We start from the raw sequence: 144,179 nt of genomic DNA on the forward strand, positions 1-144,179 counted from the left end.
AAATCAAAGGCAACTTGTGGTAGTGACTGATTCATTTAACAATGTTGCCTCTTTAAGAGATGGCAATGATGTCAGTTCAGTGAACCAACATTCGATGCTGACAAAGAGTAAGTGTGGGATATTTAAGCCTATATTATATGTGGCTAGTTATGATGACATGAAACCTCTTAATGTTCATGAAGCAATTCAGTCACCTTATTGGAGAGCAGTAGTGCATGTAGAGGTTGAAGCCTTAAGGAAGAATGGTACGTGGACCCTAGTGGAACTACCTAAAGGACGGTCAATGGTGGGGTCTAAGTGGGTGTTCAAATTAAAAAAGAACCTTGATGGTTCTATTAGCAGGTATAAAGCTAGGTTTGTAGCTAAAGGTTTTTCTCAAATGCCCTGGTGAAACATTTAGTCCAGTTGTCATATTTGCAACGTTGAATGTAGTTCTTTCACTAGCTGTTACCAATGGATGGCAGTTACGCCAGGTGGATGTGAACAATGTGTTTCTGCATGGTGATCTGCATGAAGAGGTGTTCATACAGTAAACACTTGGGTTCGAGCAAGTAGCTGCTGATGGTAGTCCCTTGGTGTGCAGATTAGAAAAGGCAATGTATGGCTTACGCCAAGCCCCTCGAAATTGTCATGACAAACTGAAGAACTGTGTAGTTAAGATTGGATTTAAAGAGTCTTCAGCAAATACATCTCTATTTGTTCGCTGTGAAGATGGTCAATGTGCTTACATACTCGTGTATGTTGATGATATAGTGATGACTGGAAGTTCCAGCAAGAAGATTGAAAAACTAGTGAAATTGCTTGGAAGTGAATTTGCCCTGAAGGATCTTGGTGATCTACATTAATTTTTGGGAATAAAAGTTTAGCATTGTGGTAGCTCATTAATTCTTAGCCAAAGGAAGTTTATTCTAGAGTTGTTGATGAAGACAAAAATGAGCACTGCCAATCCTACATCTACACCAATTCTTGTGTCTGCTAAGTTGAGTCAATATGAGGGGGTGTTGCTTCAGGATGCTTATGACTATCGAAGCATTGTAGGTACATTATTATATGCTTGTCTATTCATCCAGACATAACCTTCAGTGTTAATTAGGTAGCACAATACATGCATGCTCCAAGACAAGAACATCTTGTTGCTGTTAAGAGGATTTTGAGGTATTTGGTGGGAACAATTAATCATGGCTTGGTCATAGCACCTGCAGTAGCAGGAATCAATGTAGTAGCCTTTGATGATTATGATTGGGCTGCAAGCATTGATGATCGCAAGTCTGTCTCAGGCTATTGTGTGTTTATAGGTGATAATCTTGTAATGTGGAACTCGAAGAAATAAAAGTTAGTTTCCATATCGACTATGGAAGTTGAGTATAGAAGTGTAGCAGATGTTACTGCTGAAACAACATGGGTGAATGCTCTCCTAAATGATTTGGGTGTTGCAAGGAAGAAAATTCAAATAGTTTGGTATGATAACAACAGTGATGTAGCCATGTCAGCTAATCCTAACTATCATGTGAAAAGTAAACATGTTGAGCTTGATGTTCACTTTTTTTGTGATAAGGTGGCATTGAAGCAAGTGTTGGTGAACTATGTGCCAGGAAGTCATCAGGATGCTAATGGATTCAAAAAGTCGTTAGCTGTTGCTCGGTTTGAAGTGTTTAAAGCGAGGGTGAATGTGCAGTCTTTTCTTTGGGAGAAAAAACAAGAAGTAGGGAGAATGTTGAATGATGAAGCTGTTATTGAATGATGAAGCTGTTAGCTGATGTGTACGGTTAGTTGTATAGTTAGAGAAGCTGTTAGGAACGGTTGTTAGATGTTAGTTGTTAGTTTTTGAGTAGTTATAAGGGCTGGCTGTAAACTCTTGTATATAATGAGTGTTATAGTTTATTAAATGATATACATTCTGGTTATATTCCTTGATGTTCTAGTTACTTCCTCACAGGCAGTATATATGTTGACGCAAGAGGCTTAAAAGTTTCACCGTTAAAAGCTTTATTTGTTTTGTAGATAGAGTGTTATTTTTCCTACCAGAAATGTCGATAAGTTTCGTTTGAAATGTGGAAGAAAGGTTAATTCTGACCGTATTTATGGGTGGATATCAGTTGCCCTTAGGTGAAGCGTTAAACATCTTGATTTAAACATCACTCTTGATAAGTTCAGTTTGCTAGGTACTTTGTGTACTTGCAGGACATTGGTAACTTTGAAATTGGAGATTGTTTTTTTTTAGATGTTTCAAAGGGTGTTCACTTTCTGAATCTCGAGACTCTTCATCTCAATTCTGTTGAGTTTCTGAATGATGAGTCTTTTCTACAGCTACAGTAGTCTTGAAGATGTGCTCATAAGTAAATGCAACATGAAGAACATAAGTAGCTTCAATATTTCGCATCATTTTCTCAAAAACTTGACTATACTTTACTCATTTAATAGTTCAAAATGTTGGTTAATGATTGATACTCCTAATCTATCCTACTTCACATACAATGACTTTATAGTAGCATGTTATTCACTGGAGAATCTGGCATCTATTGTCTCTGCACACATTTGATTTGAAGTCAAAGCTTATGATCTTCAAGCCAAAGTAACATATTTTTCTAAAGTGTTTTGTATAGTTCATTCACTTACTATTTCACTTGATTCTCTACAGGTTTGCTTCTTGACAAAACCTTAATATAGTTTTTGCTATCAAAATGTCTAGAAAACTTTGTACTTAATAATCTACTGACAATACAATCTTTGTTCATTATCGTTGATTTTTATGAGTCGTGCACCCCTTCCTGTTTTTTCTACCATAGTTGAACTGAACATGTAATACCCATCTCCCGTATACCTTTCCGTACACGAGATACAAAGATCACATCACTCTTTAAAACATTTTTTCATTTGTACACCATTCATTTTTTTTTCAATTTTAATAACCACAAAAGTATAATATTCATATAATCATAATACTAGAACTATCACTTTAAATATATTAAAAAATATTTACTTGAATTCAATTACATGCCAACTAACTTTTCAATATGAATAAGATTGTCCTATTATTACTGATGAGTCAACCTTAATTGATGATAGTTACTGCTACGGTTGCACTCCTTACTCGACCAACCTCTGCTTTTACCTATGCGTGAAATCAACACACGTATAATACTTATTTAGTGAGACATAGCATTGTAAAGAAACATTTCTATATACATAAGTATATCATGATTATTTGGTTCCGAACTACTTCGTATCATCCATAAGAAATATACAAGTCCCTATTACTTAAACAAAATTTCTTTATACTATTTTTCTAAAAATTCTCAGCATGTCCAACATACCTTTCTTTATTTACATTTTTCTCATTATTCTTTAGTAATTATAAATTAATTTCATTTATGGCATCCTTTTATGCCTTGACTAAACCGTTATACAGTTCATTTATGTCAAATTGCACTGTTAAGCATTTAGTCTTTTACCCAAAGGCATTTAGCCTTCCATCTAACTTGCATGATTGACACCTTTATGTTGAATGCACAACTAGGCCATTAATATTTTACTCAAAGGTATTTAACCTTTCATCTAACTGGAATAATTGACACATTTCTATCAAATGCACAGCTAGATCAGTAATCTGTTACTCAAAGGTATTTAACGTTTCATCTAACAGGCATAATTGACACTTTTATGTCAAATGAACAGCTAGCCCATTAATCTTTTACTCAAAGGTATGTAACATTTCATCTAACTGGCATAAGTGAAACCTTTCTGTCAAATGCATAGCTAGGCCATTAATCTTTTACTACAAGGTATTTAATCTTTCATCTAACTGACATAATTGAAACATTTCTGTCAAATGCAAAGCTAGGCCATTAATATTTTACTCAAATGTATTTAACCTTTCATCTAACTGGCATAGTTGACACATTTCTGCCAAATACACAACTAGGCAATTAATCTTTTACTCAATAGTATTTAACCTTTCATCTAACTGGCATAATTGACACATTTCTATCAAATGAACAACTAGACCATTAATCTTTTACCCAAAGGTATTTAACCTTTCATCTAACTGGCATAAGTGACATCTTTCTGTCAAATGCACAACTAGGCCATTAATCTTTTACTCAAAGTTATTTAACCTTTCATCCAATTGGCATAATTGACACCTTTCTGTCAAATGCATAGCTAGGCCATTAATCTTTTACTCAATGGTATTTAACCTTTTATCTAACTGGCATAATTGACACATTTATGTCAAATGCACAGCTAGGCCATTAATCTTTTACTCAAAGGTATTTAAACCTTTTATCTAACTGGCATAATTGACACCTTTCTTTCAAATGCACAGCTAGGTTATTAATCTTTTACTCAAAGGTATTTAACCTTTCATCTAACTGGCATAATTGACACCTTTATGTCAAATGTACAATTAGACCATTAATCTTTTATTTTAGAATAGTTTCTACTATGATAATTATTCATAATATCAAATAACTCTTTCAATTGATTATAATTATATAGTTTGCACACGTAGTGCAAATACAGTAATTCATAAACTTATTATTATTTACGTGGGTTGCACGCCCACTACCAATACGGAAATTGATAAACTTATTATGAATTTATTAGATTTGTCCACATAGTGTCATTTGGTAAACACCATACATATATTAAGCAACATGCATCTATGACTATTATAACATATAAGTACATAATAAATGCACTCACCTAGTATTCCTCGCTAATAAGATGCAGAGATGTATGGTTATTCAACAACTTTATCTTTACCCTTTTACTTGCCATATTCAGGAGCTGTGTTATGATCTATACAAGCATCCATTCAAGACATATACCATACCAAATTTTAGTAAATTCCCTAACATTTATACTTTAATAATACTCAAAAGTACTATTATTTTAATTTCTATAACAATTTCAACCTATCTTTTTGTTCCCAGCCCAACAGTATCGATACCCTTATCATGGTATCGATACTTCTATACTAAGGTACCGATACTCCCTTTCGGTATCGATACCATTTTGGCATTATGTTATCCATGGTATCATACTTCTCCTTGTTAGTATCGATACCCTATCAGTATCGATACCACTTGCATAGGTACCGATACTAGTCATCACATTTTTACTCATTTACACCTATAATATCGGTATTGTTCTATCAGTACGATACCATTGCCCATATTTACCATTTTCAGCTCAATTTTCACTTAATTTTCCCCTCTAATCTTTTACTTTTACCTCCCACAATATTATTAAACTTCTCTTTACTTAACCCAACTAACTTTACTTCATTTAGCTTATTATAACATGTAAAATCTCCATAGAACATCTCAACCTAAGAATCATATCACTTTTTCTAACATGTTTTTAATCATGTCCAATGTTTCTAATCTCTTATTCACTCCTTTGACAAGTTAATTCTACTAATAAACCTCCATAAAAACTCATATAACAACATATCATTCAAAAACCCATTTCCTTAAATCTCATATAAAATACCCACCACTTAGTTTTAATCTTTTTTAATCCTTCCTTAAGCGTACATATCAATTAATAATACAAGAGCAACCTAAAAATTAAAGGAATAACTAACTAATTTAAATTTACCTTATGTTATGGAGAAGGGCATAACCCACGTGAAGAAGAAGAATGAGAGTAAAATAACTTACTTTCCTCTTTTCTCCTATTTAAAATCCCTAATAAGGAATGTATTTTAATAAATTTCCCAATAAAATACCAAAACACCCTCTTAATTCATCTATTGTTACGAATTAGTCTAAAACACTATTCAAAATCATTTTCTCCTCTTTAACCATTTATTCAAATAAATCTTCAATTTTCAAATCTTTTCAATAAAGTCCCTGACCTGATATTTGGGGTATTATAATTCTCCCCCTTACGAAAATTTGTCCTCAAATTTAAAGACTTTATGCTTTTATCACAACACTTAAACTAGAGTAATCATTTTGTTACGCGGTTCTTGATTTCTCAAGACTGATCAATTTTTTTTCTTTCATTAAATCAAGGCTAACTAAATTTCGATCTTTTAACTCAAACTAATTCAATAAAGTATTTCTGCACTCTACCACATATCTGACATATATTTCTTTCTCCTACTTCTCTACCCGAGCTAGCAACAACTGACTGGGACTATTTTGTTTTCTATGAAGCTGCATTAGAACCCTCTCTGTCTGTATATATAGAACTCGAGCCCTTGCCTCTCTTAACATAATGGGGAGTTGAAGGCGTTCCAACCCTTTTCCCCATCTGCAAACTTTATTCCACTGCTAATGTCTTCACTCAATCCCTCAATAAAGTAATCGCGTCAGGCCTTATCTTTGGGAACCACCTCAGTAGCAAAACGACTCAACTTATTATACTCAGCCTCGTACTCATGCACTGCTCGATCACCTTGTTTCCAATTAAGGAACTTTAACAGCATTGCACATCTGAACTATTCACCCACATACTTATTCTTGAATTCTTCAAGGAATAATTGTCAGGTCACTTACTCCGGTGGTGCATACATCGTAATATTTGACCACCATACTCGAGTTGATCCTCTAAGTAAAGATACAACTCCACCTAACTTTTTCGGATCCGAACAGTGAAGACTTTCGAGAATTATTATAACATCATTTAGCCATAAGTCGGCCTCCATAGGACATTCACCCTCTTCTCCCTGGAACTCTGGAGCTCCCAAGCTCTTAATCTCTTTTGGGATCAATATTCTCGGTGCTGGAGGAGAAAGAGGAGGAAGAGGAGGTTGAAAATAGGTCAATATAGCGTCGAGAGCTTGCATAAAAGCTCCATACTCTGGTACCAACATCCCTTGATATGCAGATGCACTAGCATTTTTAGATGGGACTGGCTGCTCACTATTAGCCTCGTAACTTTTGCTACCAGTCCCTTCACTCATCTCCTGTTCCCCCGCTCTATGTGAGTTCGAGGATTGTGACATCTATTACAACATGCGTAGTAATAACATAACGATTAGTAAGGAGTGTCATCAATTACACTCTAATGACACCATATCAGTAACCTTGACAATCTTAGTGGCATGTAATCCTTTTTTCTCATTTCAAATGAACTCAGTTTCAGCCAAGAATCAACTAAACCTATACCTCTGATACCAATAAATGTAATACCCATCTCCCGTATACCTTTTCGTACACGAGATACAAATGTCACATAACTTTTTAAAACATTTTTGTCATTTGAACACTATTAAAATTTTGTTTCAACTTTAATAACCATAAAAGTATCATATTCATAGAATCATAATACTAGAGCTATCACTTTAAATATATAACAAAATATTTACTTGAATTCAATTACATGCCAACTAAGTTTTCAATATGAATAAGATTGTCCTATTGTTACTGATGAGTCAACCTTAATTGATGATAGTTGTTGCTACGGCTGCACTCCTTACTTGACTAATCTCTGCTTTTACTTACGCGTGAAATCAAAACACATTAAATACTTATTTAGTGAGACATAGCATTGTAAAGAAACATTTGTATATGCATAAGTATATCATGTTTATTTGGTTTCGAACTACTCCGTATCACCCATAAGGATTATATAAGTCCCTATTATTTAAACCAAATTTCTTTCATACTATCTTCATAAACATTTTTAGTATATCCAACACGTCTTTCTTTCTTTACAATTTTCTTATTATTCTTTAGTAATTATTCATTAATTTCATTTACGGCATCCTTTCATGTCTTTATTGCACCGTTATACATTTCATTTATGTTAAATTACACTGTTAAGCATTTAGTCTTTTACCCAAAGGCATTTAGCCTTCCATCTAACTTGCATGATTCACACCTTTCTGTCAAATGCACAACTAGGTCATTAATCTTTTACACAAAGGTATTTAACATTTCATCTAGCTGACATAATTGACACTTTTCTACCAAATGCACAGCTAGGCCATTAATCTTTTACTCAATGGTATTTAACCTTTCATCTAACTGGTATAATTGACATCTTTCTGTCAAATGCATAACTAGGCATTAATCTTTTACTCAAAGGTATTTAACCTTTCATATAACTGCATAATTGACATATTTTTGTCAAATGCACAGCTAGGCTTTTAATCTTTTACTCAAAGGTATTTAACCTTTCATTTAACCGGCATAATTGACACCTTTCTGTCAAATGCACAACTAGGCCATTAATCTTTTAGTCAAGGTATTTCATCTTTCATCTAACTGGCATAATTGACACATTTCTGTCAAATGCATAGCTAGGACATTAATCTTTTACTCAAAGGTATTTAAGTTTACATCTAACTACATAATTGACACCTTTCTATCAAATGCACAGCTAGGCCATTAATCTTTTACTCAAAGGTATTTAACCTTTCATCTAACTGGCATAATTGACACCTTTCTCTCAAATGCACAGCTAGGCCATTAATCTTTTACTCAAATGTATTTAACCTTTCATCTATCTGGCATAATTGACACCTTTATGTCAATAGCACAGCTAGGCTATTAATCTTTTACTCAAAGGTATTTAACCTTTCATCTAACTGGCATAATGGACACCTTTCTATCAAATGCACAACTAGGCCATTAATATTTTATTCAAAGGTATTTAACCTTTCATCTAACTTTCATAATCGACATCTTTCTGTCAGATGCACATCTAGGCCATTAATCTTTTACTCAAATGTATTTAAGCATTCATCTATTACTCAAATGTATTTAACCATTCATCTAACTGGTATAATTGACACCTTTATGTAAAATGCACAACTAGGCCATTAATCTTTTACTCAAAGGTATTTAACCTTTCATCTAACTGGCATAATTGACACCTTTCTGTCAAATGCACAACTAGGCCATTAATCTTTTACTCGAAGGTATTTAACCTTTCATCTAAATGGCATAATTGACACCTTTCTGTCAAATGAACAGCTAGGCCATTAATCTTTTACTCAAAGGTATTTAACCTTTTATCTAACTGGCATAATTGACAACTTTCTACCAAATGCAAAACTAGTCCATTAATCTTTTACTCAAAGGTATTTAACCTTTCATCTAATTGGCATAATTGACATCTTTCTATCAAATGCATAGCTAGGCCATTAATATTTTACTCAAAGGTATTTAACCTTTCATCTAACTGGCATAATTGACACCTTTCTGCCAAATGCACGGCTAGGCAATTAATCTTTTACTCAATGGTATTTAACCTTTCATGTAACTGGCATAATTGACACCTTTCTGTCAAATGCACAGCTAGGCCATTAATCTTTTACTCAAAGGTATTTAACCTTTCATCTAACTGGCATAATTGACAATTTTTTTGTCAAATGCACAGCTAAGCCATTAATCTTTTACTCAAAGGTATTTAACCTTTCATCTAATTGGCATAATTGACACTTTCTGTCAAATGCACATCTAGGCCATTAATCTTTTACTCAAAGGTATTTAGCCTTTCATCTAACTGGCATAATTGACACCTTTCTGTCAAATACACAACTAGGCCTTTAATATTTTAGTTTATGGTATTTAACCTTTCATCTAACTGGCATAATTGACACATTTCTTTCATATGTACAACTAGGCCATTAATCTTTTACTCAAAGGTATTTAACCTTTCATCTAACTGGCATAACTGACACCTTTCTGTCAAATGCACAGCTAGGCCATTAATCTTTTACACAAAGGTATTTAATCTTTCATCTAACTGGCATAGTTGACAATTTTCTGTCAAATGAACAGTTAGGCCACTAATCTTTTATTTTAGATTAGTTTCTACTCTAATAATTATTCATAATATCAAATAACTATTTCAATTCGTTATAACTATATAGTTTGCACACGTAGTGCAAATACATTAATTCACAAACTTATAATAATTTACGTGGGTTGCACGCCCACTTCCAAAATGGAAATTCATAAGCTTATTATGAATTTATTAGATTTGCGCACATAGTGTCATTTGGTAAACACCATACATATATTAAGCAACATGCATCTATGAATATCGAAACCCTTATCATGGTATCGATACTTTATTAATACTCCAGCGTACTATTATTTCAATTTCTATAATAATTTCAACCTATCTTTTAGTTCCCAGCCCAATAGTATCGATACCCTTATCATTGTATCAATACTTCTATACTATGGTATCGATACTCCCTTTCGGTATCGATACCATTTTGGTATTCTGTTATCCATGGTCCCCTTGTTAGTATTGACACCCTATCAGTATCGATACCACTTGCATAGGTATCGATACTGTTTGTCACATTTCTACTTATTTACACCTATAGTATTGGTAATGTTCTTTTATACCGATACCATTGCCCATATTTACCATTTTCAGCTCGATTTTTACTTAATTTTCCCCTCTAATCTTTTACTTTTACCTCCCACAACACTATTAAACTCCTTTTTACTTAACCCAACTAACTTTATGTAACACCCCCAACCCATACCCGACCCGGATACGAATCCGAGGAGTTACATTGACTTTTCAAAACATTTACTCTTACAAGATAGTTGATAATTCACAATTCAAGAAAAATGAATATTTTACATTAATTGCAATCATATGATTTTACAAAACCGATTAGAGCATATCTTATGCAAGTCTTTAATTACATGTCAACTACATTTACTATAACAAAATACATATTGTTTTTGTCCATTTTTTTATATTATTATTATTATTATTAAATAATTAATAATAATTTTATTACAAAATTCAGAGCCCGATACAACAAATCCAAATGGGCCCCGAAATAAATAAAGAACCCGACCCATTATGTGCAAACCTAGAGGCCCAGATCCGAAAAGCCCAACCCGATCTAGGTGACCCATCAGAACCCTTATAGGGTTTTCATATCAACCAGCAGCTGCTAGGTCTATCAACCGTTGGATCTGGTGAGATCAAAAGGTCCAGATGCATCCAACAGAAACCCTAGGGTTTCATTACACCCAGGGGTCTATTTTGGTCACCGCCTCTACATGTCATTCCATTCGTTGCCACGCCACCGCCGCCTCAACAGAAGACTCCAGAAGAAGCAAGGGTGGCCGCACACCTCATAGCCCTAGGGTGAGTCACCACCATAGTTTCGGTGACTCACCGAGAGTCGCTCTATTTATTGGTACGAAGGGTGCGTTGTGGTGGCTTATAAAAGACCATCGAGCTTGCAAAAGAGAAAAATCGAACAAAAATGAGAAAAAAAGAGACACATGGAGAGAAAAACATAGCTACCCACAACAGTCAACAGTAAACCGTAAGGAAAAGAAAGGAGATAAGAACTTACCACGGTCATCGAAGCCCCACAACAGTCAACATCAAACTGAAAGGAAAAGAAGGGAGAGAAGAACTTACCACGATCATCGGAGCCTCCATGCGCCGTCAGAGAACCGAAATATCGAAGGTAAAAAAATTTAGATCTACGTCGATCTAAATGGTTTTAGAATAAAAGAAGCTCAAGTTTGGGTTTAGGGTAAACAAGGCTTCGATTTGGGGAAATTTTGTAAATTCTGGCCACCGTGGGCAGTGGCCGGTGGTGACTATCGGTGATGGCGGATGGCTGTCGGCTGGTTGTCGAATTCCCTCTGACGAGGGAATTTTAGAGAGAAGGGAGAGCTTCTCTCTCCTGGAGAGAGAAGAAAAACGAGGAAAATGAGAGAAATGGCCTCAAATGGTCAGTTTTGGGACATTTATACCCCTTCCCAAACGATGACGTTTTGGGGAGGGGTGTATGAGTAATTTACTAATAGGTAAACCCCGTCTGCAGTCCTTCAAGTTTTGTAAATTGCCATTTTAGTCACTAAATTGAGTTTCTGGGAATTTTTAATTTTGTCTTCGTATCTTATTGTATTTTATTTTAGTCACTAACTAGTATATATATTTAAGGTAAAACACCCTATTTAGCCCCTATCATTATATTTATTTTTTATTTTCGTCCCGAATTGGTTAATTATGGTTAAATTACACTGTTAATACTTATATTTCATGATATTTTGAATTATGTTAATTAACTTTGATATTTTACAATTTAATCCCTATGTTTTAATATTATAATATTTAATATTATTATAGGATTATTTACACTTGTAGTACCTAAAATACTAGGTATTTACTAAATAGTAACATATAATTTTGATATGTTCATATTTATTATATTAATTTTTGGTTATATCAAATTATTTTAATATTGAGGTCTTATGAGGAATTGTCATATTCTTATTATTTCAATTGGAAAGAAAAATATTCATCATAAAGTATTTTATGAATTATTTTCTCTTCAATTGGAAATATTTGAATATTTTCTATTTTTCCTTAGAATTTTCTGTTAAATAAATTATGCGAATGAATTTGGAATAATAGGATCGTAAATTAAAATTCTTAGATCTCCACTAGTAGAGATAATTTATAATTGATGGGTCCAATTTTGAGCGTTGTGGGCTTCCCCAACCGTAACCGACCCCAAATCCCTTTTGATTACTAAAAAAGATTAAATTTCTAGTTATACGCAGACTAGTTTATCTTTTAAATAATGTTTTTTTAAAAACTCTTTTAAAAGATGATTTTTAGGTATTCGACTTACCTAACCCAAAAGGTCGATGGAGACTCCAAACCTTTTCATTAAAAACCATTTATTCACTTACTTTTCCACCAAGAAACATCGTGTCGGGCGAGAATTGGTTACGACACATACAATTCGATTTTTTTCTAATATGATCTTTGGAAAGGAGAAGCTGACCTGACTTGCCTATCTTTGCTCCTTAATCTTCTAGGAATCTACGTGTGAAACATTCATAAGCTAAGTCGATGACTTAGTGAGGCATATAAACGTATAATAGAAACTTAAATACATAATAATACAAAACATTTCATACAATAATATCATACAAAATCATATAACCCTTCATGTAACAAATACATACATGCACATATATCATCATTAACATTCCTATCATTATCATATTTTATTATCATTAATTCCTTTTATCATATACTCTTGTACTTAACATTCATACACCTCATATAAAACATTTAACAAAGCAATACACGTAGCATCACATAAACCCTAAAATACATTTCAAATAACAATGCATATACATCACATACAGTTTATTTAATTTTGTCTTTTTATTAGCCCAAGCTACACATATGAGAACTAAGGATATGTGAATGCATTGAGGTTGTGCACAAATCCTGTCACCACAGCTCGTATAAATTGCACTGAAGTGCCACATAATTGTCTCGAATGACCACATAAGTTTACACCGAAGTGCCACATAATTGTCCTGAAGGACCACATAGAACCCTCTACTCTTGGCATGCCAAATATACCCCTAGCTCTCATATCATATAAAATGGGCATTATCATTTATATTTTTCATATAATCACATAGTCACATAAATCATCACATAACTGATATCATTTCACATGTAATCACATGGGTCATATCTTATAGCATATATCACATGTGAATAATCACTTATATCGTATCATATAACTTATGTCACATAGGCATATAATCTCATACCTTTTTATCACATAGTTCATGTAACATTTTCATATGGTCACTTAAATCATTGTTTTATAACACATATCACATAAGTTCATGACACATAACATCTAATGCAAGCAAGGTATATTAGCATATACATGTAATCACATAGCATGTATCATATAACTTATCATTTATTCTCTTATATCACATATCAACACATATGATTTAAGCATGTACTCATATACACATTTTAATATTGTTCGTATATCAATACTAGTTTCATATATTCACTTAGTTCAGCTTCACATAGTTTATTAGCCAGACATGTATTCTCATATGGTTTCATATATATATATATATATATATATATTTAGCATACCACTAATATTGCATTTTAGTATAATTACTTATGTTAGTATCTCCTAGCTTATATCCGATTCTAATATTATTATATATATGTATATCAATGCCACTTAACTTATCTCAGTCTTCATTTAATCACATAAGTCCATTATATCAGTTCACATAAATCTAATTCATATAACTTATACCTTGTTGTCATATATTCACACTTTACATGTTCACATAATTACTTAAGTCGATAACACATAGCTACGTAATTCATATCACATAGCTTACATCTTGTTCTTATATCTTCTCATAGACATATAGACACATAGATCCTCATTACATAACTTATTTTACATGTCCATATAATCATTTATATTTATACCACATAACTTATATCACTTCCCCTTGTTATTGCATAAGTCATTATTATTTACATAGTTAATGATCATGTAACTTATATCATAGAGTCACAACATTACATAAATCATATCACATAGCAAGAACATAATAATACATATTCACATTCTAACAGCTACCAACTATACTTATATTCATGCATTCATATAATCAAAACATGTAAATAGACTCATCGCAAGTCTAATTTCCATATAATCATATGCACTCATCTGAGCCTCACTAGTCAATTCAAACATTTATGACTAATGCACTCTCTTATAGCTTCAAATCATCTTGGACTTGCCTTCGATCGATATCTACACAAATATATGACTTATATGAATATCAAAGTTCAAATTACTTATAACCAATCAATATAACTTAAGCTCAAAGAAACACTTAATTTACTTTTCAGGCTCAATAGTATCGGTACTCCCATTACAGTACCGATACTATCCTTCTATGGTATCGATACCCCCCTTTGGTACCAATACCATTAGGACATTCTAGAATTTTAACTTGATAATGGTATCGATACTACATCCTTGGTATCTATACCCCTAGTATCGATACTACATCCTTCGGTATCGATACTTCTTGAAGACTTCATCCAATTTTCTCAATGGTATCGATATTGTTCATACAATATCTATATTCATACCAAATTTTCATATATTTTTACCTTGAAGTATCGGTACTATTCATCCAATATCGATACCCCTTGCCGAGAATACACTTTTTTAACCCAAAAAGTTACCAAACCTTATATAAATTCCATACCTTGAATTCCTCTCATTACTTTAAACTCAACTATACCCATTCAAACTATCTTATATCACTTTAACACCCCTAAACATCTAATATCTCATTAGAACACTTGAAACTAAAAATCTCACCCATTATTCAACTTTGTTATTCATCCCCTATAAGTTCTTAAATATCTTATTCTAACTGATGACAAGTCAAATATGACTTCTAAATTTATTAACAAACTCTCTTTCAACAATTCACCTAAAAACTCTTAATATTCAGTCTTTCATAACTTATCCATCTTTAAGTTTTAAGTAACCTTAAGCTTTCCTTAGGCTTTCTTTTCACTCCAAGAATCAAAACCAACTTCAAAATGAAAGAAATAACCAACTTGAGACCACTTACCTTTAACCAAATACTCGATGTGGAAGAAGAAGAAGAAGAAAAAGAAGTCAGACTTCCAGATATTTATTTCCTTCACACTAACTACCAGTGTATATATAAACACCACTATAAATTTTAATTTATTTCCTTAAAAAATTACCATAATATCCTTTCTACTTCCAAACCTTGCTACTCAATCCAACACTCATATACTCCAACATAAGTACTTGAACTTTTTAATTTTTCCAAAATTAGACAAAAAAATTTCAAAAACTTTCATTTTAGTCACCAGCACTTCTTTTGGGATGTTACAATTCTCCCTTTAATAAAATTCGTCCTCAAATTTTCACTGCACAAATAGATGGGGACACTTTCTACACATATCTTATTCACATTTCCATTACTTCTACTACTTTATGATTTCTCCACAAAATTTTGACCAATGGAAATATCTTATTCTTGAGTTGTTTAATTTCATATGCCAAAAAAGTTTCATCTGCTCTTCCTCATATATCAAACCAGCTTAATGGTAACTTCACTTAACTTGATACCTTTCTTAACTTGCTAACATACTAGTTACAAACAAACCTAATGATAACTCTTTCTGTTGCATGGTAATATTCATCCACCATGAAGATAATAGTGTTCTATCAATACGGTAACCTTAATCATTACCAACTCAAAATCATGAGTCAGTTAATTTCTTTCATCATTCTCAAATTACTTTGAAACATAACTAAACCTTTATTCTTGTACCATCATTATCTGAATTACGATACACATAGTATTTTCATATAACCTTACGTACTTATCCAAGGAGTATTCACCTCTTTTAATAAAGGGTGCTAACTTAATCAATTAAACTCCATCATTTAATTTACTTAATTATTTATTCATTCACACCTCAAATTCTTCGTACAACATAGGTCATATCTTTTCTTCATGCACCAATATTCTTTTATTATCACTTATATTCATCTCTGATTACCAATCTTTATATCATATCTTAATAATCTTGATAATCAACACTACTTGCATAGAACGTTATTCTTTATCATTTCTTATACTTATTTTTTCTCCACTTAATTCATCAAGTACCAAATCCAAATAATCACTTGATCCATTTTAAATACTTCTACAACCTCCTTAGCTTCCTTCAGATATACAAATAATTATTTCCTTGACTACATCACATCTACATGACTAAGATATACAACCATACACAAATCCTTGTCATACTTGGTTAGGTTAACTTGACATTATCTTATAATCCTTTAACTCTATTACACTTACTATCACATATGCTTGTTAGTTAGCACCAACTCTTTTAATTTAGCGCGCAAGCCCTCATCAAACCAATCATATACATCATTTCTAGTCGAAATTAACTCAACATAACTTACTTAACTTATCAAACCAACACTCTTACTCATACACAATGCAATTCCCTTTGTTAAAACTCAAAAATTCTAACTTCGTTTATCTTATAAATTGATCACCAATGTACTCATTCTTGAACTCTTCCAAAATAATAACCACATCACTTGATCTTTTAAAAGTCTCATGATGACATTTATCCACTATACTCTAACTTGCCCGCGTAGCAAAGAAACTACTCCACTTCAGAACAATGGAGATCATTTAACGCTATTCTGACACATTTTCAACCTCCTAAAACATATCCCTTGATCTTGTAAAGGCATTCCTAGAGGTGTCCACTCTACATCCTGCCTGGCCAGGATAGGTGAATTACTACCACTATCAAGTCTAACACCTCTCGCTTTACTTCTAAACTCTCAAAATCATACTTCTAAAATAACATAACAACCCTACTCTATTAACAAGACAACACTCCTTACACTATTAGATCAAAAAAATTCACTTTGTGTTGGCATGTACACATTTTAAAACTCATTTGACTTTGGTTTAAGCTTAGAATCGACTAAACCTTAGTTCTGATACCAATAAATGTAACACCCCTAACCCGTACCCTACCCGGATACGAATTCGAGGTGTCACACTTACTTTTCAAAACGTTTACTCTTACAAGATAGTTGAAAAATCACAATTCAAGAAAAATTAATATTTTACATTAATTACAATCATATGATTTTACAAAACTGATCAGAGCTTATCTTATGCAATTCTTTAATTACATGCCAACTACATTTACTATAACAAAATACATACAATTCAATTTCTTTTCTGATATGATATTTGGAAAGGAGATTTTGACCTGACTTTTCTATCTTTGCTCCTTAATCATCTTGGAACCTACGTGTGAAACATTCACACGCTAAGTCGATGACTTAGTGAGGCATATAAATGTATACTAGAAACTTAAATTCATAACAATACAAAACATTTCATACAATAATATTATACAAAATCATATAACCTTTCATATAATAAATACATACATGCATATATCATCTTCAACATTCCTATCATTATCATTTTTATTATCATTAATTCCTTTTATCATATACTCTTGTACTTAACATTCATACACCTCATATAAAACATTTCACAAAGCAATACACGTAACATCACATAAACCCTAAAATACATTTCAAATAACAACGCATAAACATCACATACAGTTTATTCGTTTTTGTCTCTTTATTAGCCCATGGTACACTTCAGAGAACTAAAGATATGTGAGTGCATTGAGGTTTTGCACAAATTCTATCACCACAGCTCGTATAAATTACAGCGAAGTGCCACATAATTATCCCAAAGGGCCACATAGGTTTGCACCAAAGTGCAAAATAATTGTTTGAAGGACCACATAGAACCATCGACTTTTGGCATGCCAACTATATCCCTAGCTCTCATATCACATAACATGGGCATTATAATTTATATTTGTCATATAATCACATAGTCACATAAATCATCACATAACTGATATCATTTCACATGTAATCACATGGGTCATATCTCAGAGCATATATCATATGTGAATAATCACTTATATCGTATCATATAACTTATGTCACATAGGCATATAATCTCATATTTTTTAATCAGATAGTTCATGTAAAATTTTCATATGGTCACCTAAATCATTGTCTTATAACACATATCACATAAGTTTATGTCTCATAACATGTAATGCAAGCAAGGTATATTAGAATATACATGTAATCACATAGCTTTTATAATATAACTTATCCTTTATTATCTTATGTTCACATATCAACCCATATAATTTAAGCATGTACTCATTTACATATTTTAATTTAGTCCGTATATCCATACAATATAGCTTATCTCACAAATTTACCTAATCACCTAAATGACATAAATTTTATACTAGTTTCATATATTCACTTAGTTCAACTTCACATGGTTTATTACCTAGACATGTATTCTCATATGCTTATATATATATATATATATATATACTACTAATATTACATGTTAGTAGAATTACTTATGTCAGTATATCCTAGCTTATATCCAATTCTCATATTATATATATATATATATATATATCAGTCTTCATTTAATCACGTAAGTCCATTATATCAGTTCACATAGATCCAATTCATATAACTTATACCTTGTTTTCATATATTCACACGTCACATGTTCACATAATTACTTAAGTCGATAGCACATAGCTACGTAATTCATATCACATAGCTTACATCTTCAGCTACCAACTATACTTATATTCATGCATTCATATAATCAAAACATGGAAATAGACTCATCGTAAGTATAATTTCCATATAATCATATGCACTCATTTGAGCCTCTCTAGTCAATTCAAACACTTATGACTAATGCACACTCTTATAGCTTCAAATCATCTTGGACTTGCCTTCGATCGATATCTACACAAATATATGACTTATATGAATATCAGAGTTCGAATTACTTATAACCAATCAATATAACTTAAGCTCAAAGAAACACTTAATTTAGCATTTCAGGCTCAATAGTATCGATACTCCCGTTACAGTACTGATACTACTGTTCTATAATATCGATACCCCCCCTTTGGTACCGATACCATTAGGATGTTCTGGAATTTGAACTTGATAATGGTATCAATACTAGATCCTTGGTATCAATACCCCTAGTATTGATACTACATCCTTCGGTAACAATACTTCTTGAAGACTTCATCCATTTTTACTTTATGGTATTGATATTGTTCATAAAGTATCGATACCCATACCAAATTTTCACATATTTTTACATTGAAGTATTGGTACTGTTCATCCAATACCGATACCCCTTGCCCAAAATACACTTCTTTAACCCGAAAATTTACCAAAACTTATATAAACTCCATACCTTGAATTCCTCTCATTACTTTAAACTCAACTATACTCATTCAAACCATCTTATATAACTTTAACACACTTAAACATTAAATATCTCATTAGAACACTTGAAACTAAAAATCTTACCCATTATTCAACTTTCTTATTCATCCCCTATAACCTCTTAAATCTCTTATTCTAACTGATGACAAGTCAATTATGACTTCTAAATTCATTAACAAACTCTCTTTCAACAATTCACCAAAAACTCTTTATATTCAATCTTTCATAACTTATCCATCTTTGAGTTTAAAGTAACCTTAAGCTTTCCTTAGGCTTTCTTAACACTCCATGAATCGAAACCAACTTCAAAATGAAAGAAATAGCTAACTTAAAACCACTTACCTTTAACTAAACACTCACGCTAGAAGAATAAGAATAAAAAAAGAAGAAGCCAAACTTCCAAATATTTCTTTTCTTTACACTAACTACATGTGTATATATAAACACCTCTACAAATTTTGATTTATTTCCTTACCAAATTACCATAATATCCTTTCTACTTCCAAACCTTGCTATTCAATTCAACACTAATATACTCCAACTTAAGTCTTTTAATTTTTTTAATTTTTCCAAAATCAGACATAAAGTTTTAAAAACTTTCATTTTAGTCACTATCTCATCTTCTGGAATGTTACAATTCTCCCCCTTAAGAAAATTCGTCCTCGAATTTTCACTGTACAAATAAATGGGGACACTGTCTACACATATCTTATTCACATTTCCATTGCTTCTACTACTTTATAATTTCTCCACAAAACTTTGACCAATGGAAATATAGTATACTTGAGTTTTTTAATTTCATATGCCCAAAATTTTCACTTGTTCTTCCTCATATATCAAATCAACTTCTATGATCAAAATTGTCTATACCAAATCTCAATATTTCAACTCAAACCAACTTAATGATAACTTCATTTAACTTGATACCTTCCTTAACTTGCTAACATACTACTTGTTATAAACAACCCTAATGATAACTCTTTCTTTTGTATGGTAATATTCATCCACCATGAAGATAAATATTGTTCTATCAATACGATAACCTCAATTATTGCCAACTCAAAATCATGAGTAAGTTAATTTCTTTCATCATTCTCAAATTACTTTGCAACATTACTAAACCTTTATTCTTGTACCACATAATTTTTTCATATAACCTTACGTACTTATCCAAGGAGTATTCACCTCTTTATAATAAAGGGTGCTAACTTAATCCATTAAACTCCATCCTTTAATTTACTTAATTATTTATTCCTTCACGCCTCAAATTTTTCTTACAACATAGACTTTTCTACTACCTCCTTAGCTTCCTTCAGATATACAAATCATTATTTCCTTGACTACATCACATCTACATTACCAAGATATACAACCACACACAAATCCTTGTCATACTTGGTTAGTTTAACTTGACATTATCTTCTAATCTTTTAACTCTATTATACTTACTATCACCATTCCTTGTTAGTCAACACCAACTCTTTTAATCTAGTGCGCAAGCCCTCATCAAACCAATCATATACATCCTTTCTAGTTGAAATTAACTCAACAATAATTTACTTAACTTTTCAAACCAGCACTCTTACTCATACACAATGCAATTCCCTTGGTTCAAACTCAAAAATTCTAACTTCATTTGTCTTATAAACTAATCATTGATGCACTCATTCTTGAACTCTTCCAAATCAAAAACCACATCACATGATCTTTTAAAATTATCATGATGACATTTATCCACTATACTCTAACTTACCCGCGTAGCAAAGAAACTACTCCACTTCATAACAATGGAGATCATTAAATGCTATTCTGACACATTTTCAACCTCCTTAAAACTATCCCTTTATCTTTTAAAGGCACTCCCTGAGGTGTCCACTCTTCATCCTTCTTGGCCAGGGCAGATGAATTGCTACCATCATCAAGTCTAGCACCTCTCGATTTACTTGTAAACTCTCATGATCATACTTCTAATATAACATAACAATACTATTCTATTAACAAGACAACACTCCTTACACTATCATATCAGAAATTTTTCCCTTTGTGTTGGCATATACATATTTTAAAACTCATTTGACTTTGGTTTAAGCCTAGAATTGGCTAAACCTTAGCTCTGATACCATTAAATGTAACACCTAACCCGTACCCGATCGAGATATGAATTTGAGGTGTCATATTGACTTTTCAAAACATTTACTCTTACAAGATAGTTGAAAATTCACAATTCAAGAAATATGAATATTTTACATTAATTACGATCATATGATTTTACAAAATCGAACAGAGCATATCTTATGCAAGTCTTTAATTACATTCCAACTACTTTTACTATAACAAAATACATACAATTTAATTTCTTTTCTGATATGATCTTTCGAAATGATAAGCTGACTTTACTTGCCTATCTTTTCCCCTTAATCTTCTCGGAACCTACGTGTGAAACATTCACACGCTAAGTCGATGACTTAGTGAGGCATATAAACGTATAATAGAAACTTAAATACATAACAATACAAAACATTTCACACAATAATATCATAAAAATCATATAACCTTTAATATAACAAATACATACATGCACATATATCATCATCAACATTCCTATCATTATCATATTTTATTATCATTATTTCCTTTTATCATATACTCTTGTCCTTAACATTCATACACATCATATAAAACATTTCACAAAGCAAAACACGCAACATCATATAAATCCTGTAATACATTTCAAATAACAACGCATATACATCACATGCAGTTTATTTGTTTTTGTCTCTTTATTAGCCCATTGTACACTTCTGAGAACTAAAGATATTTGAGTGCATTGAGATTGTGCACAAATGTTGTCACCACAACTCATATAAATTGCACCTAAGTGACACATAATTGTCTCGAAGGACCACATAGAACCCTCGACTCTTGGCATGCCAAATATACCCCTAGCTCTCATATTATATAAAATGGGCATTATCATTTATATTTTTCATATAATCACATAGTCACATAAATCATCACATAACTGATATCATTTCATATGTAATCACATGGGTCATATCTCATAGCATATATCACATGTGAATAATCACTTATATCGTATCATATAACTTATGTCACATAGGCATATAATCTCATAGCTTTTTATCACATAGTTCATGTAACATTTTCATATGGTCACTTAAATCATTGTCTTATAACACATATCACATAAGTTCATGACATAACATGTAATGCAAGCAAGGTATATTAGCATATACATGTAATCACATAGCTTGTATCATATAACTTATCCTTTATTATCTTATGTTCACATATCAACCCATATAATTTAAGCAGGTACTCATATACAAATTTTAATATAGTTTGTATATTAATACAATATAGCTTATCTCACAAATTTACTTGATCACCTAAATCATTTAAATTTTATACTAGTTTCATATATTCACTTAGTTCAGCTTCACATTGTTTATTACCCAGATATGTATTCTCATATGGTTTCATATATATATTTATCATACCACTTATATTACATGTTAGTATAATTATTTATGTCAGTATCTCCTATCTTATATCTGATTCTCATATTATTATATATATGTATATCAATGCTACTTAACTTATCTTAGTCTTCATTTAATCACATAAGTCCATTATATCAGTTCACATAATCTAATTCATATAACTTATACCTTGTTTTCATATATTCACACGTCACATGTTCACATAATTACTTAAGTCGATAACACATAGCTACGTAATTCATATCACATAGCTTACATCTTGTTCTTATATCTTCTCATAGACATATAGACACATAAATCCTCATTACATAACTTATTTTACATGTCCATATAATCATTTATATTTATACCACATAGCTTATATCACTTTCTCTTGTTATTACATAAGTCATTATTATTTATATAGTTCATGATCATGTAACTTATATCACAGAGTCACATCATTACATAAATCATATCACATAACAAGAACATAATAATACATATTCACTTACTAACAGCTACCAACTATACTTATATTCAAACATTCATAAAATCAAAACATGGAAATAGACTCATTGCAAGTCTAATTTCCATATAATCCATATACTATAATCATATGCACTCATCTGAGCCTTACTAGTCAATTCAAACACTTATGACTCTTGCACACTCTTATAGCTTCAAATCTTCTTGGACTTGCCTTCGATCGATATGTACACAAATATATGACTTATATGAATATCAGAGTTCAAATTACTTGTAACCAATCAATATAACTTAAGTTGAAAGAAACACTTAATTTAGCATTTCAGGCTCAATAGTATTGATACTCCCATTATAGTATCGATACTACCCTTTTATGGTATCGATATCCCCCTTTGGTACCGATACCATTAGGACATTCTGGAATTTTAACTTGATAATGGTATCGATACTAGATCCTTGGTATCGATACCCCTAATATCGATACTACATCATTCGGTATTGATACTTCTTAAAGACTTCATCCGTTTTTACTCTATATACCCAGACCAAATTTTCACATATTTTTACCTTGAAGTAACGGTACTGTTCATCCAATACTAATACCCCTAACCCAGGATACACTTCTTTAACCCAAAAATTTACCAAAACTTATATAAACTCTATACCTTGATTTCCTCTCAAAACCTTAAACTCAACTATACTTATTCAAACCATCTTATATCACTTTAACATGCCTAAACATCCAATATCTCATTAGAACATTTGAAACTAAAAATCTTACCCATTATTCAACTTTGTTATTCATCCCCTATAATCTCTTAAATCTCTTACTCTAAATGATGACAAGTCAAATATGACTTTTAAATTCATTAACAAACTCTCTTTCAACAATTCATCTAAAAACTCTTTATATTCAATCTTTCATAACTTATCCATCTTTGAGTTTTAAGTAACCTTAAGCTTCCCTTAAGCTTTCTTAACACTCCAAGAATCAAAACCAACTTCAAAATGAAAGAAATAACCAACTTGAGACCACTTACCTTTAACCAAACACTCACAGTGAAAGAAGAATAAGAAGAAGCCAGACTTCCAGATATTTCTTTCTTTCACACTAACTACGTGTGTATATATAAACACCATTATAAATTTTAATTTATTTCCTTACCAAATTACCATAATATTCTTTCTACTTCCAAACCTTGCTATTCAATTAAACACTAATATACTCCAATTTAAGTCCCTGAACTTTTCAATTTTTCCAAATTCAGACATAAAGTTTCAAAAACTTTCATTTTAGTCACCAACTCATCTTTTGGGATGTTACACTACTTATATCTTATAACATCTAAAATCTCCATAGAAGTCTCAACCCCAGAATCATATTACTTTTCTAACATGTTTTAATCGTCCATGTTTCTAATCTCTTAAACCTTGCTATTCAATTAAACACTAATATACTCCAATTTAAGTCCCTGAACTTTTCAATTTTTCCAAATTCAGACATAAAGTTTCAAAAACTTTCATTTTAGTCACCAACTCATCTTTTGGGATGTTACACTTTACTTCATATATCCTCTTATAACATCTAAAATCTCCATAGAAAGTCTCAACCCCAGAATCATATTACTTTTTCTAACATGTTTTTAATCGTGTCCAATGTTTCTAATCTCTTATTCACTCCTTTAACAAGTCAATTATACTAATAAACCTCCATAAAAACTCATATATCAACATATCATTTAAAAACCCATTTCCTTAAATCTCATATAAAACATCCACCACTTAGTTTTAATCTTCTTTAATCCTTCCTTAAGCTTACATATCACTTAATGTTACAAGAGCAACCCAAAAATTAAAGGAATGAAGAACTAACTAATTGAAGTTTACCTTATGCTGTGGAGAAGAGCATAACCCACGTGAAGAAGAAAAATAAGAGTAAAATAACTTACTTTCCTCTTTTCCCCTATTTAAAATCCCTAATAAGGAATGTATTTTAAATTCATTTCCCCTTAAAAGACCAAAATGCCCTCTTAATTCATCCATTGTTACAAATTAGTCTAAAACACTATTCCAAATCATTTTCTTATCTTTAACCATTTATTCAAATAAATCTTCAATTTTCAAAACTTTTCAATAAAGTCTCTGACATGATATTTGGGGTATTACAAAACATATGGTTTGGTTGTTATTGGTTAGTGGATAAATGGCTTGAAACTTTATTGTCAAGATCGGTTGAACTAGAAAAGCTTTCCTTTCCTCGGGTATTATTTATTCTAAGTTTAGGCTTTCATTTAAGGTGCACATTCTTTACTGATTCTAATTTATGTTCTGATTTTAGGAAGCTTTCAGATCTCTGCCCCAAGAAGTGCCTTATTGTTTGTTGTTTAAACTGAAGGCTATTGAAATTTCAAACTTCAGAAATGACGAAGATTATATATCCTGAGGAGTGGTGGAAATTTTGAGAAATCTACAACATGTACGTTCTGCGGTGAAAAAGAGAGATTGAAGATATCCAAAGTGTTGTTGGCTACCCCTAGGAAATCAAAGCAGTTTAATTTCTTGATTGGTTGATATATAATATTATTGTTTTGTTTCTATATTGTCCTTTTTTTTAGAGAATATCACTTTTTTTTAAATAGCGGATTTTACTTTACTGAACAAAACCATTATGTTACGTAAATTCATTGAGGTTGTGCATTTTACTTTACTTTCTTTGTTTGTATTTTTTTTTCTTTTTCTTCTAATTCAAGGGAATTCATTGAGGTTGTGCATTGGCAGACATGCCTTAGTGAAGGATGAGTCTTAGCTACCCTTTTTCTACTATTGACCATAGCTTTTGAAAATTTTAATGGTGTATATGTAAATTAGGAGTTTATTGATACATGTTTCATGTTGTTCTTATGTTATTACTATTGTTTTCTTTTTTAGCTAATTCTGAATGTTATGCAGATGTTTTGATGTAGGGAAATCTTGTTCTTGAAATATTTGAAAACGAAAAACTATCGGGAACAACAATTGAAGGTGAGAAAATTACTTCCTGCAGATTGAACTTTTTCTTGATGTATTTGGAAACGAAAATTACTTTACTGTTTAATTGTGTAATTCTTTTAGAAATATGCATGAATTGAAGGTGTGCTTTCATTGCCATTGTTTGCATCAAGTCTGTTAGTTTTTCAATATTTGAGTATGTATGTGTATGATAGATGAGAAGTATTTCGAATGTTGAAGAAAGTGGTAAAAAAGGCAACATGGGATAAAAGGTTGACAATAATATTATGTGATTTGTCTATTAAGGAGATATTAAATGGTAATAGACCTGGTACTCATTTTAATAAAGAAGGATCGATTATAACTTACTCATTTTAATAAATGATAATAGACCTGGTACTCAAAATATTTACTAAAAATAAATTCAAAACTATATTCTCATAAGGGCCCAACCCAAAATATGATCATAGGGATAACCTGAAATATGACCCTGAAAATCGAAATTTTTATAGCATTTGAAAATAAATCCGTTTGTAACCTAAGATTTATCACATCATGACCCATTTAAGAGGAATAGAGTCCTGTGGAGAAACAAGACAAAAAGTGAACTGAAGATTTACGCATAATTCCACATATGTAAAAATGGATATGTCTTAATCGCATAATTTCACCTGTAGAATTATGTGTTTTATATTACAATTGATGGATTTCATTTTTCCACAGTAATGGGGCCACCATATAAGAGGTCTAGATTTCGATGGAGAAATAAGAATGAGCCTAAGCGTTCAAATAAAAGCTCACGACCCTTAATCCCAAGCTTTAGTATAAGAAAGAAAACTCTTGATTCTCATACTTGTAAGTATCAACCTAATTCCCAAGATTACACTGGTAAATATCGACCTAAGATAGTCCGAGGGATGCACATGGGTTGGGCCTGATATTTACTCCACCCGAACACGACCCGAATATAAGACACCCTCACCGGCTCCTGCTAAGTATCCCCTTATTGTCATATCGTGACCCATTTAAGAGGAATAAAGTCTGGTGGAGAAACAAGGCAAAAAGTGAAGTGAAGATTTATTCACAATTCCACATCTGTAAAAATAGATTTGTTCGAATTGCATAATTTTACGTTTATAATTATGTGTTTTATATGGTTGATTCCATCTTTGCGCATCAACGAGTTTAGATTCCAATGGAGAAACAAGTATGAGCCTAAGCGTTCAAATAAAAGCTCGCGATCCTTTGTCCCGAGCTTTAGTGTAAGGAAGAAAACTCTTGATTCCCATGCTTACACTTTTAAATATCAACCTAATTCCCAAGATTAGACTTGTAAGTATCAAACGAAGATAGTCCTAGGGATTTGTATGGATTGGGTCCGATTTTTACCCCACCCGAACTCGACTTGAATATAAGGCTCCCCCATGACACTAGCTAAGTTTCTCTTTATTGTCACATCATGACCCATTTAAGAGGAATAGAGTCCGGTGAAGAAACAAGGCAAAAAATGACGTGTATAGTTATGTATTTTATATGGCCGTGATGTGATAATAAGGTGATACTTAACGGGTGCCGGTGGGGGTGCCTTATATTCGGATTTTGTTCAGATGGGGTAAAAATCAGAATCAACCCAGGCGCATTCTTAAGACTATTTTAGGTTGATACTTACCGGTGTAATTCTAGGAATTAGGTTTATACTTACAAATGTAAGCATGCGAATCAAGAGTTTTCTTCCTTAAAGAATGATTGAAATAATAAATTTGAATAATAAATTTGAATAACGTCAAGAAAAATGATAAATAGGAGATGATGATCGTATCATGAAACTCAAAGCTATGAGGATTACTACGAAAATAGAACATAAAACCAATAAACGAAAAGGTTCTCCTCCTAATATTCTCTGTGTCTATTTTATTTGCTTACCAAACTTTTATAAAAAAAATTCACCAAGTATTTAGACGTCTTATCAAAAAAAATCATACCCTTGATTTTTTTCTTTTATTTAAATATTTAAATATTTTTTATACTCATGATTTTAACGGTAAATTGACTAAAATAGGGAATAGAGTAAAGTTCAGCGACCAAAATACCCAATATATTCAATTCAGTGAGAAAATTGAAAACTTTTAAAATTCAGTGAAAAAATAAAAGAGAAAGTAAAGTTCAGTGATGAAATTAATAATTTACACAAATATCCTTTTCATAAACCCTAGCCGGTTCATCACCCTCGTCACTATTGTTTCCTATCGCCGTGCTGTTCCTCTCCTGTCGCTGTTGCTTATCCGATACGTCAAAGACGACCGCACTCCACCAGTCCCCTTCTATCGCATCATAACTCATAAAACCGAAACCTTCGTCCACTTTCACTCCCCGCCAATCCTCTTCAACAACGTCACCTCCGCTGCAGCCGCTGCTGCTTCCATAGACTCCACCTCTTCGACACTCTCTTCCTGCAACGCTTCCGCTTCCGATTCGTCCCCTTACAACATGGAAGCTTCTATAGCCGCCGTCGAGAGGATCCTCAACCACTTTTTTCGTGATAAACAACATTTGGAGGATGCTTTGACGTACTCTTCGTACATGGATTCTTCTTCATACGAGTATCTTGAGTTTATCGGTAATGCAGCTCTGGGCCTTGCTTTTACAAATTACATTTTTCGGGCTTATCCAAAGCTTGGTCATGAGCTGCTTTCGTTGATCAAATCAGCTAATATAAGCACGGAAAAACTAGCCCGCGTCGTTGTTAAACACCATCATTTTCATTTCGTTCGACACAATGTTGTTGTCCTTGAGCAAAAGGTATTTTCGTCGTTTATTGTCTTTTTGACTTTTTTGAAGTTGGATTAAGCATGCAATTAATTTTTTTAAAGTGGTTATTATTTATCATGGGGGTTTGATAATTTGTTTTATAATGATATTATAAGTTAAGGAATTCTCCGAGCTTGTTAGCAGAAGATGGTCCAGTAACCCACACTGGATCAATGAAAGCTCCCAAGATTTTAGTTGATATTGTTGAATCTCTGGCTATTTCTGTTTATGTAGATTTTATTTGAATTTAGTAACACTTTGGAAGGTATGTTCTAACGTCGATTACCATTTTTTATTATAATTCTTTCATGATTGTATTAATTTAAGGTTTGTTTTAAAGGAATAGTTCTGGTATGTATTGCATATCTTTAAAGGTCTAGTGGAGCCCATAGTTACCTTGGAAGATTTGCAGCAACAACTTCATCCCGTTACATTATTGTTTGAGATATGTCAAAAGCAACAGAAGCAAGTTGACATAAGACATTTGAAAAATGGAGAAAAACTACTATAGCAAAATTGTTCTACAACGACGTTTTTAGCAGCGTTTTGAGAGAAAACGCCACTAAATTTAAACATATAGCGGCATTTACATTCTAAATACCATAAAATGATAACTTTAGCAGCTTTTTTTATAAAAACGCTACTACTCAGTTGCGTTTTTATACATACGCCGCAATAGGTTCATCCATAGTGGCATTTTTTTAATAAACGCCTATAGTGGTACTTTAGCGGCGTTTTTATACAAACACCACAAGAGAGTCACATATAGTGGCGTTTTTCAACAAAAGCCGCAATAGAGTAGTACTTTAGCGGCGTTTTTATACAAACGCCGCAATAGGATTCATCTATAGTGGCGTTTTTTCAACAAACGTAATAATAGACTCGTACTTTAGTGGTGTTTTTTTACAAATGCCGCTATAGACTCTTACTTTAGTGGAGTTTTTAAATAAACGCCACTATAGACTCGTACTTTAGTGGTGTTTTTATACAAATGCCACTAAAGACTCATACTTTAGTGGCATTTTTGGTTACAAACACTGCTAAAGACTCGTACTTTAGTGGCGTTTGTAAGTTTGTGTTTACAAACGCTCTTCGACCGCTAATTTTCATTGGGTTGGATTAACATTCCCTTCGATCTTAGGAAAAAAGTTTCCTTTCGTATCACACATTCACACTGAAATAAATTCCTACAAGATTCTTGCTTTTCCTTTTGTTTCAAAATAAAAACATAAACCCAAAAAAGGAATATTACGAATTCAAAAGAAAAAGATTTCAAAAAACATCATTAATTTCTGTTCACACGATAGTAAGTGAACCCAGGTGAAAAACAATCGAACGGTCAAGATTTATAGAAGAGGGGAGGAAAGAGGTGGGAGTAATCTAATATAACGGCAGAGAGACTCGCTTCAATTTAAAGCCAGGGGGCCTAAGCACCGAGACCCTGAAAAAGCCCTCTTATAAAACCCTTGCTATAGCCGTCTCCCTCAAATCACTGCGTTTCCCTCCTCTCCTTTTCTCTCTGATTTCCTCAAACGCCAGATTTTGTTTGTTCGAGTTCGTTACGATGGGAATCCCTCGCCCTTTATCTTGATATATATTTTTTATTTTGTTTTGAAATCTGAATGGTAATCTATAGTTTTCATTTTCTTTTTGATATTATTTTCTTGTTTCTTGGTTTAGGCTTTGGCGAATCAGCAGACTGTTGATTATCTAGCTTAAAGCTCGTCATCGTCGGTGATGGAGGCATGGTAATTATGTTTCTCTAGGCTCTTAGATTGATTCTAACTACTTTTGGTTCGTTACCGATGGTGAATCCCTCGCCCTTTATCTTTGATATATATTTTTTATTTTGTTTTGAAATCTGAATGGTAATCTATAGTTTTCATTTTCTTTTTGATATTTATTTTCTTGTTTCTTTGTGGTTTAGGCTTTGGCGAATCAGCAGACTGTTGATTATCCTAGCTTAAAGCTCGTCATCGTCGGTGATGGAGGCACTGGTAATTACTGTTTCTCTAGGCTCTTAGATTGATTTCTAACTACTTTTGTACGATTAGATTTGATTTTTCTTCCGTTTTTACTGTTCCAATAGTGTTTAATCAGTTCCATTTACCCTTCTTTCACTTATTAAGTAGATTTATGCGAATGGATAAAACCTAGGAAGCATGAATACCATCACAATAAGATGAACATCTGAAAAACAAAACCCAGATTTCAAAATCACCCAAAACGGATTTTTTCATAGGCTTATGGCTTATGAAAACATTCCCAAGTAATAATCATTCTTCATAGTTTTCCTAAGCTATAAACATTCCAACTTAAAATTTTCATTGGGTTGGGTTAACCCGCCTAACAGAACATGCTGATAATATGACCAGAACCCGTTGAATCTGCATTGCTTGAAACAATAATATAATGGAGTACGGATGATGCCATATTTTGTGACTTTGTTCATTGCTGTTGTTTTGTTTCGTTTTCTTTGGGTGCAACATTTTTGTTTGTGTTGACCAAAGACAAATATCTACACCACCAATGAACCTCTTGCAAAAATATTATATTATGCCATTTCAGTTAGCTCTATTATTTGGCTTTTTGCCGACTTTTCTGATGAAATCTTACAATGTATAAAACAAAGAGATTTTGGGATGATATGCCAACAAGCTAAATTATCAAGTTTATTATTTTTGTTTTAATTTACAAGGATTAATCTTCTTAGACTGCAAACCAACGCAGAGGATATATTGATTAAAAAAATTATGGGGGTAAAAAAAGGTGAATTTATTATCTTCTACTGTAACTTTTTAACTCTAAGCACAAATCGTGCGACATAATTAATTAAGAGACTTGTTATTATTTCTTAAAGTCTTAAGTTCGAACATCGGATATTTATATAAAAAAAATGAACACTCAAATTTACTTTGAGATTGTAATTAATTATAGCATAAAGAGGTTTTATTGCCTTCAAGGCTAAAGCTCAATACATTTTAACCATAACTTCTCATGGTAACCTGTGTTATAGGTAACAGTGTAACACCCCAATTTAGGGGCTAAAATTAAGAAATTATAAAGTGGTGGATTTAATTTGGTATTTTGAAAGAAACAGTGGGTTAAATTGCAAAATTTTAAAGTTGGCATACCGTTTTATGAAGTGCAGGAAGTTCAGTGGCTAAACTCTTGGTTTAGCTATTTTTAATTATGAGATTATATATACCCCCAATCTCCCGTATGTTTCTGGAAATTTTTCCAGTTTTCCCTCTCCCTCAACCCAACTTCCAACTCCGATCTACTCGCCGTCCGACCTCCGATCGATGAGCTGAAACCACCATCGTGTTCGTTGTCAACCGAGGAACAAAACCCCTCAAACCTTTTGTCGTGAATCATCACCGTTCGTCGTGAATTTCAGTCGGAAGTATCGTCGGTAATAACTCGATTTTAGTTGGTTTTTCATCGATTCACGAAGATCGGGTCATCCATTTACGACACCACCCGCACGTGGAGGTGAAGCGGTCAAAGTTTCCGATTCGTTGAAATCGAGCTCTCTGCCGTTCAAAATTATGAACCGAGCTTTGTAAGTATCTCGAAATCGCTCAAAATAATTTTTAGAAATTTTTCTGGGATTTTAGCACTGTTCACGCGCCCCCACTCGCCGCCACTGCGCGTGGGGAAGGAAAAATGACCGGTTTGACCGGTCACGACCTGACCCGACGCGGCCCGTTGACCCGAGCTGACCTGTTGACCTGACCTGTTGACCCGACCCGTTGACCGTTGACCACTGTTGACCAAAACTTTGACTGCTTTGACCGGGCATTAAACGACCTTTGACTTTGACCGAGTATACCTATCCTGGTATTTTTCGATGTTCCAAATCCGATTCTGTAGTCCGTTTCTCGAAATTCAAACCCGAAGGCCTCAAAATTTTCGGTCAAACCCGTTGACTTTGATTTTGACCGAAGATTACAAATTTTCGTAAAGCCATATTTTATGCTTTCGCCGTCCTGAATCCGAATCCGAAGTCCGTTTCGCCAAATTCGAACCCGGTAAGCCATCGTTCACTGATTTATCACCCGATTCGATCCGTTTATCGTAATTAAGCTCCGTTTCTGATATAATTTATGTTGATATGTATCTGAGGAATTATTGGAAGTTGAATTGAAGATCAAAGGCATTCTAATGGAATTTTTATGGTCGATCAGTATTGCACGAAAATCGAGGTAATACTTTACTACCTCTTTATGCTTTATAGAACATGTTGGTATTGGTAAATGCATGAATGGAAATGTTTGGTCTCATATGTGTAATTAATGAAGATCTACACTAGATACGAATATGGTAGAAAGTAGATAACTGAATATGGCTCAGATGACTATTATAAGAAATGTGAGGACAGTTGGAATTAAATTACAAGTTCTGGAATTAAGTGATAAAAGAATCAACCATGGATTGTAGATTATAATTTATCTCATTAAAGGTACTTAGATGATAAATTATGAGAATATTTCGATTAGTTAAATTACGAAATTACTCTTATGTTGGAAAATGACAAGAATTGTCTCTGGAAAGTGGATTAATAAATCTGAAAAGAATTATTGATCTTCTAAAACTATTTATGTGCATAAGAAATGTTAGTTTTACTTGTAAATTATTGATAACCGGTTCTTTAACCCTAAGAAGGTTTATGCTAGATACTAGAAGTCTTTTAAGGAATCATTTTAAGATCAAAGAATGTTCGAGGAAGCAATTGATCATAGGATCTCTAAATTATATTATTTTCGTTAAGAGCTAATATCGAAATTATCTGGTTAAGAAATTACAAAAATGCCCTTGAGAGGTAAAATAGTCAGAGTTGACCCTGAAGGAGAAAGTACTTTGAGAATTTGTACTTAACTCGATTAAGTACAAATTTAATTATTAATATTCTGTCTTTGTAAAGAAAAATTCATAATATTGCGTTTGTAAAATCCGAGAAGGCACTTGACCCAAAAATATCTGAGTTTTGAGTAAATACCTGAAGAACAATTTATCGGAGGGTACTCTTTTATCAGAATTGTTCGAACGGACTGGAATAGATGATAAATTGGAATTAAATAATAAGACCAGATGAAGGAAAAAGATTGAAATATCGTGGATCTGTAAAATGACCAAAATACCCCTGTAATGGAAATGACCCAAGAATATCACCAAGCTCATAAATGATTGGATATCCTCGAGCTCTGAAATGAATGGAATAAAACTGAATACCAAAATTTACAAAATAACCTTATGGTCTAAACTAAGTAAATGTCTTGGATTAATTAAGGAATCCAAGTAAGCATAGGTATTGGACTACCTTTAAAGATAATGGAAAAATAATTTAAGTGAGTAGATCAACCCTAAAACTATGTCAATACCTGAATGGCATAGATATTACTGGAACATGTGTTTGTCTTCTCAAGTTTGGCTCGATGATAAATTTTGGAAGTATTCAACTCAGCTCTAGATTGTATTCAGCACTAAGAATTGGACGTTTATTCGACAATCAACCACGAAGACCAAATTGAATGGATCGAAAGTACAATATGTATCTGAAATTAAGGAACGTTTGAATTAATCTAGAAAATCCCGAAGTAACTGGATTGGACTTGAATGCTAAATGAACTAAGTAACCTCAATAACTGAGGATTAAGTGAGAGATTGGAATAAGTTTAGAAACTCGGGTGAACTTATGTGATGTATCATCCCAATGGATTATGAACCACAAATCAAGTACGTCAGTATTTCCTGGTAGAGTTGAAACATGGAAATGGTATAAAGACCATTAGAATATTTGTTCGTCTCCTTAAGATATGTTCAGTGATGACTCAGATGATGATACATGGATAAGAATATTTGGTATTAAAGAGTGAATAACCTGGAAGGTTGATGAATTGACAAGTTGATAAGTATCGGTTCTGGAAGCTATTCATCTGGAGTTGTTCGATAATCGGATTAATCATCATAGTTTGTAAAGATTCTGAATACCCTTCAGATTTCGTAAAGCTTCCGAAAATTATCTGAATAAGATGATCTTAATAAATTATATTCTGAATAACTGATGATTCTGTCATATATTGAACTCTTCCAATAGTGATTCTAATTCCCGACATTCTATCAGTAAAATGAATATTTGTGTTTCTCTGGCCGATAAGATTATCTTGTATCTCTAAATAATATCTGGAAACTCTAGTGTGTTCCCTACTTATATGAATATTTTATCTGATTTCTGATTTGAATTCTGTTTTGACATCTGATCTGAAATCTGTTCTGATTCCTAACCTGGATTCTGTTCTGATATCTGATCTGAATTATGTTTTGATTTTTGATATCTCCGTTTACCGATGGAGAACTGTTTTATCTGGGGATTTATTGTTGGAGGAAGATTATCTGCAGACTCCTCAGCTTTGTGCTCAGGGTCTAAATGGCATGTGCGGTTGGGTGTATGGTTTTGGGGAACCTATACATTTATGATGTGAACGGATGGGGGTATATATATATATATGTTTTAAAAAGATCTGAAAAATTACATGATTTTTGGGAACACACTAGAAAACCTATTCTGATCTTCTGAACTCAATCATCCGAAATATTTATCTAAACTGAAAGTTCATGGTCCGTTAGTACTTGAAATATCCGTAGAATCTATGCTCAGTATAAAGCTCTGTAAATGTCTGAAACAATAAGGAAATAAATATTTATCTGTATCTGCACGTTCATCAGCATCATCTGGTAGTTCTGTATTACTGAGCTTTCTAAAGCTCACTCTATTACTCACCTTTTCAGGTTAAAAGAATTGTACCAGTGCATCTATCGACTTCAGTAAGGGAGTTCGTCCGGCATTGTTGCAGAGTATGGTACATGTGATTAGGGGGCATGTAATTGTATTTTGATTTACATACGAGTTTGGAAATCTGTTTTATTTTTAATTAGTGACAACTGATTTATAAGTTTACATGTTTGATAAAAAGTTTTAAATTTTCCGCTATTTTGGGGGTTACATTTAGTGGTATCAGAGCTATGGTTTGAGTCAAAAAATTTTAAGTTAGACCGGCCGGTCGAATGTCAAAATATGTATGATCAGTACATGCCCCTAGACTGCAATCGTACCTCTCTGAGCCGGAACTCCAGGGCTGAGTCCCTATCTGAAGCGAGTAAACCAAAGTTTCTATCTGTTAAGGTTATACTTGTACAAAAAGAAATACCAATAACATTTGTCTAAACGCTGTGAAGTACCTCACGATCCATGTGAGAGTTATTTATCTAGAAAATTTTGACTTGACTCCAGAAATAAAATTTGAATATGCTACTGCTCTATGAGCCTATTTTCATGACCAAGACTGAATTGATTACTCAAGGAAAATTTTCGTTCGGATTCTTTTATTGAAATGAGAGAGATCTGATAAGAATGTATACTCAACTGGTTAAGGATTAGTGAAGGATCTGTGTTTCTATAAAAGCTACATGAAAGATATGAAAGAACTGATGGAAGTTTTATTTCTGCAATTATGTGACATGAATGAATTTTGAGGACGAAATTCTTTTAAGGAGGGGAGAATTGTAACACCCCAATTTAGGGGTTAAAATTAAGAAATTATAAAGTGGTGGATTTAATTTGGTATTTTGAAAGAAACGGTGGGTTAAATTGCAAAATTTTAAAGTTGGCATACCGTTTTATGAAGTGCAGGAAGTTCAGTGGCTAAAGTCTTGGTTTAGCCATTTTTAATTATGAGATGATATATACCCCCAATCTCCCGTATGTTTCTAGAATTTTTTCCAGTTTTCCCTCTCCCTCAACCCAACTTCAAACTCCGATCTACTCGCCGTCTGACCTCCGATCAATGAGCCGAAACCACCATCGTGTTCGTTGTCAACCGAGGAACAAAACCCCTCAAACCTTTCGTCGTGAATCATCACCGTTCGTCGTGAATTTCAGTCGGAAGTATCGTCGGTAATAACTCGATTTTAGTTAGTTTTTCATCGATTAACGGCAATCGGGTCATCCATTTACGACACCTCCCGCACCATCGTGTTCCTTGAGCCGTTCCGAGTCCACCGGTGTCCTCCCTTTTCTCCGGCGGCGGCGACGCGTGTGGAGGTGAAGCGGTCAAAGTTTTTGATTCGTTGAAATTGAGCTCTCCGCTGTTCAAAATTATGAACTGAGCTATGTAAGTATCTCGAAATTGCTCAAAATAATTTTTAGAAATTTTTTCGGCATTTTAGCACTGTTCACGCGCCCCCACGTGCCGCCACTGCGCGTGGGGAAGGAAAAATGACCGGTTTGACCGGTCACGACCCGACCCGACCCGTTGACCCGACCCGACCCTACCTGTTGACCCGTTGACCGTTGACCCATTGACCGTTGACCGGCGTTGACCACTGTTGACCAAAACTTTGACTGGCTTTGATTGGGCATTAAACGACCTTTGACTTTGACCGAGTATAGCTATCCTGACATTTTTCGACGTTCCAAATCCGATTCCACAGTCTGTTTCTCGAAATTCGAACTCGAAGGCCTCGAAATTGTCGGTCAAACCCGTTGACTTTGATTTTGACCGAAGATTCCAAATTTTCGTAAAGCCATATTTTATGCTTTCGACATCTTGAATCCGAATCCGAATCCGAAGTCCGTTTCGCCAAATTCGAACCCGGTAAGCCATCTTTCACTGATTTATCACCCGATTTGATCCGTTTATCGTAATTAAGCTCCGTTTCTGATATAATTTATGTTGATATGTATCTGAGGAATTATTGGAAGTTGAATTGAAGATCAAAGGCAATCGAATGGAATTTTTATGGTCGATCAGTATTGCACGAAAATCGAGGTAATACTTTACTACCTCTTTATGCTTTATAGAACATGTTGGTATTGGTAAATGCATGAATGGAAATGTTTGGTCTCATATGTGTAATTAATGAAGATCTACACTAGATACGAATACGGTAGAAAGTAGATAACTGAATATGGCTCAGATGACTATTATAAGAAATGTGAGGACAGTTGGAATTAAATTACAAGTTCTGGAATTAAGTGATAAAAGAATCAACCATGGATTGTAGATTATAATTTATCTCATTAAAGGTACTTAGATGATTAATTATGAGAATATTTCGATTAGGTAAAATTATGAAATTACCCTTATGTTGGAAAATAACAAGAATTGTCTCTAGAAGTGGATTAATAAATCTTAAAAGAATTATTGATCTGCTAAAACTATTTATGTGCATAAGAAATGTTAGTTTTACTTGTAAATTATGGATAACCGGTTTTTTAACCCCAAGAAGGTTTATGCTAGATACTAGAAGTCTTTTAAGGAATCATTTCAAGATCAAAGAATATTCGAGGAAGCAATTGATCATAGTATCTCTAAATTATATTATTTTCGTTAAGAGCAAATATCGAAATTATCTGGTTAAGAAATTACGAAAATGCCCTTGAGAGGTAAAATAGTCAGAGTTGACCCTGAAGGAGAAAGTACTTTGAGAATTTGTACTTAACTCGATTAAGTACAAATTTAATTATTAATTTTCTGTCTTTGTAAAGAAAAATTCATAATATTGCGTTTGTAAAATCCGAGAAGGCACTTGACCCGAAAATATCTTAGTTATGAGTAAATACCTGAAGAACAATTTATCGGAAGGTGCTCTTTTATCAGAATTGTTCGAACGGACTGAAATAGATGATAAATTGGAATTAAATAATAAGACCAGATGAAGGAAAAAGATTGAAATACCGTGGATCTATAAAATGACCAAAATACCCCTGTAATGGAAATGACCCAAGAATATCAGCAAGCTCAGAAATGATTGGATATCCTCGAGATCTGAAATGAATGGAATAAAACTGAATACCAAAATTTACAAAATAACCTTATGGTCTAAACTAAGTAAATGTCTTGGATTAATTAAGGAATCCAAGTAAGCATAGGTATTGGACTACCTTTAAAGATAATGGAAAATAATTTAAGTGAGTAGATCAACCCTAAAACTATGTCAATACTTGAATGGCATAGATATTACTGGAACATGTGTTTGTCTTCTCAAGTTTGGCTCGATGATAAATTTTGGAAGTATTCAGCTCAGCTCTAGATTGTATTCAGCACTAAGAATTGGACGTTTGTTCGACAATCAACCACGAAGACCAAATTGAATGGATCGAAAGTACAATATGTATCTGAAATTCAGGAATGTTTGAATTAATCTGGAAAATCTTGAAGTAACTTGATTGGACTTGAATGCTAAATGAACTAAGTAACCTCAATAACTGAGGATTAAGTGAGAGATTGGAATAAGTTTAGAAACTCGGGTGAACTTATGTGATGTATCATCCCAATGGATTATGAACCACAAAACAAGTACGTCAGTATTTCCTGGTAGAGTTGAAACATGGAAATGAAATAAAGACCATTAGAATATTTGTTCGTCTCCTTAAGATATGTTCAGTGATGACTCAGAAGATGATACATGGATAAGAATATTTGGTATTAAAGAGTTAATAACCTGGAAGGTTGATGAATTGACAAGTTGATAAGTATCGGTTCTTGAAGCTATTCATCTAGAGTTGTTCGATAATCGGATTAATCGTCATAGATTGTAAAGATTCTGAATACCCTTCAGATTTTGTAAAGCTTCCGAAAATTATCTGAATAAGATGATCTTAATAAATTATATTTTGAATAACTGATGATTCTGTCAGATATTGAACTCTTCCAATAGTGATTCTAATTCCCGACATTCTATCGGTAAAATGAATATTTGTGTTTCTCTGGCCGATAAGATTATCTTGTATCTCTAAATAATATCTGGAAACTCTAGTGTGTTCCCTACTTAAATGAATATTTTATCTGATTTATAATTTGAATTCTATTTTGACATCTGATATGAAATCTGTTCTGATTCCTAACCTGGATTCTGTTCTGATATCTGATCTGAATTATGTTTTGATTTTTGATATCTCCGTTTACCGATGGAGAACTATTTTATCTGGGGATTTATTGTTGGAGGAAGATTATCTGCAGACTCTTCGGCTTTGTGCTCAGGGTCTAAATGGCATGTGCGGTTGGGTGTATGGTTTTGGGGAACCTACACATTTATGATGTGAACGGATGGGGTATATATATATATGTTTTAAAAAGATCTGAAAAGTTACATGATTTTTGGGAACACACTAGAAAACCTATTCTGATCTCCTGAACTCAATCATCCGAAATATTTATCTGAACTGAAAGCTCATGGTCCGTTAGTACTTGAAATATCCGTAGAATCTCTGCTCAGTATAAAGATTTGTAAATGTCTGAAACAATAAGGAAATAAATATTTATCTGTATCTGCACGTTCATCAGCATCATCTGGTAGTTCTGTATTACTGAGCTTTCTAAAGCTCACTCTATTACTCACCTTTTCAAGTTAAAAGAATTGTACCAGTGCGTCTATCGACTTCAGTAAGAGAGTTCGTCCGGCGTTGTTGCAGAGTATGGTACATGTGATTAGGGGACATGTAATTGTATTTTGATTTATATACGAGTTTGGAAATCTGTTTTATTTTTAATTAGTGACAACTGATTTTATAAGTTTATATGTTATGATAAAAGGTTTTAAATTTTCAGTTATTTTTACAATGGGTCGCTCCGGTAGCCCTAATGTGACTTCCCGGATCGTATCGGGTTACCCGCATCGGTCTGGGGGTTACATTTAGTGGTATCAGAGCTATGGTTTGAGTCAAAAATTTTCAAGTTAGACCGGCCGGTCGAATGTCAAAATATGTATGATCAGTACATGCCCCTAGACTACAATCGTACCTCTCTGAGCCGGAACTCCAGGGCTGAGTCCCTATCTGTAGCGAGTAAACCAAAGTTTCTATCTGTTAAGGCTATACTTGTACAAAAAGAAATACCAGTAACATTTGTCTAAACGCTGTGAAGTACCTCACAATCCATGTGAGGGTTATTTATCTAGAAAATTTTGACTTGACTCCAGAAATAAAATTTGAATATACTACTGCTCTATGAGCCTATTTTCATGACCAAGACTGAATTAATTACTCAAGGAAAATTTTCGTTCGGATTCTTTTATTGAAATGAGAGAGTTCTGATAAGAATGTATACTCAACTGGTTAAGGATTAGTGAAGGATCTGTGTTTCTATAAAAGCTACATGAAAGATATGAAAGAACTGATGGAAGTTTTATTTCTGCAATTATGTGACATGAATGAATTTCGAGGACGAAATTCTTTTAAGGAGGGGAGAATTGTAACACCCCAATTTAAGGGCTAAAATTAAGAAATTATAAAGTGGTGGATTTAATTTGGTATTTTGAAAGAAACAGTGTGTTAAATTGCAAAATTTTAAAGTTGGCAGACCGTTTTATGAAGTGCAGGAAGTTCAGTGGCTAAACTCTTGGTTTAGCCATTTTTAATTATGAGATGATATATACCCCCAATCTCCCGTATGTTTCTGAAAATTTTTCCAGTTTTCCCTCTCCCTCAACCCAACTTCCAACTCCGATCTACTCGCCGTCCAACCTCCGATCGATGAGTCGAAACCACCATCGTGTTCGTTGTCAACCGAGGAACAAAACCCCTCAAACCTTTCGTCGTGAATCATCACCGTTCGTCGTGAATTTCAGTCGGAAGTATCGTCGGTAATAACTCGATTTTAGTTGGTTTTTCATCGATTCACGACGATCGGATCATCCATTTACGACACCTCCCGCACCATCGTGTTCCTTGAGCCATTCTGAGTCCATCGGTGTCCTCCCTTTTCTCCGGCGGCGGCGGCGCGTGTGGAGGTTAACCGGTCAAAGTTTTTTGATTCGTTGAAATCGAGCTCTCCGCCGTTCAAAATTATGAACCGAGCTTTGTAAGTATCTCGAAATCGCTAAAAATAATTTTTAGAAAATTTTTCGGGATTTTAGCACTGTTCACGCGCCCCCACGCGCCGCCACTGCGCGTGGGGAAGGAAAAATGACCGGTTTGACCGGTCACGACCCGACCCGACGCGACCCGTTTACCCGACCCGTTGACCCGACCCAACCTGTTGACCTGACCTGTTGACCCGACCCGTTGACCCGTTGATCGTTGACCCATTGACCGTTGACCGACGTTGACCACTGTTGACTAAAACTTTGACTGGCTTTGACCGGGAATTAAACGACCTTTGACTTTGACTGAGTATACCTATCCTGATATTTTTCAACGTTCCAAATCTGATTTCGCAGCCCGTTTCTCGAAATTCGAATCCGAAGGCCTCAAAATTGTCGGTCAAACCCGTTGACTTTGATTTTGACTGAAGATTCCAAATTTTCTTAAAGCCATATTTTATGCTTTCAACGTCCTGAATCCGAATCCGAAGTCTGTTTCGCCAAATTCGAACCCAGTAAGCCATCTTTCACTGATTTATCACCCGATTCTATCCGTTTATCGTAATTAAGCTCCGTTTCTGATATAATTTATGTTGATATGTATCTGAGGAATTATTTGAAGTTGAATTGAAGATCAAAGGCATTCGAATGGAATTTTTATGGTCGATCAGTATTGCATGGAAATCGAGGTATTACTTTACTACCTCTTTATGCTTTATAGAACATGTTGGTATTGGTAAATGCATGAATGGAAATGTTTGGTCTCATATGTTTAATTAATGAAGATCTACACTAGATACGAATACGGTAGAAAGTAGATAACTGAATGGCTCAAATGACTATATAAGAAATTGGAGGACAGTTGGAATTAAATTACAGTTCTGGAATTAAGTGATAAAAGAATCAACCATGAATTATAGATTATAATTTATCTCATTAAAGGTACTTAGATGATAAATTATGAGAATATTTCGATTAGGTAAAATTATGAAATTATTCTTATGTTGGAAACTGACAAGAATTGTCTCTGGAAGTGGATTAATAAATCTGAAAAGAATTATTGATCTTCTAAAACTATTTATGTGCATAAGAAATGTTAGTTTTACTTGTAAATTATGGATAACCGGTTCTTTAACCCCAAGAAAGTTTATGCTAGATACTAGAAGTCTTTTAAGGAATCATTTCAAGATCAAAGAATGTTTGAGGAAGCAATTGATCATAGGATCTCTAAATTATATTATTTTCGTTCAGAGCTAATATCGAAATTATCTGGTTAAGAAATTACGAAAATGCCCTTGAGAGGTAAAATAGTCAGAGTTAACCCTGAAAGAGAAAGTACTTAAATTTAATTATTAATTTCTGTCTTTGTAAAGAAAAATTCATAATATTGCGTTTGTAAAATCCGAGAAGGTACTTGACCGAAAAATATCTGAGTTATGAGTAAATACCTGAAGAACATTTATCGGAGGGTGCTCTTTATCAGAATTGTTCGAACGACCCCTGTAATGAAAATGACCCAAGAATATAACCAAGCTCAAAAATGATTGGATATCTTTGAGCTCTGAAATGAATGAAATAAAACTGAATACCAAAATTTACAAAATAACCTTATGGTCTAAACTAAGTAAATGTCTTGGATTAATTAAGGAATCCAAGTAAGCATAGGTATTGGACTACCTTTAAAGATAATGGAAAACAATTTAAGTGAGTATATCAATCCTAAAACTATGTCAATACCTGAATGGCATAGATATTACTTGAACATGTGTTTGTCTTCTCAAGTTTGGCTCGATGATAAATTTTGGAAGTATTCCGCTCAACTCTAGATTGTATTCAATACTAAGAATTGGACGTTTGTTCGACAATCAACCACGAAGACCAAATTGAATGGATCGAAAGTACAATATGTATCTGAAATTCAAGAACGTTTGAATTAATCTGGAAAATCCCGAAGTAACTGGATTGGACTTGAATGCTAAATGAACTAAGTAACCTCAATGACTGAGGATTAAGTGAGAGATTAGAATAAGTTTAGAAACTCGGGTGAACTTATGTGATGTATCATCCCAATGGATTATGAACCACAAATCAAGTACGTCAATATTTCCTGGTATAGTTGAAACATGGAAATAAAATAAAGACCATTAGAATATTCGTTCGTCTCCTTAAGATATGTTCAGTGATGACTCAGAAGATGATACATGGATAAGAATATTTGGTATTAAAGAGTGAATAACCTGGAAGGTTGATGAATTGACAAGTTGATAAGTATCGGTTCTGGAAGCTATTCATCTGGAGTTGTTCGATAATCGGATTAATCGTCATAGATTGTAAAGATTGAATACCTTCAGATTCGTAAAGCTTCCGAAAATTATCTGAATAAGATGATCTTAATAAATTATATTGAATAATGATGATTCTGTCAGATATTGAACTCTTCCAATAGTGATTCTAATTCCGACATTCTATCGGTAAAAGAATATTTGTGTTTCTCTGGCCGATAAGATTATCTTGTATCTCTAAATAATATCTGGAAACTCTAGTGTGTTCCCTACTAAATGAATATTTATTGATTTTTGATTTGAATTCTATTTTGACATCTGATCTGAAATCTGTTCTAATATTTGTGTTTCTCTGGCCGATAAGATTATCTTGTATCTCTAAATAATATCTGGAAACTCTAGTGTGTTCCCTACTTAAATGAATATTTTATCTGATTTTTGATTTGAATTCTATTTTGACATCTGATCTGAAATCTGTTCTGATTCCTAACCTGGATTCTGTTCTGATATATGAATTATGTTTTGATTTTTGATTCTCTGTTTACGACGGAGAATGTTTTATCTGGGGATTATTATTGGAGGAAGATTATATGCAGACTCTTGGCTTTGTGCTCTGGGGGTATATATATATATTTTAAAAAGATCTGAAAAGTTACATGATTTTTAGGAACACACTAGAAAACCTATTCTGATCTCCTGAACTCAATCATCCAAAATATTTATCTGAACTGAAAGCTCATGGTCCGTTAGTACTTGAAATATCCGTAGAATCTCTGCTCAGTATAAAGATCTGTAAATGTCTGAAACAATAAGGAAATAAATATTTATCTGTATCTGCACGTTCATCAGCATCATATGGTAGTTCTGTATTACTGAGCTTTCTAAAGCTCACTCTAGTACTCACCTTTTCAGGTTAAAAGAATTGTACCAGTGCATCTATCGACTTCAGTAAGGGAGTTCATCCGGCGTTGTTGCAGAGTATGGTACATGTGATTAGGGGGCATGTAATTGTATTTTGATTTATATACGAGTTTGGAAATTTGTTTTATTTTTAATTAGTGACAACTTATTTTATAAGTTTACATGTTCTGATAAAAAGTTTTAAATTTTCCGCTATTTTTACAGTGGGTCGCTCCGGTGGCCCTAATGTGACTTCCCGGATCGTATCGGGTTACCCGCATCGGTCTGGGGGTTACAAACAGCTGTGACTTGGGCAAGGAGATGAGAGAGTTCAAAGGAAAAAAGAAATTGTGTGTGTGTCTATATATATATAAACAAGATTAGGAGATGAGAGATTCATTGCAATGAATTCTATTCTGTAATTTGAACTTCAGTAAGATTTTATCTACCTTGATAGATATATAACTACCATGGCTCATAACTAGCTTATAACAAACAAAAGCTGCTAGTCCAAATTAAAACGTGAAGTAATTTTTGTTGGATGTTTGTTTATTGATTTTCGTCGTTTCTCTTCCTTCAGACGAAGGAGAAGTATCAACATTATGTTGATACTCTGGTAGACCAGATACAGACTTGTTATGATATACTTCAACAAGTATGTTCTTTATGTTTTACATCTCCATGTATTCTCATTTCCTTTGCTAGCTATTTTATTGGGTTATATCCGTATTTTTTGCAAGATTTTAAAGCTTGCAAGTGTTTCTGTGCAGGTGGATGAGATCAAGAGACATTGAACCTATTTAATGAACTACAACTGCAACACCAAGCTGTAGAAACAAAAACTAAAACTCTTCATGATGCATGTGATCGATTGGTATGTTTTTCGTTTGGATGACTTAGGATATAATTTCATCTTCTTGTTTCCGACTTCTTGACTTTGACTTTATTCTTAATGCCTATAATTCACTTATTTGTTAGGTGAAAAAATTGTTTTAAGGTTGATTGATTGCCTTGCTAGCATGTTCTAATTGCAGGTAATAGAGAAGCAAAGGTTGATTTTGCTGAAGCACTTCGCAGTAAGCTCAAGTATTTTTGATGAGTTGGAGGATGTAAGGTTTGATTGCTATGTTAACTAGACATCAGTTTATGTGTTACTTCCTTGCCTTTGCTTTTTTTCCTATTATCCTTTGGTATTTATGTTCCAGTTTAATTGTCTTGATGAATTGTTGTTGGTATGGTACTTCTGAAATACATGATTTTTCTAATTTTACCTCTTCTGTACAGATTACTACTAACTTTTACTCTCCAAACATGAATGTTGGAAACACACTTTCTCTCACTTCTTAAATGGCTTGATGAGTGCATATTGTAAGTTTGCATCTGAACCTAGTCTAACTGTGCCAACACTTTTTGATGAAAAGAATCAACTGAAGTTGCATATCGATAAAATGTTTTTTTTTATTGAAAGATAAAGAACCTAGACTAAATTCTAGTGAACAATGTTGAACTATGTTACATTTTAATTTTATTTTATAAATTTTGATTTATTTTTCTACATAATTTGTGTTGTAATTAAATTTTAAGTTTATTGTTATTATATAATGTTATAGAATATTAAATTTGCGTAATATAAAATAGAAAATGATATATGCAAAATTAGTTAACCATAGCGGCGTTTTTGAATAAAAGTCACCAGAAGTCGGGTTCTTTTGCAGCATTTTGTGAAGAAAATTCCACTATGCATAGTTATTAGCAACATTTTTTTACCACAAATGCCACTAAATACCATAACATATAGCGACGTTTTAGAAAACAAACGCCACTAAAGATAAGAATAACGTCGTTATAAAGCTAGATCTTTTGCGGCGTTTTCTGTTCACAAATGTCGCTATCTTTTGCGGCGTTAGCTTTAGCGGCGCTTCTTGCGGCATTTTTCCAGGGAAGATTTTAGCGACGCTTAACATCGCTAAAACACTATTGTATATGTCGACGGGGAGTTCATTGCACTGGATTCATCATATCAAAAGGATAATGCGAAGCTTAATGCAGTAAAGTGATCTTTGCTTAAGTTACCAAAGTCCATGGTTGTTGATGTTGATTCATTTGGAATTGATGAGTCTTTTGAGATTGAAGGAGCAAAACAAAAGTTGCATGAACTTTGCACCAAGAAAAAATGGTCCAAGCCTATCTATGAGTAAGGCTTTATACTTCTAAATTTAATTTATGAGATGTGGATCTCTAGCATTTTACCACTGGAAGATCCATTATAAGTGCATGTGATAAAGTTTTATGTTTGACTAACCATTAATGATATTGTAACTTGATCTTTAGAATAGTTTTAAAAGCAATATAGAAATCAATGTTCCATGTTGGAGTTGTCTTTGACCATTATAGAACTTCATGCCATAAGCAATACTAATCACAATGGAGAAATTGGATACATTCCCATTACTTTAGTAGAATAGTTCCATCTGTGATTTGGCTCCTTTATAAGTGTCTTTATCATACCCTAATCTCAGTATGAAAATATTTTACACTTTGTTAATTAGAGGACAGTTTTGTATTGTTATTGTCTTGATGCAAATTTGAAGGACAATGCCATGTTATATGTGTGTGTGTTCCATGTGTTCCTTATGTTAAATGTCTCATAATGTGATCACCATGATGCAATTTTGAAGGCATATCCAAGTTATAACTTTTTTTTGTGAAAACAATTAAGTTTAAAAAAATAATTATGACTTTAATTGCAAAAATTGGGATTTTTGAATTAATTTAAATTAAATTGAATAGGAGTCGCCATCGACATTTGGACTAGGTATGTCGAATACCTAAAAACGTCTTTTAAAACAATTTTAAGGAAAAATCATTTTTTAAGACAAAACTTGGTCTATGTTTACCAAAAACTCGACTTAACGGGTTCATGAGTGATTATGCTTGGGGAATGATAAGCACCCTCACAGTGTCTATAATTGGTACCTAATTGCTTATATATTATTGTAAATGGTGGAAATCAAGAATTCACATTGATAGTTAAAGTATGATCTAATTATTGGACAATATATAATTTATTCCGAATTAATTATCAGAGAAAATTCTTTAACTTGAAAAGAAATCTCGAGATTTACAATCCTCCATCAAGAAAGCTATCCCAACTATTTCTTATATGTAAAAGAATAATCTATTATTGAATTATTTAAACATTAAATTAATATCAAAATTTGCATGAAACAATTTTTACCACAATTGAAAACATACATCGTCAATATTAAGAGTAAATAAAACAAAAATAAAACAAAATAAAATATTATAATAATAAAATAAAATAAAATAATTATTATCATATTAATAAATACATAAAACACTCACGTTTTCAAGTTCATACTTCGTTCGAATGTCGTATTGGATTACACTACTTCGATCAAGTAGTATTTTCTACGCCCATTCTACAAATAAATGTTCTTGAAAATATTCGAGTACCATATCAATGGATAAAGGAATATGATGGAAACAAATACGATCAGAAATATATAATAAAATATTTACAACACATAGGGATAATAATATTTATTTAATATAATACATATAAATACATAATATGCAAAATCTATACATACATAAGGACTAGAATACAAACAGAAAACACAGATCAAAATACAAATAACAAATAAGCACATTCAGTGATTTAAGGGATCAAATGGTACTACAGAAACTTGAAGGACCTAACAACAATTATGAACAACCAGAGCGCCATAAATAATGTTAAGAATTAAAATAAACTAAACCAGAAACATGAAAGGGTAAATAACAATTAAATCTAAATGCATTCATACTAAATAGTGACTAAAACAAAAGAATCATAAACCTTAGGACCATATTTGAATATAAGCAAACATATTATAATATATGAACTGGTGACTTAAATGTAAATATTGAGAAACAAATGCCTGAAATGAAATATCATACTTTTATTCGATGACCAAGACATAAGCATAACAAAATTTGGATCCTAAGTAGAACATGCAAGAACTTTTCAATTAGTGACTAAAATTTGAAATTACAAAGCACGAAGGTCCATAATAGGGTTTTACCCACACACTAAAATACACTCATGGTCCCTCTCCAAATGGCGTCGTTCAATGTCCCATATATATGCTTGAAATTAGGCCAAAACTAGCCATTAACCTTCAATTGCCCTTTTCCCTTTGGCCCGAGAGAGAGAGAAAGAGAGAGAGAGAGCCTCAACCGGAGCTCTCATATTTTCCAGAATCTGGTGGACCTTCGCCGCGTTGGCCGCCATTTATCGATGACAACCACCATCCGCAGGAGTCAGGGAAGAGAGAAGAAAGTATAGTTTGAAGCGTCTCTTCATCGTGTTTATGAAACCAGGCTACTTTTAACCAAAAAAGGTCCCTAGAAATGTAGATCTAGGAAAGTCTCTTCAATTTCCTTGACTACGGTGACCTTCGATATGACTAGTGAGCATCGAGATAGGTATGCCTTCTCTCTTCCCTCTTGGTTTTCTCTTTTTTTAGTTTATTTTCCTTATTATTTTTTTCGAATGCTTCTCTATAGTTTTCTTTCTCCGTTTCTCCTATCGATTTAAATCTGCTCTTTTCTACCTTTTTGAATGGTGGTTTTTCTTATGTATATGATGATAGCTATTTGGTAGGGGAATCATTTCCCTAACCTCTACCAGTATTTAACCGGATTTTTGAAACAAATTTAATGGAATTTATTGACTTGGTTGATTGATTTATCCCCCTTTGTTACTATTAATGATGACTTCCGTCACTGTAGGTTGAAAACAACAGCGTGATAGATGATAGTGGCGGCGGGGAGATCTGGTGGCAGTTCACGTGACGGGGAAAATGAAAGGCTGACGCGTGCATCACATGCGCGCCATCGAACGGTCTGGATCTTTGATTGGTGGCGATATTTGATATCTAGGGTTAAAACCCTAAGCTCTTGGGGGATATGATGGACCATTGGATGGGTCCATATCCAATGGCTAGATATTGGAGGCGATTGGCAGCTAAGGTGAAACCCTAATCAAATTTAGGCTCAAGAGCAATTTGATTGGGCTTGTTGGGTTATCCGAGTGGGCTGATGGATCTCCATTGGGATTGGGTATTGTTTTATAAACCTTGGGTGTCTACAACTACCCCTCTTTGCACATTCTTGTGTTAACAAGAACAAGGCAAATACTACAAGATAACGAGTTTTTGTTTGGTTCTCTCTTTTGCTTTGAAATTTGATAGTAATGAAAAAACTACTCATTCATGTTGAAAAGATCTAGCCACTTTTAGAAAAATTGTTTTTTGAATATGACATCGTTTCTTCTCGTTGAGGAAGTCGGGTTAATCTGGACATGATTTTGGAGACAACACGGTTCCTTCATGATAAGGAAGTCTGGTTATATGAGGATGACGCTGCTCCTATGTGTTGAGGAGATCTGGTCGTGGAAGACATTGTTCCTAATCGATGAGGACGTGTAGCTATCTTTAGGGATAATTTGGAGACAACACGGTTCCTACGTGATGAGGAAGTCTGATTGTCTGGGGATGACGATGCTCCTATACGTTGAGAAGATCTGGTCTGTGGATAACATTGTTCCTACATGATGAATATGTGTATCCATCTTTAGGGATAATTTGGAGACAACAATCTGAAGTGAGGTTAATTTTTTTCAAGAGAAACTATCTCAAGTGAGACAAAATTTGTTTCGAGAGAAATTGTCTCAAGCGAGATGAAACTTTGTTTCAAGAGAAACAATCTCAAAGGTTTATGTTTCAAGAGAAACTTTCTCAAGTGAGACAAAATTTGTTTCAAGAGAAACAATCTCAAAGGTTTATGTTTTAAGAGAAACTATCTCAAGCGTGACAAAATTTATTTCAACGGAAACAATCTCAAAGGTTTATGTTTCAAGAGAAACTATCTCAAGTGAGACAAAACTTTGTTTTGAGAGAAACAATCTCAAAGGTTTATCAATTTTGTTTCAAGTGAAACAATTTCCAAATTTTGCGTTTTGAGTGAAAACTGTCTTAAGCGAGACGAAATTTGTTTTTAAGAAAAACAATCTTAAATGTTATCAATTTTGTTTCAAGTGAAACAATTTTAGAATTTGTGTTTCGAAGAAAAATTGTCCCAAGTGAGACAAAATTTGTTTTGACAACAATCTTAAGTGAGATAAATTTTGTTTCAATCAAAATTTGTATTTCTAAGGGAAACTGGCTCAAGTGAGACGAAATTTGTTTTTAAGAAAAACAATCTCAATTGTTCTTGTCTTAAGGAAGGCTGTCTCAAGTGAGACGAAATTTGTTTTTAAGAAAAACAATATCAAATATTATCAATTTTGTTTTAAGTGAACAATTTTAGAATTTGTGTTTCGAAGAAAATCAATCAAAATTTGTATTTCTAAGGGAAACTGGCTCAAGTGAGACGAAATTTGTTTTTAAGAAAAACAATCTCAATTGTTCTTGTCTTAAGGAAGGCTGTCTCAAGTGAGACGAAATTTGTTTTTAAGAAAAACAATATCAAATATTATCAATTTTGTTTTAAGTGAAACAATTTTAGAATTTGTGTTTCGAAGAAAAACTGTCCCAAGTGAGACAAAATTTCTTTTGAGAACAATCTCAAGTGAGATAAATTTTATTTCAAGTGAAACAATTTCAAAATTTGTATTTCTAGGGGAAACTGTCTCAAGTGAGACAAAATTTGTTTTTAAGAAAAACAATCTCAAATGTTCGTGTCTTAAAGAATACTATCTCAACTGAGACGAAATTTGTTTTTAAGAAAAATTATCTCAAGCGAGACAAAACTTTGTTTCGAGAGAAACAATCTTAAAGGCAACAGACAGTCTTCCCTACATGTTGAGGAGATCTAGCAATCTTTAGAAGATCTGATCATTCACTTCATGATGTCAAATCTATGGATGACATTGTTCCTTCATGTTGTGGACTTCTGGTAATCACCAAACTTTTATTTCCTAAAAGATTAACATAAAAATGATGCATTTATGAATGAATGTCTTGAATGATTTATGAGTGTCGTGATGAAGTTTATTTCATGTATTTGATTTGATGTCTTTTTTGCTTTGTCCTTATGAGAGGAGAAAATGATCTTGAGACAAGAAATTAGATATGAAATTAGTTTCTCAAAAGGAATTATAAAAGTATCTTTATGAGAAGGGAAAAACCTTTTTATTGCAATGTGATGACGAATGTACGATGCAAAGATGCAAATTTCATGTAACATTTATGTATATGTTGATGTACGTTTTCTTGATTCAATTGTCAGGGACGGATGCTGGAGCACTCTTCCTTCTATCCCTGATTTGATTGCCTTCATTCTTTGTTTGCACTAGTGTGCAATCTTACAATAAGAAATTAACACGTGTCAATTTCTTATTTCCCCAACAAATTTTTTCCCTGACAAAAATTGGTTTCCTTTGTTTGGACTTATATAGAAATCAAATAGAGTTTCCCTCATGATACCATCATCATTCCTGCCAAATAGTTTAAAAAGAGAATCTATCATTCCAAGCTTCAAAGATTGTGTATGCACAACTGCCTTGTATCGGGAAATCAAAGACCACTACCTGGAGATGATCATCGCATCAATTGATGGAATATCATACTGCCCCGGAGAACCATGAGACACATCTATGCTAAGGATGATAGTTGAAACCTTAGAAACAACTGGAATTGAAGGTGTTTGCTCAATTTCTCACATTGAATTCATTCTTCCCATCTTTGTATTGATTTTTAGAAGCAAATTCGTAAGGTGTAACATCCCAAACACCGAGTTAGTGACCAATTTGTAAGATTTTAAGATTTACTGATCAAATTAGATAAATTAAAAAGTTTAGGGACTTAATTGGAAAATTGTTTACGCATGATTGAATAGAAAAGAAAGGAAATATGGAAGGGAAAAAAGGTCTTTTAGCAAGTAAATGAATTTAAAAATTCATTTTGGGTGTTTTATATACACGTGGGAAGGAGTTATTAGGGGAAAAAGATATCTAGAGAGTTATATTGTTCATCATCCTTCTTTTCTTTTTCTCATGAGCTCCTTAGTTAAGGTGAGGAATTCTTTAGTTGGTAAATTCTTTCACTTCAGTTATGGTTTTGATTCTTGAGGTATTAGAAAAGCTCAAGGAAGGTTTAAGGTGGTTTAAAACTCAAAGATGGATTAGTTATGAGAGATTGAATATAAGATATTTTTAGTGAAATTTTGAGAAAGAGTTAGTAAATGGAATTTTTAGTTGAATTTGACTTGTCATCAGTTAGAATTAGAAGTATAAAGCGTTAGAAATTAAATTAAAACATGTTTAAAATTTAGTAAGATTCTTAGTTTCAAGAGTTAGCGTAAGATATTGATGATGTGTTATTATGAAATAGGATGTTTTGTAGAAGTATAGATGAGGTTCAGGGTGAAAAATAAAAGTAAAGGAAAGAATTTAGTAAGTTATTGGTATATTTTCGGGATATAAGAGTGTATATGGGCTTGTGGTATCAGTATTGGATGAACATTACCGATATTACGAAACATTTAGAGGTGATATTTGCGTATAGGTATCGATATTTGATGAACAACATCGATAACATCAAGTAAACGAGGATAAATTCTTCATAGGGTATCGAAATCGAAATGGTAGTATCGGTACCATGGGTATCGATACCCATATAGAGGTATCAATACCATTTTTAGAATAGAATTCCAGATTCCAAAATAGGTATTGATACTGAAGTAGAGTATCGATACCACTATAAAGAAGTATCGTTACTGTACCTTGAGTAACGATACTAGTTAGATGGAAACAATGAATCAAGTGTATTTTCTAGATTCAGCTTTGATAATTGGTTAATAGTGATTTAAATTATGATTTTTATATGGATTTTATATTCGTGTAGATATCAAACGAAAGCAAAGTCCAGACAAGTTGACAAAGTAAGATTTACCAAGAGAGATAGATAAGAGATTGGTATTGACTAGTGAGGCCAATGTGAGTGTATACTATTAGACATATAATGTTTATGGAAATAAGACTTGTGATAAGTCTATTTCCCATGTTGATTTCATGATTGCATAAATATATTCATGTGATTGATATGATTATTATGAGTACATGAATACATGCATAAGTTATATATATTGATATGTGACTATATATGATACATGATATATGGGAACATAAGAGAAAATAAAATATAAGTTATATGATATGATCTATGTGAGTATATGTACATGTGATAGATACTATGAGACATTATATGTGCGATTATTTGAATATATGAAATAAGAGAATAAATGATATAAATGGTAAAACCCATAATATGTGAGATGGGAACTAAAGCTATAATTGACATGCCAAGAGTCAAGGGTTCTACGCAGTCCTTCGGGACAATTCTACGTGGTCCTTTGGGACATATATGTTGTCCTTAGGGACATTTTATGTGACACTTCGGTGCATTTTTTACGCGACACTTTGGTGCATTTTATATGTGCTATGGTGACAACATTTATGCACAACCTCAATGCATCCACATATCTTTAGTTCTCCGTAATGTACCATGGGCTAATAAAATATATAAAAGGAATTAATATTTCATGATATATCATGTTTTTATTGTTTATTTGCATGATCAGGTATATGGATATTATGTGAAACATAAATATCTTTGTAAAGAGATAATAGTATGTGATTTACATGTTCATTTTGTTATTTATATATATGTCTCACTAAGTCGATGACTTAGCATGTGAGTGTTTAACACATAAGATCAAAGAAGTCTGAAGGGCGGGGATAGGCAGCTAGGACATCATAACTCCTTCAAATATTATATCAGAAGCAATTTAAATAGTAGGTTCCTTTTTGTTATATTAATTAATGTTGACAAATAACGAAAGGTTAAAATTGTATATGCTCTGATCAGTTTGTAAACCTTTTTGATTATATTTATGTAAATTTTTCAGTTTACTTAATATAAGTTTAAAAATTTCCACTATTTTGTACAAGTAAAAGGATTTGAAAAGTCAATGTCATATATCGGGTTCGTATCTGGGTCAAGTACAGGTTTGAGGTGTTATATTTAATGGTATCAGAGCTAAGGTTTAGCCGATTTTAGGCATAAACCAAGGTCAAAAGTGTTCTAAAAAGTTTATATGCCAACATAATAGTGAACACCTCTGATCTAATAGAGTAACGAGTATGATTATGAGAGCTCCCGAAGTGAAGCGGGATATGATAGGCATGAGGGAAGTAGTAATTCACCTGCCCTGGCCAGGCAAGGTGAAAATCAAACACCTCAAGGAGTTCCTGTACAAGATCAAGATGTGTTTTTCAGGACTTTGGATGCTATCATGACGCGTTTCCAACCTCCTACTCCATCAACTCATAGAATGAATGTGGTGAAAGAGTTGAAAGGGTTGGGAGCTCCTGAATTTAAAGGTAAAGCCGAAGAAGGTCTTGTTGCAGTGGACCTCTAGATAAATGATATGAAGATCATGTTAGATAGTCTCCACTTCTCAGAAGTAGAGAAGTTAGATGGAGTGGTTTATTTGCTAAGGGGTCAAGTATATTGGAGATCAGTTTATAAGGCAAGTGAAGCAATAGTTTATGAGTCTGAAGCACTTGAATAACACAGTATATGAATATGAGTGTGAGTTTAATGAGTTGAGTCATTTTGATACTGAGTTTATTCCAACAGAAAAAGATGCATGTGAATAGTTTGTTGAGGGCTTGCACCCTAGACCGAAGGAGTTGTTAATCGTCTTGAATCTGTCCTCATTCCAAGAGGTGGTTAAACGTGCTAAAGCTTTTGAGAGATCTTAGAATGAAAGGTTTGGAGTGCAAAGAGTACAGACATCTAAGAGAGTTGATACTTCTTCAAGCTCAACACCATCTAAAAGGGGTATAGATTCTGGGTTCCGATCTCAGGCGAGGTCTGAGTCAGTTGCATCACCTGCTAGAGGATCAAGTCAGATGAGAACCAGACAGACGCAATTAGTAGGGTCTACTGCTGGGCGATCAAATCAAGGCCAATCAAGACAGTGTCAGTATTGTGGGAAGAATCATTCTGGAGTGTGTCAAATAGTCTCTAAAGCTTGTTTTTGATGTGGGGACACCATAAATTTTATTCGAGATTGTCCATTGATGGTTGGAGAACCTGCATAATTTGAGCGATCCGCTTCAGTATCTCAAAGAGGAAGAGGAAGAGATAGAGGAAAAAATCATCCTGAGTCATCTACTCAACAGGAAGTGCATTCAACTTATTCATATATCAGTAGTAAGTTAGTGAACCAAAGATTATAACAAGTACTTTTCAGTTATATGATAAATTTGTGTCGGTATTGATTGATCCGAGTTCCACTTATTCATATATCAGTAGTAAGTTAGTGAAGGAGTAGAGAATCCCATTAGAAGCAACAAGTAAAAGGTGATAGTGACTAATCCTTTAGGGCATAGTGCTCGGGTAAATAAATTATGTCAAGGGTATCCCATAAGGATTCATGGAATTGAATTCCCTACTAATCTGATGGAATTACCCTTTGGTGAGTTTGATGTAATTTTGGGGATGGATTGGTTGTACCATTATCATGTATATGTCGATTATAGACTAATAAGGGTAACCCTAATTAATTCAAAGGGAATAGAAGTGAATGTGATCAGTGAAAGATTATATCCGTTAGCAAATGTAATATCAGTGATACCTGCAAAGAAGTTATTGCTACAAGGATGTCAGGGTTTCATTGCTAATGTGATTGATACCAGAGCCGATGAGAAAGGGTTGTCAAAGAGTTCCCCGATGTCTTTCCTACAGAGTTTCCAGGATTACCTCCGGATAGAGAGGTTGAATTTCAAATTGAAGTAATGCCGGGAACAACACCTATTGCAATGGCACCTTACCGAATGGCTTCAAAAGAGTTGAGTGAATTAAAGATTCAATTACAAGAATTATTGGACAAAGGATTTATCAGACCAAGTGTGTCACCTTGGGGAGCACATGTGTTATTTGTAAAGAAGAATAATGATTCAATGCGTCTCTACATAGATTATAGATAGCTCAACAAGGTGACCATAAAGAACAAATATCCCCTCCCTAGAATCGATGATTTGTTTGATCAATTAAAGGGAGCTTCGGTATTCTCGAAGATCGATTTGCGTTCTAGTTATCATCAATTGAAGATTCAAGAGAAAGATATTCCGAAAACGATTTTCAGAACTAGATATGGTCATTATAAGTTTATTGTTATGCCGTTTAGGGTAACAAATGCACCTACAACTTTTATGGATCTTATAAATATAATGTTTCAACCTTATCTAGACCATTTTGTAGTTGTTTGCATTGACGATATATTGGTGTATTCAAAGTCTAATAAAGAGCATAGTGCACATTTGAGGGTAGTTTTGCAAACTCTACGTGATAAGAAATTATATGCCAAACTGTCTAAGTGCGATTTTTGGTTAAATGAAGTGGCATTTCTAGGACATGTGATTTCTGCAGAGGGAATTCAAGTTGATCCTCAAAAGATAAAATCCATTTTAGAATAGGAACTTTCAAAGAATATGTTTAAAGTTCAGAGTTTTTTGGGTCTTGTGGGTTATTATCGAAGGTTCGTTAAGAACTTTTCGATGATAGCTTTGCCTTTGACCAAGTTGATAAGGAAAAATGTACCATTTGTGTGGACAGAAGCTCTAGTATTGGTCTAACCCGAATCTGACAAGAACTACGTGGTTTATAGTGATACATCCCATAATGGCTTAGGATGTGTACTGATTCAAGAAGAGAAAGTGGAAGCATATGTGTCTAGACAACTGAAATCGCATGGGAAGAACTATCCAACAAATGATTTGGAGTTGGATGCAGTATTGTTCACTCTCAAGATTTGGCGTCACTACTTATATGGGGAACGTTGCTATCTCTATACGGATCATAAGAGCTTAAAGTATCTGATGACTCAGAAAGAATTAAATTTGAGGCAGAGAAGATGTGTTGAATTTATAAAGTATAATGATGTGATAATTGATTTTCATCCTGGAAAAGCAAATGTTGTAGCTGATGCCTTAAGTTGAAATACGTTTGCAGTCTTACAAGCTTTAGATGCAGGGTTGTCATTAGAAGGAGATGATGGTTTATATGCATAATTGAACCTTTGGCCAAGATGGTTACATCGAATCAAAGAATTGTAAAACATAGATAAAAAGTGTTTGAAGAGATTGGAGCAAGTAATGAATGAATCAAATAAAGATTTTGAGATTAAACTCGATGGGAATCTATAGTATCGAGGGAGATTGGTAATTCCAGATGATGAGGAATTGAAGAATGATATATTGACAGAAGCTCACTGTAGTCTGTTGACGATGCACCCTGGTGGAAACAAGATGTATATGGATATTAAGAGTCGCTATTGGTGGCCAGAACTGAAAATAAGTATCACATAATTTGTGTCTAATTGTTTGACATGTCAACAAGTCAAAGCCGAGCATCAAATTTCTTAAGGATTATTGCAACCACTCTCCATTCCTTAGTGGAAGTGGGAGAATGTGATGATGGACTTTGTAACAGGGTTACCTTGGACTCCAAATAAAACATATTTGATTTGGATTATAGTTAATCGATTGACCAAGTTAGCACATTTCATTCCATTGAAACTGATTTCTCTATGGAAAAGTATGTTGAGCTGTACATTAGAGAAATTATTAGATTTCATAGAGTGCATGTTTCGATAGTTTCTGACCAAGATCCTTGATTCACATAGAGATTTGGAAATCTTTACATGAAGCTTTGGGAACTCGACTAGACTTCAGAAGAACCTTTCACCCTCAGACGGATGGACAGTCCGAGAGAACTATTCAAATCTTGGAAGATATGTTAAGAGCTTGTGCAATTGAATTCAAAGGATCGTTGGATAAGTATTTTCCACTTGCTAAATTTGCCTATAACAATAGTTATCATTCAAGCATTAAGATGGCACCCTATGAAGTTCTATATGGGAAAAAATGTTGTATACCATTAAATTGGTATGAACTCAAAGATCGGAGTGTTATTGGTCAGGATTTGATTCAAGATGTAGAAGAGAAAGTTCGGGAAAATCAACATAATCTCAAAGTGGCATTCGACCAACAGAAATCATATTCTGATCTTAATAGGAAAGAAATTGAATTTGAAGTTGGTGATAAAGTTTTCCTGAAGGTGTCTCTCCTTGGAAGAAGGTATTAAGGATTGGATGGAAAGGAAAGCTGAGTCCTAGGTTTATTGGGCTATATGAGATTATTAAGAGAATATGACCAGTGTCATATCAGTTAGCCTTGCCACCAGAAATAGAAAAGATTCATAATGTTTTCCATGTATTTATGCTTCGAAGATACCGATCTGATCCTTCACATATTACTGCCCTATAATAAATAGAAGTCCAACCTGATTTGACTTATGAGGAGGAATTAATGCAAATATTGGCATATGAAGTTAAGCCGCTAAGAAATAAAATAGTTTTGTTAGTTGACGTGTTATGGAGAAATCATAAAGTAGAAGAAATAACCTGGGAACGTGAAGAAGATATGCGTAAGCAATATCCCTACCTTTTTGTGCAGTGAAAATTCGAGGATGAATTTTCTTAAGGGAGAGTTTTGTAACATCCCAAACACTGGGTTAGTGACAAATTTGTAAGATTTTAAGATTTAGTGACCAAATTAGATAAATTAAAAAGTTTAGGGACTTAATTGGAAAATTATTTGTGCATGATTGAATAACAAAGAAAGGAAATATGGAAGGGCAAAAAGGTCTTATAGCAAGTAAATGAATTTAAAAAATTATTTTGGGTGTTTTATATACACGTGGGAATAAATTATTAGGTGAAAAAGATATCCAGACAATTCTATTGTTCTTTATCCTTACTTTCATCTTCCCGTGAGCTCTTTAGTTAAGGCGAGGAATTCTTTATTTGGTAAATTCTTGCACTTCAGTTACGGTTTTGATTCTTGAGGTATTAGGAAAGCTTAAGGAAGGTTTAAGGTGGTTTAAAACTCAAAGATGGATGAGTTATGAAAGATTAAATATAAGAGGTTTTAAGTGAAATTTTGAGAAATAGTTAGTAATGGAATTTTAAGTTGAATTTGACTTGTCATCATTTAGAATAAGAAGTATAAAGTGTTAGAAATGAAATTAGAACATGTTGAAAATTTAGTAAGATTCTTAGTTTCAATAGTTAGGGTGAGATATTGATGATGATGTTGTGTTATTATGAAATAGGATGGTTTGTGGAAGTATAGATGAGGTTCAGGGTGAAAAATAAAGTAAAGGAAAGAATTTAGTAAGTTATTGGTATATTTTTGGGATATAGGAGTGTAATTTTGGCTTTGGTATCGGTACTGGATGAACAATACTGATACTACGAAACATTTAGAGGTGATATTTACATATATGTATCGATATTGGATGAACAGTATCGATAATATCAAGTAAACGAGGATAAATTCTTCATAGGGTATCAAAACCGAAATGGTAGTATCGGTACCATGAGTATCGATACCTATATAGAGGTATCGTTACCATTTTTAGAATAGAATTCCAAAATCTAGAATAGGTATCGATACAAAAGTAAAGTATCAATACCACTATAGATAAGTATCTATACTATACCATGAGCACCGATACTAATCAAATGGAAATAATGAATCAAGTGTCTTTTATGCGGAAAAATGTACCATTTGTGTGGAGTCTTGAGTGTCAAGAAATTTTGAAGCGTTAACTAGAATTTTTATAGAAGCTCCAGTCTTGGTCCAACCTGAATCTGACAAGAACTACGTGGTTTACAGTGATATATCCCATAATGGCTTAGGATGTGTACTGATTCAAGAAGGGAAAGTGGATGCACATGTGTCTAGACAATTGAAATCGCATTGGAAGAACTATCCAACGCATGATTTGGAGTTGAATACAGTAATGTTCGCTCTCAAGATTTGGCATCACTACTTATATGGGGAACGTTGCTATCTCTATACGGATCATAAGAGCTTAAAGTATCTGATGGCTCAGAAAGAATTAAATTTGAGGCAGAGAAGATGGGTTGATTTTCTAAAGGATTATGACGTGATAATTGATTTTCCTCCTGGAAAAGAAAATGTAGTAGTTGATGCCTTAAGTTGAAATATGTTTGCAGCCTTACGAACTTTAGATGCAAGGTTTTCATTAAAAGGAGCTGATGGTTTATGTGCATAATTGAACCTTTGGCCAAGATGGTTGCATCGAATCAAAGAATTGTAAAACATAGATAAAAAGTGTTTAAAGATATTGTAGCAAGTAATGAATGAATCAAATAAAGATTTTGAGATTAAACCTGATGGGAACTATATTATCGAGGGAGACTGGTAATTCCAGGTGATGAGGAATTAAAGAATGATCTGTTGACAGAAGCTCACTATAGTCTGTTGACGATGCACCCTGGTGGAAACAAGATGTATATGGATATTAAGAGTCGCTATTGGTGGTCAGGAATGAAAAGAAGTATCACATAATTTGTGTCTAAATGTTTGACATGTCAAAGTCAAAGCCGAGCATCAAATTCCCTAAGGATTATTGCAACCACTCTCCATTCCTTAGTGGAAGTGGGAGAATGTGACGATGGACTTTATAACAGGGTTACCTCTGACTCCAAATAAAATATATTCAATTTGGATAATAGTTGATCGATTCACCAAGTCAGAACATTTTATTTCATTCGAATTGATTTCTCTATGGAAAAGTATGTTGAGCTGTACATTAGAGAAATTATTAGATTGCATGGAGTGCATGTTTAGATAGTTTATGACCGAGATCCTTGATTCCCATCGAGATTTAGAAATCTTTACATGAAGCTTTGGGAACTCAACTAAACTTCAGAACAACCTTTCACCCTCAGACGGATGGACAATTCGAGCAAACTATTCAAATCTTGGAAGATATGTTAAGAGCTTGTGCAATTGAATTCAAAGGATCCTGGGAGAAGTATTTGCCACTTGCTGAATTTGCCTACAACAATAGTTATCATTCAAGCATTAAGATGGCACCCTATTAAGTTCTGTACGGGAAAAAATGTTGTACGCTATTAAATTGGTATGAACTCAAAGATCGGAGTTTTCTTGGTCCGTATTTGATTCAAGATGTAGAAGAGAAAGTTCGGGAAAATTGACATAATCTCAAAGTGGCATTCAACCAACAGAAATCATATTCTGATCTTAACAGGAAAGAAATTGAATTCAAAGTTGGAGATAAAGTTTTCCTGAATGTGTCTCTCCCTAGAAGAAAGTATTAAGGATTGGACGGAAAGGAAAGCTGAGTCCTAAGTTTATTGGGCCATATGGATTGTTAAGAGAATACGACCAGTGTCATATCAGTTAGCCTTGCCACCAGAAATATAAAAGATTCATAATGTTTTCCATGTACTTATTCTTCGAAGATACCGATCTGATCCTTCGTATATTGCTACCCTAGAATAAATAGAAGTCCAACCTGATTTGACTTATGAAGAGGAACCAATGCAAATATTGGCATATGAAGTTAAGCCGTTAAGAAATAAAATAGTTTTGTTAGTTGAAGTGTTATGGAGAAATCATAAAGTAGAAGAAACAACCTGGGAACGTGAAGAAGATATGTGTAAGCAATATCCCTACCTTTTTGTGTAGTGAAAATTCAAGGAGGAATTTTCTTAAGGGAGAGTTTTGTAACATCCCAAACACCGGGTTAGTGACAAATTTGTAAGATTTTAAGATTTAGTGACCAAATTAGATAAATTAAAAAGTTTAGGGACTTAATTGGAAAATTTGTGCAGGATTGAAAAGCAAAAAAAGGAAAGATGGAAGTGAAAAAAGGTCTTATAGCAAGTAAATGAATTTAAAAATTTATTTTGGGTGTTTTATATACACGTGGGAATAAATTATTAGGTGAAAAAGATATCCAGACAATTCTATTATTCTTTATCCATCTTTTCTTATTACCGTGAGCTCTTTAGTTAAGGCGAGGAATTCTTTAGTTGGTAAATTCTTGCACTTCAGTTATGATTTTGATTCTTGAGGTATTAGGAAATCTTAAGGAAGGTTTAAGGTGGTTTAAAACTCAAAGATGGATGAGTTATGAGAGATTGAATATAAGAGGTTTTAAGTGAAATTTTGACAAATAGTTAGTAAATGGAATTTTAAGTTGAATTTGACTTGTCGTCATTTAGAATAAGAAGTATAAAGTGTTAAAAATGAAAGTATAACATGTTAAAAATTTAGTAAGATTCTTAGTTTCAAGAGTTAGGGTGAGATATTGATGATGATGATGTGTTATTATGAAATAGGATGGTTTGTGGAAGTATAGATGATGTTCAGGGTAAACAATAAATGTAAAGGAAAGAATTTAGTATTTTATTGGTATATTTTTGGGATGTAGGAGTGTAATATGGGCTTGTGGTATCGGTACTGGATGAACAGTACTGATACTACGAAATATTTAGAGGTGATATATATATATATATATATCGATATTGGATGAACAGTATCGATACCATCAAGCAAACAAGGAAAATTTATTCATTAGATTTCAAAACCGAAATGGTAGTATCGGTACCATGAGTAAAGATACCTATATAGAGGTATCGTTACCATTTTTAGAATAGAATTCCAAAATCCAGAATAGGTATCGATATTGAAGTAGAGTATCGATACCACTATCGATAAGTATCGATACTGTACCATGAGTACCGATACTAATCAAATGGAAATAATGAATCAAGTGTCTTTTCTAGATTCAACTTTGATGATTGGTTAGTAGTGATTCAAATTATGTTATTTTTATGGATTTTATATTCGTGTAGATATCGAGCGAAAGTAAAGTCCGGGCAAGTCGACAAAGTAAGATTTACCAAGACAGATAAATAAGAGATTGGTATTGACTAGTGAGGCTAAAGTGAGTGCATACTATTAGACATATATTGTTTATGGAAATAAGACTTGTGATAAGTCTATTTCCCATGTTGATTTCAAGATTTCATAAATACATTCACATGATTGTTATGATTATTATGAGTACAAGAATACATGCTTAAGTTATGTGTATTGACATGTGATTATATATGATACATGATATATTAGAACATAAGATAAAGTAAAATATAAGTTATATGATATGATCTATGTGGTTATATGCACATGTGATAGATACTATGAGACGTTATATGTTCGATTATTTGAATATATGAAATAAGAGAATAAATTATATAAATGGTAAAGCCCATAGTATGTGAGATGGGAGCTAAGGGTATAATTGGCTTGTCAATAGTCAAGGGTTCTACGTGGTCATTTGGGACAATTCTACGTGGTCCTTTGGGACATATATGTGGTCATTCGGGACATTCTATGTGGCATTTCAGTGCATTTTCTACGCAGCACTTCTATGCATTTTATACGAGCTGTGGTGATAGCATTTGTGCAAAACCTCAATGCACTCACATATCTTTAGCTCTCCGTAAGGTACCATGGGCTAATAAAATATATAAAACGAATTAATATTTCATGATGTATCATGTTTTTATTGTTTATTTGTATGATCATGTATATGCATATTATGTGAAACATAAATATCTTTGTAAAGAGATAATAATATATGATTTGCATGTTCATTTTGAAATTTATATATATATCTCACTAAGTCGATGACTTAGCATGTGAATGTTTCACACGTAGGATCAAATAAGACAGAAGGACACAGATAGGCAGCTGGGACAACAAAACTCCTTCAAATATCATATCAGAAGCAATTTAAACAATAGGTTCCTTTTTGTTATAGTAATTAGTGTTGGCATGTAACTAAAGGTTTAAATTGTATATGCTCTGATCAGTTTGTAAACATTTTTGATTATATTTATGTAAATTATTCAGTTTACATAATATAAGTTTAAAATTTTCCACTATTTTGTATAAGTAAAAGGATTTGAAAAGTCAATGTGACACCTCAATTTTGTATTTGGGTCGGGTACAGGTTTGGGGTGTTACATAAGGTGTTGACCATTGACCCTAGTTAGAGCCATACACTATGTGACTCTGCCAAACTTGACTAGACTTATAGAGATCATAAATTTCTTATCATGTAGAACACAAAGGAGAAACTGTGGAGCTCCAGGAAGTTTTGATGTCCTCAAACATTTGGAAACTTATTCATTCTTTCATGTGGCTTCTATCTAGATTTTTTAACTAGGGAAGCTCTTTGTATGGTGTTCATGGCTTTTGTATAGCGTTGCGAGGACACCAAAGAACAAAACGCAGTAGGAATATAAGCGGGACACTTTGGCTTGCCAACATTAATGCATATGAAATCACCAGAAGAAATGCAACTTGTATGTTGTGATAATGGACAAAATAGTCATATATAGTGTGCTACACTGTCTCTGTTTTTCCATTTTCAGTCTTCATGCCTTTCTTCTTTATTTAAAATGAATATCTGCTCCAATATTTATCTTTTCTTACTCTAGCACTAATTCTAAGCATGGGCTTTTGTTTTTGGGAGACATGTATCAATTACCAATATCTACTCCGGAGAGATTGTCTTATTTGAAAATGTTTTTCTTCTCCTTTTATTTTTAAAATTTTGAAAAATATCAATTAAAATAATTTTGAAAAATGTTTAATAAAAAATTTGAAAAATATTACCCATTTCTAGGTTTTACAATTGAAACAAATTATAAAACAAGAGTTTATTGGATATCAAAGAATTAATTACTCTATTAATCCTTAAAAAATTATAGCTATTTGACAAGTGTCAAGATTAATGCTATCTTTGAGGTAGGGTTAAATAAGGAAATGATAAAATATCTCAGGTTGTTGTCTTTGGTTAAAGGTTAGATGTTCTAATTTCTTTGATGTTCACTGATATGATGGAGTAGCTTCTATGCTCATCTATTGGGATGTTCTCCGGTTCTCATCTCTCTTAATCATATTCGAGTTGTGTGATGCCTTATTAACGGATTTATGGGATCTCCTCCTATACAACAGCTGCACAATCTTTATATTCGAGACGCCTTTTTAGGTTTTCATCTCGAATTCTCCTTTGGTTTCAAGATGTTATTCAAAATTTATCTCTTGAACCCTTTTTTTTATCATGCATTGAAGATTTTAGAAAACCTTTTGTAAATAAAATATTAATCCTGATGGGCAGGACGAGATCTGAAGATAGTCTCTTATGTTTAGAAATCTATGTATGATTAGAAGGGGCTTTTAAGGCACATAATGTAGGCTATGGTTCACGGTTATGAAATAAAAGGATAAAAAGGCCAAAACAAGTGTTTGAGGGTAAATCAATTCATTTTGATCTCTTCAATCTTGTCTTGCTCGATTTGATTCCACTCGTATGTCTTTCATTTTCTTGATGTTCCACGATCTTCTGGTGAATTGATTATGGATCTTTGAATTGATTTTACTTTATCAGTCTTATGGTTTGAGGCTCAACAAGTCACTCATCTTGAAATACTTGATCCATTTTTTTCTTTTTTCTATTTGTTTTTTTTTCTTTGCTTCTTTGCTATTTTTCTCTTTGCTCTTTCTTTTTCATTCTTTGCTTTTTCTTTCTTTATTTTTTCTCTTTGATTTGATTTGATATTTGCACTTTTCATTTGGTTCACCTTTTGGAATCTTATCTGGATTGATGGTCTTCACTCATGCGAGTAGATTTCCTTCACTTTTCCTTCAATGTGGAGGGTAATCCTTGGTTAGGGTTGAATTAGAAGAAAATTAGGCTCAAATGGGGACACAAGGGATATATATTTTCCCCTTTTGTGAATGGATAATGAAAGAAAGTCATTAATCCTTTCATACATAGAAGTCCTTGCAGAAGAGGTATCCCCAGGGCGATAGATTTTCAAGATTAATTTTGTTCACATGAAAACCATGTAATTAATACATGATAGAATTATTTCGAATTAATTTCTTTTTTTCTGCTTCTTGCTTCTAGTATGTCTCAATTGTTCAGGCTCATCTTCAGGAAGTTGATTCAAGATGCTCAATCTGGTTTCTTCTTGTAGGAAGGTTCACGTTCAAGTGAACATCTTGTACTCAATTCCTTCAGGTTTTATTGGTAGAATATGTCGTGTAACACCCCTAACTCGTACCAGACCCGGATACGAATTTGAGGTGTCACAATAACCTTTCAAAACTTTTACTCATTAAAAGTTCGTATAAATATCAAACTATTAATTTTTTTGAGTCGTGAAACCCTTATAACAAAATTTCTTTTGAAAATTTATAATGAAAATAGACATTCTATAATTTACATAAATATAAATGATTATGATTACAAAACGGATCAGAGCATTACAATTTAAAACATTATAATACATGCCAACAAAAATCACAAAATAAGAAACCTACATTCAAATTGTTCTGATATGATCCTCTTCAAGAGTATTGATCACTTGTAAATGTATATGCTAAGGCAAGAAAATCCGTGCAAGTGTACACAATCGATGCTAGTAATATATTAGTGAGTGAGTATCGTCTCCACAGGGATCGGAGGGATTTTAAAAGATTGCTACAACTAGGAATAGGTGTCAATAACTAATCCTAAGTATATAAGTCTAATGATATAAACAAGGAAAATATGGAATGGCAAATGGTATGAACAAATCGAAAAAGTATGGCCGAGGCAAAAAAAATTGTAAAGTGAAGTGAGAAAAAAAGTTTTGTCGAGACAAGAAAATATGCAAAGGTAAACAAATAAAAGTTCTCAAGGCAAAAGTTATCAAAACTCTATAAATAAACTGGAAACCTCACATAATCAGACTTTTAACGGGGCACTTATGTTGGTTTTGCTATGGCGAGAAGTTATTTCATGCTAAGAATGATTTGGTATGCTATGCTTAGGCTGCACGATAGGATTACTAATTATTCTTAGACGGTTGCTATGGCAATACTACTCGGCGTGAGCTAAAACCCTTGGTTTGTCAGACTGCTATTGTTGCAATACCCCTCAGCGTGAACTATAGTCATTATCTATCCTACTCCAGCGTTTATCCGTTTTAGTCGATTAAAACCCTCTTCTTACCTCTAAGGTAGACAAGTTAGAACATCACCATCCCGGATCCATTCCATTGTTCACGTAGATCTATCTTAATTCTCTCGAATCTAAGAATCAATATCTAGACAAACGACAATCTCTTGAAGCTCTTACAAGGTCTAGAAATATTTCGCCTAGGCACTAGGCAATCTCTCGAAGCTCTTACAGTGTCAAGGCAAAAGGTTAAAATAGTGACCAAAATAACACTTAACAAAAACATACTTAATCATTCATTAACGGTAAAATAAAATATCATTCAAGCATTCCCAACATCAAGTAAAACAGTTCATGGTGTGGTTAACATCATCTCAAAAATATTCATTAAGTACAAGCCCTTAGAAAAATATAAAACATGAAGAACAAGAGGAAGAAAAACCCCCAGAATAAAGCTATGTTGTGACATCAATCCACCACCATGACTGCTCCAGCGCACCACCCTCTCTCGAGGGCCTGACCGTCGCCCCGGGGAAGCCTGGCTATGGAGGGCACCAAGGACGAACGAGTGGGGACGGTGAAAAAAGGACGCCAGGATCACCTTTTTCCAAACCTAGGGTATTTTCTCTGTATGTTTCTCCCCTCTCTACCTCCTCTTTTTGGCGGTTGTGACTGGGTATTTATAATGGGAATTCCTAGGGTTTTGTGTTATTGAATATTCCTTAACTACCCGTGTTGACTTTTCCATGCTATAAATAGAAGCGGCTGGAGGTGGTTAGTTCATTGAAGGGCGTGATTTCACGTGAGATCAATCAGACAGCTGGCAGGTGACGCCAGAAGTTCTTCAGATCTGCGACACACTTGTAAGATAAATCTTGTCTCCGCAAGAAAAAATATTTCATCACTTTCTTCGTCTTTTTTGTTCCAATAGCCCTAGAAAATTAATTTATTTCGGCAAATAAATATTTCCTCAGTCATTTCTTGCATCATTACAATCAACAAACAACCTTTCTCATGAGTTGTATCCGTCTAATCAAATAAACTTTGCCTTCGCAAAACTTATCCACCACATGAAAATATGTCTTAAATGCAACTATATACAGCTAAATATTATGTCAATGGCTTTTAGACAATCAATAACTTAAGTAAAAATACCTAAAATATAGTCATTTTACGGAGTTATCATACCCCCAAACTTAAGCTATTGCTTGTCCTCAAACAATGGATAATAAGCAGTAGAGAAATAATTTTTCATGGCAAAGCAAAAAATTAGGACAATCATTGGTTTAAAATTTTAGCCCTTAGCAAAAATTTTAGCCTTAACATGGTAGAATGTACGAGAAGTCAAGTACCTTTCTTAGGTCAGGATTCTTTGTCGGTGTCTGTGCGTGATTGTATAGCAATCTATGCTTTAACGTAGTTAGAAAACTCATAAGTAAGCGCTTCTATTTTGCCAAGGCATCAAACTATTCATCAAGCATAGTTTCACTCCCATTTTTTCAACATGTAACTTCAACTCTCTTTTTTTAAGCATACTTTAAGGGGAGTCATCTCATCACACTGCCATTCCAAACTCTAAGTGAAAGGGAGCATACCTTCCACCCTGGAGCTAGTCCTGTAGAGTTTTTTTAAGAATATTTTAAGGGGAGTAAGCTCATCACACTACCATCCCACACTCTAAGTGAAAGGGAGAATACCTTCCACCCTGAGCTAGTCAGGTAGAGTCATCCCGTGACTGCTTTCATTCACTTATATACCGAGGCAACCATTTATTTGTTGGATTTTTCCAGGTCATGCCATCGCACAGAGGAGTGTCCAACAATAGTTATGATGTGACATTATTTGTAATTCAACATAGTTCAAAACATTAAGGAGTTCAATTTAGTCTATCAAACATTTAATGCCATGACGAGCAAAAAGTTCTTTCCTAAAATTTTCTAAGCACCTTAAGCAGAGAAAACATACAATCGTGTTCAAAGAGTCATAAAGAATCAAGTCCTAAGGTCATTTCTAGCCTTCAACAGCCATGTAAAATAATTCTGGCCTAGGAAATAAAATTTGCTTTCATCATTGGGCATCATCAACTTTTTCCAACAGTTATCCTAATGAAACTCATGCCATGAAAACAAATATTTCAACCAATTATTATAAAAAAACTAAGTATTGAGTACAACACTTCCTCCAAACTTGAGAGATGCATTGTCCTCAATGCATGAAGACTAAACAAAAGATGAAATGTAATGCAAGGTACCTTGAATAACATCTACTTTGATGGTGGTGGGGTTGTTTTGCGCAAAATCTTCAGGTGGAGAAGTTCAAATATGATTGCATGTCCTATTCAGGTGATGATTGATCGGAGGTATCTCAATTTCTCGTGGTATTTGTGCAAATGGGTAGACATCATCAGCAATGTCATCATTTATGCCAACACCAATTGAGTATTCTTTCTAAGTGGGTGTAGTATCCATAGGGGTTTTACTCTTTTCCACATGCTTGGGAGCCTGTTCTTATAAAAAAACTAGTATTAAAAGTAAATAAAGAAATAAAATAAAGAAAACAAACACACAAAAAAGAATAATTTTGCTATGACAAAAAATTAAAGAGGGTTGAAGGGATGCAAACTCCAAACATCCTGAATTGATATGGAAGTTTTGTCGCGTTCAATCGGAGCACCAATATAGACTAATATGGCCTACACATATAACAGTTCCACTTTCAAAATATTTTGCCCTGGCATTTCATGGCTTTCACATCTGAATTGTAGGACCTTTGCAGTAGTCCTCTCTCCTTTAAAGTGTTCTCTGCATGAAGCTGATTCGTAGAGGAAAAAGATCTCTTCGTTATACTTCTTTAATCGTTGAGGGAAGGGTAGGTATGACTTCATCTGTTGCAGGTGGGTGTGAAACTTTTGCCATGGCAATAAATTTTCCACCATCAGTAAGATGACTTGTTGAACACTCATCATTTTCCTTCCCCTTAGGCAACTCGTCTTGTTCAGCAGTTTCAGCTTGACTTTCAGATTCTTCATGGGTAATGCCATGGAGAGAAATTTCTTGCTTCATCCCCCCAAACTTATCTTCCAGATTAACTTGGGTTCTAATCCTCTGTGTAAGCATACTGCATTGCTCATTTATATTAGGCTTAATGATCTCAGTATCACTAGGGAGGCTTCCTTGTGGGGAAGAATGTAATGCCGTGACAATTTCGCTCACTTGGTTCTCCAATGCTCTCAAAGATGAGCTATGACTTTGTAATAAAGTTGTCTGACTTTGCAACATTATGCCTTAGCTTTTAATTATTGAAGAGTGTTCGAGCATCAAGGCCTTAGTTGAAGTCGTGAAATCTTTTGTCTGACTTTAAGGGGAGTAAGCTCATCACACTACCATCCCACACTCTAAGTGAAAGGGAGAATACCTTCCACCCCGAGCTAGTCAGGTAGAGTCATCCCGTGACTGCTTTCATTCACTTATATACCGAGGTAACCATTTATTTGTTGGATTTTTCCAGGTCATGCCATCGCACAGAGGAGTGTCCAACTATAGTTATGATGAGGCATTATTTGTAATTCATCATAGTTCAAAACATTAAGGAGTTCAATTTAGCCTATCAAACATTTAATGCCATGACGAGCAAAAAGTTCTTTCCTAAAATTTTCTAAGCACCTTAAGCAGAGAAAACATTTAATGATCTCAGTATCACTAGGGAGGCTTCCTTGTGGGGAAGAATGTAATGTCGTGACAATTTCGCTCACTTGGTTCTCTAATGCTCTCAAAGATGAGCTATGACTTTGTAATAAAGTTGTCTGACTTTGCAACAGTATGCCTTAGCTTTTTATTGTTGAAGAGTGTTCGAGCATCAAGGCCTTAGTTGAAGTCGTGAAATCTTTTGTCTGACTTTAAGGGGAGTAAGCTCATCACACTACCATCCCACACTCTAAGTGAAAGGGAGAATACCTTCCACCCCGAGCTAGTCAGGTAGAGTCATCCCGTGACTGCTTTCATTCACTTATATACCGAGGCAACCATTTATTTGTTGGATTTTTCCAGGTCATGCCATCGCACAGAGGAGTGTCCAACTATAGTTATGATGAGGCATTATTTGTAATTCAACATAGTTCAAAACATTAAGGAGTTCAATTTAGCCTATCAAACATTTAATTCCATGACGAGCAAAAAGTTCTTTCCTAAAATTTTCTAAGCACCTTAAGCAGAGAAAACATACAATCGTGTTCAAAGAGTCACAAAGAATCAAGTCCTACGGTCATTTCTAGCCTTCAACAGCCATGTAAAATAATTCTGGCCTAGGAAATAAAATTTGCTTTCATCATTGGGAATCATCAACTTTTTCCAACAATTATCCTAATGAAACTCATGCCATGAAAACAAATATTTCAACCAATTATTATAAAAAAACTAAGTATTGAGTACAACACCTCCCCCAAACTTGAGAGATGCATTATCCTCAATGCATGAAGACTAAACAAAAGATGAAATGTAATGCAAGGTACCTTGACTAACATCTACTTTGATGGTGGTGGGGTTGTTTTGCGCAGAATCTTCAGGTGGAGAAGTTCAAACGTGATTGCATGTCCTGTTCAGGTGATGATTGATCGGAGGTATCGCAATTTGTCGTGGTATTTGTGCAAATGGGTAGACATCATCAGCAATGTCATCACTTGTGCCAACACCAATTGAGTATTCTTTCTAAGTGGGTGTAGTATCCATAGGGGTTTTACTCTTTTCCACATGCTTGGGAGCCTTTTCTTATAAAAAACTAGTATTAAAAGTAAATAAAGAAATAAAATAAAGAAAACAAACACACAAAAAAGAATAATTTTGCTATGACAAAAAATTAAAGAGGGTTGAAGGGATGCAAACTCCAAACATCCTGAATTGATATGGAAGTTTTGTCGCGTTCAATCGGAGCACCAATATAGACTAATATGGCCCACACATATAACAGTTCCACCTTCAAAATATTTTCCCCTGGCATTTCATGGCTTTCACATCTGAATTGTAGGACCTTTGCAGTAGTCCTCTCTCCTTTAAAGTGTTCTCCGCATGAAGCTGATTCGTAGAGGAAAAAGATCTCTTCGTTATACTTCTTCAATCGTTGAGGGAAGGGTAGAGGGGGCATGACTTCATCTGTTGCAGGTGGGTGTGAAACTTTTGCCATGGCAATAAATTTTCCACCATCAGTAAGATGACTTGTTGAATACTCATCATTTTCCTTCCCCTTAGGCAACTCGTCTTGTTCATCAATTTCAACTTGACTTTCAGATTCTTCATGGATAATGCCATGGCGAGAAATTTCTTGCTTCATCCCCCCAAACTTATCTTCCAGATTAACTTGGGTTCCAATCCTCTGTGTAAGCATACTGCATTTCTCATTTCCATGAGGCTCAATGATCTCAGTATCACTAGGGAGGCTTCCTTGTGGGAAAGAATGTAATGTCGTGACAATTTCGCTCACTTGGTTCTCCAATGCTCTCAAAGATGAGCTATGACTTTGTAATAAAGTTGTCTGACTTTGCAACAGTATGCCTTAGCTTTTAATTGTTGAAGAGTGTTCGAGCATCAAGGCCTTAGTTGAAGTCATGAAATCTTTTGTCGAGGCCATAAAATATTACAGTGAAGCTTCGAGGGAATTAGAATTTGAGAAAGATGATGAACCCTTGTTAATATTTTGTCAAGGCATATGTTGATGCTGAAAATTTGTAGGTTCATAAATACTTTGTTGTGGCATGTTAAGGTTGCATGCATGGTTATTGTTGGTCCCTTGATTACCCCATAAAAAATTCGGATGTTGTCACCATCTAGGATTGTATGTATCAGAGTAGGGGTTGTTGTTGCTTCTATTAAAACTGCCCACGAAATTGATGGACTCCTGGTTTTCTGGGCATTCACTTTTATGATGGTTATCGTGGAAAAAAGTGCATGCTGAGCTGGTTACCTTGACTTCTTTCACCTTGCTGGAATGCTGCAAATTTTTCAACAAATTTGTTATGGCAGAAAGTTGGGCAGACACTAAATCATTGGCGTTAATTTCAAATACCCCAGACATTTTCCTTCCGGTTCCTAGCCTTGTGGACGGGAATTGAAAATCGTTGTTACCTATCTTATCAAGGATATCAAAGGCTTCCTCGGGTGATTTGTCAAGAAGAGTACCATTCACCGAGGCATCCAACATCATGTGAGTGGGTGCGTTGACTCCATTATAGAGCATCACAACTTGAGTCCAGTCGTGGAATCGATTGGTGCACTTGCGAAGCAAACTTTTGTATCGGTCCCAACACTCATACATAGACTCTTCATTGTCTTGGCAAAAATATGTTATAGCATTCCTGAGACGGTTGTTCTTATTGGGTGGATTATGCTATAGCAAAAATTGTTTGCACAAATCTACCCAAGACCTTATCAAGCCACAAGGTAGTCTATTAAGCCATGACCTAGCATGATCTTTCAAAGAATATGCAACTAACTTCAATTTAAACACATCTTCAAGCATAACTTATTGTCGAAAGAAGTAACAGACCTCAAAAAATACTCAAACATATTACCTTGCGTCCTCATGAGGAGTACCACCAAATTGTCCAATCAAGTCCAATATCTCAAACATAACCGGTTTGAGCTCAATGTGGTATGCCTGAATCTTGGGAGCTACAATAGCAGGCTTAAGGTCATCCAAGGTGGGAGTTAAGTGATCTCTTATAGTTCATCGTCTTGTAGCATTATTTGCATTTTTATTTGATGTGGCATTTAATTCTTCAGGTTCCTCCACTTCATTTTGAACTTCGTATATAGCTTTTTAAGCTCCTTGAACATAATTTCTTTGACAAAATTTTTTTTCAATATCAGGTTCAAAATGAGATAATGGTTCATTGGGACTTTTACTAGTTATGCATCCACACAACACCTGAAAGGGGTAAACAAAAAGATCAAATAAATCCATAAAAATAATAGTAATAAAGAAACAAAATAATGCTATAACAAAACTTTTAAAAAACCAATTGTCAAACCCCAACAACGGCGCCACAAACTTGATTGCTTGTAAATGTATTTTAAAAGATTGTTACAGCTAGGAATAGGTGTCACTTACTAATCCTAAGTATATAATTCTAATGATATAAACAACGAAAATATGCAATGGAAAATTGTATAAACATATCAAAAGAGTATGGTCGAGGCAAGAAAAATTGTAAAGTGAAGTTAGCAGAAAAGTTTTGTCGAGACAAGAAAAATATGCAAAGGTAAACAAATAAAAGTTTTCAATACGAAAGTTATCAAAACTCTATAAATAAACTAGAAACCTCTCATAATCAGACTTCTAACGGTGCACTTATGTTGGTTTTGCTATGGCGAGAAGTTATTTCATGCTAAGAATGATTTAGTATACTAGGCTTAGGCTGCCCGACAGGATTACTGAGTATTCTTAGACGGTTGCTATGGCAATACTACTCGCCTTGAGCTATAACCATTGGTTTGTCAGACTGTTTTTGTGGCAATACCCCTCAGTGTGAACTATAAACGTTGTCTATCCTACTCCAGTGTTTATCCCTTTTAGTCGATTGAAATCTTCTTCTTACCTCTAAGGTAGACAAGTTAGAACATCATCATCCCGAATCCATTCCATTATTCACGTAGATCTATCTTAATTCTCCTGAATCTAAGAAACAATATCTAGACAAACATCAATCTCTTGAAGCTCTTCCAAGCTCTAGAAATATTTCGCCTAGGCACCAGACAATCTCTCGAAGCTCTTACAGTGTCAAGGCAAAAAGTTAAAACAATGAACAAAAAAAACACTTACCAAAACCATACTTAATCATTCATTAACGATAAAATAAAATATCATTCAAGCATTCCCAACACCAAGTAAAACAGTTTATAGTGTGGTTAATATCATCCCAAACATATTCATTAAGTACAAGCCCTTAGAAAAATAAAACATGAAGAACAAGAGGAAGAAAAACTCCCAGAACATAGCTATGTCGTGACATTAGACTACCACCATGTCTAATACAGCGCACCAGCCTCTCTCGAGGGCTTGGAAGCCACCCCGATGAAGCCTAGCTATGGAGGGCACCAAGGAAGAACGAGTGGGGACGATGAAAAAAAGGACGTCGGGACCGTCCTTTTCGAAACCTAGGGTATTTTCTCTGTATGATTCTCCCCTCTCTGCCTCCTCTTTTTGGCGGTTGTGATTGGGTATTTATAATGGAAATTCATAGGGTTTTGTGTTATTGAATATTCCTTAAATGCCCGTGTTGAATTTTCCATTCTATAAATAGAAAGGCGGTTGGAGGTGGTCAGTTCATTGAAGGGCGTGATTGCACGTGAGGTGAATCAGACAGTTGGCAGGCGACGTCAACAGTTCGTCAGATCCACGACACACTAGCAAGATAAATCTTGCCTCGGTAAGAAAAATTTGTTCCTCATTGTCTTTGTCTTTTTTTCCACTGGCCCTAGCAAATTAATTTATTTCGGCAAATAATTTTTTCCTCAGTTATTTCCTGCATCATTACAATCAACAAACAACCCTTCTCATCAGTAGCATCCATTTAATCAAATAAACTTTGCCTTGGTAAAACTTATCCACCATATGAAAATATCTCCTAAATACAACTATATGCATCTAAAATGCTATGTCAATGGCGTTTAGATAATCAATAACTTAGGTAAAAATACCTAAAATATAGTATTTTTACGGAGTTATCAAGTATGTTGTCCTCTCTTAACTTTATCCCTCAGATTTATTTGAACCTACCTGTGAAACAGTCACACGCTAAGTCGTTTACTTAGTGAGGCAAGTACGAGTATAACAAAACATTATAAAATATTTTCTTATTCATCTCATAGAAAACATTTCATAAGGAATTCAATTTACATTTCATAACAAGAATGTATAATTTTACACATTTTTGATTTATATCACTTTGTTTTAGCCCAATGCATACTACTGAGAGCTCTAGGTATTTGAGTACATTGAGGTTGTTCACTAATGCAGTCACCACTACTCACATAATTTGCACCGAAGTGACACATATTTATCCCGAAGGACTACACAGAACCCTCGACTCTTGTCATGCCAACTATACCTCTAATTCTCATACATATACCTTGGGCTTGAACCACATAATTATTTCTCATTTCATTATTCAAAGTGTGTCTTGTTCACATAGAGTTCATTCACATAAGCATTTTCACATTGAACATTTTCATATAAAACATAATCATATACATATAACATCAAAACAATACTTTGAAATTACACTTCATATAAAACATAATAAAATATTAAATAAAATAGATAAATAGTTTTCGATCGAACTCTTTGAGGTTGGCTTATCGCAAGCCGTCCTTAAATCTAATATAAAACAAATAAGTTGCAATCACATTTACCTTACGTAAGTCCTAAACGAAATCCTTTTTAACTTTCGTTCAGTCTCTTTACTATATTGCTTCAATCAATACGTTGCCAATACTAATATACACAACAATATGTCTAATCTCAATACCAACTTTCCATTAACAAATAACCAATTTGCACTTACGTAAATGAAATGAAACACCTAATTTAACATTTCAGGCTGAATAGTATCGGTACCCATCCTATAGTACCGATACTTTTCTTCTAGGGTACCGATACCCATGTCGGTATCGATACCATTTTGGCATTTTGGAATTTTATCTCTACTTACAGTATCCATACCTTACCTTTGGTATCGATCCCTACTTCAGTATCGATACTACTTCAATAAGTACCGATACCAAACCCATATTTTACCTCTTTCACTTCAAAATTTTCCCACTCTTCACCTAAATCTTAAGCTTTTAGCTCCATTCGTACCCTCAAACTTATTATAATTCATCTTAGCTAACTTACTTCCATAATTTCCCTTATAACATCTAAATTTCTCCTTATACCTCTTAGAACTAAAAATCACACCAAATATTCAAACATGTTTTTAATCCTTCCTAATACTTCTAACTTCTTAATTACACCCTTAACAAGTCAATTATATCATTAGAATTCCAATTAGTAATACATTTAATCAAATCCCTGAAAAACTCATTCTATTAATCCATTAATAATTCAATAATCTCTTAGTTTTATTCAACTTTAAGCTTTCCTTAAGCTTCTATATCACTCACTGCATCAAACCAACCCAAAAATGAAAAGAATAACCAACTTGAGACAAACTCACCTTATCAATGGAGTCACGGGAAGAGAAGAAGAAAAGTGAGCCAAGCTTCCAGACAATTCTTTTCTTTATCTCTTCTTTTCCCCCACATGTTTATATATTTTAAAAAAATATATTAAATTCATTTCCTATAAAAGACCATAATGCCCTTCCACTATTCCATCTTTAATAATAATTCCTTTACACAAATTTCTAGAATTAGTCCTTGAACTTTTCAATTTAAATTAAACCACCAAATTCTAACTCCTTATATTTTAGTCACGGACTTGATGTTTGGGGTATTATAATTCTCCCCTAAAAAATTCATCCTCGAATTTTCACTGTACAAAGGGATGAGGAAATTGTCTTATCATGTCCTATTCACGTTCCCATGTCACCTCTTCTACCTTGTGATTTCTCAAAAGAACTTTAACTAATGGAATCGTCTTGTTTCTTAGTTGTTTGATTTCATATGCCAGAATTTGCACTGGTTCTTCCTCGTAGGTAAGATCAGGTTGAACTTTTATTTCTTCTGGTTCTATAATGTGCGAAAGATCTGATTGATATCTCCTGAGCATAGATACGTGAAAGATATTATGGATATTTTCCATTTATGATGGCAATGCTAACGTATAAGCTATTGGTCCAACTATTTTTACTATCTCATAGCATCTAATGAACCTAGGACCGAGCTTTCCTTTTTGACCAAAACGAAGCACTTTCTTCCATGGAGAGACTTTTAAAAATACTTTGTCTCATACTTGGAATTCAATTTTCTTTCTTTTAAAATCCGCATAGGACTTTTGTCTATTTGTTGCCACTTTAAGGTTATGATGGATCACCTGAACCTTTTCTTCTACTTCTTTAATCAAATCAGGACCATGAATATCCCAATATTTTAGTTCATACTAATTAAGCAGTGTTATGTATTTCCTTCTATACAAAGCTTCATACGGTTTTGTTTTAATGTTTGATTGATAACTGTTATTGTACGCAAATTCTGCAAGGGCATATACTTCTCCCACGATCTATGTAAATCAATCACACATGCTCTTAACATATCTTCCAGAACCTGAATCATCCGTTCCGATTGACCATATTTATGTGGGTGAAAAGTTGTGCTAAAGTTCAATCGGGTACCCAATGATCTATGTAAAGACTTCCAAAACCTCGAAGTGAACCCTAGATCTTTTTCAGATACTATTGAAATTGACACTCCATGTAATCGAATTATCTCCTTGATGTATAATTCTACATACTTATCCATTGAAAAATCAGTTCGAATAGAAATGAAGTGTGTGGTTTTCGCCAATCTATCCACAATTGCCCAAATTGAATTCTTTTTTGTTCGGGGTCAAAGTAACCTAGTTATGAAATCCCTCGTAAATTGTTCTCATTTCCATTGAGGAATAGAAATTAGTTGCAATATCCCTGAAGGCAGTACTTGATGTTTAACTTTCACTTGTTGGCAGGTAAGACACTTTGCAACAAACTCTGATATTGCTTTTTTCATGTCTGGCCACTAGAAACGCTCTTTTAGATCTTGATACATCTTGTTTCCTCCTGGATGCATGGTCAGCGGACTACAATGCGCTTCAGAAAGAATATCTCTTTTTAACTCTTCATCATTTGGAATACAAACCTTGTCTCTGTAATATAAGCATCCATTTGACTTTACTTCAAAGTCCTTAATTTCACCTTCTTCTACTTTTTCTATTTTTATTAAACATTTATCATCTTTCCTTTGTAATTCCTTTATTCGATCCAAGAGTGAAGGATTTATCTTCAATTCATCCATTAGAACAACATTGTCCTTTAACACAAGTTGGGCATCTAACACGCGTAGAGTTGCAAAAGTCTTTCAGCTAAGAGCATCAGCTACCACGTTAGCCTTTTCAGGGTAATAGTCTATAATTACATTGTAGTCTTTAAGCAGCTCAATCCACCTCCTTTGTCTTAGGTTTAGCATATTTTGAGTTAATAAATACTTCAAACTTTTGTGATTTGTATAAATGTAACAATGCTCACCATATAAATAGTGACGCTATATCTTCAGTGCAAACATCACAGCTGCTAACTCAAGATCGTGTGTCGGATAGTTCTTTTCATGTGACTTAAGTTGTCTCAAAGCATAAGCTACTACTTTTCCTTTTTTGCATAATGACGTATTCCAAACCATTATGAGAAACGTCACTATAAATTATATAATCTTTGCATGATTCTGGTTATACAAACACTGGAGCTTCTGTTAGAACCTTCTTCAAGGATTCAAAACTCTATTGACATTTATACGTCCATATAAAAGGTACGTCTTTCTTTAACAGCTTGGTTAAAGGGGAGGAAATCATTGAAAAGTCCTTTACGAACCTTCTATAATATCCAACCAAACCCAAGAAACTCCGTAATTCATAAACATTTCTTAGGACTTCCCAATCTAATATAGCTTTTATCTTATGAGGATCTACCCGAATCCCTTCTGTAGAAACCACGTGTCCAAGAAATACCACTTTGATTAACAAAAACTCACACTTAGACAACTTAGCATAAAGCTTCTTGGTCGATATTATTGATATCACACTAACTAATGGATTAAATCTTTCACTGACCACAATTACTTCTGATCCATCAGAACTTCTCAAAACAACTCGCTTCAATTGACAATTAACATTGGCATGATAATGATTAACTAATTCATTCATAAAATAACTTCGAACTAGTCAAAGGGTAATTCTATCATATTAGCAGGGAATTCATTTCCCTGAATCCTTATAGGACACCCTCAACAAATCTGTTTCACCTGAGCACTATGCCCTAATGGATTAGTCACAATCACCTCACTACTAATAGATTCTAATTGAATTCCCAAATCTTTCACAAGTTTGCTATTAACATAAGAATAAGTTGATCTCGGGTTATTTAAAACCAAAACAGATTTATCAAACAACTGGGAGGTACCTTCAATGATCTCCGGATCATCACGATCTTCATTAGTCTTAAAGTTGTATACTCGAGCAGTTAAGCACATTTAGGTTAAGTAACTGGCTCAGACTAATTCCTTCCTCGACCTCAGCCTCTACCTCTCTAAGGTACAGTAGCATATCTCTTTGTTTGTGCAGGCTCTCTGGTCATCAATGGGCAATCCTGGATAAAATTTCCTGCTTCCCCATATTTAAAGCATGCTCTAGAGACTCTTTGACACATGCCACTATGTTGTTTGCAACAATGCTGGCATTGAGTTAACGTTTTTACTCCTGATTCAACTGATTGAGTCTGCTTAGCTCTCACAGGATCGGATCCTCTACTCGAGGATGCAGCTGACTCTGATCTAGTCTTAGGTTGAAAACTTGAACCTCGACATTTCTTTGATTGTGATGCACTCGATGAGGTACCCGCTCTCTTGTTCCATTGGGTCCTCTGCTCCCCATATCTTTCATTTTGAGCTCGCTCTAAGGCTTTAGCTCGATTCACCACCTCTTAAAAAGTTGAAAGATTCAGTGCTAACAATATCTCCTTCAATCTGGGCCGCAAACCCTCTATGAACCAATCACATGAGTCTTTTTCAGTATTAACTAATTCAGCTATAAATCTACTTAATTTGTTAAACTCGCACTCATACTCATATACAGTGTGATTCCCTTGTTTCAAACGCATAAATTCTTGTTTCATTTGACGGATGAACTAATCACCTATATACTTATTCTTGAACTACTCCAAAAAGAACGACCACATCACTTGATATCTAGATACTCTCATCATCACATTAGTCCACCATATTTGTGATTTTCCTTGTAGCAATGAGACTACTCCATCCAGTTTCTCCATTTCAGAACAATGGAGACCCTCTAACATTATCTTAACATCGTTTAACCAAAAGTTTGTAAAAACATGACCTTCCTAAACTTCTCCTTGAAATTTTGGTGCTCCTAGACTCTTAAGTTCCTTTGTCACATTCATCTTAGTAGTTGAGGGAGCAGAGGATTGGAAATACGTCAAAATCGCATCCAATGTCTTGAAAAATATCCCTTGATCTTGCACAGGCACTCCCTGATGTGCCTGCTCTTCACCATGCCTAACTGGGGCAGGTGAATTACTACTTCCCTCATGTCTATCTCAGGTTCAAAATGATATAATGGTTCATTGGGACTTCTACAAGTTATGCAGCCAGACAACAGCTAAAAGGGGTAAACAAAAATATCAAATAAATCCATAAAATTAATGGTAATAAAGAAATAAAATAATGCTATAACAAACTTTTAAAAAACCAATTGCCAATTCCCGGCAACGGCACCAAAAACATGATTGTTTGTAAATGTATATGCTAAGGCAAGCAAATCTGTGCAAGTGTACACAATCGATGCAAGTAATATAGTAGTGAGTGAGTATCGTCCCCACGGTGATTGGAGGGATTTTAAAAGATTGCTACAGCTAGGAATAGGTGTCACTAACTAATCCTAAATATATCAGTCTAATGATATAAACAAAAAAATATGCAATGGCAAATGGTATGAACATACCGAAAAAGTATGGTTGAGGCAGGAAAAATTGTAAAGTGAGCAGAAAAGTTTTGTCGAGGCAAGAAAAATATGCAAAGGTAAACAAATAAAAGTTGTCAATGCGAAAGTTATCAAAACTCTATAAATAAACTGGAAACCTCACATAATCAGACTTCTAACAGGGCACTTATGTTGGTTTTACTATGGCGAGAAGTTATTTCATGCTAAGAATGATTTGGTATGCTATGCTTAGGCTGCCCGATAGGATTACTGAGTATTCTTAGACAGTTTCTATGGCAATACTACTTGGCCTGAGCTACAACCCTTGTTTTGTCAGACTGTTGTTGTGGCAATACCCCTCAGCGTGAACTATAGTCATTGTTTATCCTACTCTAGCGTTTATCCCTTTTAGTCGATTGAAACCCTCTTCTTACCTCTAAGGTAGACAAGTTAGAACATCACCATCCCGGATCCATTCCATTGTTCACGTAAATATATCTTAATTCTCTCAAATCTAAGCTAGACAAACGAAAATCTCTCGAAGCTATTACAAGGTCTAGAAATATTTCGCCTAGGCACCAGACAATCTTTCGAAGCTCTTACAGTGTCAAGGCAAAAGATTAAAATAGGGAACAAAACAACATTTAACAAAAACATACTTAATCATTTATTAACGGTAAAATAAAATATCATCCAAGCATTCCTAATACCAAGTAAAACAATTTATGGTGTGGTTAACATCATCCCAAAAATATTCATTTTGTACAAGCCCTTAGAAAAATAAAACATGAAGAACAAGAGGAAGAAAAACTCCCAGAACAGAGCTCTGTTGTGACATCAGACCACCACCATGACTGCTCTAGCTCACCAGCCTCTCTAGAGGGCCTGGCTTCCACCCCGACGGAGCCTGACAATGGAGGGCACCAAGGATGGATGAGTGGGGACGGTGAAAAAAAGGACGTCGAGATTGCCTTTTTCCAAACCTAGGGTATTTTCTCTGTATGATTCTCCCCTTTTTTCCTTCTCTTTTTGGTGACTGTGACTGGGTATTTATAATGGGAATTCCTAGGGTTTTGTGTTATTAAATATTCCTTAAATACCTGTGTTGACTTTTCCATGCTATAAATAGAAAGGCGGCTGGAGGTGGTCAGTTCATTAAAGGGTGTGATTGCATGTGAGGTCAATCAGACAGCTGGCAGGTGACATTAGTAGTTTGTCAGATCCGTGTCAGACTTATAAGATAAATCTTGTCTCCGCAAGAAAAAATTATTCATCACTGTCTTCATTTTTTTTGTTCCACTGGCCCTAGCAAATTAATTTATTTCGGCAAATAAATTTTTCCTTAGTCATTTCCTGCATCATCACAATCAACAAACAACATTTCTCATCAGTAGCATCCGTTTAATCAAATAAACTTTGCCTTGGCAAAACTTATCCACCACATGAAAAAATATGTCCTAAATGCACTTATATGCAGCTAAATGCTATGTCAATGGCTTTTAGACAATCAATAACTTAAGTAAAAATACCTAAAATATAGTATTTTAACGAAGTTATCATACCCCCAAACTTAAGCTATTTCTTGTCCTCAAACAATGGATAATAAGCAGTAGAGAAATAAATTGTCATGGCAAAGCAAAAAATTAGGACAATCATGTGGTTTAAAATTTTAGACCTTAGCAAAAATTTTAGCATCAACATGGTAGACTGTACGAGAAGTCAAGTACCTTTCTTAGGTCATGATTCTACAAGTTATTGATTGTCGTCGGGAGCCCTCTTCTTCAGACATCTATTAAGATAAAATCATTATTCTATCAGTAAGGAAATCATACTAACTACTTTATCTGATCAGAAATTTTTAACTTTTAGTTGGCATGTACACTTTTTAAAAAAACTACTTCATTTCGAACTTAAAATCAGTTAAACCTTAGATCTGATACCAATAAATGTAATACCACCAACCTGTACCCGACTCGAATACGAATATGAGGTGTCACATTAACCTTTCAAAACTTTTACTCTTTAAAAGTTCGTATAAATTTCAAACTATTAATTCTTTTTTAGTGGTGAAACCCTTATAACAAGATTTCTTTTGAAAATTTATGATGAAAATAGACATTCTATAATTTACATAAATATAAATGTGTATGATTACAAATCAGATTAGAGTATTACAATTTAAACTTTATAATACATGCTAACAAAAATCACAAAATAAGAAACCTATATTCAAATTGTTCTGATCTGATCCTCTTCGAGAGTATGATGTCCTCTCCTAGCTTTAGCCCTTAGATTTCTTTGAACCTACGTGTGAAACAATCACACGCTAAGTCGTTGACTTAGTGAGGCAAATACGAGTATAATAAAACATTATAAAATATTTTCTTATTCATCTCATAGAAAACATTTCATAAGGAATTCAATTTACATTTCATAACAAGAATGTATCTTTTACACATTATTCGATTTATATCACTTTGTTTTTAATATCCCAATGCATACTACTGAGAACTCTAGGTATTTGAGTACATTGAGGTTGTTCACTAATACAGTCACCACTGCTCACATAATTTGTCCCGAATGACCACATAGAACCGTCAACTCTTGGCATGCCAACTATACCTCTAATTCTCATACATATACCTTGGGATTTAAACACATAATTTCTCATTTCATTATTCAAAGTTTGTCTTATTCACATAGAGTTCATTCACATAGGCATTTTCACATCGAACATTTTCATATAAAACATAATCATATACATATAATATCAAAACAATACTTTGAAATTACACTTCATATAAAACATAATAAAATATTAAATAAAATAAATAAACAGTTTTCGATCGAAAACTTAGAGGTTGGCTTATTGCAAGCCATCGTCAAATCTAATATAAAACAAATACGTAGTACTCACATTTGCCTTACGTAAGTCCTAAACGAAATCCTTTTTAACTTTCGTTCAGTCTCTTTCCAATATCGCTTCAATCAGTACGCTGTCGTTACCAATCTACACAACAATATGTCTAATATCAATACCAACTTTCCATTAACGAATAACCAATTTGCACTTACATAAACGAAATGAAACACCTAATTCAAAATTTCAGGTTGAATAGTATCGTTACCCTCCTATAGTATCGATACTTCTCTTCTAGGGTACCGATACCCACATCGGTATCGATACCATTTTTTCATTCTAGAATTTCATCTCTACTTACAATATTGATACCTTACCTTTGGTATCGATAACCCACTTCATTATCGACACTACTTCAATAAGTATCGATATTTGTTCATCTGATTCATACCATTTCTTTCAATTTAACCTTATAGTATCGGTATTGTTCTTCCAGTACCGATACCCAAACCCATGTTTTACCTCTTTCACTTCAAAATTTTCCCACTCTTCACCTAAATCTTAAGCTTTTAGCTCGATTCATACTCTCAAACTTATTATCATTTATCCTAGCTAACTTACCTCCATAATTTCCCTTATAACATCTAAATTTCTCCTTAGAACTCTTAGAACTAAAAATCACACCAAATATTCAAACATGTTCTTAATCCTTCCTAATACTTATAACTTCTTAATTAGACCCTTGACAAGTCAATTATATCATTAGAATTCTAATTACTAATCCATAAAATCCCTTAAAAACTAATTCTATTAATCCATTAATAATTCACTAATCTCTTAGTTTTATTCAACTTTAAGTTATCCTTAAGCTTCTATATCACTCGGTGCATCAAACCAACCCAAAAATGAAAAGAATAACCAACTTAAGACAAAGTCACCTTATCAATAGTGTCACGAGAACAGAAGAAGAAAAGTGAGCCAAGCTTCCAAACAATTCTTTTCTCTATCACTCCTTTTCCCCACAAGTTTATATATTTTAAAAAGAGATATTAAATTCATTTCATATAAAAGACCATAATACCCTTCTAATATTCCATATTTAATAATAATTCCTTTAAACAAATTTCCAAAATTAGTCATTGAACTTTTCAATTTATTCAAATTAAACAACCAAATTCTAACTCCTTACATTTTAATCACTGACTCGATGTTTGGGGTATTACATGTCGAATTTATGTCTAAGAAGATGATGGTGTGACTTTATTAGCTCAACGAATGGTAAGGGTATGGCTTTTTGTCTCGAAAAAAGATAAAGGTAATATTTCAAAGTCTCAAAGATGAGTAATGTCAAAATTTGGTCTTTTGGTAGTGAACATGAATTATTCTGTGTAAAGAATCAAGAGATTTTATTTTTGGTTTTATATGGTATAAAAATGGTCTAATATTGTCATATGTCAAAATCTATAATTCTTGAAGAATTAAAAGAATTTTTAATTCATTTGATATTCGAAGAACTACAAGATTAAAACTCATTCAATTATTCAACCTTAGAAGGTAGCATAAATTTAATCATTAAAAGAAAATTTTAAGCAAATATTAAAGACTGAACAAAATCGAGTTCAAACAAAATAATGCTCTTAATGTAATTGCAAAATGTTTCCTGGTAGATGCAAAGATCTCTTCTTGATTATCATTAGAATGCCCCATCATTCTTCAACTGTCCATGCCCCTGAATCAATCATATTTTGAACTTTTAGCTTCAATGTCCCACAATTCTCCGTGGAATGTCCTGAGCTTTCTATGTCATAGATGTATATGACATCAACATCGTAACCCTCAAGATATGGGGACTCTTCTAGCTTGGACTGAATGGGAGTCACAAGATTCTTCTCAACCAGTGTTGGAAGTAATTCCTCATATGTCATTGCAATTGGATCAATTTGACTCTTTTATTAGATCATCCTATAAGGCTCAACCCTACGACCAGCTGAATAGGCTCCCATTGTACTAATTTCAGGTTCTTTTTTTAATTGTTCAAACCTTGCTTCTATTCTTAATGTGGTGTCACATGATCAAGACCACTTCCATCGAATTCTCCATGAATTAATCCCCATGTTTTCATGAATGATGCATATGAAAATGTTTAAATAAATGCAGTGTAGAATGTAAATATGCAAATGCATATGCAAAAAGTGTTGATCCCAATGATGAATATAATAGAATAATTTTCATCAGAGATAAAAGCCTTCACATTACAAGATAGTCCATTTTACAGACATGTTTTTGCTTAGATGTTGAGTTTGAAATTGGTCGATGCTTCATCTTGAATCTTCATCCTTGAAAATGATGCCCCTCAAGCGCTATATAACCTAACTCCGTTAATGCCCCTGTAGAGCTAGAGTCAAGCGTCACTCCTTGGTAATTAGCGATTGAACGATCGTAAATAAGACTCTACTAGTGGATTACTCCTCAGATCAATGGATTATGTTTCCAGTCTCGAATGTTGCACGATCTTCGACGAAGTCTCATTCTTCTACTCTCTAAACTTCTTTTAGCCCTCGGTGCATGTCTGTGTATGCGACTGTTTGATTGAAAACTTTTATCTCTCATTGTGAAAATTATCACTTGAATATCTCCTTGCGGATCAACACTTTCGTATTATGTCATGATGATGCAATGCAAAAACAAGATGAAAATTGACACAAAAATAAAAGAAATGAGTTAGTACAGGTAAAACAGTCGATAAAATTAAAAAGATGTTATTTAAATATAACGCCTACCCAATCATGGTATCTACCCGAGTATGCTTTCTTTAGATAATAATCCAATTGGGACATGCTTTCTACCCAAAATGATTTATTTCAAGAAAATAATGCTAACCACATATAACTTCTAGTTCGTATGCTTTTATTCGAAAACAATAAATGTATTCTAAGAACATAAAGCAAAAGGTAAAGGTTTAGAGTCGTTTCTCCTTCGTGTACACCTATTTTGGTGCATACTGACGGACAGAGGTTCGGTATGGCTATACCTAGGGTGACCATTCTATGGTTCACTACATGCATGGTTTCGGCTCTAACGGGAAAAGGTACTCAAATTGTCCTTTTTGTTGGTGCCCCTTGGGTTGTCAAACCCTTGATCCTTACCTATTACAGGTTTCAAACGGAACGAGTTCAATTTCGAGGGGGTTCACTTCCTTATACCCATATAAGGAATAAATCCCTACGAAGGTATAAGGCATGTGTACCCCAGGGGCTATTTACTAAGACTCATACGAAAAATAAATTCTTACAAGAGCAAAGCGTTCACCCATACTTACTTGGGACGAAGCTCGAGTATAGAGCTTATGTCATGCAAATGTACGTGATGTGTGTGAGGAAGAACATACAAACCTTTGACTCAAAAAATAGAAAAGTAAAAACTCTTAATAGAAACTTTGACAGAGCTGAAAGCAAAGATTAAATTATTAGTATGACAATTAAAATGAAGAAATTAAAAACGTCAATAAATGGATCATAAATTATCTAAAGACTCAAACTCGTGATTTCCACCACAATGACAATGTGCAAGCGACTTACACCCTGACTCTCTAAAGTCCCCAGTAGAGTCGGCAAGCTGTAATAACCATTTTTTTAAACAATTAAGTTTAAAAAAAAATTATGACTTTATTTGCAAAATTTGGGATTTTTGAATTAATTTGAATTAAATTGAATAAGAGTCGCCATCAACCTTTGGGTTAGGTAGGTCAAATACATAAAAACGTCCTTTAAAATAATTTAAAGGAAAAATCATTTTTTAAGACAAAAATTGGTATGCGTTTACCAAAAACTTGACTTAACGGGTTCGGGAGTCAATTACGCGTGCGGAAGGATAAGCACCCCCACAGCGCCCAAAATTGGTACCTCATCGCTTACATATTATCTAAATGGTGGAAATCATGAATTCACATCGATAGTTAAAGTATGATCCATTTATTGGACAATAAATAATTTATTCCGAATTAATTATCAGAGAAAATTCTTTAACTTGAAAAGAAATCTCGAGATTTGCAATCATCCATCGTGAAAGTTATCCCAACTATTTCTTATATGTAAAAGAATAATCTATCATTGAATTATTTAAACATTAAATTATTATCAAAATTTGCATGAAACAATTTTTACCACAATTGAAAACAAACATATTCAATATTAAGAGTTAATAAAACAAAATAAAAATAAAATAAATATTATAATAAAAAATAAAATAAAAATATTATTATCGTCTTAATAAATACATAAAAATGCTTTCATTTTCAAGTTCATACTTCATCCGAACGTCGTACCGGATTCCAATACTTCGATCAAATAGTGCTTTACATGCTCATTCTACAAATAAATGTTCTTCAAAATATTCGAGTACAATATCAGTAGATAAAGAAATAAGATGGAAACAAATACGATCGAAAATATAGAATAAAATATTTACAACACATAGGGCTAATAATATTTATTTAATATAATACATAATATGCAAAATATGTACATACATAAAGGACTATAATACAAACAAGAAAACATTACAGATCAAAATGCATACAACAAAAATAAGCACATTCGGTGATTTAAGGAATCAAAATGGTACTAACAAAAACTTGAATGACCTAACAACAATTATGAACAAACCAGAGCCACAATCGAACATATTAAACAAATATAGGTACCAGAAACGAAAATAACCCATAAATAATGTTAAGGACTAAAATAAACTAAACCAGAAACATGAAAGGGAAAATAACAATTAAACCTAAATGCATTCACACTAAATAGTGACTAAAACAAAAGAATCATAAATCTTAGGACCAGATTCAAAAATAAGCAAACATATTATAATATATGAACTGGTGACTTAAATGTAAATATTGAGAAACAAATGCCTGAAACGGAATATCATACTTTTATTCGATGACCAAAACATAAGCATAACAAAATTTGGATCCAAAATAGAACATGCAATAATAATAATAATAATAATAATAATTATTATTATTATTATTATTATTATTATTATTATTATTATTATTATAGTAATAGTAATAAGTTAATAATAAATAATTAAAACCCGGACAAAAACGGGTGTTTAAACAATGTTTTGTCTTATAATAAAAAGATCTTGTATTGTTATTGTCATGATGCAATTTTGATGGAAAAATTTAGGTTCCAATTTCAAATATGGTTCTTGATACATTTGTTGGTTCCATGTTTTGTCTATGTTATCTTGAATTGTTATTGTCATGACTCATGATGCAATTTTGAAGGAGAAATTCGGGTTCCAAGTTCATATGGAGTTTGATGCAGATGTTCATTTCATGTTTTTCCTGACTTGTATTGTGATTATCATACTGCAATTTTGACAGACAACTCAGGGTTCCAAATTCACCTACCGTTTGATACATATGTTCTTTCCTATTTTCCGTATCCGTTAAAATATTCTCTGTTGTTGAATGAGTTTTTCGTTTCATATAGCATCTAATCCTTTACCCCCTTCATTGCTTCAACTGTCAGACTTGAGAAAGATGAAGATCCCTCGCATAAGAAGATATTCATATTTGCACTTTAAATTTATACAAAAGGTGGCATTTTGTGCATTAACGGGGAGAAGAAATCCAGAGTAAAAGAAGCAGAAATCTCTGCAACTTCTAATATGATCTGATCCCCCCAAGAATATGGATATCCGTGATTTGGTTGTTTCGACAGTTTGTATCATATATGTACTAACTTGTAATATCTCGAAGATCTGTATCAATATCTGGAAACACTTTTGTTGTTTTGAAATGGAAAAAGAAAGAGGTTATTAGTTTATATTCGAGTGAAAGAAAAAATGTAAGTGAAAATGCATTTTAAATATATAAAAATTAAGGATTGTAATCTGAAAAATGCATGTAAAAGGAATAGGAGTCCGACGGAGAAACAAGACGATAAGTGAAGAGAATATTTACGCGTAATTCAACATATGTAAAAGATGATATATCTGAAACGCATAATTTTATGTGTAGAATTATGTGTTTTAACTTGATTCTCATGCTAAAAGTATCAACCTAATTCCTACGATTACACTTGTAAATATCAATCTAATTTCTACGATTACACTTGTAAGTATCAACCTTTGATAGTCCTAGGGATGCACATGGGTTGGGTTCCATTTACCCCACCCAAGCATGATCCGAATAAAAGGCACCCCACGGGCACCCGCTACATATCCCCTTATTGTCCCATTGTGACCCATTTAAGAGGAATAGAGTCTAGTGCAGAAACAAGACAAAAAGTGATGTGTTGAACTATTTATTTTAGATGGTTCAGACCAGTCGATAGATTTCATCTTTCCGCATCAATGGAGACACCATATAAGAGGTTTAGATTCCGATGGAGAAACAAATATAAGCCTAAGTGTTCATATAAAAGCTCACGACCCTTAGTCCCGAGAAACTCTTGATTTTCACACTTACACTTTTAAGCATCAACCTAATTCCTAGGATTACACTTTAAGTATTAACCTAAGATAGTCTTAGAGACTTATATGGTGGGTCATTGATGTGGAAAGATGTAATACACCGACTGATCTAAATAATATAAAACACATAAATCCACATGTAAAATAAATCGATTAAGACATCCATTTTTACAGTTATGGAATTATGCGTAAATCTACACTTCCTTTTTTTCCTTGTTTCTCCACCATACTCTATTACTCTTAAATGGGACACGATATGATAATAAGAGGTACTTAGTGGGTTCTGGAGGGTGACTTAAATTCAGGTCAGGTTCGGGTGGGGTAAAAATCGGACCCAACCCATGTGCATCAATAGGACTATCTTAGGTTGATACTTACAAGTGTAATCCTTGGAATTAGGTTGATACTTAAAAGTGTAAGCGTGGGAATAAGAGTTTTCTCCCTTATACTAAAGCTTTGAACTAAGGGTCGCGAGCTTTTATTTGAATGCTTAGGCCCATACTTGTTTCACCATCAAAATCTAAATCTATTATATGGTGGCGTTGTTGATGTAGAAAGATAGAAATTATTCTACACGTGAAATTATGCAATTCGGATATATCCACCATCGAAATCTAAACCCGTTGATGCAAGAAGATGGAATCCGCCTTATAAAACACATTATTCTACACATGAAATTATGCAATTCGGACATATCCATTTTTACATATGTGGAATTATGCCTAAATCTTCACTTCACTTTTTGCCTTGTTTCTCCACTAGATTCTACTCCTCTTAAATGGGTTACAATGTGACAATAAGAGGATACTTAGCGGATTCTGGTGGGGTAACTTATATTCTGGTCGGGTTCGGGTGGGGTAAAAATTAGACCCAACCCATGTGCATCCCTAAAACTATATTAGGTTGATACTTACAAGTGTAATCCTGGGAATTAGGTTGATACTTAAAATTGTAAGCATGAGAATCAAGAGTTTTCTTCCTTATACTAAAGCTCGGAACTAAGGGTTGCGAGCTTTTATTTGAATTATTAGGCTAATACTTGTTTCACCATCGAAATCTAAACCTCTTATATAGTGGCACTGTTGATGCATAAAGATAGAATCTACACCGACCATGAAACTAGGTTTGATGAAGGATATGTTCATCACTAGCTGTTGAAATTCACGAGTTGATTGTTGAATGAGGAGAGCCAGAGGTTGAAGAGGATATGGGAAGACACTGGGAGGTAATATCAACTATTTAAAAAATATATCATTTTTTTATTAAAAACAAAATCAAATTTTAAGTTAATTTAGTGGTTTGGTGCTTAGAATTGATTCCTAGGAGTCTGGTTCAAATCTCATCGGAAGTATTTTTTTTAAAATAAAACGGCATCGTTTTGATTTTTTTTTAAGTATCAAAACAGTCGCACTAAAATGATGTCGTTTTGATGAGACATCCACGTCAGTACCGGCACAATATAATACTGTCATTTCATCGTTCCGTTAAATCATTAATAAAAGAATAATATAATTACATTTAAAAATAATTATTAGTACTAAAATTGATAAAATTAAAATATTAATAATACAAATGAGTCAACGATTAAATGTTTATAATATTTAAAGTAGTTTACCAATTTTTATATTAAGCCTTTAAACAACGAGAAAACGATAAACGTGGATGTTGGGAATCATCAACTTGGAATCCACACCTACCAACTTTTAGTGTTTGGTGGACCACATCCACGCGTACTGCAAAACCGTGTTTGTTTTCCTTTCATTTTTAGCTTGGCTTTATTACAAGGTTCGGTGAGAGGGAAGAGGAACGGCGATGGAGTCACCGTTCAAAGCAGAGATTTTGAAAGGGAAAGTGGGTTTGATTACAGGGGGACGCTCAGGCATCGGTTTTGAGATCTCTACTCAGTTCGGGAAACATGGAGCTTCCGTCGCTATCATGGGTCGACGCAAACAAGTCCTTCAAGCTGCCGTCTCTGCTCTTCAATCCCTTGGGATTCATGTAAATTTCCATCGCCTGTTTACTTAAGATTCTTTCCTTTATTTTTTATCATATTTGCTTGCTTCTTCGATTTTTTTTTAATGTTCTTTGGGGAATTTTAGTCCGCTTTGTTATCTGAATTCTGCCCATTTTTTGCTTGTCTTGTAAGTTGTAACTAGGGCCATATATATACTCCTGCTTCATGTGTGTGGTATCTCAATGAAATTTGGAAAAAGTAACCTAAAAGCATGGTGAATTTAAGCCTAACCTTTGGCTAGGCCTCGAGAATGCACGTTTCTTGCCAAGCATTCTAGAGAATTAGATATCGTGTAGTAATCCCACATTGCATAGGAAAGGAAAAGTCTATTTGGATGTTTAAATGAATGCGGGTATCGAGTAATAGTCCTTGAAACATGCATTTATGCTTTGTGTGTGTGGTTGGTCTTCATTTGAAGTTAGTGTCATCTTTGTTCTTTATCATAGTTTAAAGTTAAGCACATGCTTCCTCTATATATACATACATTCAGCTATGTTCAATTAATTCCTGAGATAATATTTTTCTTGTTCTTCTCCGTTATTACATGCTTTGTTGATTTCATTTTCTTTTTGGGGCCAATTTGTGCTTTTTTTGGGTGTTGATAAAACTGCTAGTTTCAATCAGTGTGACCAATAATGAAAGAAGAAAAAGTTAATCAGCAGCTCCTCTAGACAATGCTTGCACTGAGATATTTAGAACTAACTGTAAAATTGTGTGGACGCTTAGTGTTCACTTTGTTGCATTATCTTTAGTTATAGTTTGGGACCTTGGATTTTAAAATTTGGGTTTAGATTTCAAAGATAGTATTAAGGAGTAATAAAATACCTAAAAATTGTAGCATTTGTGTATTTCTCAAACCATGGATTTGTTAGATGCCTATTTCGTAGTGACTTTGAAATTCCTAATATAAATTTGGATTTGATAAATCCATGTTTTGATACTTCTTAACAATACATTATGTTGAATCTTAATTATTTTGTGCATAATTTATGCATATCACTTTTACCATTTACATATAAAATGAAATCCATAGCTAAATTTTAAATCCAAGTTCCCAAATGGAGCATTAAATTGTTATGATAAAATTCTTTCAACTGAAGCAATTGCTTCTTTATGTGCTGGTTATTGATCCATTAATTGTTTGATATGCTGTATTTTGCTGTATTTTTTGGGGGGGTTTCTACTTTATGCAGAAAATCAGCTGACATTGCATTTGCTTGCTATTTTTTTTTAAAGCTGTTGGCTTTGAGGGGGATGTTCGCAAACAAGAAGATGCAAAAAGAGTGATTGAACCAACTTTCAAGCATTTTGGCCAGATTGACATTCTTGTGAATGCTGCTGCTGGCAACTTTCTTGTGAATGCCGAGGATTTGTCCCCTAACGGGTTTCGAACGGGTACTTTCAGCCTTATCAATACCATTTGCTGTGTTCGGTGTCATCTGATCTTCAATTATACTGTCTATGAATGATAGCAATATTTAAGTTCAACTTCGATCTTTGGCCTTAAATACAACTGCATTTTGAAGCTTTTAACAGTTTCTCTTTTCCTAAATGCAGTTATGGATATTGATTCTGTCGGTACATTCACAATGTGCCACGAAGCACTCGGGTATCTCAGAAAGGGAGGACATGGAAGGATCTCAACAAGTGGCGGACCAATCTTGAATATCAGTGCTACCTTACATTACACAGCTTCTTGGTACCAAATACATGTCTCTGCGGCCAAGGTTTGGTGTACAAATTTTCTTATTCTGATGTCTGTGCAACCACGATCTCATTCTCGAGTTAGTGCTTAATTGCAGTGTTACTTATTTGATAGGCAGCCATTGATAGCATCACTAGAAGCTTGGCACTCGAGTGGGGAACCGACTACAATATCCTAGTCAATGGTATGGCCCCAGGCCCTATCGCAGATACTCCTGGCTTGAGTAAACTCGCACCTGACGAGATTAAAATCCAAGCTCGAGAGCAATTGCCTTCGTTTCACATAGGGGACAAATGGGATATTGCTATGGCAGCAGTCTACCTTGTTTCAGATGCGGGTGAGTCTCGTTGATCCCTGCCATTACCAACAAATAAACATCTATGAAATACACTATTTTTGAATTGATAGGAAGAGTAGCAAACATTTTCCCTTGATTGCCATTGTTTTTCCAGCTTTAATGGTTGACTGAGCAAATTTTGAGCTATTATTAATTCATAATTTATGTTAATCTTGAAGGTAAATATGTGAATGGAACCACCCTTGTGGTTGATGGAGGAAATTGGCTGTACCGGCCGTGCCGTCTACCGTAAGAGGAAGTCAAGCAATTGTCTCGGGTGGTCGAAAAGAGATCAAGAGAAAAACCAGTTGGAACTCCATCCAGCAGGCTGTAAAACCAACATAGAGTGATTATCAATGCTTCAACGTACAGCTAAAAATTCTAGTTTCGCGTTTGAACATTTGATTTTAATAATTTATCATCTACTGACTGCTTCCATGGAACGGAAAACATGCACCACAAATTACTAGAGACTCTCCCTATTCTGATCATATATATGATTTGATTATAATTACAGAAAGGCAAAAGCTATGTTCCTCGCTGACAAACGGGTAGAAAATTCAAAATTTCCGTTGCAAGATTTACTTATCAAAATTAGGTATACGATACAAATAGGTTCGAAATATATATATTTGAAAAGTAGAAAATTTTATTACTGAATAAGGTAGGGTACATACATTGCTAGAAGTCTTGGAAAAAAAGGGCCAAATTGGCCCAGTAGGGCAACCTGTTAAATAATTTAGCCAATAAGGGCACCCAAACATTTAATTTGGGATCTACGGCAAATTGAATAGTCTTCATAGAACTCGTCACGCCGGCATGACGAGTTTCATGGGGACTGTTCAATTTTTTTAATGGGTCATGTTAGGTAGGCCTCACAGCCTGATTAAAAAAAATTTCTTGAGGGACTTGAGTCCTAATAAAAAATAATTTTTTTTATTTTGTAATTTTTTAAAAGAAAATTAAAAAATAATATTTTAAACGAAAATTAAAAAATAATATTATATTCCCATGGAACTCGTCATGCCGGCGTAACGAGTTCCAACTGGTATAATTTTTAAAATTTTGATCGTTGGATTGATCGTTGTTAAACGTTCGATTTTTTTTGTAAAATTTTCAATGGAACTCATCACATTGGCATGACGAGTTTCAACAGGAAAAAATGTCTTCCCTTTAAGTTGTGCACATCATCTTCAATCTCTTACTTTAGACACGCCTTTCATCTTCAATCTTACACAAAAAAAAAACTCCTTTCATCTAACCAAAATACATTTCAAACAATGAGCAAAAATTTCTTCACAGTTGTCCATTATAATGGTGAAATTCTACAAACTGATGTTAGTGTTGTGTTTAACTCTGACAAACCGATCAATAAGGTGTTCCCTGTAGATGTATCGCATCGTCAAATGAAGTAAAATATTGAGAGAAAAGTTGGAGCTTCTGTTTCATGTTTAAGTTATCGGCATCTGATCTCCTCAAATCCAATGACTTACGGAAAAGTTCAGGTTGATGATGATGACGATGTTATTGTTATGGTTGGACTTCATCAATAATCAGTTAATAATATAGTGGATATGTACGTCAAAACGCCGAATGCAACTGATATTCTGATGTCATCAGTACCAGCTCGAAGAACAAAAGAAGCAGGACCCTCTCAACCACATGGAAGTTATGGTGATGAGAACCTTGTTGGACGGTTGGGTGAAAGCGTTGCTGAATTTAGCGAGGATGATGAAGACATTGTTCCATTGGTAGACGATGACGACACAACATTAGTTGATGAGTCCGATATTGTTGAGATGCTTCAGAGGGACAAGGTTTAGATGTTGAGGTGGATGTATGGGAGGCGGTTGTTTCACGATGTAAAGGATTACAGAATGCTCCAAATGTTTGGGCAATAACAGAACCTAAACCTAAATTCAATCATCATGATTTGCCTCGGTATCATCATGTAGTTGAAATGCATGACATTAACTACGATGCTATGTGGAATCCTGAAATATTTGATATGCCAGAGTTATGTGTTGCCCACTGGGGTTCTTCAGACAAGTTGTCATCTGAGTTGGCTATTGGGTCTCAGATTGAAACAAAAAAGAGGCACAACTAACAATCAAGGAGTATTGTATCAAAGCTCATCTTCAATTCTTTGTCGTGGAGTCAGATCAAAAAACTTGTTTCGTAAGGTGTATACACCATGATGTTGGTTGTAAATGGAGGATACGAGTATCATACCTACAGCGGAAGATGTTGTGGGAAGTCACAAGGTTCAATGCAGAGCACGTATGTACAATGACCTCCTTGACACAAGACCAGAAACATTTAGATTCAGATGTCATATGCTCATATGTGAAGCTGTTGGTGGAAAAAAACCCAAAAGTGCCCATTTTTGTGTTAGTGCATCCATTTGAAAAAGATTTGGTTATATTTCGACTTAGTACAAGGCATGGATGGTTAAACAGAAAGCAATGACCTTGTTGTATGGTGTTTGGGACCAGTCATATAATGAGTTACCATGTCTGCTGCAAGCAATGAAAGTTTTCATCGCTGGAACCATTGTTAGGTACTATACTCATCCTGCAGTCACGCTTGAGGGAGACATTATCACCGAGAAGAGAATTTTTCGTGGCTTGTTATGCGCTTTTAAGCCAGCTATCGAAGTGTTTAGATTTTGCAAACAAATTATTCAAGTCGATGACACTTTTCTGTATGGGCTCTACAAACACGTCTTGATGATAGTCGTTGCATAAGATGGAGACAGAAATATTTTCCCTATTGCTTTCGCCATTGTTAAAAATGAATCGAAGGAAACTTGGAATTTCTTTCTCTCCAACTTGCATTCCCATGTTGTCACTCAAGAAGGGGTTTGCATGATCTCAAATCGGTCGCCTAGGTTGTTAAGCACAATTGGTAGACCCGAAAATAGATGGACGCCACCTCACACATATCCTGTATATTATATACGTCATATCGCGTCAAATGCAATGAAGATGTTTAATAAGAAAAAGATCAAAAAGGAGATTATCAACATGGGTAAGTACCTTAGCATTTGTCATTAATTATTTCTGTTTCATTAATGTTTTTTAGTGACATTTAAGTTACTATTTTTTAAGGTATGTTTTACTCCAACCAAACTTCTGTGCACAACTTGAAAATTTGAGAAGATACAGAGATGATGTGTATGAGTTCGCAGTTGAAATACAAAGGGAGAGATGGTCACAAGCATATGATGTTGAGGGACCATATGGCTACCAACCTTGTTGAATGTATCAACTCAGTGTTGAAAGGGACTCGACATCTCCCGATAGCAAGTATTGTTAGGGAGACTTACTTTAGGTTGGGTAAAGTATGGACAGACAAAAGTGCACAAATTGATGCCATGATCAACGATGGGAGAAATTGGGCTCCAAATTTAGAAAAAGGCAATGCAAAAGAATCAAACACATGCAACATCAATGTTTTCCACAATTTTGCCATACTTGATTATGATTTCGTTGTCCAAGCTCTAGTTCGACCACATGAGGGAGGTAAACATACACTGGTAATCTGAAAAGAAGATGGTGTGATTATGGTCGATTTCAAGCTTTTAGATTCCCATGGGCTCACGATGTTGTTGCATGTATGCACATCAATGTTGACCTATACTTATATATTGATGATTGTTATAGCCTACACACTATGCAAAACATTTACAGTTGTGACTTAAAGTACCTCCCAAATGAAGCATATTGGCCTACATGCACAATTTCTGAGGAATGGTTGCCAAATCCTCGATTGCATAGGAAGTTATGGGGTCGACCTGAATATAGCCGAATTCATACCGATATGGATGATCCTTAAAGAGAGACAGGTCAACCAAAACTTTGTGGCCACTGCAGAGGTGAAGGTCATAATATAAAATATTGTCCACATCTTCCAAAATATCGTGCTGGATGCTAAAATAAGTTACAAAATGTTGAACTATATTTTGATATAATAATTAATGCAAAATGTTTTTGGAATTAAATTGAATTTGTTCAAGGTTTTCAAAGTTTTCAAAAATAATTCAAAGTTCATTTTACTTGGAATTGAGCACAAAATACGTTTTTGTATACGTAGTATTGATACTGTTCATATGGTATTGATACCAAAGGTAAGGGAAGTATCCATACTAACAAGGTAGTATCGATACTACCAGTATTGGTCAAATTCCATAATGCAAAAATGGTACCAGTACCCAAAGGGGTATCAATATCGAAGCTAGTAAAAGTATCGATACTCACAATGTAGTATCGATACTACCAGCATTATTCAAATTCCAGAATAAAATATTATTTTTTTAATTTTCTTTTAAAAATTACAAAATAAAAAAATTATTTTTTAGTGGGACTCGTCACGCCGGTGTGACGAGTCCCTCAAGATTTTTTTAATCAGGCTATAGGGCCCACCTTCCAAGACATATTAAAAAATTATATCCTTTGAAACTCGTCACGTCGGCGTGACAAATTCCATGAGGACTATTCAATTTGCCTTATATCCTAAATTAAATGTTTGGGTGCCCTAATGGACTAAATTATTTAGTCGGTTGCCCTCATGGGCCAATTTGGCCGAAAAACAGTGCACCCAAGCAATGTCTAAACTGAATCTAACTCAACCTAAAGCAAACTCAAAATGAAAACAACCCAGTGGACAAAAACAAACCAACTCACAACCCAGAGGATAGAAGCAAACTAATTCACAACCCAAAACAGATCAGAAAATAATGTCACACCCAATGCACTAGAACCCAAAACTATAACTCCTAAAACTCGCAAAATTAGAGATCGCCTATAACACCCCCAACCCGTATCCAACCCGAATACGAATCTGAGGTGTCACATTGACTTTTCAAAGCTTGTGCATTTATAAAACCATCATAAATTTAAAATTTTCATTAATACAAAACTATATTTACATTACAAGTTCAAAACATTACACTTTGATCAGAGTGTACATACTATATGACTCTATTTACATGCCAACACATATAAAATATAAACCAACATACTATGTAATGTTCTTCTGATCTGATCTTCAAATGAGGATATGCTGCACTGCGGCTCCTAAGACCGGTCTTCTTGCTTTTTTGTACCTACGTGAAAATCACATACACACTAAATCATAGACTTAGTGAGACATAAATCTATAATAATGCATCTATTATGTATATGAACATGCAACATAACATTCAGAATTCCATATCAATTCATATGATTCGCTATAATCAATATTGATGCTATAACATATAATGAAATACACGTTTTTCACATTATTTATAGGCCCATGTATATACTAAGAACTTAAGGTATTCGAGTACAAAGAGGTTGTGCACATCAGCTGGCATCACAGCTCGTATAATTCCCACTGAGTGGCATACGAAATTGTCCTGAAGGACCTGTGAGTATGTCCCGAAGGACCTATGAAACCCTCGACTCTTGGTATGCCAGCTATACCTATAGCTCTCACATTCCATAACATGGGCATTAATATTATATTTCATATAACCATGTACTTGTATAATTTCCCTTGTAATCACATATATCTTTTCTTCTATCACATTTCCCATGTGCATGTAACCATTAATCTCATACCACGTAACATAAGTATATGAGTACATTCACATGAATCATATAACATGTATCGAATCATATGTCAACATATATGACTTATATATGTGTAATAAAGACTATAACATATGCATGTTCATAACTATCATACTATGAAATAAACCTCGGAAACAGACTTATCACAGGTCTTATTTCCATTAAATTATACCTATATTATGCACTCACCTTAGCCTTGTTGCTTTGAATTGATCCTAATCCTTCGATTGTTCCGGAACGAGATTACGTTTAGTATCTACATAATCATAAATGGATCCATATCAGATGCATAAACCTTGTAACTTGCTTCTAATAACTTAAAAAAATTTAAGGAATCTCTATTCTATTTTTCCTTTAGAGGGGTATCGATACCCTACTTAAGGTATCAATACCCTTATGGCATTATGTGATTTTTCGTTCAAGGGGGTATCGGTACCCAGCTGGGGGGTATCGATACCCTCAATACATTATGTGATTCTTTCATTTGAGAGGGTATCGGTACCTGTTGAATGGGTACCGATAACCCTAGCCTAGAAATGCTATTTTAAACACGAAATTCACTCTCTTTTCAGCTCAACTCTTCATATTTCACCTCCTTTAACATCCCTAACATGCATTCATATACTTACACTCATTTCTACTCAATAATCACTTCCTTAAACTCAAAATCTTATCCTTTATATGACATTCAAGAATCACACTTAATTTCCAACATGTTCTAATTCCCATTATAACACTTCCTATTCCTTAATTCCACTAATGACAAGTCAAATTTAGTCTTGAAATCTAATTAATACTTCCCAATCAAAATTTCACTTTTCCACTTCCTTTCATTAATCCTTCCTAACTCCATCATCTTGTTGTTTTAAAACAAATTAAGCTTTCCTTAAGCTTAACTATTGTCTAATGGTCATAAATCAACCATAAATTTATCAAGAATTTCAATAACAAGAGATCTTACATTTAGCTTGGGTCTTCACTTATGGAGAAAAGAAGAAAAGAAGAGAACTCTGGAAGCTTATTTCCTTCTCCACCCCATTCCACATCGAAACATATATAACCATAACAATTAAATTATTTCCCTTTGCCAATGACCATTTTGTCATTCACTTTCTTCTTCTTTACACTTCAATCATACACAACATTTCCCATATAACTCATTAAACTATTCAATTATTCTACTTTAATCACCAAATTCTGAAACTTTACAATTTAATCACTAACTCGGTATTGAGGATGTTACAAATCTCCCCCTTACGAAAATTCACCCTCGAATTTTTAATGGGCAAAGAGATGTGGGTACTAATTTCGCATATCCTCTTCACGTTCCCACGTTGCTTCCTCAATATTATGATTCCTCCACAAAACTTTAACCAATGGAATAGTCTTGTTCCTCAATTGCCTAACCTCATAAGCTAAAATTTGAACTGGTTCTTCCTCATAAGTCAAACTCGGATGCACCTCAATCTCTTCTGATGTTATGATATGGAAGGGATCCGATCTATACTTCCAAAGCATTTAGACATGGAAAACATTATGAAGCTTTTCCATTTCCGATGGCAAGGCCAATTGATATGCCACTGGTCCCACTCTTTTTACAATTTCATATGGTCCAATAAACAGAGGACTCAACTTTCCTTTCCGACCAAACCTCAACACCTTCTTCCATGGAGATACTTTTAAAAACACTTTATCACCAACTTGAAATTCAATTTCTTTCCTTTTCATACCTGTATATGATTTCTGTCTATTTGTGGCAGCTTTGAGATTATTCTGGATTACAGGAACTTTTTCTTCCACCTCCTGAATTAATTCAGGACCAAGAATTTCTTGATCTTTAATCTCATACCAGTTCAAAGGCGTAGGACACTTCCTCCCATATAAAGCTTCATAAAGAGCCATTTTAATGCCCGATTGATAGCTATTGTTGTACGCAAATTCAGCAAGTGGCAAATATCTTTCCCACGATCCCTTGAATTCAATTACACAAGCTCTCAACATGTCTTCTAAGATTTGGATCGTTCGTTCAGATTGTCCATCGGTCTGAGGATGAAACGCTGTGCTAAAATTCAATCGAGTTCCCAATGCTCCATGTAATGATTTCCAAAATCTTGAAGTAAATCGAGGATCTCGATCAAAAACAATGGAAACAGGTACACCATGCAAACTTATAATCTCTCTAATATACAACTCAACATACTTATCCATGGGGAAATCTGCTCGTACCAGAATAAAATGGGTTGATTTAGTCAATCTATCTACAATCACCCAGATTGAATCTCTTTTGTTCGGAGTCATAAGTAACCTCGTCACAAAGTCCATCGTTATATTCTCCCATTTCTACTGAGGAATCGCATAGGTTGCAATAATCCTGACAGAACTTGATGTTCAGCTTTGACTTGCTAACAAGTCAAACACTTGGATACGAATTCCGTAATGTCCCTTTTCATTCCCACCCACCAATACCAGCTCTTGAGATCCATATACATTTTGTTTCCTCCAAGATGCATCGTCAATGGACTACAATGAGCTTCTATTAACAACTCATTTATCAACTCATTATCTTCTAGAATTACTAGTCTCCCTCGATAGTATAAATTCCCATCAGCCTTAACCTCATAATCAGTAAGTTCTCCATTCTTTACTTGCTGCAACCTCTTTGGACACTTTTCATCTTTAGCTTGCAACTTTAATTCTACTTATCCATGATGGCCGAAGTGTTAATTCCGCACATAGAGCATCATCATTATTCAAGGATAACCTAGAATCCAGGGCTCGCAAGGCTGTAAACGTCTTTCGGCTTAGAGCATCCGCTACTACATTTGCTTTTCCATGATGGAAATCTATCACAACATCATAATCTTTCAGAAATTCTATCCACCTCTTTTGCCTTAAATTTAACTCCTTCTGGGTCATCAGGTACTTCAAACTCTTATGATCTGTATATAAATAACATCGTTCACCATACAAGTAGTGGCGCCAGATCTTCAGGGCGAATATCACTGCAGCCATCTCCAGATCATGTGTAGGATAATTCTTCTTGTGCGGTTTTAATTGCCTCGACGCATACGGTACCACTTTACCCTCTTGCATTAGTATACATCCCAAGCCATTATGGGGCGCGTCACTATAGATCACGTAATTTTTACCAGACTCCGGTTGAACTAATACTGGAGCTTCTGTCAAAATCTTTTTCAGTATATCAAAACTTTCTTGACATTCAGGGGTCCACAGAAACATCACACCTTTTCTCATCAACTTGGTCAATGGTAAAGCGATCATCGAAAGTTTTTAACAAACCTTCGATAATAACCATCAAGTCCTAGAAAACTTCAAACTTCAGATACATTCTTGGAAACCTCCCATCAAGGATAGCTTTTACTTTCTGAGGATCCACTCTAATTCCGTCCGCAGAAATCACATGTCCGGAAAATATAAATTCATTTAACTAGAACTCGTATTTGGATAGCTTGGCATATAACTTCTTGTCTCGAAGAGTTTACAAGACTATCTTCAAATGTTGAAAAATTCGATTCATCAAGTCCATAAAATCAACTGGTGCATTTGTAACTCCGAAGGGCATCACAATGAACTCATAGTGGCCATACCTCGTTCTAAATACAGTTTTTGGAATATCTTTCTCTTGAACTTTCAATTAATGATATCCCGATTGCAAGTCAATCTTAGAGAAGACCGAAGCTCCCTTCAACTGATCAAATAAATCATCAGTTCTTAGGAGATGATACTTATTCTTAATGGTTACTTTATTGAGTTGTCTGTAGTCGATATAGAGACGCATTGATCCATCCTTCTTTTTGACGAACAATACTGGAGCTCCCTATGGCGAAACACTCGGTCTTATAAATCCTTTGTCTAATAACTCCTGCAACTGAATCTTTAATTCTTGCAACTCTTTTGGAGCCATTCTGTATGGTGCCATGACAATAAGTGCAGTTCCCGACATTATTTCGATTTAGAATTCCACCTCTCTATCCGGAAGCAAACCCGGTAACTCTAGAGGGAATACATCAGGAAATTCTCGAACTATGGGAATTTCCTCAATCCCTTTCTCTTTAGTTCTCACATCCAGTACATTCGCAATAAACCCCTGACATCCCTGCAGTAATAGCTTCTTTGCTGACATCACAGAAATAACACTTGCTAATGGATTCCATCCTTCACTGAATACTACCACTTCTAATCCATCTGAGTTGACTAACGTTACCCTTTTCAATCTACAATTAACATTTGCATGATAACGGTATAACCAGTCCATTCCAGTATCACTTCAAATTCGTCAAAAGGTAATTCCATCATATTAGCAGGGAATTAAATTCCCTGAATCCATATGGGGCACCTTCGACACCTTCTATTAACTTGAGCACTGTGCCCTAACGGAATCGTAACTATAACTTCATTACTGGTATTTTCTAATGGAATATTTAATTCTGTCACTATCTTACTATTAATATATAAATAGGTAGATCCCGAATCAATCAATACCATGACACATCTATTCCACGGTAAGAAGGTACATGTTATAATTTATGGATCATCCCGGTCTTCATTAGTTTTGAGGTTATACACCTGAGCAGTGGATCAAACCTCCTATTAAGTAGCATATTATGTCAGATTTCTTCCTCTACCTTGTCCCCTCTGAGACATTAAAATAGATCTTTTCAGTTGAGCTGGCTCTTCGGCCCTCATAGGATAATCCCTCATAAAATGCCATGTTTCCCCAAATCGGAAACAAGCTCCTGTTTTAACTTTGCATATGCCACTATGATTTCTCCCACAAATCTGACACTGTCTAACTTGACTCTGTTGTGCTCGCCCTTCACCAGACCCTACAGATTGAGTTTGTATGAGTCTCAACTGATTTGATCCTCTAGCAGAGGATGCCACCGATTCGACCTTGCTTGAGATCGAAAGCCCGAATCTCTACCTCTCTTGGGCAGTGCAGAACTCGATGAAGTTCCAATTCTTTTGGATGGTTGGGATCTTTGTTCCCCAAACCGCTCATTTTGAGCTCTCTTTAGAGCTTTAGCACGGTTAACTATTTCTTAGAATGAAGACAAATTCAGCACAATCAACATCTCTTTCAGCCTCGGGCGCAAGCCTTCCATAAACCATTCGCAGGCATCCTTCTCTATAGGCACTAGTTCTGCTGCAATGCGACTTAGTTTGTTGAACTCACACTCATATTCATACATCGTGCGGTTCATTTGCTTTAAGTTCAGAAATTTTTGCTTCACTTGTTTGATAAATTGGTCCCATATATACTTGTGCCAAAATTCTTCTAGAAATAGAGACCATGTCACACGATCACTTGTCATCCTCAATGTGACATTTGTCCACCATATTCTCGCTTGCCCACGAAGCAAAGAGACTACTACGTCAAACTTCTCCACATCAGAACAGTGGAGTCCTTCTAGCATAATCTTCACGTCATTGAGCCAAAGGTCCATAGCAACGGGACCTTCTTCGGCTTCACCCTGAAACTCTGGAGTTCCTAAACCCTTCAACTCATTTGCAACATTTATTTTCGGAGTTGAAGTAGCAGGAGGTTGGAAACGCGCCAATACCACGTCCAACGTCCTGAAGAATACATCTTGATCAGCTACAGGCACTCTAGAAGGTGCATGTTCCTCACCTTGCCTAGCCAGGGCAGGTGAATTACTGCTCTCAGCTAATCTCTAATCTCCTGCTTCACTTCGGGAGCTATCTTCTCTGGACATCTAATAAAACATAATCAAATATCTATATTAGCTAAACAATATACTCATTACTCTTATCAGATCAGAAGTTCTTACTACTATGTTGGCATGTACACTTTTTATGATACTCTGGACTTCGGTTTATACCGAGAATCGACTAAACCGTAGCTCTGATACCATTAAATGTAACACCCCAACCCGTATCCGACCCGAATACGAATCTGAGGTGTCACATTGACTTTTCAAAGCTTGTGCATTTATAAAACCATCATAAATTTAAAACTTTCATTAATACAAAACTATATTTACATTACAAGTTCAAAACATTATACTTCGATCAGAGCGTACATACTATATGACTCTATTTACATGCTAACACTTATAAAATATAAACCAACATACTATGTAAGGTGCTTTTGATATGATCTTCAAATGAGGATATGATGCACTACTACTCTTAAGGCCGGTCTTCTTGTTTTTCGGTACCTACGTGTAAATCACTTACACTCTAAATCATAGACTTAGTGAGGCATAAATCTATAATAATGCATCTATTATGTATATGAACATGCAACATAACATTCATAATTCCATATCAATTCATATGATTCGCTATAAACAATATTGATGCTATAACATATAATGAAATAAACGCTTTTCACAATATTTATAGGCCCATGTATATACTGAGAACTTAAGGTATTCGAGTAGATAGAGGTTGTGCACATCTGCTGTCACCACTGCTCGTATAATTCCCACTGAGTGACATATGAAATTATCCTGAAGGACGTGTGAGTATGTCCCAAAGGACCTATAAGTTATCCCGAATGACCTATGAAACCCTCGACTCTTGGCATGCCAACTATACCTATAGCTCTCACATTACATAACATGAGAATTAATATTATATTTCATATAACCATGTACTTGTATCATTTCCCTTGTAATCACATATGTCTTTTCTTCTATCACATTTCCCATGTGCATATAACCATTAATCTCATACCATGTAACATAAGTATATGAGTACATTCACATAAATCATATAACATGTATCGAATCACATGTCAACATATATGATTTATGCATGTGTAATAAAGACTATAACATATGCATGTTCATAACTATCATACTATGAAATAAATCTAGGAAACAGACTTATCACAAGTCTTATTTCCATTAAATTATACCAATATTATGCACTCACCTTAGCCTTGTTGCTTTGAATTGATCCTAATCATTCGATTGTTCCGGAACGAGATTACGTTTAGTATCTACATAATCATACATGGATCCATATCAGATGCCTAAACCTTGTAACTTGCTTCTAATAACTTAAACAAATTTAAGGAATCACTATTTTATTTTTCCTTTAGGGGGTATCGATACCCTACATAAGGTATCAGTACCCTCATGGAATTCTGTGATTTTTCGTTCAAGGGGGTATCGGTACCCAACTGGGGGGGTATTGATACCCTCAATACATTATGTGATTCCTTCGTTTGAGACGGTATCGGTACCTGTTGAATGGGTACTGACACCCCTAGCTCAGAAATGTCATTTTAAGCATGAAAATCACTCTCTTTTCAGCTCAACTCATCATATTTCACCTCTTTTAACATCCCTAACATGCATTCATATACTTACACTCATTCCTACTCAATAATCACTTCCTTAAACTCAAAATCATATCCTTTATATGGCATTCAAGAATCACACTTAATTTCCAACATATTCTAATTCTCATTCTAACACTTCATATTCCTTAATTCCACTAATGACAAGTCAAATTTAGTCTTGAAATCTAATTAATACTTCCCAATCAAAATTTCACTTTTCCACTTCCTTTCTTTAATCCTTCATAACTCCGTCATCTTGTTGTTTTAAAACAAATGAAGCTTTCCTTAAGCTTAACTATTGTCTAATGGTCATAAATCAACCATAAATTCATCAAGAATTTCACTAACAAGAGATCTTACCTTTAGCTTGGGTCTTCACGTATGGAGAAAAGAAGAAAAGAAGAGAACTCTGGAAGCTTATTTCCTTCTCCACCCCATTCCACATGGAAACATATATAACCATAACAATTAAATTATTTCCCTTTGCCAATGACCATTTTGTCCTTCACTTTCTTCTTCTTTACACTACAATCATACACAACATTTCCCATATAACTCATTAAACTATTCAATTATTCTACTTTAATCACCAAATTCTGAAACTTTACAATTTAATCACTAACCCAGTATTGAGGATGTTACATCACCCCTGGCCATATAACAAACCAACCGACCTGTCTCAAGGCCCCCTACTAATGAAAAGAGACCCGAGGGCTAATCAACTACGGAAAACATCACCCCTTGCGCTGGTGCTGCCCCTATTGCCATCTTTGCTAGTTCATCAGCCGTATATTACAAACTCTAGGAACATACTTAACTACAACCTTTTTCTTGAACGACTACTACAGCAATAGGGCGAAGAATATCCGCCCATTCAGGAAGGGCATTAACCGGATACAAAAACCACTTCAACACTGCTTCATAGTCATATTCGATTATTAACTCTACTACCTTGAATCACTTTTGACTCTAGAAACAACTCTAAAGCGTGCTTGATTGCCAAAATTTTTGCCTGCATCGGATATCCACATTCGATTAGAACTGAAAAAGATAACATCGAATAACCTTTAAAGTCCCAGAGAATACCACTAATACCCCAACTACCACCATCCACCTGCATAACACCGTCAACGTTAAATTTCAACACTCCTCTCGTTGGAAGAACCTAAGACAGTCGAGGCAATGACAATTGCTTCTTCAAGCGGGCATCGACCGTGAGATAGATCAACAACCAGATTTTCCGTGCTAAGAGAGGATATTGGAAGGTTGGCCTTTAGCTAACATGCAACTCGGAATTTGATGAGAAAAACCACCTGAAGCACCTATAGTTTTTTTCTATTGAAGACAATATCATTCCAATGCAACTAAACAGACTAAATTATAGCAAATGGAAAGAGATTCCACACGGTTTTGCAACAGAAATTAGGAATAAGAGACTCGTCGTACCAGACCGAAAAAAAGCAGATGGGGATATCAGGGAAAGTAATCGACACTTCCAACAAAGAGAGGAACTCTCCCCAAACTTTCCAGGAAGCTTCACCGGAGAAAAATACATGCTCAACAATTTCAGGGAAATTTGAACAAAACAGACAAAGAATTTATTGCTTCAGCCAAGTTGGTTGGCATATGACCATAGCGATACCCCCTGTCATACACATTTGTCCACATTTCTTTGCTGATGTCCATAATGTACTCGCACCCCTTCTTATTTTTGCCAAAAAGCTCTTGTAGCATATACTCAAACCTTTGAGGTAAGAGTTCGTAACCTAAGCCATTAGGAATATGTAATAGTTAATATGAAGTATAAATAAGTAATACGAAAATGATAGAAAAATTTGGGAAAAAGTAACATACACATCCGCACGACTAACTAACGTTCATCGTTCTTCTTGTATTTTCCGTAATAATTTGTAGCAATATGATGGACACAATAACGATGTTGAACATGTGGAGGTCTATACATTGTACCCAAAGACTCCATTGCTGCTTTTATCCCGGAGCAACTCCATCGACGAAGCAGCTCCAAGATACTCCATGCACATTGACTGCCAATCACCATCCGCCATACCACACATAATATTCCCATCGACGGGAAGCCCCAGATGCATAGAGACATCCTCCAATGTAATTATAGCCTCTCCACATGGAATATGAAATGTGTGTGTCTCGGGCCTCCACCTCTCAATCAATGCATAAATTAGGACATATTCGAGTTTGCAACCGCCAATAATTGTTGCAATATACCCGAACCCGGCAGAAGACAAATATGGAAAACTACATTGCGCTGTCGGTATACGTGGGTTTTTAAAAAGTCTTTAAAATACGACTAGTTTCCTAAATAATATGCATTATAAAAAGTTATAATTAATATAAATTCATTATAAATTTAAATTAATAATAATAATAAATATTAACATTAATTATAAAAAATATTATCATATCACTAAAATGTCTAGAGATATGGTTTGCATCCAATCGCAGAAGCATTTCACTTTCCATTATAATTGTAGACAAAAAAATATAATTAGCACAAAAAATAATTAATTAATAAATTTAAATAAATAATAATTATATAAATATTATTTTAATAAAAAATAATATTTATATAATTATATTACTATAAAATATAAAAACTATTTAAAAAATACTAACTTAAAAATAAATTTCTTTCCATTAATAAGAAGTTTAAAACTCAAATAGTTGGAGAATTTGAGTTATATAAAAGAGGAAAAGATGATTTTGGTGTGAAGAATGAGGGGGGTTGAGGGGGTTTATATAGGGGAGGAGGAGGGGTAGTTGGGGGGGGGGGGAAACGGATGGGCAATTATGGCATTTAATGGATGGCGCGTTCCCGGGGATGCGCCTTACCCCTGTGGCATCTGACTCAGCAGAACCCCGTGAAAACGTGTCCCTGGGGATTCGCCTTACACGTGTGGCATCCTAGTTAGCATAAACCCAGGTAAAGCAGGTCCCTAGGGATGGGCCTTTGTGCCACCTCAACCGAAAGGGTGTTACTTCGGGAAATATTAGTCAAAGGATGTTAGAGAGGGAATATTACGGCGAAAAGGAGTCAATTTAGTCAAATCGCCCTCAAATAATCAATGACATCACATAATTATATCGTACGTCAAATTATTTTATTTTTATCAGTGATAAATACAAATGACGTTGACTTTTTCAAGTGATAAATACAAATGATGTTCCTCGACGTATCACAATTAAAACTTTTTCCTAAAATTATTACCTTTTAAAATAATAAATGTTTGAGTAAATAATACAATCAGTCTTTCAATTATCACTTTAATTTCGTTTGATTATTCAATTATTTTTAAAAAATTATACATAATATTACGATTTGATTCTATTCTAGTAACACCCATCAAAAGTTAACAATTATGTTATGTTGTTGTGATATCACATAATAATGCAACATCATCATTAAAAAAGGGTAAACTACATAAATGATCACTTTTTTTTAGTTTTATAAAATTTTCCATTGAATTCAAAAAACATAACATTTGGTCACTTTTATTTTGTTTTAATTAAGATGTTGTCACTGAAATTTAATGTCTGTTAACATTTAACGATTTGATGACGTGACACGGTAAATATATAAAATTAAAATTACATCATTTCCACATAAATAATATGTGGATTAAACTTTGGTCACTTATGTTATTATTTTATTTAGTTTTGGTCACTTGGATGATAACATGAGTTTAGGGTTTAAATAAAAATTAAATCATTTTACTAACGGGCCACGTAATTAAACTAACAATATTCAATGTTCAAGTGACCAAAACTTAATAAAACGATAATGTGAGTGACCAAAACTTTATAAATGATAAGGTAAGTGACCAAAACATATATTTTTTAAATTTAGTAAGTAAAAATATACAAATATGAAAGAAAAGTGATAAACTTAATCAACGTATTATCTACGTAAAAATAATGTAATTTTAATTTTATATATTTATCGTTGAACATCAACAAACCGTTAACGATTTAACCTTCAGTGATCACATCTTAATTAAAATGAAATAAAAGTGATTAAATCATATATTTTTTGAATTTGGTAAAAAAAGTTTATAAAATTCATACAAAACTGACAGTTGTATAGTTTATCTTTTAAATAAAAAGATTATCACAGCAACAATTTATTTATTTTTTAACACTATAGGACTAATATATATATATATATATATATATATATTCACTATCAGCTTTTTTTTATTACTAAAAAATTGATTCAGTTCTCAATAAAAAACCACAATTATAAATACAAACGGAATTTTATCTTTTTTATTCCATAGATAATTGATTTTTAATTTATAGAAATAAATTAGTAAAAATAAACATCAGACAGAACAGCCAATAGAAGCACCAAATGCAGCAGACTTTAAAATATACAAAACTTTAGGTGTGAATAGGTTTAGATAACATCAAAAGCTTGCAATTTCCGAAGTACAGTATCCAGGGACGAAATCTCTACATCAAAACCATAACTCTGCCCTCCATATTTCACGTATAGGAACTTCTTATAAGACTCAGCTGGTGGTAGAATTTCAGAGATTGGTGGAAAATCCGAGGTTGGTGGTGAAGGCAACCCATTCTTCTTCACTGAATAGAAAACATCACCTGCAAGAATCCATATAAGATCAGGGTCAATGGATGCAAGTCCCTTTAGCGCATTCATCGATGCATCGTGAAGCCCGGCGACTCCGCTGCACGCTACGCCCGCCACGATACCACTAACCTTCTTCATAACAACTTTCAATGCTGAAGCACTTCTTTTGTTTTGGGATAAATCAGCAATCATATTGAGCACTGCTACCTGTACTTTCAAACTCGAAGTTTCTGCTACAGAGTCCTCTGAAGATGCATTACCACTCCTGTATGGAAGTTGTAATGGGGCTCGTTCTTTCAAGTTTGCCTTCTTTTGGAATGGAGATGAGCTTAAGAGTTTCCAGAAATGAGCTCCATCCGTGTGGAAGCAGCGGGAGAAAAAGTTTCCTCCGCAAGTTTGCACGACACTGCTTACAACACTTAAACATCTCCTTACAACCTGTTGAAAGAACAAAAGTAGTAATCCAATATGACGCACAACAAAATGTCAATAAGTTAGGTTACTGCAACCTACGAAGCAGCTGATGAAGAGATAGTCAACCCAAAATTTAAAATTGAAGAGTAAGATCAACTTAAACAATGCTAGTTTGAGGCGATTCAGCCAGGTAAAAAAGAAAAAATACATACCAATGTGTTTTTTTGTTGAACGCAAACAACCAAGAACGGCCAAATTTTATTTATTGCTGGAAGCAACCTGTTGTCAATGGTACTGTCATCAGCAGCAGTCAGATTATCTTTCAGCTGATATAATGACTGCAATTCAAGCTCTTCTTCAACTGCTTCTATGGTTTCCTTTTCAATCCTGTAGGCTTCTTCGACTTTCGCTAGTGTTGCTATGCCATCCTACAAATCGGAGTTGATTAAAATAAGATTAAAAGTGTTTGATGAATCTGCAACATGATGTCTTCTGCCATTTATAGAAATAGTGGTTTACAGTTAAAGTCTGTCCAGCATTTACTAAAATGGAGTAATGGACTGGGAACAGCGATATCTGTTTGAATGATATTTTGCTTCCTATATGCTTTAGGAGCTTATGGCATCTCACACTTGCAGTTTTGACTAATATTCTATGGACCATAGCAATTTTCTATTGACCCTATTTCCCTGTTATCTGTAATTAGGTTTACCTGGATTACTAACTAGTAATCATCCAACCAATCTCAGTCAGCTGCTCCATTTAAAATGACAAGGTTTTCAGAGAAATACCTCAATTATGTCCAGTGCCACCAAGCACGCTGCTTGACTAGTAGAAGCCAAAAGGAGTTGTCGCTGTTAAACAGAAACCAGCAATAGACCCAACAGTTCGCCTATATCTTCTGGAATCATTCAACTTGAACACAATATCGTCCCATTGCTCTACAATCATGATATCATCATTTAATTAGCATCATTTCTTTCTGCTATATGATAGATCCAAGATACTGATAAAGAATTAAAAACTCAACCAAATTTTAAAAAAGTGCACACACACAACAGAGGATGTCTTTTGGTGCAAAGAAATTGGTTTTCCAAAATAATTACATAATTACATACATATGGTGGAAAAGATGCATTTTTGCTTGTGCGGTGAAAAGGCATATCCCCAAGGCCAGATAACAGACAATGGAAAAAACAATGGTTAAATAATGGAAACGAGTGTCATACCAATTCTGCAGGGTATCAATCCTAAGGAGCCTTGCTACCATTATTAACCCAGTTGAGCCATGTAACAAACGAAACCCCAGTTGAGCCATGTAACAAACGAAACCAGTGTTTCTTGTTCCAGATTTTCATTTTTAATTCCAAGTAATTTATAGGTCATACAGCAATTTTAGGGGGAAATAGCGTGCTGAGAAAGGTTTCCTCCTGTTTGGAGTCCAACCTGGCTAGACTTCGAAATAGTCAGGGATCAATGTGGCTATCGGATACCGGAAGTAAAAAAAAAACCATAGCTTTATGCAATCCTTGCACCCTAGAATGTTACGAAATTTTGTACTTACTACTCCATGAGTCTAGATTATTATTGAGTCCATGTTTATCAATCACTTGTATGACAAGTAAATGTCCATTTAAGCTGCCCTGGATCCTTCCCAAGTCCAGATAAGCTTCTGGTAATTAAAATTGGTTAATTTGATCTTATAAATACTGTACTTTCTTTCTTTACGAAATCCTTATCATAATGAAGCAAAGCAATTGGCAGACCAAAACAAGGCGGCTTAAGGTTAGCTCATAACTACTACTTTTATGCTATTTTAGGCTCGCTCCATTCAGTTGTTTAGTTCATGTTTTTTGTATCCTTCAAAATAGCTATAAAGTAAAAGTATTTGGAAACATAGTAGACCCATATTTAATAGAAAATGAGAAAAATTGCTGATACGTGACTCATGTTAGCAGAGGTCCCATGAAATAGAGCGAGAGAAAAATGGGCTGCATGGGTTGGAATGGGTTAGTTGGAATCCACATATCTTACAACCAAAGGATTATCCTGCTGACTACAAAACGATTCCATTCCCTACAGTGCCCTTCAAATACTTGAAAATCCACTTGACCAATGTCGCCTACCTGTTTAGACATTTATTTACAAACTTGACTAACAACATAAGCTAAATCAGGGTGAGTACATACCATTGCATACATTAAGCAACCAACAACACTAGCATAATGTCAACAACTTCCTTATCTGTCTTAGGGCATTGTTCTGAAGAAAGCTTAAACTGATTTGCCAATGGAGTGCTTACCGGCTTTGCATTGCTCATCCCAAACCTGTATAACACTTTCTCAACATAGCCTTGCTGAGATAACCACAGTTTCCTTGAGCCTCTATCCCTATGAATCTCCATTCCAAAAATTTTCTTTACAGCACCCAAGTCTTTCATATCAAATTTCTGGCTCAATAAAGCATTCAAACCAACAACATCATGCATATTCTTTGCAGCAATTAACATATCATCAACATACAATAGCAGAAAAATAAAAGAACCATCATCAAGGCTCCTAACATAAACACAATAATCATACTCACATCGCTTGTAGTCAATCTTAATCATATAGGAGTCGAACCGTTTATACCATTGTCTTGGACACTGTTCCAACCCATATAAGGATTTCTTCAACCTGCAAACCAAATGCTCATGTCCAGGTTGAGTGAACCTTCTGGCTACTGCATATAAATCTGCTCCTCTAAATCACCATGCAAAAAGGTAGTTTTGACATCCATCTGCTTTAAATGCAAATCTCAACTAGCTATCAATGCAAGTACTACCCTGATTGAAGTATGCCTAACCACAGGAGAAAAGATTTCATCATAATCTACTCCCTTCTGCTGTGAAAAACCATTTGCTACCAATCGAGCCTTGAACTTTTCCCTCTTTTTCTGATACTGTTGATTTCCTTTTATACACCCATTTGCAACCAATAGCCTTCTTTCCATTAGAAAGACGAACTAGCTCCCATGTAAGATTTTTCTGCAAAGACTCCATCTCCTCAGCCATTACAGCCATCCATTTTCCTTTCTCCTGACTAGTAATAGCTCCTTGGAAAGTAGTTGGATCATCACTACTAATGTGAAGTGCAAAGGAGACCATGTCTTCAAAACCCAATATGTTTGGAGCTTTTATATTCGTACGTCTCTCTCTATCTCTGGCTAGTTTATAATCCTGCAATTTAACTGTACTAGAACCACTAGAAGTTGGATTAGAACTTTCCTCTCTCTCAGCTGCTACTGGATACTATTCTACATCCATCACTGCCTTGTATTGGTTTTGCTGCAACATGAACTGCTCATCAAAGACCACATCTCTACTAATCACCACTTTCTTTGTAATCGGATACCAAAACTTGTACCCTTTGACACCTTTCTTGTACCCTGGAAAAATGCACTTTTTTGACTTTGCATCAAGCTTTAATCTCTCATCACTAGGTACACGCACATAAGCAGGACAACCAAAAATTCGTAAGTGACCAAAATCAACCGCATTACTTGTCCATACCTCTTCTGCAACCTTGCCACCTAATGATGCTCTTCGTGATCTGTTAATGAGGTAGCATGCCATGTTCACAGCCTCTGCCCAGAAACTTTTAGGAAGCACTACATTCAGTCTCAAACATCTTGCCCTTTTATTCAATGATCTATTTATCCTTTCTGCAACACCATTTTGTTGTGGTATCTTGCGCACTGTAAAATGCATTTGAATCCCATGTTCCTCACAAAATTTATTAATCTATGAATCTGTGAATTTGTGTACTCTGTGCCATTATCAGTCCTCAAATACTTCTTTCTACCAGTTTGGTTCTCCACCTCAGCTTTCCACAACTTGAACTTGGCAAAAACTTTAGATTTTTATTTCATGAAGTACACCCAAACGTTCCTAGAAAAATCATCAATAAATGAACATAATACATAGATCCACCCAGTGTTTTCTGATATTTGAAGGGCATTATAGGGAATGAAATTGTTTTTGGTACTCAGCAGGATAATCCTTTGGTTGTAGGATATGTGGATTCAGACTACGCAGGTGACTTGGATGATAGAAGATCTACAACTGAGTTTGTTTTTACTCTTGGTGGAGGGTCTATATGTTGAAAGTCAACTGTTCAGTCTATTGTGGCATTATCTACAACTAAAGCAGAACACATGACAACAGTTGAAGCTGCAAAAGAAGTTTTATGGTTTACTGGGCTAGTAAAGGAATTGGGTGTTCAGCAAGGTGGAGTTCAATTGCATTGTGACAACCATAGTGCTATTCATTTGGCTAAAAATCAAGTGTATCATGCTAGAACTAAACATATTGATGTAAGGTTTCACAAGATTAGAGAGCTGACTGTATCTGGAGAGATTGTTACAGAAGGTTCATACAAGTGAGAATGCAACTGATATGTTGACAAGCCAGTTACTACTGACAAGTTCATGCATTACTTGGACTTGTTGAATGTTTACAGTTGCTAGAGAAGCATGGTAACCCAACCCACTTTGATGCTTGATAAACTTCCAGTTTTCTATTTCATCTCCTAAGGGGCAGGATATTCGCCAAGATGGAGATTTGTTATATATGGCTCACATACCAGCATCTATCCATTGGGGAAGTTTCGTTACTGTTTCGCCCCCGTGGTACGGTACAGGGTATTTTTGTAATTGTACCAGGGTTACTCATATATTGTAATTGTAACATAATTTTGGATTATTGCGAATAATAAAGAGAATCGCTCATCACTCCCGAAGACGTAGGCACATTGCAGAACCTCGTTAAATCTTGTGTTCTTTATTTGCTTTACTTCTTGTTGATTTCCTTAGTTAGTTAGTCCGTTTTCACAACAGTTGGACCATTGAGAAGATGAGGAAAGTGAACATCTCAAAGAAGCAATCCTTCAATGAGTACAACGTTTCTAATTGGTATAATTTTTTTTGATAAGAAGAGGCCTCGTTAAAAACCCCTTTCGTGATTATCAAAACCCCTAAGGGTGTTCCTTAATTAGCGGAAGGAGGAAAAGAGTGCCTCAAATTTTATTAATAAAAGATTAATACATAATGTTTGAATACAACCAAGATCACCCCCTTACAACGAAAAAACCCGAAAACCAAAAAGATAAACTACCCAAACAAAAACTCCCAATATTAGCCAATACCAGACTTTGCTAAGCTGTCTGCCTCAACATTTGCTGTCTTTGCTACCCAACGAATTAAACCCTCCAAAACTCTTAACCTATCAGCAATATCCTTGACAATATTAACATACACATCTGGACATTTATCCATATTTTTAACCCACTCCACTGACACCTTACTATCACTTTCAATAATCAATCGTTTCTTAAAGCACCAACGAAAGGAATCAAAGAAAATTAAATCATGCTTAATTGCCTTGAGCTCCATTAAGGAAGGTGGACCCGTACCAACAGCTTCTTGGAAAGAACCTAGCATCGAACCAACTTCATCTCTTATGATCCCGCTAAACCACGTCTTCCAATCACCACTGACAGCTGCATCCATATAGAAAGCCTTTCGGAGGAGGAAACCAAGAAATCTGTTTAACTAATAGATTTTTGGAAGTCAAATAGAAATCCCCAAGAGAGGGATCACTTATGAGGGAGTCTTTAGATATGGAAACATCATTAAACTTGGCTAAGAACCAAGAAGCTAGCCTAAATCTTGCAATGAAAAATAATTCAACATGATCTAACACCCCCATAAAAAACAATGGCATTTCTATATTTCCAAATTGTCTAAAGAACGACACCCGGAATAAAGGACCATAAGGTTGAATGAGACACCAAATCTTCTCAAGCTAAAAGAAATCTTTGTGCATTCTCATGAAATACCGAAGTGATTCTCCACAAATTTATGAACCTATTCCACAGATTCCATGCAACTGAGCAGGCGAAGAATAAATGTGAGGATGATTCCATCTCCAACTTGCATAACGAGCATAAAATGTCCATCATCCCCGGAACCCCTCTCTTTAGTAATTCTGTCTTTACGACCAATTTCTGATGAACTACCTGCCACATAAAAGTCTCCACCCTTGGAGGCACCAACCCACTCCATAGGTGGCTCTTCTAAAAGGGATCAACTTCCGAACCATAGAAGCACAACTTCACACATGAGCTGACAGTGTAGATAACCTCCCCATTTCCTCTCCAAATCAAACCATCCCTCGAAGCTTCCAAAAGACTAGTTTTATTGAGGATTGTTAACAAATCTTGCTAGTGATCCAGTTCCCAATCGCTTAAGTTCCTTCTCATCTTTACGTGCCAAAACCAACCTGTAGTACGAAACTCACCAAACTCTATTAACTTACCATTCTGATTTGTAGAGAGGACAAAAAGTCTAGGGAAAGAAACTTTGAAAGGAGAATCTATAGCCCAAATGTCATGCCAAAACCGAATGTTCTCTCCATTGCCCACTTTGACTTCAAACATGCTGCGATATTTAGAACCAAATGAATCTTCTTTAAAATGATTATTCACCACCGATTTCCACATGTAAGAAGCTTGAGCCGAAATTTTACAGTTGAACAATAGTAAACTCTTGTCAATATTGTACTTGCTACATATCAACTTCCTCCATTCGGACTCCTTTTCATTAGCGAACCTCCAAAACCATTTCCTTAGAAGAGCTCTATTCATAAGGTTGAGGTCCAACACACCCAGACCACCATTATTTTTGGCTTTACACACTGTCAACCAATTTACCCAATGGATTTTATTCTTCTCTATCCCTCCTCCCCATAAGAAACTTGTCATAATGGAATTGAGCTTTTTATTCACAGAATAAGAGATCTTAAATAAGGATAAATAATAAGTAGGAAGAGAGCACAATACCACCTTTAACAAGACCAATCTCCCTACCAAAGAAAGGGTTGTTGCCTTTCGACCGACAAACTTCTTGTAAAATTTCTGAACAATTGGATCCCATAGGGCTGTTGAATTTCTAATTGCTCCAAGTGGCAACCCAAGGTAATCTGATAGGAAGCTTCCAACTGAGCATCCAACAGCACTCATCCACTCCTTTACCTCCTATTCACTTGTATTTATGCCAAATAATATTCTTTTACTGAGATTCAATTGAAGACTAGACATGACTTCAAAGACTCGTAATACTCTTTACATTTAGGATATGCATCTTCGAGGCATTAAAAAAATTATTAGATCATCTGCAAATTGAAAACGCGATAAATTGAAGGGATCTTCATTCCTCCCGATAGCCAAACCACATAATAGCCTGAAGAAACCGCCTTAAGTAGCAATAAGTTGAGAAGTTCCCCAATCAAATTAAATAATAGTGGGGAAAGGGAGCAGCCTTGTCTAAGACCCTTTGCCATTGGAAATTCCTCAATAGGAACCTCATTCACCAGAATTGACACCGAGGTTGTTGTAACACATTCATCAGAAAGAGGGTTGATTCTTATTGAAGAAGTATGTTCTATTCCAAGCCAGAGGATTATCCTAGAATCGGATTCTACTAGTGTTTTGAAGTGGATTAAAAATCTGGATTTTTGTACCCCTTTGTTTCAGCCCTTGGTGAGAGATATAGCTACTTGTGTGGAAGGACAGGGTATTATTACAAGGAATATTCTGAGAGCTGCTAATTGGGAAATAGATGAGTTAGCCAAAGCTGGTATAGGTTGATTAATAGGTTATGTGGTACAGTTCTTAAGGTGCTGTGTTTTGTTTGTATTTCTGAAGGGTGTTCTGGTTTAAGTGTTATGTAGTAAGTGTTATGTATCAAATGTTATGTTGTAAGCAGTTAGTGGTTAGGAACTTGTTGTGTATTATTGTTCAGATCAATAAAATTCAGAGGCACTCTTTTCCTCCTTCTTATGTCTTCCATGTTACTAATGTAACATGTAGGATATGAAGGGGTTTTTTAATAAGGCCTAATCTTCTATAAAAAAACTGCACCATTTGGCCCCGAAACCCATATTCTCCATCACTTTAAAGAGAATTGACCAATTCACTGTGTCATATGCCTTCCTAAAATCCACCTTCAACACACAACCCTTCAGTCCGTTTTTCCTCCAATAGTCAATTCATTCATTAGCAATAAAAGAGCAATCCAGGATTTGTCGACCAGGAATGAAGGCAAATTGCGAAGAACTGATGATATCATTGATGCAACTTCTCAAGCTACTCGAAAGATATTTCGAAATAATTTTGTACATCCCTCCAAGCTAATAGGTCTATAGTCATCTAAGCCATCAATATTGGAACCCTTTGGGATGAGAGTAATGAAGGTATGATTGATTCCGTGCTCCCATTCTTTTCCCAAGAAAAAATTGTAAATCTTAGAATATCTTCTTTTAGGAAGGACCAAAACCTTTTGAAAAACCCCATATTCAACCCATCAAGCCCTGGAGCTTTATTGCTATCACACGAGTTTAAATTGTCTCAAATTTCTTCCTCCGAAAACTCTTTTTCTAAACGAAGACATTGCTCTACGGAAATTTTGGCAAAATTTAGCTTCACATCTTCCACTTCCAAGGTTGATCGGGAATTATAAATTTCGAAAAAGTGGTCTCGGACACTTGCCTTGATGAGAGTCGGATCTTTGATGATCTCACCCTTTACATTAAGAACATTCAAGAAATTCAACCTCTTCCTAATTGACGCACAGGTATGCAAGAATCTTGAATTATGATCTCCATCTTTCATCCATTTCGCTCTCTATTTTTGGAACCAAATTTGCTGCTCGATTTTATAAAGCCTCTATAATTCCTTCCTCAAAGAAACCAAAGTTGTGGCACTTTTATTCGAATCAGGATTCTGTTGTAAATCATTTTCTAAATTTTGAATTCTTCCATTTATGTCAAAGATTGAAACACCTGGAAACTGATTCCTAGTTTTAGACCAGTTTTTTATGGCAACTTTCGTGCTTCTCAGGATACTCGAGATTCCAGCTCTTTTTTTTGCAATGACAACACCAGCTCCTCATCCATTAAATAATTGAACAGCTTGAAAGGTCTCTTACCCCAATTAACTCCACCATTTTCAAGAATAATAGCATTATGATCTGAAACTGACTTAGGAAGTAAAGACTGGGTAATTTCAGGGAAGGCTGTCATGAAATTTGTATCCACCAAGAACCTGTCCAGTCTAACAAAAGTTGAAGATTCCCGATTATTGCACCATGTGAACAATCCCCCAGATAAAGGCAGATCAATTAGGCCAGCTTGATGAATAAAAAGCCTAAAAATCTCCATTGAATTCATGTTTTGTGCTCTAACTTTCTTCTCTTCTTCTGTTAAATACACATTGAAGTCCCCTCCCACACCTAAAGGTATTTTGTGACTATTCAGATACGAACAAATCTCCTCGAAAAAGTTTGCTTTAGTCATCCTCCATAGAAGGCCCATATACGTTAATAAATCCACAACTAAATTGATTTGTTCTAAACCTCCCAAAGATGGAAATGAACCTTCTGTTGACAAAATGCTCTTCCACTTCAAAAATGTTTTCATCCCAACAACTCAAAAGGCCTCCTGAGGAGCCTTCAGCTGGCGATTCTACAAACCCTTGAAGATTATTCAATTCGTTCCTTCTAAAAAATGATTTTGATAAATTTTCCACTTTCGTTTCTTGTAGAAAAAGAAAAGTCGGATTGTTCTTGGAAACCAATTTTTATACTGCGCGGTGTTTCTCCTTCTTTCCCAAGCCCCTTACATTCCATGTAATGATAGCTAACTTTGGCAACATAACTTAATAATATAGGAACCTAATTATCCCACAATATGGAAGCCACCTTACGTATCCAATCTTATTCCTTTCTCCAAATTAACTATTTTTTCCAGAAAGGCCTTCTACCCGTCCTTGAAGGATACACCCACCAACTTGCTTATTTCCCAAGTAGCCAGAGCTTCCTCCAACAACACCGAGAAAGCTGATGTAGAGATTGTAGAAATGCTATCATGATCTAACGCATTCCTTATCAAAGTTCTTCTAAACCTCCTATTAATTTTCTCCTTAACAATGCCAGAACTGCAGCCTTCCGAATGACATCCTTCATCGGGATTTATTTGAGTTCGATACTCTGTTTGGCTCTGAGAATAACTTTCCACATATCCTTCTCTAGTAATTCTTACCTCCGGGTCTGCTATAGAAAAGGGTTGACCCGAACATAAAACCAATGCCATCTCCCTCTGTTCAACTTGATCCCCTTCTGTTACAGAATCTGTACCCTGCTCCTTTCGAAGCCAAATTTTCCTCTCCCTAGACCTTATATAAACTTTGTTAAAACAGTCGATCCTCCTCCCATCCAGGGCGCTCTTGATGGATAATCTACTTGCTGAAAGGTATGGCAGCCATCCCCTTGATCGATTCTCAGTAAAACCTTCAGAAGTCCGTATCTTTACTAATTCCGCTAAAGGAGCCCCCTTTCCATCAACTATTCCTTTCTCGTATGGAGTTTTCCCACAGTTGACTTCGCCCCCGTTATTATCAGGCAAAACCATATTCTTCTTCCAACCCACGAACCCATAGCCCTTTAAATCAATTGCTGACCCATAAGGTATAATCTTTAATACAGGGGAATCAGTCTCATTATTTTCCACTGATTGGGCCTAAGAGTTGGTATGTGAACCTACCAGATTCCTAATGCCCATTCCCGCATACTCCCCGACATTACTTCTCCCAAAAACAAGGAAGTCTGACACCCCATTATTAATGCGTTCCCCATCCCTACTTCTCATTGATTACTATTGTCCCCCACTAACTCCAACCAACCCGAAAGAAACTCCCTGTTCAATCCACGTGTCCACCTTTTGCCGGGCATCCTCAATTGACTGTTCATATCCTTCATCGTCTATTGTCATTCGACTATCGGCTTCCTCCTCCAACGAAACTTCCTCATTAACTCGATCATCAGTATCTTTCTCCTAAGTTTTGCTTAAAAAGATTCTCAAAAAATTAAACACCGATCCCAGCTTTGTACTCACCTTGAAGGACCTACCATACGACCCTACATTGATCACCTCCGGGGCGTCAAACGGACTCGCCACCCTAACCAGAATTCTCGCCGTCGAAAGGTCCTCCCTATTTCATGTCGAATCTTGAATGCATTCCACCGTCCCCCACCTCCCAGCTAGCTTTTCCAAAAAATAATCTTGCCAGTATAAAAGAGCACACCATATAACTCTACTAGGCAGTAAGCCATTGAAACTCCGACTTCATTCAACAAAGGTCCCAACCAATCACACCAGAACAATAGCTCCTCTTTCTTATTCATCCATACCTCCGACATCTCTTTGATCTATTTGAAAGTGATAATGCAAGAATTCCAAACATATCCCCAACTAGCAATCTGAACTTCATAACCCTCATTAACCAGAGCCTTCTACAACAACTCCAGCTCGAAAGAATGTTTGACAATCCCCATTAATGATCGTTTCATCCAGCTTGAACTTTCAGAAGGGATATGCATCTCCTTAACATTCCTCTTCCCCGTCGCCTTGTCATTACTATCAATCCTATTCTCCATGTATTCCGAAGCACTCCGCTGCCATCTGCCCGTCAACAAAGCGTCTTTATAAGATCTATCCCTTATACTCCTCGAAATCGTTGCTTTCTCTTTTAACTTTGTCCTTTCTTCTATATTCGGCCTTGAAACATCAGTCAGTATTCGTTTTGTCCCCACTGTCCTTGATCGAGCGTTCTAATATTTTGCAACTCCTGATATTTTCCTCTCATCTATCCACGATCCATTTACATTCACGATTTCCTTCCTTAGACCTGCCTCATTACCAAACTACAAAAAAGCGAAAGTGGAGGATTTGTACCTTGGTTTGTTCGTTACGCTTGGGATGAAGACTCTCACTAGAAGACCCTGAAAGAGGAATAGTTCCCTTAACGCTCGTCTTGAAACTCTCTTACTCAGATCATCAATAAAAGCTGTCCAAACCTCATCGGCGAAGGATTGACCTTTCAATTTCTCTCTCTCCGCCTCTGCCTCTCACTCATATTTTTTTACTAAGATTGTTTTAAATACACAAGCATTTGTAAGGTCTACACTTACAAGCTAATGTTTCTTAAATTGCTATACAACTCCTCAATGCAAGTTCAACATCCATCCATAATATTAGAGAACACTGCTAAAATAACTCACTCTACTATAATTGTTATAGTTGATTAGAATAGGTATGCAGTTGCAAGTGAAACACAAACTAAAGGATGGGTTTGATGGGGTGGTTAAGAATGTTGTGTATGATTTAAAGATGGAGAATGCACGTAGGGGTATGCTGAGTATTCTTCAAGGAACTAAGAAAGTGATTAAAAATTGGCCTAACAGTAATAATATGGGGTTATCTGAACAGATTTCAGATCTGGAGAATAGTAAATGATTTGGAATTGAGGTGTCAGGGTGGGAGGATTTCTGCACAAGATTGGGGTCAATTATTGACTTGGAGGAATGAATTGTGGGGTTTGCATAGGAAGGACGGGAGCATCTGGTTCCAAAAATCAAGACTTAAATGGATCAAGGATGGGGATAGAAATACCAAGTTTTATCATTTATGTGCTCTTAATAGGAGTCGAGTGAATGCCATTTCGTCTTTGAAAGTGGATGGGGAAGATATTATTACTCCTAATCAGATTAGATCAATTATCTCTGAGTTTTTTAAAGTCAATTACAATTCAAATTCAGCTCTGGAAGTGGATGAATGTAATCTGAATTTCAACAAATTGACAGAGGAACAAAAGGCTGGGTTAGAGGTGGAATTTTCTGAACAGGAAGTGTGGGAAGCTATCTTTTATTCGGATAGTGCTAAGGCACCTGGTCCGGATGGGTTTTCTATAGGTTTTTTAAAAAACATTTGGTCCATTTTGAAGGAGCATATCATGCAATTTGTCCAAGATTTTCATAGAGGTAAAGAATGGGAAAAGGGAGTGAATCATTCCTTTATTACTCTAATCCCTAATAAAGCGAATCCAGAGGGAATTGAAGATTTCAGGCCTATTAGTCTTGTTGGCAGCCTTTATAAGATCATTTCTAAGGTGCTATCGAAAAGGCTTGTCTCTGTTGTTAATAGCTTGGTAAGCCCTTCACAATTCGCTTTTATTCCAGGTAGACAACTGATTGATTGTGCGCTTCTGGCAAATGAAGGCATTGACTATTGGAGAAAACTAGGGAGAAAAGGAGTTGTTTTCAAAGCTGATTTTAGTAGGGCATATGATTCGGTTGAGTGGCCTATCCTATTCAGAATATTGAAGGTTATGGGTTTTGGGGAAAAATGGATCTCATGGATTAAACGTTGTGTTTCTTCAACTTCTATCTCGGTGTTAGTAAATGGCTGTCCTACTGACGAATTCCACATTAGTAAAGGGTTGAGACAAGGGTGCAGTCTTTCACCTCTCTTGTTCAATCTAGTGGGGGAACTGTTACATCTTATGTTGATTAAGGCTGCTGATTTAGGTCTTTTTCAAGGGTTCAACATTGGTAGGGTTGGTAACTCATTTCATTTGATACATTTACAGTTCGCAGATGATTTAATCCTTTTATGCAGCGATTCTCCAATGCAGATTTTAAATATTAGAAGAGTATTGAGGATTTTCGGGGTCATGTCTGGGTTACATTTAAATTTGTCTAAGAGTTCGTTATTTGGAGTTAATATGGATGTTGACCTGGTAAAAGAATGGGCTACGAAAGCGAGCTGTGGAGTGGGGTCTACCGATTGGCACTAGGAAGAATTCAGAGAGTATGTGGGATCCTGTTTTCCAGAATTTTAATAAAAGACTAGCAGGTTGGAAAGCAAAATCATTGTTGTTGGCGGGTAGACTTGTTATAGTTAAATCTGTTCTTTCATCCTTGCCGATCTTTTTTTATCTATGTTCAAGATTCCTCTCAAAGTGACTAAGAAGTTGAATTCTCTGATGGCTAACTTCCTTTGGGGTGAAGACCTTGATAAGAAACGAATTCATTGGGTGAGTTGGAAGTCGGTTTGTTAACCTATTGAAGAGGGTGGCTTGGGAATCCTTGATTTAAGGGTGATAAATAGAGTCCTACTTGGGAAATGGATTTGGAAATTTGCAAATGAAAAAAGAAGCTTGTGGAAGGAGTTGATCTGCTGCAAAAACAATGTTGATGTCCTGTCCCTTTCTATTTCAGATGCGGCTTCTCCTTTTGATTCTTGAATTTGGAAAGGCATCCTAAGTAACTTTTCAAAGAATGATCAGATCGGTGACTGTTTGAGAGACAATTCAAAGATCCAAGTGGGAAATGGTCAGTCGATTGCTTTCTGGACTGATGTTTGGATCACTAGTTTGCCTTTAAATCATCAATTTCCCAGAATTTTTGCTTTGTCTACAAATAAATGGGGGAAGGTCTCTGAGTTTGGTGGGTATGAAGATAATGTTTGGGTTTGGAGCATCCAGCCTAGAAGGAATTTGTGTGATTGGGAATTGGACCAGTGGATTGATCTAATGTTGTTGATTGACAAGACTAAGCTGTCATGTTCTGTCGATGATTTCCTGGGGTGGTCGGGTAAGGGGGATGGCATGTTCTCGGTCAAAGCTTGTAGACTGTCGTTATATGATAGTTCTGAAGAGAGTTTTGAGTGGAAGAATTGGGTTTGGGATGGTTTGGCTCCGCCTAGAGTTCAAACCTTCTTATGGAAGATTTGCCATCAGAAACTAGCAGTTAGAGTGGAATTGAAGAAAAGAGGGACCCCTCTAACGGAAGTACTGTGTCCATTATGTAATTCCCAATATGAAACTATAGCTCGCCTGTTCTTAACGTGTTCTGTTGCTTCGGGATTGTGGAGTAAATTTCTAAGGTTATGGGATATTTCTACTGCTCTGCATCAAGATCATTCCTCTATTCTCTGCTCATGGTCCAATCTTAGGCATAATTCTATTATTTGGAGGTTCATTCCGACTATTATTTTCTGGTCAATTTGGAAGGCAAAAAATCTGGTTGTTTTTGAAAATGGAAAATGTGACAGTTCAGTTCTGTATTTTATCACTAGATTTAGATTGGCGAAATGGTTCTTAGCTAAACATCCTTCGGTTCGGATTCAGACAGACCTTTTAGTAGGGGATCCTACGAGGGCAGATTCTTTTCTCATTACTTCTGGTCCTAAGAAGGTTATTGGTTTGTCTCCTCCTCCAGCGGATATGTTTAAACTCAATGTTGATGGAGCAGTGACTGGCGATGGGATGCAAGGGGTATTGGTGGTGTCTTGAGAGACTCTTTCAGCGGCTCTTTATCTTCTTTGTCTTCTGCAGTAGAGCCTGGTTTGCCTATTTTGACTGAACTGAAAGCTATTAAGGAAGGATTGGGTTTTTTCTATTCCTCAAATTGGGCTAAGAAGGGAAGACTTATTATTGAGAGCGACTGCAAATGTGCAGTGGATTGGATTTTAAAGCTGCAACCTGCCCCTTCCTTTTTCAGTGATCTGGTGGAGGATATTGAAGCTCTTATTACTGCTAAGGGGGTCGTTCTTAGATGGATTCCTAGGAGCTGTAATTTGGAGGCTAACAGGTTAGCTAAGCAGGGGATCAATTGTAATGTTTTGTGCTTTTTCGATGGGTTTTGTTGTGGTTGATCCTTTGTAATAGTATTGCTAGTTTGGGAATCAGGACTCACCCTCTAATCTAGGGTACTGCTGTGTCCGTTTTGAGTAGGTTTCTGTTATAGTTTTGGTTTGCTTTGGGTTTTGAGCGGTTTATGTTGTTTATTGTTTGATGGGGGTGTGGTCCTGGTTGTTTCCTATGTATTTTATGTTGTTGAATAAAATCCTAAGACTCTCTTTTCCTCCTTCCAATGATTAAGGAGCTTTTTCCAAGCTCCATTAATTACGAAGAGGGTTTTTAACGAGGCCTTCAATTCTTATAAAAAAAAAGTAAACAAAGAACAATATGGCAAGCTCATCTACTTGTCATTTACTAGACCATACATCGCCTTCTCTGTGAGTATTGAGTCAATACATGAATGATCCTAGAGAATAACATTTGGAAGCGTTATACTATATTTTAATGTAGTTGAAGATGACACCGGGTCATGGGTTAATTTTCAAAAAACATGAAGATAGAACAAACAAGATCTTCTCAGATTCAAGTTGGGCTAGAGAGTTAACAGATAGGAGATCAACAACAGGTTATTGTTCATTTGTTTGAGGAAATTTGGTGACTTGGAGAAGCAAGAAACAAACCGTAGTTTTCAGAAGTAGTGCAGAAGCAGAATATCGGGCAATGGCACTTGGAATTTGTTAAGGCATTTTGTTGCAACGACTCTTAACTGAGTTAGGAGTTAGCGACAAAACCCACTTTGAAATTCAAAATGATAGCAAGTCGGCTATAAACATTGCTAAAACAACATGACAGAACTAAGCATGTGGAGATTGACAAACACTTCATTGCAGAAAAGGTGAATGGTGGAACTGTAAGACCCACCTTGAGGGGAAGTGTGAGTTATGATTAGATGTAAATATTAGTTTTCTATTTTAATACTAACTCTAGAATCCTAATTTGTAGATAACACAATCCCTAGTCCATCTTAAACTCTTTACAAATACTTGTATAAAAACTCCCCTGTAAAACTCTGATTGTAACGAGAAATACAAAAATAATCTGTTTTTGAGAAGTTCAAATCTACAAAAAAACCAACAAATCTTAAAAAGATAGATTATGTTAAATGCCATCAGTAACATTTAAGATATGCAATAGTACCGGTTCATCTAACAGAGGCAATATCTTATGACCCACTCCAACATAGGAAAGCATCGAAGCAAGCACATTTGGCACATGAGGGTTTAGATCCAAATGTCGTAATTGCCGGCATACAGAATCAACTATATAATCAGCATTTGCCAAAATCAATTGCCCAACCTACCAAAAAACAAGGCAAATACCATTGAATCAATTCCATAATATACAGATAAATTATAGATTCTAATATGTTGTACAAGCAAACCATTGAATGGCCAGCTTTAGTGGAAAGAAGATGTAACACGGCTTCAGAGGAACTTCTAACTTCAAAGTTTGAACATATGAGATTCTCAAGTAACAGATACAGAGACGAATGTAAGAAACCACCGGAAGCAAAATCACTTCCAAGGGACATAGCTAATATTCCTATTCCATCAATAATAACCTGTTTCAGGAAACGAAACACAATCAATAGAATCACAGTAAAATCATGAAAATTAAAAAAAAAAAAGAGAGAGAGAGAACATAAATGAGTGGAAAGAATAATGTTAATGTAATTTCCTGATATAACATGGAAACATCACGGAAGAAATACAAAGTGATATCTTCAACTTCAACATCAGATTGTAACAGCAAAGACTGATGATCTACTGGAAGATCCCAAACTTCAGAACATAGATATTCATGTAGGACATTCCCAATGCAACCAATGAAGTGACTCCTAGAACCCTTCTGCAATGCAACTTTCCAAACACATTCATCCACCACAGCAGATTTAAGTTTGTGAGGATGGCCACCAGAAGATACTTCATCAGATTCAGGAAAATCTACCCCTTCTACCTTGGATTTCTGAAACATTCTTCTAAAAGCATCAACTGCCTGATCTGATACGCCAAATATCATCTAATTTAGAATACATACAGCAGTACTGGCCTGGCGCAGCAACTGCCCTGAACCAGTTCGATGGTACCAAGACTAACAGCTCTCTTTAGTGTATTGCTTCTGTATAATTTCCAAAACCAATTTACGCAATTAGCCCAATGGAATATCAGCAATAACTGATAAATGGCCTTCACTTTTATAGTCTATACAGATAAACAATCAAGGGACGGTAAGTAAAAAGCATATATGGCATAAGTTCAATAAATTAGTAGGGGTTCCAAGATTTAAAATGACCTGCCACTAAAGATAAACCTACAAGTCTAAGAATCCCAGCCAGAACCTCGTATAACTTCTGATCACCATCATAAACAAGCCAAGGGGCCATGCGTGGGAGCTCAAGATATGTCTGCCCAGCTTCTGCAATGTGTTGTTTTCCAATTTCATGAATACCCATGAGCTTTGAACTTTTAGATGAAGCATCATGGTGTAAGACCTCACTCTCACCCACAACATGCAAGACTTTCAACTCAGCAACAGAGGGAAGGTATCCGATTGAAGACGACCTTGTTGAAACAAGCTTGTTTAGAGAACCAGTAAAATCCGAATTCTGACTAAGACAGAGGGCAAAAACATCCAAGAATCTGGCAGCTGTAATCTAAAATGCAAAAGATAAATTTTTAAAAAGTAAAATGTCAATCAAATTCAACTAGTAGTACTAGTAGTAACAAGAATATAACAGAAGTTATCATGATCATAATGGATATCTGATGGACAACATCGCTTCTAGGGATGGCAACGGGCCGAGTATTGGTTTTTGTCTCCGTTTTCGTTTAAAAATTTCGTATTCGTCCCTGCTTAAAAAATTGCGGATTTAAACGGGGATCCCCATCGGGTAATCGGGAAAAATCGCGGGGAAACGGGTATCCCCGTTTAGTATAAATAGTATCGAGTCGGGTATCGAGCCGGGTATCGGGCCGGGTATATATATTTAAATTAAATATATAAATATTATATATATTTTTTAATTTAAATTAAATTTATTAATATTATATATATATATATAATAATTATTTTTAATATTTATCGGGCCGGGTATCGGGTTGGATAATCAGGTAATCGGGGCGGGGATTACTAAATTTGTTCCCGTCCCCGTCCCCGTTTAACATAAACGGTTTTTCTCCGTCCCGTTCCAGTTTAACATAAACGGTTTTTTCCCATCCCATTTAATTCGATTTTCGATTTTTCCCATCAGATTCGAGTTTTTTTTGCCATTCCTTATGGCTTCAGTCTACCAGCAACTTTATGTCTAATATATATGTCAGGAAAGCTTCCATGAAGGGCATTTATAGCTGAAGGCTTGAAGAGGACAAGTGGTATCACAAGATACTGTGATCTGCAATGGTGGCTTCTACATTAAAGTGGCAAGTCAATTCTAATGCCACTTTTTAACCTCCCAATTGATTGCTATTCAATTATTTTGTTTCACCTTTACATCTTAACCTATTAGTAACAAGAACGCCTGAAGGAAGATATGCATTAATCTTCCAATTGACTGTTATTCAATTATATCATAAAACCCTTACACCTTTAAACAAAAACAACTGAAGGAAGATAGGAATATATGGAGATACATTTATGCACAAACTATGTCGTGAAATCATCTAACTCCAATATATCATTTGTGGTTGGGAAACCAACAATTTACCATTTAATCCACTGCCTCAAAGATAACGTTAAACAAAACTTTCAAACAATGTGTTAAGGATTTCTCTCATCTAACTTATCATTCTCGTAACTTGATAGAATGATATTTTTTATAGACACGTTGTTAATTGACACTTGCTTAGGTATGCTTGATGCTTTAGTTTACGTTTAACAATCTATTATGTTAACTATTAGACTCAAGAAAACTTAGAATTGTTAGCAATCATCCTAATAAGGTACAAGTTGTACAAAGAGTCCATGCAAATATGCTCATGTTTGATTCTTTGTACCAAATTCCGTGTTTTAGTCACAGGATAGTTGACATGTCTAGGACTTGGATAAATACTGGTTCTTGGCACCCATTCACATGACCGAGGAACATAAATCATGTCTTTCAAGTGCAACCCTATTAGATTTTCGAAGTGCACATCAAGAGATATAAAAGTCTGTTTAGTTTAGGTACTATACACTATTTCCGCCAAACAACCAGATATTCAATATTGAACATATAACATTTATGGATATCTATTTGAGAAATCACTGATTACAAACAACTCATACACCACATTAATATATGTACAAACATAATGGTGGAAACGGAACACATACAGGAGATTGCAGATGATGCAACAAAAACTGAGGACCAGAATAATATATCACTATAAGCAATTGCCGAACATGTGAAAGTGCAAGTGACTCATTACTCCCGAGCACAAACTTTGGAAGTTTTTCAATAAGCCTGTTTCAAAAAGGAACTTATAAGGGAATTAATTCAAAAAAAGAGAAATTCACCTTGTTACTTGCAGCTTAACATTATTGCACAAGTATAAAACCTGCCAAAAATCACAGCAACGTCGTGTTCTACATGATGTTTCCCAGAGGCGGAGAATAAATATTCCATGAAGTCCTGGGCAGTATCTGAAATCGCTTAAGATTCATCAATAACCAAAGCACATAAGCAGTCCTGCATGATTATTGGATATATCATATTAAATATATCCCAAAACAACTAAAAACTCATAAAAAATTTCACAGCAATGGAATCAATCATATTGAGAAAGAATAATCTCTAGGCAATGCCCTAACATAAAAAGAAATAACATGAGAATGAGATAATTAAAGCAATCCTGAAAATTTTAAACATATGGTCGGAAACTCAAATTATAACCAAGAACTTCGAGATAACATAATTTCAAATATTTAAGTGCACCTTTTGGATGAAGCATTCTTGGAACTCCAGGTCAGAAGATTCAGTTTACTACCATACAAATCTCCTCCCACTGAGGTTAAAATCACAGCAGATACACCATCTAATACAAACTAAAGAGGGCAGTACCTAATTCTCCTACTGAAAATAGTTATTATCCAGCATACCGTGAATATGCTTCATTTGGGCCCCCACCAAATTTAGAGGTGATGGTAACTTAGAACCATTACAACCTTAAAAGAATCCTCTGCTCCCATTTATCATACATGTACCACTACCACCTAACCAATACAGTCCTTATCTTGAACTAAATCATAATAGCTGGTTTTCTCTCTTGTTTTAGGGCATGGGTTATACCCTACATGGTTTCTTTTGTTATTTAAATTTATGGTAGCTTTTGATGAGAACTAACAGATTTGAGTTATTGGAAATGGCTTTTTTCTCCTGTGTTTATCTATCTCTACCCTGTATTTCTTGCTAGTTTCTCTCCTTCCTCTTAGCATTCCTTCTATTTCTCTATACTCTCTCCCCACCCCATATTCAACATTACATCCCCTCATTCAGTTATCCCTCTTAAAAATGTTTCCCCCTTATGATGAGAGTAACCTCAACATTTATTATAATAAAGTGCATTAAGACTTAGAAGAGATAAAACAAAATCCTTCACTTAAAGAGGATTTTTACAATCAACAACTAAGAATGAAATTGATAGAATTTAACCTACCAAAAACATCTGTTTACTATTTTCCAGTGTGAAATTGTACTTCAATAGCAGACCTCGAATGGCAATATAAAGCCCATGCCTCACCTTTTATGCTTGATGAACACATAGCTGAGACATGTAACATAATAACAGTATATCAAAACAGAAGTGCATTACTTATGAATATAAATTATCTGGTACAAATTTTGAATAGAATTTTGATGTCATAATGTATCTTTTTTTTTGATAAAATAAGGCCTCATTAAAAAACCCCTTCATATCCTACATGTTATAAACATAACATGAAGGACATAGGAAGGAGGAAAAGAGTGCCTCTAACTTTTATTAATGAGAACAATAATACACCTCCACACCTTCATGGCTAACTACTAACAACATAACCTTTAATCCATAACTCTAAATACATAACACACCCTCATAACTCCCTTAAAAAGAACAACCAACGTATAACACAGAAACCCAAAAATCAACCTATACCAACTTTTGCTAATTCATCTGCTTCCCAATTTGCAGCTCTTGAAACATGCCTTGTGATAATACCATTCCTTTCCACACGAGTAGCTATATCTCTCACCAAGGATTTGAACAAAGAAGTACTAAGGTCCAGATTCTTAATTCACTTTAGAGCATTAGTAGAATCCGATTCCAAAATAATCCTCTGACTTGGAATGTAACCAACTTCCTCGATAAGATTCAACCCTCTTTTGATCTCCAAAAGCTCCGCAAGTAAAGGAGGACCTCCCCCTGTTTTCTCTGAAAACGACCCAAGCACCGAACCACTACCATCTTTAATCAATCCACCTATTCCACCCTTATCCCAACCTTTGACCATTGCACCATCTACATTTACTTTTAAGAATCCTTCCGGAGGAGGACTCCACCTATAAGAAGGAGGAGACCTCTTTTTCAGATTACCATTCAAGTCTACCATTCAAGTCTGCTAGTTGTAAATCCCCCATCAAGGAATCAAAAGGAACATGGACGTCCTTAAATGAAGCTCCAAATCAAGAAACAATTCTGAATCTTGTAATGAAGAACAACAGCACAGAATCAACCTTTCCTTGCTGAAAAATCACCTCATTCCTACATTTCCAAACCGACCAAAGTACAACCCTAGGGATAAACTTCCATATGATAGATCTCGAAACAAGCTCATCCCACGCAATTAAGAATTCTATCAACTTAGCCGGAACCACAAAGCAAGCATTTTAGTACTTTAAAAACTTAGCCCACAAATCCCACACCACATCACAGTGCATAAACAAATGTGAGACCGACTCATTGCACTTCCTGCACAAAGAGCACACAATGTCTTCCACCCCAGTAACTTCTCTCTTCAACAGCTCCTCCTTCACCGCTACTCTATGATGAGCAAGTTGCCAAACAAAGGTTTCCACTCGTGGTGGAGCTGCCCCCTTCCAAACATATCTTTCCCAATTACCTTGTACTTCATCATTACTCTCTCTATCAAAATACAATTGCATGCATGACTTTGCTGTAAAACAACCCTCACCAATTCCGAACCAAATCCAACAATCATCCTCTACTAATGACAATGAAGAACTGTTCAAGAGAGAGATAAGTTGCAGCCACTGCTCAACCTCCCAATCCACCAAATTCCTTATTGTTTGAATATCCCAGACCCCACCTGAATCATTACACAGTCTGAATTCTGCAACCTTCCCCCCTTTGTTATTCGATAGAGCAAATAACCTTGGAAACCTATCTTTCAGAAGAACCAACCCAACCATACAACATGCCAAAACTGCAATGTTTCTCCATTTCCAGCTCTAGCACATAAAGTTTTCTTAAAACAATCCCCAAATGCATCACTTGAAAAAAAATCTTAACAACTCCTCTACAAATCCAAGTATGTGATGTCCAAGTATTCCGGATCATCATTGAATTTGGATCCATATTGTTTACACAACATACCACTATTTTCCACCAAGAGGTTTTTTCTACAGCAAATTTCCACACCCATCTCCCCATAAGAGCCCTGTTTAAAAGCAACAGATTCAGAATCCTCAACCCCCAACTTCTTTGGCTTACACACCAATTCCCATTTGACCCAATGGATGTTCTTTTTTTCTGTCGATCCCCCCATAGAAAAGCTGCCATGATAGAATTTAATTTGTTGAGAACACTAAGAGAGATCCGAAAAATAGAAAGGTAATAAATTGGAAGATAGCACAACACTGATTTGACCAAAACTGCCCTTTCAGCCAATGACAGAGACTTGGCCTTCCAACCAACCAAACTGTTATAAAATTTTTGTACAACCGGTTCCCACAAGGAAAAAGAATTCCTCATAGCCCCTAATGGTAGACCTAAGTACTCCGATGGACAAGCTCTTCTTTCACACCCTATTTCCATGGCCCAAAAAGCTAACTCCTCCTCCCCCACATTGATTCCAAAAATTCTGCTCTTATTCATATTCAACTTCAGCCCCACCAACAATTCATAAATTAAAAGCACCCTTCTAATATTTACCAAATCATGAGTAGAAGCCTTGCTAAAAATTATTAAGTCATCCGCAAATTGCAAATGTGATAACATAAAAGAATGATCCTTCGAGCCTAATTCAAAACCCGAAAACAACCCTTTGTCCACTGTTTTCACCAACATTAAATGTAACAATTCACCTCCCAAATTGAACAACATAGGGGATAACGAACAACCCTGTTTTAATCCTCTAGTAGTGTGTATTCTCTCTGTAGGTGTGCCTTTTACCAAAACCGAAACGGAAGCTGTTGAGATACACTTGTACATCCAAGAACTCCATCTAGCTCCAAACCCCATTTTACTCATTATTTCCAGCAAGATCCTCCAATCAACCGAATCATAGGCTCTCTTGAAATCCACCTTAAAAACAACTCCCTTCAATCTTTTTTTCCTCCAATAATCAATGCCTTTATTTGCTATAAACGAGGAATCCAAAATGTCTCCCCGGTATAAATGCAAATTGTGATGGACTAATAACTTCATTAATACACAAGCTTAACCTTCTCGCTTGTACTTTTGAAAGAATTTTATAGAAACCCCCAACTAGGCTAATTGGCCTAAAATCTTCTAACTCCTCCGGATTGGCCTTTTTAGGAATAAGAGAGAGGAAAGAGTGGTTGGTTTCCAAATCCCAGCCCTTACCCTCATAAAATTCCTTAAAAAACAGTAGCAGAACATCCTTCAAGCTTGACCAGAACTTCTTGAAAAAACCTAAATTCAGTTCATCTGGTCCAGGTGCTTTGTTACTATCCGAATTAGCAATTACACCCCAAATTTCCTCTTCAGAAAAAGGCTTCTCAATGGTCATACTCTGTTGTTCCGAGAGTTGCAAAAATTACAAGTCCAGCTCCTCAACTTCCAATGTATTTTCCTGATTAAACAACCCCTTGAAAAAATGCAGCATTGAAGCTTTAATTAATTTTGGATCTGAAATGTCTTTATTATCTACTTTTATGGCTTTGATACCATTTCTCCTTCCTTTACCTCTTGCACATTGGTGGAAAAATCTGGTGTTCTTATCCCTCTCCAAACTCCATTTCAATCTTGACTTTTGAAGCCAAATTGATTCCTCTTTTTTATACAAGTCACACAGCTCTTTCTTTGCTTCCACTAAGTTCTTCATAGACACCATGGGGAGACCTTGTTGCAAATAAAGTTCCTTCTCACGAATTTCTTTCTCTAACCTATTTATTCTCCCGAGGATCTCTAAATATCCCTTCCTATACCACCTCTTCACTGCTTCCTGCACTCCTATTAGTACGCTAGAGATTTGTTGTCTATTCTCCACTCTACAAAGCTTGTGCAACTCTCCCTCCATCATCTTACAAAACCCAACCTCTTCCATGACATAATTAAATAATTTGAACGGTTTCGGGGTGGGCCCCAATTCCATCCCCTATTTTCTAGCAAGATGCTGTTATGATCTGAAACAGACCTTTCTAGGAGTTTTTGTGTTATCATAGGGAACAATGATAAAAAACTTTGATCCACTAGGAATCGATTTAGTCTCTCATAAGTTGGTATTTCTCTATTGTTACACCATGTAAATCGACCTCCAACCATAGGCAGATCCACTAGATTAGCTTTGCTCACAAATTCACTGAAAGCAAACATAGAAGCTAAATTCACCGCACCTCCAATCTTCTCATCCTGTGACATAACAACGTTGAAGTCCCCTCCGAGACAGACTGGACAGTTTACATTCTCCAAAAATAAAAGCAATTCCCCAAAAACCGCCTCCTTTTCTGAATCCACACTCGGACCATACACATTAATGAACCAGCAAGACCCTAGTACCTCATCAATAATACCCTTAACTGCTACAAATTTCCTATGAATGATCTCCTCTTGAACCTGACACTCTTTTTCATTCCATAAAGTAATTAGACCTCCAGCAGCACCTTCAGCTGCTGAAACTGCCGCATCTGTCAACAAATTTCCTCCCATTTTCCTCACTACCGATTGATTCAACACTTCCATTTTCAATTCCTAAATGAATAAAATTAAAGGCTTCCTCTCCTCCACAACCCTCCTAACAACTCTAGCTTTTATCCTCCTACCCAAACCCTTAATATTCCAAGACATTAAATTCCAACTAATCATCAATATCCAGCTATAACCTTGAATTTTAGCACCCCTTAATTTCCCCCATGTACTTCTCTCTTATTCACCAAAGGAATCGCTTTGTTCATAAAAGCTTCTTTCCCCCTCTAAATGTAATCCCTAACAATTCACTTACATTCCAGCACTCCAAAGCCTCTGTCTCATCCACCTCCTCATTATTATAAGAATACTTCGAACTTGTACCAATACAGCTCCTAAATCCCCCTTCCTTGATCTTGAATAAACACGTTTGTACTTACCCCTTCCCACTCTACTCCCAGGTACAACCTTCCCAGAATTTCTTTGAGAAGACAAAGAAAACGACCCCCCTGTAAGGGATTATGATCCTGCACAACATTGATTTCTGTTATAGCAATACAATAATCCTTGCTTAATCTCTCCTCCTCTTGATCCAGCCCAGTACTTACATGTACTGCCGGGCCCCTAAGAAGCCCACTTTCATAGTCAACTTTCTCATGCTCAATGGGAGCTCCTCCCAGACATTTCCCATTCCTCAACCCTATTTTAGGATTCTGACAACTCCTCTCCCACTTGCTCTTCCTGTCTATTCTGCACTTCCTCATTGCTCCACTCCGAAGAGCTTTCCTCCCAAGGATCCTCTGCAACTTCTTCTTTCTCCATGCCTTTTAACTTAGGAAAAAAATCCTCCACACATTCAACCTTAATTTTGATCATGAACTTCCTCCCATATGTATTGATGATGACATGTTTGGAATATCAAATAGACTCTCAACCCATAGTAGCAACTGCGCCACTCTGCAGTCCACTCTATTTGCAGTTTGATCTTGAATTCTAACTAACTTGTCCCATCTGGATGCTAAACTAGAAAAGAACGGGATCGACCAACAATTTAATGGGACACCAACCATTGAAATCGCACAATAAGCTAATGGAATGTCCCCTCCTCCACAACCAGCTCCAATAATTGAAACTAGAACGACATAGCTTCCCATCTTTCTTCCATTGCAATTCTTCTCTCTTCAACCAACTGAAAAACTACAAGACCGCATTCTTCGCAAAACCCCACCTTATCACCTTAACTTTGAAGCCCTCATTCCGTAAGGCTTTCTGCACAAAGTCAACTTAGAAAATATATTTGCAAATGCCAGTAAGTGAAGATTTCAACCATAATCTCTCTTCCACCGGGATAAAGACTTCCAAAGATTTCTTCTCCTCTTTTTTGTTCCCTTGACAGCTTACTTGATAATCCTCTGGAACTTCTTTTACCCCAACTAACATGTCTCTATATGTCCTTCCATCAAAGAACTTATTCATCCGCTCCATTTTCTCTGCCACTTTTGTTGGAGAATTCATTTTTCTGCCTTTCAACTCACCAGTTTCTAACTTTTTAGAACCCTCCGCTCTAATTCCTTCACGACTCTTCATCTCAGATAGCTTGTCATATTTAGCTACTGACACAGAAATTATCCTCCCATCAACCTTGACATTATTCATCTTCTCCACCGCGTTGCATAGATTTTCCTTACATGCAAAATGAACGAACGCAAACGTGCAATCCTTGTATTTCGATATGTTATTAATAAATGTTGCTCATAATAGTTTGTTCAGTTGCCCAGAGGTTCTCTCAATCCACTCTTTTGTACGATCTACATGAAAAGACCTCAGTCCTTTGCCAAGATCTGGGTTACTTTTTTCTCCAGATTCAATCTTGGAACTAACAGAATTGATTGATTCACCATTTACACTTTCTAGCACTCTTCTGCCCTCAGCTTTTAATGGCAATTGACGGAGTTCATCCAAGAATGAAGTTGTAGATTTGTACTTATTTGAATTATGGTCAAAAGAACCATCTTTGTACATATCAAGACCAGATGAATTGACTTCATCTTCAAGGACTATCATAAGGTACTCAGCCAATCCCCTAATGGCTCGGTCATTAGGTTCTACACTTCCAGCAATCCCACTTATCATTGCTTTTGAAATGTGCAACACTTTGACAAACTGACTAACGACACCAGGTAAGAAGAAAGCCAACGCATCTGCAGTACCTACCTGAAAAAGATGTAATATGCCAACAAAATTAATCCAAGCTTCCATACGTGTTGACACATTGTTGAAATAAAAGTCTAGAACTACTCCAGTCAAATCAAATGCGCTAAAACCTTTGCAAGGCCACAATCTTTACTAGCTAGAATAGCCTTCATTATTGAGTAATAAATAGTGCCACACTCAATACTCATTTCCCAATCTAATTATTCCTATAAAGAAAATCCTCTCGCAACTATAAACATTAGGAATATATTTTTGCATGCATACTCATATACATAAAGCAGCTTGTATTCATAGTGAAAGAATATGCCTAAAAAATATGGAATTTAGATTGCAAACATGACAGAAGAAAACAGCTTAACTATCACAGAAAGATGTAATTCTGTTTATTTAAAGCTTAATTTATTCCTATTTCTATTGTAAACAAGGCCATACTCAAATTTCCTTTATCAAACTATTGATTTCTACTAAAAAACTAAAATCATCTACCGAATGGAATCATTAGGAATATGTTAGTACAAGTTTTACAAATACATATGAACTACATGCAGGTAAATGCAAAGAGTACGACTCAAAGATATTGAAATTTACATGGCAAAAGCAACAAAAAGCAGTGTTGTCTAGGGAACAAATGACATTTTAGGTGTTAGAACCCTTATATTGCCTCAAGCGTAAGCAGAAAAAAGTGCTACCTTCATGAAGGAAAGTGCAACATGTGCGTGTATATGTTTTTGCCTTTTTGTGTACGTGTGTGTATAAAGCTTTTCTCACTAGTCAATGTACATGGCTATTATATTGAGAAATATAGAGTTCAATGATAGCTCTTTCTTACTAGTAAATGTAGTATATCTAAAGAAAGAAGTGCTAAATAACATGAACTAAAGAGAACTTCAATCAGGCAGGCGCATTTTATGCCTATCGCCTCACAAAAAAATACCATAGGCATGCACCTGATCAAATGGGCCTTACCTGAAATAATCTAAGGTGATTTTGTTGTCTAGTGCTATGGGGCAGGCATGCCTAGGCTCACACCTTGACAACACTCCAATTAGAAGAAAAGGCAAGATGGAATTTCTCCTATGTAAAATTTTACTCAAAATATGCAGGGTGTCCATTGTAGGCACTTATGTTGAATTAAAGACAAAATGGAGTAATTAATACGAAAAAGAAAATAATATGCTTCAAGAAGAATTCCCTTCTTAAGGATATAATGAAACAAGTACCTTAGCAACAAGAACACGTAGGGTTAAAAAGTCTTCAATACGAAGATTTGCACTGCCTCGATGTCCTTGTGTAGCCTCAGTATCAGCAGCCTTATCACAACACATATCAATTTGATATAAACAATTAAATGAGATTAATTGCCCAAAACAAAAAAGATTAAAAAGTATAGATAAAAGGGTATCAATGTACTTTGAGCAGAAGAGATATCCAGTGTCCCACAGCAGCCGAAGCTGCTTCTGACTGCAAAAATGCTAGTAAACATTCTCCTTGTTCCAAGTCAAGCTTTAGAGTTCTATTTGGCATCAGTATGTCTCTATTTTCTAAGAGCATTGGGAGATCAAGACTTTGTTTGCACAAGCAGGACTAATTAGAACAATGAAGTAAATTCAGAAGCAAAGCCCTGAACCACTTGATAACTCCTTCACGAAACTTTTCTGATGCCTCAGATGAAGAAAGCAAAGCAACATAA

General features: G+C 34.8%; 2 protein-coding genes, 1 long non-coding RNA gene and 1 pseudogene across 3 annotated transcripts; 2 read left to right on the plus strand and 2 right to left on the minus strand.

Annotated features, from left to right (window-relative positions):
* The first annotated feature begins 28,878 nt into the window (after positions 1-28,878).
* Positions 28,879-91,814, plus strand: LOC120144691 (annotated as a pseudogene).
* A 2,569-nt stretch (positions 91,815-94,383) lies between these two features.
* Positions 94,384-97,002, plus strand: LOC120144485 (peroxisomal 2,4-dienoyl-CoA reductase-like). The gene is made up of 5 exons (XM_039158525.1): positions 94,384-94,583; positions 95,835-95,994; positions 96,157-96,326; positions 96,419-96,641; positions 96,821-97,002. Exons 1-5 carry the CDS (start codon positions 94,398-94,400, stop codon positions 96,892-96,894), a joined length of 813 nt encoding a protein of 270 aa, XP_039014456.1. The 5' UTR covers positions 94,384-94,397; the 3' UTR covers positions 96,895-97,002.
* A 17,024-nt stretch (positions 97,003-114,026) lies between these two features.
* Positions 114,027-117,784, minus strand: LOC120144692. Its single transcript, XM_039158703.1, has 7 exons — positions 117,534-117,784; positions 117,200-117,314; positions 116,846-117,085; positions 116,733-116,762; positions 115,428-115,490; positions 114,849-115,064; positions 114,027-114,660 (listed from the first exon to the last, which is right to left on the minus strand). Exons 1-7 carry the CDS (start codon positions 117,782-117,784, stop codon positions 114,028-114,030), a joined length of 1,548 nt encoding a protein of 515 aa, XP_039014634.1. The 3' UTR covers position 114,027.
* A 16,767-nt stretch (positions 117,785-134,551) lies between these two features.
* Positions 134,552-135,920, minus strand: LOC120144564. Its single transcript, XR_005518046.1, has 3 exons — positions 135,848-135,920; positions 134,750-134,880; positions 134,552-134,655 (listed from the first exon to the last, which is right to left on the minus strand). It is a non-coding gene; the product is annotated as an uncharacterized LOC120144564 (long non-coding RNA).
* Between the last annotated feature and the right edge of the window lie 8,259 nt (positions 135,921-144,179).

This window comes from Hibiscus syriacus, unplaced genomic scaffold (genome assembly GCF_006381635.1).
Source record: "Hibiscus syriacus cultivar Baekdansim isolate YM2019G1 unplaced genomic scaffold, ASM638163v2 tig00110890_pilon, whole genome shotgun sequence".
Lineage (NCBI taxonomy): Eukaryota > Viridiplantae > Streptophyta > Magnoliopsida > Malvales > Malvaceae > Hibiscus > Hibiscus syriacus.

Excerpts from the sequence above, each read along its gene's own strand:
- LOC120144485 (XM_039158525.1), top strand. The coding sequence starts at position 94,398 with ATGGAGTCACCGTTCAAAGCAGAGATTTTGAAAGGGAAAGTGGGTTTG. Across the intron at positions 95,995-96,156 it reads CCCTAACGGGTTTCGAACGG|TTATGGATATTGATTCTGTC; the intron begins GTACTTTCAGCC and ends TCCTAAATGCAG. Across the intron at positions 96,642-96,820 it reads CTACCTTGTTTCAGATGCGG|GTAAATATGTGAATGGAACC; the intron begins GTGAGTCTCGTT and ends TTAATCTTGAAG.
- LOC120144692 (XM_039158703.1), bottom strand. The coding sequence starts at position 117,784 with ATGGTCTCCTTTGCACTTCACATTAGTAGTGATGATCCAACTACTTTC. Across the intron at positions 115,491-116,732 it reads TTGGTCAAGTGGATTTTCAA|CGACAACTCCTTTTGGCTTC; the intron begins GTATTTGAAGGG and ends TCTGTTTAACAG. Across the intron at positions 114,661-114,848 it reads TTCAACAAAAAAACACATTG|GTTGTAAGGAGATGTTTAAG; the intron begins GTATGTATTTTT and ends TTCTTTCAACAG.